The sequence below is a fragment of the Camelina sativa genome, chromosome 5 (assembly GCF_030686135.1).
Source record: "Camelina sativa cultivar CO46 ecotype springtype chromosome 5, ASM3068613v1".
Lineage (NCBI taxonomy): Eukaryota > Viridiplantae > Streptophyta > Magnoliopsida > Brassicales > Brassicaceae > Camelina > Camelina sativa.
The window spans coordinates 31,018,560-31,144,966 of record NC_141884.1 but is presented as its reverse complement, the minus strand read 5'-3'; the positions used below and the strand labels follow the sequence as shown (position 1 = coordinate 31,144,966).

The window sequence follows — 126,407 nt, the reverse complement described above, 5'->3', positions numbered from 1 at the left end:
ATAATTGAGGCTGATGTTTTTTTTTTTTGGTTAGTGATTTTGGTGAGAATTTGGTTAGTTGCAGGTAATCTTGATATTGTGGATGTGATTTTCGTTTGGTTTGGTCACTTGGGGACTATGTTATCATATGTTTTTTTCTGTTATTATTTTATTAATATTAAGAACGAATTGATACATATAAGTTTTTCAATTCTGTATGGTTATGACACTCTGTGCATACTTTGATTGATTCAAATAAAACTGTAGATCATAATTAATCTAATAGAAAATAGAATAATAATAATTTCCAACATTTGTTTGTTTAATTAAAATATATTAGGCACATTTAAACGTGCATGGATAATATAACGACGATACTAGCTAGCATAACAGTGGCACAATTTTAAATTCATGATGCACCACAGTCATAATATGATTTAGTTCAAAAGATTGTGATGTTGCACATATGAAAATTTTGTTGTGGAAGATACAAGTGATGTGACCGCCAGACGCGGTCGTCTACGTTCACGGTATGGACGCGCCTTGAGCTCTTGGCCAACTTTCAATCGGTGAAGTTGTTCACGGCCGAGGTTCCTGGCTTCGGATCTAGGGGAGAATCAAACGATGGAGACGGAGTTTGAAGGGATTCAAACGAGCCGTTCGAGAGATACTCCGGGATGCCACGAACGGTTCAATCGGACAGTACGGACGCGGGACGAGCGGGTGGACGTTTTCGAGGGAAACGGTAACGGGAACGACTTGAGATGATTCGAGGGGACTCGAGAAAGATGAAAGAGGATAGATGGAAACGAGATGAGGGGAAGTACGGATGGATCGATTGACGACACAAGAGGTTTGGCTCTCCTCTTGATACGCTCGCTAACAAGGGCGAACCCGGTTCGCGTCTTGTTAGGGTTTTCTCAAGGTTCAATCCCGGATTGAAGAAAGAGAAAAGTGAGACAAGTTTCAAGAATCTCTCTTGAGGGAAAGTTTTATTTTCATACAAGTCTAAGGAGGAACAAGGGCTTAAAGAGAGTTTAAATAGCTAGGTCTAGATAGGAGCTTAAGGACACGCGGATTCATCTTGATCCGCACATCGTCCTTTTGACGTGTCCCCTTTACAAAGAGAACACATCGCCACCTTTTGACTAACATGCTTAGCCACAAACACTCTCCAACAAACATAGGATCAAAAGAGAATATTCTCAAGTTCAAAATTAAACCAAAAATAAGAGGGAAAGAGAGATAACCGCCTTGGCCTTGCGCGTGAAGCAACTTAGCCTTTAGGCGTTTTGCGTTTAGCTCCATGCCTCGTTAAAACCTCCTCCGGTAAACCCATTGGGACAAACCCGAAGTGAGGAAAAAGAGTACACTTCCTCGCTTAACGACTTGACCGTCTTCACTCTTGGGTCAGAGTGAAGACTAAGCGGACTGAGCCTTCGGAGTCTTCGTTGGGTGGCTGGTGTTGGACGTAGGTTCGGACAAATAGGTTGAGCCGTTGTTTGGCCGCCTTTGCTGAGCTCTTGGAACGTGTGGTGGCTCCGGGAAGGATCGTTGGAGCCTTGGCCACGTTTGAAGAGGTTGCCCTGGTCGCGTCCGATGCGTCTTGGTCAGGCGTCTCGGTCGCGTCCGGCGTGTCTTGGTTTTCTTGGCTGAGGTCGCGTCCTGCGATCACATCATTCCCTCCCCCTTGGAAAGGTTTTGTCCCCAAAACATCTTCGTCTTCACCTACATCAAACGGAACGAGGTCAGTGACATTGAATGAGGTGGATGTACCAAACTCACCTGGAAGTTCAAGTCGGTAGGCGTTATCGTTGATCTTCACGATGACTCGGAATGGGCCATCTCCTCGCGGGCTGAGCTTGTCCTTGCGTTTCTGCTGGAACCTCTCCGGCCTGAAGTGTAACCAGACCCAATCACCAGGTTTGAACAGCATCGGTTTTCGTCCTCGGTTGAGGAAGCGTGCATACTGCTCGTTTCTTCGCTCTATGTTGGCTCGGACCTCCTCGTGCAAAGCCTTGACCATTACTGCTCGTGCGACTCCGTCTTGATTCTCGACTTCATTCGGTGTTATAGGGAGGAGATCCAGGGGCGTCAAAGGCTTGAATCCGTATACGACTTCGAATGGCGACCTTTTCGTAGCTGAATGCACCGCTTGGTTGTATGCAAACTCGATGATCGGAATGCACTCGAGCCAGGAGCCTTTGTTGCTGGCGATAGCTGTGCGGAGTAAGGCGCCTATTGATCTGTTGACGACCTCCGTTTGGCCGTCGGTCTGAGAGTGAGCCGCGGTGGAGTACAGTAACTTCGTCCCGAGCTTGCGCCAAATAGTTCGCCAGAAGTGACCAAGGAACTTGGGATCCCGATCGGATATGATGGTGCGCGGGACGCCATGAAGCCTTACGACCTGACCAAAGAACAAGTTCGCCAATTGCACAACATCATTGTTCTTATTGCATGGAATGAAGTGAGCCATCTTCGAGAACCTATCAACAACCACCATGATACTATCTTTATGCGCCAAGAGGGGTAGGCCGAGGATGAAATCCATGGAGAGATCGATCCATGGTGCGGTGGACACGGGCAAAGGCATGTAGAGGCCATGCGGATGAGTTGTCGACTTGGAGGTGCGACAAGCTATGCAACGGCCGACGTGCTTTTCTACCATACTTCGCATCTTTGGCCAATAAAAATGCTCCTTGAGCACGGCCAAGGTCTTGGTGATGCCAAAATGACCCGCTAAACCTCCACTATGGGCTTCACGAACTAGCAACTCCCGGATAGAACCATTTGGTATACACAGCCTTCGACCTCTGAACAGGAAACCCTCGTGAATGTAGAACTCGGTGTAGATTCCTTTCCCATGGTTCTGGAAACAATCTCCAAACTCAGCATCTCCAGCATAAGCATCTTTGATGCTTTCAAAACCCAATACGCGCGTGTCCATTGTGGTGATTAGTGCATGCCGTCTTGACAAGGCGTCGGCGACTACGTTCTCCTTGCCCTTCTTGTACTTAATGATGTATGGAAACGACTCAATGAACTCCAACCATTTCGCATGACGTCTCTTGAGGTTGGTCTGGCCGCGGAGATGTTTGAGAGTTTCGTGATCAGTGTGAATCACAAACTCTCTCGCCAATAGATAATGTTGCCAAACCTCCATGGCACGAACGAGGGCGTATAACTCCTTGTCATACGTAGGGTAATTAAGTGTAGCTCCACTAAGCTTCTCACTAAAGTACGCCACCGGTTTGCCTCCTTGAGTCAGGACAGCTCCGACTCCAACTCCCGACGCATCGCACTCAACCTCAAAAGTCTTGTTGAAGTCGGGCAATGTGAGCAAGGGTGCTTGCGTGAGGCGTTTCTTGAGCTCGGTGAACGCCTTGTTTTGTGCCTCTCCCCATTGAAACTCGCTGTTCTTCTTGATCACGGAGGTGAGAGGCGCGGCGATCGTACTGAAATCTCGCACGAACCTCCGGTAAAAACTGGCTAGGCCGTGGAACGACCGGACTTGAGTGATGCTCGTGGGCGTGGGCCACTCCTCTATTGCGCGTATCTTCTCTCCATCGACCTTGAGGCCCTGCGAACTCACAACAAAGCCTAAAAAGACCAATTCATCAGCAGCAAACACGCACTTTTTCAATTTTGCGTAGAGTTGCTCTTCGCGGAGGGTAAACAAGACAACCTCTAAGTGTTTTACATGATCAGTCAAACTAGAGCTATATACCAATATATCATCAAAATAAACCACTACGAATTTATTGATAAACGACCTCAAAACATGGTTCATAAGACGCATAAAGGTAGAAGGGGCGTTAGAAAGACCGAATGGCATTACCAGCCATTCGTACAAACCCTGTTTTGTCTTGAAGGCCGTTTTCCACTCGTCACCCTCCTTCATTCGGACTTGATGGTAGCCGCTCTTCAGATCGATCTTCGAGAAGACACTGGCGCCGCTAAGCTCGTCTAGCATGTCATCGAGGCGTGGAATGGGGTGGCGGTATTTGATGGTGATGTTATTGACGGCTCGACAGTCAACGCACATCCTCCATGATCCGTCTTTCTTCGGGACTAGTAGCACTGGTACGGCACACGGACTCAAGCTCTCTCGGACGTAACCTTGCGCCATGAGCTCTTTGACTTGTCGCTCAAGCTCCTTCGCCTCTTCGGGGTTGACACGGTAGGCCGGCCGGTTGGGAAGCTGCGCTCCTGGAACTAGATCGATCTGATGTTCGATGCCTCTGATCGGTGGTAGACCTTCGGGGAGTTCTTCGGGGAACACATCGGCGAATCGCTTGAGGACGCCGCGTATGACCTCCGGTAAGGCTTCTAGTGAACCATCAAGACCTGAAAGCAATGCATCTCGAAACAACATCAAAATCACTTGGGCTGAGTCCCTAAGGGACTTTCTAACATCACCATATTGAATCAAGAAATTCTTTTTATCGTTCGAGTCTTTAGACAACTTGTCTTGCATTTCATGTACTTGCGTGGGGCTCAAGGGTCTCAAGCAAATACGTTTGTTGTCATGAACGAAAAAGTATTGGTTAGTATGGCCGCAGTGTGTGGTACGCTTATCAAACTGCCATGGGCGCCCCAATAAGAGGTGGCTAGCCTGCATAGGCACCACATCACAAAGAACTTGATCCTTATACGGACCGATACTGAATGGGACCGTGACTTGTTCCTTTACTTGGATCACGGTCTTATCATTTAACCATCTCAAGCGATAAGGGCGAGGGTGGTTTGTGGTTTCAAGAGAAAGTTTCTTGACAAGACTGGAACTTGCCACATTAGTGCAAGATCCTCCGTCTATGATCAAGCCACAAACGCGACCACTTACAGTGCATCTCGTGTGGAAGATGTTGTCACGTTGGTTGGCGTCATCCGTGGCTACACCGGCGTTCAGGATGCGGCGTATCATGAGCAGCTCTCCGACCTCGGGTTCCGCAACAGCTTCTTCCAGCTTGGTTTCTCCTTGCACCATTTCTTCCGCGGCTTCATCGTCGGACTCGATCTCGCCAGCCTCGGTCAGTATCATCGTCCGTGCGTTCGGACAATCACGAGCGTAATGGCCTCTCCCTTGACACTTGAAACATACAATGTCGCGGCTCCGGACGTCGGTGGTGTTGCGTCGCGGATCTTGGCGCTCATTGGTGGCCGGCTCCCTAGGTTTGAACCTTGAGTCCGCGCTGGTCGCCTTTGGTTTTTCCGGCAGTCGGTTTGATGGCGACGCGCTAGGAGTCCAATTGGTAGCTCCTTGAGTTCGGCCACGAGGCGCAGAGGCGCTCTTCTTCTTGATTTGAGTCTCAATTTGCACCGAGAGATGCAACAAATCTTCAAAGGTTTGATAGGGTTGGCGCTCGACCTTGCGCGCAATGCGCTCTTGCAATCCATCCAAGAACTGAGCCATGAGTGACTCTTCGGAGTCATCGACTTGCAACCGGTTGCGCAAGTGCTCAAATTCTTCGTAATACTCCTCCACGTTCCGTGCGCCTTGCGTTAGTCGCCGAAACTTCTTCTGGAGCTCGCGGTGGTAGTAGGGAGGCACGTAGCGCCTTCGCATCTCCGCTTTTAAGACCTCCCAAACAGTGATAGGTCGGTCGTGGTTGCGTCGTTGTTCAGCTTCCAGTTGATCCCACCAGGTAAGGGCGTGATCGGTGAATTGCGCCACCGCATATTGGACCTTTCGTAGCTCCGGATAGGCGTGGCATGAGTATAAGTGGTCCATACGACTCTCCCATTCAAGATAGGCCTCGGGGTCTGACTTGCCTGCGAACGTTGGTGGGACCATCTTGTGGTGCGGCTCATAACGTCTCGGACCTTCGTCGTCTTGATCGTCATAGCGGTGTCGTCGTCTAGGCCTCGGTTCAAAGTCCTCATCGGACTGATCACTCGCCGGCTCGCGTCGTGGTCGCCTCGCGGGTAACGGATCTTCACGAGGAGGGTTCATAAGTTCAATCCTTGTGAGGCGATCAGCTAGTTGCTCTAGGCCGGTTCGTAATGCGGCAAGGGTGACACCAATCTCTGGTGGCGCTGGTGGAGTTTCTTCGGCCATCGTACGGACTGGTTGTTGGTGACGTGGCGTGGCTACGCGGTATAGGTTTGAAATTAAACCTCGCAAAAAGAAAACCACACGTGAGTCTCACACGCTCAAGAGGACCACACAAAGATTCGTTCCTCTAACAATGATTGAGGACAGCTATGACACATGCAATCCTATGACTAAAACAAATAAAGTAAAAGCAAAAGTAAAAGTGCTACACGACAAGAATTGCTTTATGCCTAAGACCGGAAACACAAAAACTAATCGCGAAACTAGCTTTATGGATCTAAAAGTGAACTCACAAGAACACAAAGGAACAGAGATATGAACACGAAGAACAAATGCGAATTCTAACAACCTAAGCGGACGAAAAACAATCTTAAGCATGCACCAAATTAAACCAAAGGAACAAGCGAGTCTTATGGAGCTAAAAGATGCAAGCTTTAAACTTAAAGATTGAAACTTTAAAAGGAACAGAGAGTTCTGGAAAGAAACAACCTCGTAGGAGCTTTGAAGCTCTGATACCAAGCTGATGTGACCGCCGGACGCGGTCGTCTACGTTCGCGGTACGGACGCGTCTTGAGCTCTTGGCCAACTTTCAATCGGTGAAGTTGTTCAAGGCCGAGGTTCCTGGCTTCGGATCTAGGGGAGAATCAAACGATGGAGACGGAGTTTGAAGGGATTCAAACGAGCCGTTCGAGAGATACTCTGGGATGCCACGAACGGTTCAATCGGACAGTACGGACGCGGGACGAGCGGGTGGACGTTTTCGAGGGAAACGGTAACGGGAACGACTTGAGATGATTCGAGGGGACTCGAGAAAGATGAAAGAGGATAGATGGAAACGAGATGAGGGGAAGTACGGATGGATCGATTGACGACACAAGAGGTTTGGCTCTCCTCTTGATACGCTCGCTAACAAGGGCGAACCCGGTTCGCGTCTTGTTAGGGTTTTCTCAAGGTTCAATCCCGGATTGAAGAAAGAGAAGAGTGAGACAAGTTTCAAGAATCTCTCTTGAGGGAAAGTTTTATTTTCATACAAGTCTAAGGAGGAACAAGGGCTTAAAGAGAGTTTAAATAGCTAGGTCTAGATAGGAGCTTAAGGACACGTTGATTCATCTTGATCCGCACATCGTCCTTTTGACGTGTCCCCTTTACAAAGAGAACACATCGCCACCTTTTGACTAACACGCTTAGCCACAAACACTCTCCAACAAACATAGGATCAAAAGAGAATATTCTCAAGTTCAAAATTAAACCAAAAATAAGAGGGAAAGAGAGATAACCGCCTTGGCCTTGCGCGTGAAGCAACTTAGCCTTTAGGCGTTTTGCGTTTAGCTCCATGCCTCGTTAAAACCTCCTCTGGTAAACCCATTGGGACAAACCCGAAGTGAGGAAAAAGAGTACACTTCCTCGCTTAACGACTTGACCGTCTTCACTCTTGGGTCAGAGTGAAGACTAAGCGGACTGAGCCTTCGGAGTCTTCGTTGGGTGGCTGGTGTTGGACGTAGGTTCGGACAAATAGGTTGAGCCGTTGTTTGGCCGCCTTTGCTGAGCTCTTGGAACGTGTGGTGGCTCCGGGAAGGATCGTTGGAGCCTTGGCCACGTTTGAAGAGGTTGTCCTGGTCGCGTCCGATGCGTCTTGGTCAGGCGTCTCGGTCGCGTCCGGCGTGTCTTGGTTTTCTTGGCTGAGGTCGCGTCCTGCGATCACATCACCAAGATTCAAGGTTGAATTGCTGAATTGGAAAAGTTATAGTCATAGAACCTTAAACATCATAGTTCGCTAAAATCAATTGTTCTATCTCTCGAGGCTCGAGCTTTCTTCACCAATATAGAGATATCATAATCTTTTTAAAAAAAAAGACAAGAGCGTTCTTGATTTTCAATATTTGCAAGAATTCATGAAAAGTTTTCTTTCATATGAGTAGGGATTCCGAGTCATTTGTTTCATATAAAGAATGTTCGAGAACATCCAAACTTGATTCACCAAAGGGCAAGTAAAAATCATGGAATATAGTTTCATCTTTCAAACCACAAAAACAGTTATCACTAAGTATACATCATATATGTAGGCATTATGAAATTGTTACAAACACATCTTGATACTGTTTTGACTTTCTACAGCGTGTAGAACATAACTTATTTCTAAAGAGAAGCATTATATGCAAAGATATCTTAATCTTCTGGTAAGAAGTCATCTAGCTAATATCTACATTGAGTATTATAAGTACCATTTTGGATAAAACCCTCAATCGAATAAAAGATTAGTTAAAAGTTTCAATCTTTATAATATTTTAAAGTTTATAAAATTTTAAAATTATAATATTGTAAAACTTTTAAAAGTTTTAGTATTTATAATACTTAAATTTTTTTAAAAGTTTATATATTATAACATTTTGACATTTTTTACAAATTTTAATTTTGCTCAAGTAGAGAACTGGATTAATTGAATAAAATTTTGAATTTGGATGCGTGATAAATCAAGCTTCTGACTTATTCATAGTTGGAAGCATATTATTCTATGTATAATAGCTTTGAACTATTGTCTAAAATTTTTTAGCCGATGTGGGAAGTTATACATACACTTCTTTTCATTAAAATCGAATTTTACTTTTTAAAATTAAAAAATTACTCAAACAAAATATTCACATTAATTTTTAAGTACTTTTTTAGAAATTTAATTATTTTGTTTATAAGTTTTTTTTAAGTATTTTTGTTTATAAATATCCTTACAGTCATAAATTTAAAAATTAATCAGACAGGAAAGTTGTCCTTTTATGAGAATATGCTCTTTATCAAGAGTTCATGGAGGCGATTTCTAGGGTTCCGTCTGTACAGTGACTGCGTAAAAGAAGATTCTTAGATCTATAAGTCGTAACCCAGATTTCTTCTGGCGAACTCAAGATCGATTTGTTGGTTCTTAAAGAGTACTGGGCAACTTCGGGTAGGCAGATTAGAATTGAGAACCCAGATTAGTGAGGAGCTATTTGGGTGTTGAGATTCGAACTCATCGCCCAAGAAAAAAGGAGTCATCCCTTATGGAACAACTAAGGGAAAGGAACCGACTTGGTGAAGGAGATCCGGTGGAAATCCCTGAGCTGGAGAACGAAGACCTGATAGAAGAGAACTCTAAAAGCGTGATTGTTAGATGTCTCAACCCAGCGGCTCACAAGGTCGGAGGACTGGTAAAAGCCCTTCCATCTATATGGGGAATGGAAGACAGAGTCCATGGGCGAGGGGTAGGAGAAGACCGAGTCCAATTTATCTTCGAAAGTGAGTGAGATCTGTCTCATGTCTTATACAGAGGACCATGGTTCGTCAATGGATGGATTGTCACGGTTGACCAATGGAAGCCTAACCCAGGTCCAGAGTTTCTAAATAGAATCCTATTTTGGATACGTATTAGAAACATCCTGATCCATCTACTGAAGAAGCAAACCGTGGAAAGCATTATCGAACCCTTTGCAAAAGTAGAAGCGATAGAACTGCACGCAAGAAATTCTACGTCCCTAGAGTATGTTCGAGCAAGAGCTTGGATAAAAGCAGATGAGCCTCTTTAGTTCATAAAGTCTGCTACTTTTAAGTCGGGGGAAACGGATTGGTTATAGCTCAAGTACGAAAAGCTTCTGAATGTTTGCTTTGAGTGTTGGAGGATGACCCATGATCAAGCACACTGCCCTTTTCAATTGAAAGAACCGGAACCGATGAAGGGGGGCAGAAAAGGGAGCAAAAAAGATAGTCGAATAATCAAGGGGAAAGGAATAAAAGGGGAAAAGGAGCTAACACAGAAGGAGGGACCAGCCAGATAAGCGGTCTCCATGCCTATTCAGGGTGAGCAACCAAGGAGGAGAAGTAATATTAAAGACATGCTTCAATGGGAGAAGCATGGTGATAGAAGAGTTGGCTCTCAAGCGCATTTGTAATGGAGGATTAAAGAGAGGCCCGAAGAGAAACATTCTATAGAAGGAGAATCAAAGAGCTCAGGAGACTCCATTTTTACACCGAGTAAAAGAAGGAGAGTGAGTGACAGTGGAGGAGCTCGACAATCTAAGAAGATGAAAATAGCTTCTACTGAGAAGTCAAGTCATTCACATCTGTGTTTGAAAGATTGGGCAATAGCAGGGAAAAGTTACAAGGGCAGGAGCATGTTTCATCAACTGAGAAGAAGAAGCAATCCCCATCAGTGTTCGAGAGATTGGTAACTCAATCTTCAAATTCTGACCTGAACTACCAAGGGAAGCAATCTCAATCTGATCATTCTGCTTCAGGAGCAGCTCAGTTATCGAGTCATTCTGCGAGTTGCGTAGCAACAGGTCCGACTCTCTCACTTCAGATTCTTGATCGAGAGATAGGAACAAAATTGAAAGAAGGGTTGATGGATATTCCAACCCTTCGAAGTCAATATGAGAGTATTGAGCTGGAACTGTCAGGGGTGGGGAATACCCCGACAGTTTGACACCTAAGGGAAATATGTGGTTAGTATTTCCCAGAGGCATTATTCCTTTGCGAGACCAAAAACAAAAGAAGCTATTTAGAGAATGTGGTGGGTCACTTGGGTTACTATGATTTACATACAGTGGAACCTGTAGGCAAGAGTGGAGGACTGGTAGTAATGTGGAAAGAAGAAGTTTATGTGAAGATCATCCAGTCCAACAAAAGGATTATTGATTTACAGATCAGATGGCAATAGGGATGTTAAAATGGGTGAAAAAACCCGGCCCGGCCAAAACCCGGAAAAAACCCGCCCAAATAAAACCCAGATTCAAAAAACCCGAACGAGTTTTAGGTCTAGTGGATAAACCCGAACGGGTATTAACTCTTGTGGGTAAACCCGTGGGTACCCGAATTGTTTTGTCTCATGTGGTGTATTTTGCATTTTACATTGTGTATTTATATTATGTATTATGTATACAAATATGATTTTTATTATGTATTTTGTGTATTTTATTATATCTGTGACAATTTTCAAAATAATATCTAATTAGATTAAGCAAAAACCAAAAACAAAGATTAAATACATAAAAGGTTCAGCAACGTTAAATACATAAAATGTTTAACTCACAAGGCAACAACAATCAAACATAAACACATAAAAGGTTCATACTCCTGAGCTACTTGCCACCGATGTAGTACACTCAGCTCCATCATCAAAGTTTTCTTCAATGTCACCTGTAATTTGAAAATATAAATCAACAAAACAATAGAAAATAATTTTAAAAAAATATGGATTATGTTTTAACCTTCTAACTCAGCAAAACCACGTAACCAGTTTCGAGTACATAGCAAAGCTTGTACATTTTTTGGAAGGAGGCGGTTTCTGTAAGGACACATGAAACAAGCTTTTTTTTATGTGGGTGATGAATGAATGATATGAATGTATGCAATGGTGAGATATGAATGGATAGATGGATGAGTGTTTGTGAACAATTAAGATATGTATATGAATCTAAGTTAAGCCAAATGCAAAGATTGTTTGTCACTACAATCCTAAGATGAAAATGTAAAGATGCAGAAAGTAAAACTACAAGAACTAAGAACTAGATGTGAATGGAACAGAATGATTATGACTATATGAAGCTAGAACAGAAATAGAAACTACTATGATGATCTAATACAAGACAATAATGAACAGGACAATGAGTAGATGAAACAGAAATGCAAATAGGAATGAAACAGAACAATCACAAATCATAAACAAGAGTTCTGGGGATGAACTCGAGCAAGCACTCGACCGAGTGTAGGTCGAGTACAGGGTCGAGCTGGATAAATCCGGGAAACAGAGCAACACAATAAAAACAGAGCAATGCAAATACGAATCAAACAACAAGCAAGCAACAGGATTAAGACTTAAAAATCAATAAACAAAGAAGGCCTTGAGGAGGGATTCATGGGCTGAACTAATCATTGTGGTTATCTAACTTGGTCAACAAATCTCAAGCAAACTTTGAGCTAATCTCTAGACATATAAATCTAAGACAAGTTTCTTCCACTCTCAAGGCAAGAAACAATCAAACCTATGCAATTCTAGACTTGTTCTCACACAGTAAAGAATCTACACAAGCAGGCATTAAGCAATACATCTCAAACCAAACAAGACCTCTAATCTCTTAGCAAGCCTAATGGTAAGCTCTAGATCTAGCCTTATCTATGCTTCTTAAACATTGATGTGATGCTAAGATGCTTGAAATCAAACCCTAACCTCTCAGTTCAGGATCAGCATTAAGATCATCTAGCCTAGAAGAGATCTACAACAATCAAGCTTGACCAAATCACACAAACCACAAGATCAATCCAGCCTAACCCATCCTCAAGATCCTAAAGAACTACTCACAAGAACACATGATGAACACAAAAATCATAAACCCAGAAAATATTGAAACTTGCATCAAACGAAAGATAACACAGAGATCTACAATATTGATGAAGAAATAAAACTCGAAATCTTTATATCTTGAAAGTTATGAAACCAACAAAATACAAGAATCTAGTCTTTTCTCTCTAAAACAAGTACAAAATCTAAGGAGAATAAAAAGTGCAAAAAGAATAATTCCTAAAAGGGTAAAAACTAGGTTTAGAGAATATCTAAAAGCTGGACTCTTTTGGTGGCTACAGGTACAAGGCTTTATATAGGAGAGGGGGTGGAAGCCCTAAAAATACTAAAAGACAAAATAGTCAACGGCTCGGTCAACTCGACATGTGCTCGGTCGAGTGGCAGGTCGAGGTGGCTTCTCTCGTGCATTCTCCACTCGGTCGAGTCCTCCTCAGCACACGGTCGAGTGTCTGGTCGAGTGTGCGGTCGAGTTGGACTCTGGACCTTGTTGTTTCAGCCTTAACTCTCTTTCCCTTCATGGTTGCTTCACTTCTCCTCAGTATTGCTTCCAAGCTCCTTAAGCTCCAAAATCACCTGAATATGCATGAAAAGATGCAAATGCAATGCATCTAAACTATAATGCATGATTAGTGCTAAAGCTACACAATAATGGACTAAATGGATAGGAAAAGATGCAAAAGATGTGAATAAACTAAGGGAAAACAAGGTGAAATATATAAACATCAACACAATACATGACCTCCAATGCTAAATGGCGACTCTGCTGCCATTGTGGTAATTGGAATACTAAGAACATCACAAGCTAGAGAAGCCAAATCACCATAGTGTTGCCCGTTGCCTTTCCAATAGCTCAAAACCTCCATATCTGTAAAAGACCTCAAATCTAGCCTTGGATCTTCCAAATAATTTTGCAAATTCGACTTTGTGTTGTCAGAACCAGCTTGTATGCTCCTCTCAAGCTCAAACACATCCTGCATTAAAGAGACACTAATTAGATATTAAGAAGATCAAGTGGTGATTCATTAAGAAGACGCTAAATAAATGGAGAAAAATACTTACATAATTTGGATCATCCTCTAGTGGTGATTCATTAAGAAGATCAACCGGAGTTTGTGTTGTTGAGAAAGTTGAAGAAGTCCAAACCTTTTCTCTGTGTTCTTTGTAAAGATTCTCTAAATTCTTCACAACAACCTTAACCTTTTCTTCAGAAGTACTCGGATCCACTTTATCAAAAGCTGATTGAAGAATTTGCACCTTAACCGTGGATCTAAGATAGCTCCCATAGCTAGAATGATACTGTACTGATCCCAATATTTATCAAACTTCAACTGCATCTTCCTAGCCATCTCTTCTACTCTAAAATCACCACAAACTGCATAGGTCTTCAAAAGACGCTCAATTTTCCAAACTTGCAGAAAATACACATTCGATGTAGGATATTTGACATCTGAGAAATAAGTAGTGATGGTACTAAATGGCTTCAAGAAGTCACAAATTTTCTCTCCACGGTCCCACTCATCCTTGGAAGGCGATGACTTGTAGTTTCTGTCACATTCTTTTAGACTAACAATTGCCTTGCGGAACTTTAAAGCTCTGGCAAGCATATCATATGTTGAGTTCCAGCGTGTAAGGACATCTAGAGATAATCCAGCACCACTTCTAATCCCTACACTCTCAATACATGCTGCAAATGCTTCTCTCCTAGAAGTAAAGAATTTGACAAACCTAACACTCTCTCTAATATATTTCAAAAGATCAGTAGCTACTGATAAACCTTCTTGCACAATAAGATTCAACACATGAGCACAACATCTCACATGGAAATAACTTCCCATCACACAACAATCCAATACCACTCATCATCTGAAGACAATGCTTAAGGATGTTTTGCATAATGTCATTATTCTTAGCATTATCCAAAGTTAAAGAGATATCTTCTCTAAACCCCACTCCTTCAAGCAACTAAGAATTTTATTAGCTAATTCTTCACCTGTATGTGGAGGTTTCATTTCACAGAATGCTAGAATCTTGCTGTTCAACCTCCACTCATCATCAACATAATGGGCGGTCAAGCAAATATAGCCAGTGAGAGTGCCACGAGCTGTCCACAAATCTGCTGTACAACATACTCTTCTTTTGAATCCTGCAAAAATCTTTTTCACCTTTTCTTTTTCCAATTCATACCTCCTAAACACATCATTCCCAGCAGTTTGTCTACATATAGGCTGACAGTTTGGATTCAGATACTTATCTCTAGCTCTCACTTTCTCATATTCAACATAACGGAAAGGCATATCATGGTATACAATAATTTCAGTAACCATTTCACGATCTACTTTCTGATCATACTCACTTGCTTCACTCACCCCTGGAGGTCTCTTTGGACAAATAGCTAAATGACGCTTAACAGATGATGTTCCTTGACTAGTTTCTACAATCATCTTCTTATTACAGTGAATGCAATGACCTCTATGTTTACCATCTGTTTCTAGTCCTGCTACTGGTATAAACTCTTTCCAACAATCAGACTTTAAGCGTTTATTAGAGTTAAATACCGTTTGGTCAGTATTAGTCTCTTGAGTAGGCTGCGTTTCACTATGTGCTCCTCCTTGAGTTTCAGCCTCTTGACCATCTTCATTCATTGCATGATATTCATGCTCAGCATTTAAAGCTGCCATTGTCTCTAATGATTGTGAACAAACAAATTGATTACACCCTAAATCAAAGGCTGTAATTTAAAACCAATCCAGAAAATGAAAAATCAAAGAGTCGTACCTGCTTCCTTAACGCCGGAAAGGGACCTGATGCGGAGATGATGAGAACTAAGAACTAAGAACCCAAGTTGAAACAGAGCTTAACGCCGGAAAGGGACCTGATGCGGAGGTGATGAGAGGGTCACGAGAGAGGGTTATTGTGAATCTCTGACTCTGATCATAGACAGAGAGGACCTGAAGCTCTGATCATAACTTCGCCTCTTTGTTGGACCGCCGACGAGAACACAATGGTCTCTATCTCTCTGATCGAGTAGAAGCAGTTAGAGTAGGGTTATGTGAAACGGTGTCGTTTTGAGAAAAAAATTTAAGAAAAAAAACCCGATGGGTACCCATAATCTTATAGGGTAAACCCATGTAAGACCATTATATTTCGGGTACCCGCCCGTTTTTTACCCATTTTTTTCTGACTAAAAAACAGGTCCGAAAACTCTACATTTTATACAGGTTTCGGGTACCCACTCGGTTTTTACCCACTTTTAACATCCCTAGATGGCAGGATAAATAGTTCTATTTGACGTGTGTATATCCAGTTAGAAGTGAAAGAGGAAAGGTGTGGGAAAGATTATCAAGAATTGGAGTAAGTAGAAGAGGACCTTGGATGATGACTGGTGATTTCAGTGAACTGGTGGATCCCTCAGAGAAGACCGGAGGACCAAAACGACAAGATGCTGAGTGCAGAGACTTTAGACAAATGTTGAATGCTTGTGGATTATGGGAAGTGAGACATGCTGGATACCAGTTCTCCTTGTATGGGAATAGAAATGATGAGTTAGTTTAGTGTAGGTTGGACAGAACTGTTGCAAATCAAGAATGGTCAGAGCTTTTCCCTCAGGATAAAGCTATGTATTTACAGAAAGTGAGTTATGATCACAGTCCACTCATCACCAATTTGATTGGAATACATTGGAAGCCACGTGCAAATTTCAAGTATGACCAAAGATGGGTTGTAAGGGAGGGTTTCAAGGAGATGGTTGCAGGCTTCTGGATGCAGGGATCATCAAATGGTTATAAACCAATTGCAGAAAGGTTAGCTGAATGCAGAAAGGTTAGCTGAATGCAGAAAGTAAATCTCTAGATGGAAGCGAGCAACAAAACCAAATTCCAGAAGACGGATCCAAGAGCTGCATCATCAAATTGATTTGGCAACCCAGTCCACCCCTTTCAGACCAGAGGAGATAAAACTATTAAAACAAACTCTTAATGAAGAGTATAGAAATGAAGAATTATTATGGAAACAAACGAGTAGAGCATATTGGATCCAAGGAGGAGACAAAAACACCAAATATTTCCATGCCAAAACTAAATCTAGAAGAGCACAAAACAAGATCAGATGCCTCCTAGATGATACAGAAAAGGAGTGGTCTGCAGAAAAAGACCTAGGGATGGTAGCAGAAGCGTATTTTAAGAGACTGTTCACCTCAGAAGATGTTGGGTACCAGGTTGAGATCTCGACACAAGGGAGGAAGAGAGTTAGTCTGGAGATGAATCAGATGTTGCTAGGCCCATTTTCGAAAGAGGAAGTAAAAAGAGCAACATTTGATATAAATCCTAGGAAGAGTCCAGTTCTAGATGGATTAACAGGGCATTTCTACCAACAGTTTTGGGATTGCCTTGGGGACAGCATTGCTGAAATGGTTCAGAAGTTCTTTGAAACAAGAATTATAGAGAAAGAGTTAAACAGAACTAACATATGTATGACCCCGAAAAAGCTGAAATCAGTGAGATTATCAGAGTATTGACCTATCAGTCTATGCAATGTTGTGTATAAGATAATTGCTAAGATGCTTGCAAAGAGGCTGAAGAAGGTTCTCCATGTAATATCAAAAAATCATGCTGCATTTGTAGAGGGAAGGCTGATTACGGATAATATCTTGGTGGCTCACGAGCTCCTACACGCCTTGAACTCGTCTAACTCAAGCGTAGAGGAGTTTATTGCAGTCAAAACTGATATCTCCAAGGCCTATGATCGTGTGGAGTGGTCATTCCTTAAGGAAGGATTAAAGACTTTGGGTTTCGCAGAAGAATGGATAAACCTGCTAATGCAGTGTGTTAAGTCAGTAAGATATCAAGTACTGATAAACGGCACCCCTCATGGGGAGATCACCCCATCAAGAGGAATACGTCAGGGACACCCCCTATCACCCTACCTTTTTGTGATTTGCACGGAGATCTTGGTAAGAATGCTACAGGAAGCAGAAGATAAGAAGCAAATCACAGGGTTAAAGGTTGTCAGGTCAGCTTCTCCAGTCTCTCACCTCCTATTCGCTGATGACAGTATGTTCAACTGCAAACATGATGAGGAAGAGCTGAATCACATTGTTAGAATAATAGAGGAGTATAGCCTGGCATCATGTCAAAGGGTGAACTATCGAAAATCAAGTGTTTACTTTGGTAAGTTAATCCCAATGGAGAACCGAGAGATGATAAAGAAGAAGTTGGGGATTAGCCAAGAAGGGGGAGAAGGGTTTCACCTCGGACTACCTGAATCTTTCGATGGGTCTAAGGTTTTAACACTTAGATTTCTAAAAGAGAGGTTGAATCAGAAAGTTAATGGTTGGCAGAACAACCTGCTATCCCAAGGAGGTAAAGAAGTATTGTTAAAAGCAGTGGTGATGGCTTTCCCAACGGTCACAATGAACTGTTTCCTCCTCCCTAAAGCGGTTTGTAAGCAGATTGTGTCTGTATTAGCTGGCTTTAGGTGGAGAAACAAACAAGACACGAGAGGGATGCACTAGAAAAACTGGGAGCAATTATGCCGACCCAAGAATGAAGGAGGAATAGGATTTAAAGATCTAGAGGCGTTTAACTTAGCTCTGCTGGGGAAACAATTATGGAGAATGCTCACGAGACCGGATTCTCTGATGGCAAAAGTGTTTAAGGCCAGATATTTCTGCAAATCAGACCCTCTGAACGCTCCATTAGGCTCAAGACCTTCATTTTCATGGAGAAGTATTCACGCGTCACAAGAGCTCTTGAAACAAGGTGCAAGAGCTGTAATTGAAAATGGAGAAAGTATAGATATCTGGAAACATAGGTGGACCAGATCAAAGCCAACAAGTGGAATTCTAAAAGGAAAAATCATCTCTCTGCAGCATCAAAGCACCATCGCCTCTGTTAGCGACCTAATAGATGGGAGTGGTAGAGAATGGAGAAGAGACATCATTAAAATGGCATTCCTAGAGGAACTCCGTCTAGGGGGAAGAGAGATGAAGGATAACTTCACCTGGGACTACACAAAGAATGGAAGATATACTGTTAAATCTGGGTATTGGGTTCTCACTCAGATAATTCACAAGAGGAATAGCCCCCAAGAGGTTCTACAACCAAGCCTAAACCCCATCTATGAAATTTTTTGGCAAAGTCAAGCTAGCCCGAAGGTACAACACTTTCTCTGGAGATGTTTAAGCAATTGTCTATCAGTTGCAGGAAATATAGCCTATATGCATCTGTCAAGAGAAGCTGCATGCCCAAGATGCCCAGAGTGTAAGGAGAGAGTGAATCATTTGTTGTTCAAATGTACTTATGCAAGATTGGTGTGGGCTATCTCCCCGATACCGGGACCATGGGGTGGTGAATGGACAAAATCCCTATATACTAATCTTTTCTGGGTAATAAAACTAGCAGAGGAGAAAATGCAGTAAAAAAAGCGGGCTCAACTAGTGCCCCGGTTACTTTGGAGAATATGGAAAAACAGAAATGAGTTAGTATATAAAGGAAGAGAATATAATACTCTAGATGTCCTGAGAAGAGCAGTTGAGGATTGTGAGGAATGAGAAATTCGACAAGGAACTGAAGCTCGTGTAGCAGCCCTGAGAGTGGATAGAAGCATTAATTGACACTGGAGACCACCACCAAACCAATGGGTAAAACCAAACCAGTGGGGGCCAGAGCATTACCGAAGATAAAGACTATGAGATGGGTGATTCTTACTCTAAGCCGGTTTAGTTATAACAAGGTCGTATTTGAATCGGATGCTCAAGCACTTATCAATCTCTTGAGTAGCCACAAACATTGGCTAAGTATCAACCCTTCCAAGATATTCAAGGATTGCTCCACCGTTTTGAAGAGGTTAAATTCAAGTACATTCCAAAAGAAGGAAATGCAATGGTGGATAGGGTAGCAAGAGAAGCTATTACCTTTTTGGATTATGCTTCTAAGCTTTACTTGACAAAGCCTAGTTGGATGTATTGAAGTAAACATGAATTGTCTGTATTTTGGATAATGAATAGTTGAAGTTGAAAGAAAAAAAAAAAAAAAAAAAAACAGACAGGAAAGTTTTTACAGTTGTACTGTACTATTGGCATAAAATTTGTCATAAAGAGTAAATAAAATATTGAACGTCTAGAAAAAAAGAAAAAGAAAAAAAAAGAAAACCAGAGGTCTGAAACAGCACGTTTCAAGCATTTCTTCGATTTAACCTCAGAAATAAAATATCTTCAGAGGCTTAATACCGAAAAACTCGTCGTCTCTCTGCTCCAAGTAAAAACTTCAAGTCAATCATACTCATGGAAGATCGTCAAACCAACCAAGACGATGATGTTTTCTCCTTCTTCGCACCTCCTTACGAATCTACCTTCTCCGCCGCGACTCCGTCCACGCTTTTCAACCGTTCAGCTTACTCCTCTTCTTCCTCCGGCGACGATGAGGACTCCTCTCAGCCTTCCGTTGACGACAGCAACAAACGAATCGATTACATGATCCAATTTCTAGACCGGAGACTCAGCGAAGACGGTAATTCCGACGGGATCGGTGATAGGAATGGTACGGATAGGTCTGATTCTTTACCGGAGTTTGTTGGTAATTGTGGTGAATCCGGGATCTTTAAGGTTCCGATTAGGTCGGCTGTTCATCCGAGTCGGCCGCCGAGTCTTGATGTGAGACCTCATCCACTTAGGGAAACTCAAATTGGGAGGTTTTTGAGGACGATGACAAGTACACAGAGACAATTATGGACTGGAGGTGAGGACGGTGCGTTGAGAGTTTGGGAGTTTAGGGAATTGTATGGAAGTGGGAGAGGATTAGAGGTAGAGGATACGGCGCCGTATAAGGAGAGTTTGGGGAATGAGATTGGGTCTGCGGTTGTTTGTATGATTGGTGATGAAGGTAGTAGAGTTGTTTGGAGTGGGCATAGAGATGGGAGGATTAAATGTTGGAGATTAAGAGGTGATCATGGTATTGAAGAAGCTTTGTCGTGGCAAGCTCATCGTGGTCCTGTTCTCTCCATTGCCATCTCGGCTTATGGTGAGTGTGTTTTTATTGTAAGTTTTTTTAAATTTTACTTGTTTACTCAGTTTAGCTATTAGAATCTTTGTTATTACGAGTAGCTTTTTAAAGGTGAAAGGAGAAAGATCTCTGATGTTGACATCAGAGTATCTTATTGTGGAAGTCTTGGGTTGAGGACCAAAGTAGTCTTGGTTGCCAATTTCTGATTGTTATACTGACTAACACATATATAGGCTTTTCTAAATCAACCAGACAAGATGGCTGGAGTGATCATGTAATAGTAGTAGTTGTAAATTAGAAATAGCTTGTAGAGCCACAAAACAATCCTTCTTGTAATTACTTTCTTTGCCGCTGGACATTATTTCTTTTTCTTCATTCCAGCGTCCAGTAGCTACTTTCCTGTTCAGGAAAAAAAATGTTTTTCTTTAGCGTTTAACTGCCTATTGCTATTGACATCTCTATTTCATTCTCTTTGGTCAAAGTTTGAGATATCTTAACACAGCTTATGTTATCAATTATCTAGGAGATATATGGTCTGGGTCGGAGGGAGGTGCTCTTAAAGTTTGGCCCTGGGACGATGCTCTTGGGAAGTCTCTTTCTTTGAAGATGGAAGTGAGGCACATGGCTGCGTTAGCAGTAGAAAGATCATATATTGACCCTAGGAACCAGGTTTCGGCCAATGGATTTGCTAATACATTAACGGCAGATGTTACAGTCCTCGTATCTGATCATAAAAGGGCAAGAATATGGAGTGCTAGTCCCCTGACATTTGCTTTGTGGTAAAGTGGATACTTATTTTTGTCTGATTTTCTTATATATCACCCTTTCTGAGTCGGATTGACCATCAAGAATATACCAGGACTATCCGAAAAAGTCTTAATGGGAATTATTCAATTTTGTCTACAATATTGCTTGCCAATTACCGTCTTAGTTTTTCAATTTCTGGCACACCGTTTAAGTTTATGTGTATAGCTTAGTGCTTCTTTTTTTTTGGTTCCATGGCAGGGATGCTCGCACAAGGGATTTAATCAAAGTATTCAGTATTGACGGTCAGCTCGAGCGAACTGACAATTCTATATATCCTGATTTTGGGACTGAAGAAGAGGGGAAGATGAAGATAACTGCTTCAAAGAAAGAGAAAGCTCAATCTTCTCTTGGTTTCTTTCAAAGGTCTCGCAATGCCCTTATGGGAGCAGCTGATGCTGTTCGTCGTGCTGCAACAAAAGGGGGGTTTTGTGATGATAGTAGGAAAACTGAGGCTGTTGTCATATCAGTTGATGGACTGATTTGGACAGGAAGTTCAAATGGTGTACTTATGCGATGGGATGGAAATGGTAATTGTTTGCAAGAGTACTCATACCAGTCCTCTGGTATTCTCTGCATGTTCACTTTTTGTTCTCGAATATGGGTTGGTTATTCCAACGGCACTGTTCAGGTATTGGACCTCGAGGGAAAGCTCCTTGGAGGATGGGTAGCTCATAGTGGTCCTGTGATAAAAATGGCTATCGGGGGTGGTTATCTATTTACCCTTGCAAATCATGGAGGCATTCGTGGATGGAATGTTACTTCTCCAGGGCCCCTTGACAATGTATTGCGAGCTGAGTTGGCTGGGAAAGAATTTTTGTATTCAAGGATAGAGAATCTGAAAATATTAGCTGGCACATGGAATGTTGGAGAGGGGAGAGCATCGACTGACTCACTTGTATCTTGGCTAGGCTGTGCTGCTACTGGAGTTGAGGTTGTTGTTGTTGGACTGCAAGAAGTTGAAATGGGAGCAGGAGTTCTTGCAATGTCTGCAGCAAAAGAAACAGTAAGCTTTCTTTTACCTACTATTAAGCAGGGAAAGTGTATTTCTTAAGGCATATGCCACTATCAATGCCATTGAAGTTCTACAATGACTTTCTTTTAGAAAAGAATGCACAGCATGAAAATATTTGGATTAACTCCCCTAATTGATTGGTCTCTGTTGTGCGTAATACTCGAGGCCTTCCCCGAGTAAAACATGCAGGTGCACATGCACACACACACACACACCCATCCTTTTTTTCATTCTCTTTCTGGTCACAAATTTTTAGGGGGCTAATTCTTATAATTGAAAAGCTATGAGCCTATCTGGAATTTGCGCCTCAGGTTTACTCCATTTCCCCGAATGCAGGTGGGACTTGAGGGTAGTCCACTTGGTCAGTGGTGGCTGGATATGATCGGGAAAACTTTGGATGAAGGATCATCTTTTGTTCGTGTTGGCTCTAGGCAGCTGGCAGGGTTACTCATTTGTGTATGGTTAGTATTTTGTTTTTAGTGAAGCTCTTCTTCTGTTCAATTATTGCGAGCATCAGTTGTCATATTGTGAGTTTGTGACAAATTATATTTATTGTTGTCTTGTTGAAGCATACTCCATGTTATATTGCTCTTGGTTCTCAGATTTCTTTGATTGTTATTTAATCTATGGAAAGAGTAATGATTTTGGTGTTACTTATCCTGCATGCTTACCCTCTGGGGAATATGTCTTACCAATTTCCTTTTTGTGAGTACTGGATGAATATGATAAATTCTTACAGAGTAAATAATTTTCTCAGGGTTAGACATGACCTTAAACCTCATGTGGGAGATGTTGATGCTGCTGCGGTTCCTTGTGGTTTTGGACGAGCGATTGGCAATAAGGTATGACGCCATATTTGTAAAAGTTGATCACAAATATTATCGACAATAAGAAAGATGTCAAAAAAGTGAAACAATGGATTATCTTAAACATTATCTGATGTTTACTTAAATGGTTCTTGCCCCTTTTCCATTTTTGTCATTTTATCTCTATTATGATCGCACAATTATTTTTCTTCAAATTAGGGTGCTGTAGGTGTGCGACTCAGAATGTATGATCGAGTACTGTGCTTTGTAAATTGTCATTTTGCTGCACATCTAGAAGCGGTTAGCCGGCGAAATGCTGACTTCGACCATGTTTATCGAACAATGACCTTCTCACGGCAGTCTACTTCGCTCAATACGGGAGTTGGTATGGTGCGAAATTTATTTCTATCATGCTGTGTTGCCTGCTCAGCTTATTACTTTTTGCCTATTCATTGGTCACTCTTGTTATTGGTCTCCTCCATTGCAGCTACTGCTTCATTTGGTGTTTCAGTGCCTCGCGGTGGCAATGTATGTATTTCCTTTGATTAGTATAGTTACTCTTATTCTTTTTCAGAAACTAATGTGCAATTCATTTAAAAAGTCTAAGAGCTGTATTTTCACAGGGTGTGGGTGTCAACACAGTTGAAGCAAGGCCTGAATTATCCGAGGCAGACATGGTCATATTTCTTGGAGATTTTAATTACCGTTTGGATGATATAACTTATGATGAAACAAGGGATTTCATTTCGCAAAGGTGCTTTGATTGGCTAAGAGAAAAAGATCAGCTCCATGCTGAAATGGAAGCTGGGAATGTTTTTCAAGGGATGCGTGAAGCAATTATTAAATTCCCTCCAACATACAAGTTTGAAAGGCACCAAGCTGGTCTAGCAGGTCAGTGACTTGCTTACACTTTGTTGCATCTGGTAGTGTTCAAATTGATACCAATTCCCTGTTATAAATCTCCAAAAAATAGAGAGTAAAATTGAAAGCATTATGAATTGTGAACGTCCAAGTATTCTCTGCTAGCTAGGTAGCCCAAAACCCAAAGGTCATAATATGAAAAGTTGTGTGGATTTCTGTAAGTACTTCTGAGAAATACTACAAATAAGATGAAGTTACTCTTGCATCTACCTAAGAGCATTCAAAAATATATTCACACTTTTTCTTTCATCTGATGGGAGCCAAGTTCTGCTGGGTTCTGTGATATGGTCGTGGGGTTCTTGTCAATTGTACTGGGAAGATGCTAGATCTCTGATTACTATACTCAGGGTTTTTGGGATTTTAAGGGCATTTAGTTGCTGAAACCATATTTGACGATTGAAGCTATGTTTCTGCAGGATATGATTCAGGGGAAAAGAAGCGGATTCCTGCCTGGTGTGACAGGATTCTATATCGCGATAACAAGAAACATTTGGGAGCTGAGTGCAGTTTGGATTGTCCAGTGGTGTCTTCTGTATCACAGTAAGCCTCCTGTCTTTTTCCTTGGAAATGCTCAGTAAGTTTCCTGTTAGTTACATATAGGCAGGTTCACATTACGAATACATCGGTTTTATTTGGTCAGTAGATTTTGAAGAGTGTGTCATTCCTCAACTGATTCACGGGTTGTAGCTTCTTAAACTAAATGGCTATATCAAATTATCAGCTTCCTGTTTTTTTTTCCCTATTCCTTCAGTTCTGCTACTCCGATTGCAATATTCACCAACCATTCATATGTTCTCTGAAGCTTAATCTGCCTATGATAACTCCTAATCGGAACATTTTGTGAATTGCATTTTTCTTTGTAAAACTAACTTGTTTTAGAGAAAAGGAATAGGTGTCGACAGAATGTATATGACTTCTATCTTACATGAGTCACTAAGGCGAAGAAACATGGCATTTATTAGATGTTCTTTCTTATCAGTTTAAATGCTTCTTTGCTCGGACATTAATGTTACTTTATAATCTCAGAGACTGAGGTGTAGAGTCCGTGAGACACAGAGTTGAGTAAATGATGATTTTATGTGATACTTTATAACTTTTATAGTATAGTCATAACCCTTTTATTGATAAAGGATTAAGACTTACGATTCTTTTTTTTTTGTAAGGTATGATGCCTGCATGGATGTGACAGACAGTGACCACAAGCCTGTTCGTTGTGTATTTAGTGTCAAGATTGCGAGGGTCGATGAATCAGTTAGGAGACAAGAATTTGGAAACATCATAAACTCGAATAAGAAAATCAAGGTCATGCTTGGAGAGTTAAGCAAGGTTCCAGAGACAATTGTCAGCACTAATAATATAATTCTCCAAAATCAGGATTCAACTATTCTGCGTATTACAAATAAGAGTGAGAAGAACATCGCTTTCTTTCAAATAATTTGTGAAGGCCAAGCCAAGATTGAGGAGGACGGTCAGGCACACGATCACCGAGCAAGAGGCTCTTTCGGGTTTCCCCAGTGGCTGGAGGTTAGTTGTTCTTTTACGCTTGCAGCCTAGATTCTCACTGTCCTGTCTTACTGTTCGTTTTTATAAGAAGCAACACTTAACTGGCATGTCCGAGAGAAGTAACTAAGCAGAAACGTGAGCTTGTTCTTTTGATTTCTAAAAACTCAAAAAAGTTAAACTCGTAAGTAGTTACCGTAATGATAGACATCATAGCTGCAGATATGGTACAATCTGGCCTTAATCAGATCGGGCAGAGAGGATGTGTGTTGTTGTTTAAATGCCTCGGGGGTGTTGAATATGGGTTTCGGTTCGGTTTTGTTGGGTTTTTGGTTTTAGAAAATAGTTGCCAAAGTAAAACATAATCTTGTATGTGTAAATTTGGTATGGTCTGTGGTTTTAGATTCAGCTGTATAATAAAGTTCTAACCCAATTAAGGCTCTTTGGTTTTGGAGTCAGGTTTTTTGTTCGGATTGGTTTTGTTTTTCAGGAATGAAAACCCCTTAGTAATGCCATACAAGTTTCAGTTCGTAAACATTAAGCCTCATATGTCTGCCTTTGCATATATCATGTCGTGGTTCTTGAGTTGAGAATATCCTTTGGAATCGATTTCACTAAATATTTATGTTTTCTTAAACAGGTATCCCCAGGAACTGGAACAATCAAGCCAAACCAAATAGCCGAGGTTTCAGTCCATCTCGAAGACTTCCCAACGGTAGAAGAATTCGTGGATGGTGTTGCTCAGAATTCATGGTGTGAAGACACAAGAGACGAGGAAGTAATATTGGTCCTAGTAGTACATGGAAGGTTCTCGACTGTGACAAGAAACCATAAAATCCGTGTGCGTCACTGCCCTCGTGGAAAGAAAAAATATGATGACGATAGACCCAAATCCTCGGGACAAATAAACGCTCTCCATCGCTCCGATTATCAACAACTAAGCAACACTCTAGATGTGGTTGAGCAGCTAAGGAACTTGCACAGTCCATAGATCCAATTCAAAGTGTACAGTGAGATCAAGAGAAGGAGAATCGAAACCTCCAAAGTAATTCGTAACTCGTTTTCGTGTGTTTTAATTGAAAAATTTGTGTGAAAAGAGGAAAAAATGAGATTAGCTTCTTACGTTTTTTTTTGTTTTAAGAGGCTAATTATGTTATGCAGGGGATATGGTCTACCAAGTGTTATATTATTTCTCTGTATAAGTAATGTATTTGTATAATGTAACCTTATTGCTTCGGTAATTCTCTCTCAATAAGCATTCTGATACTTCTACTATGTACGTGTAAACGAAACTCTTTTGATGAAATTTAATTTTAGTGCCTTCGTTTTCTTACTTTATATAGCTGTGTAAGTTTAAACAATTGTGCTTAATGTGAACAACCTTTAAATGAAGTACTAAGTAAGCAAGTAGTCTCTCTCAATAAGCAATTATGCTTAATGTGAACACATAATATGATATTTAAATTTGTAATTAAGTCATACAGATTACAGAGCGAGAGTTGAAATAGAAGCCAAATCGAGGGATTTTTGGGTCGATGATTTTATAAGTTTTGTTCTTTGTTTTAATAAGCAATGCGATGCTTAATATTCCACTAAGCATGTATGATATATAGGTCTACTGAAAAGAACAAAAACCGAATAAGGAGTTTCCAATAGTATACAATAAGCTTAAACAATGATCGTTGAATTTTTGCAAGCCATATGAAATTTATTAAAGTTTTATTCCATGAATCACCACCATATACATATATGGTTATTCGACATATATTTTTGTTTTCTTCGTGACCGATGAGTTATCTAATAACCTACTACTAAAGCAAAATGAGTTCTCCTTTATTTTTGTCTTGATTTTCTATTTTTCTTAAAAGTACCCTTAGTATTTATATAGATACATTTTGTGAATCATGACAGCATTTGGTCACAAGATGTAGGATGAAATATATGTCTTTTTTTATTTTATCATCTCCGACCAATATCTTTTTTTTTGAATGAATGTAAAATTTTATTCATCAAAAAGCCGTTTTCTCTTTACATCAAATGTAAGCTGGGTTTAAGCTTTGTTGAAAAGCATACATTAGTTAGATTCTAGTGGTGGACCATAGGGTGAGAGCCTCCCTAGATGAACGGTTTCCCGAATCTTGAAGGAGCAGAAGCTTGTTTCTGATGGTTCGATCAATCCGTTGAAGCAGGGTAGTGGCAGGTACAGGGGATTCACCATGGCGACGATTATTGCGTTCAAGCCAAATGGAGTGGAGGGCAACCTGAAGAGAACATCGTAGTAACAGCCGGAGATTGTTGTCAAGGGTTGAGTTCGAGGAGAGGGTCTTAATGGATTCCCAATCAGATGTTGAGTGAACCCCAAGGAACCCCGAGGTGAGCGCATGCCAAATCTGATGCGAGTAAGAGCATTGGAAAAAGATGTGAGATCGAGTTTCCAAAGGTGCCGAGCAGAACGAGCAAGAGGAGTCAACAGACTGGTTCCACTTCAACATTCTGTCTCCAGTGGAGAGTCTATTAAGCATGCCGAGCCAAGTCAAAAAAGCATATTTTGGGGTTGCTTGAGGAAACCAAACACCCTCTGCCCAGTGTTGCACATGCATGGTTATGCGCAACTGGAGCCAGGTGTCTCCGACCAATATCATCTTGTAGTTACATATGAATATGATTTAAATCATCCATATGCTTCGTGAATGTGTGATAAGAACTTATCTAGACTTTTCGATCCCCATTGATTAGTAGGATATGAAGTGGTGTCTAACCATTCAGATCGTTAGTATGCATCATTTTCCGATTATCTTTCAAAACCGGTGGATCGGTTTTGTTGTAATGTCTTAAAATTCATAATTGAAAGAGTGGTTTTTTTTTTCAGCGATTCTTTACAATTAGTACAAAAATATGTCTTTTAAAACACAATTGAAATATACGCTTTTCTAGTCGTCGTATTCATTTTTAAAGTATACATTAAAACAAGATGTTCATTACCAGAAATGTGTATGTACACAAGAAAAATGATATCATGTATCTTATGTCTTCAATGTCATATAGATATCAAGGATGGTAGTGGCACTGTGTTTATGTTCAAGACATCAAGAGTTTGACTTATACGAGAAAGATTCTATCTCTAATTTATGAATGTTATTTCACAAGATAATGCATCTAAATTCTTTAAAATTTATCCATATGAAGCTTACAGAATTGATATCATCTAAAACAATACCATTACATGATTAGTGAAAATGATGGTCAATCTTTTTACCATAACCAACTTTTAAAATTTTGTATATTTGATGAATTCATATCGTTATAATTAATAAATTATTAAAATCTCGCATTATTTATTTATTTATTAAAAAAAATAATGTATTTTTCTGTTATATGTCAAGTAACTATCAAATGATCCTTCAACATTAATCGATTTTTCTGTTATATCATTTGTTTATAATGTCATTTAAATAAAAATAGCTTTGAGTCTGAATTACACTTTGGTAATTTTTTTCATTTGCCAACCTAAACAATCTCTAGTTTCAAACCAAAATCTGATCTATAGGACATAATTATTGATCAAAATTTGGTTTGGGGCTGGAAATAGCTTAGGTTGAAGGTTTTATGAATTATAAATCGGAATGCGGACTCAAGGCTATTTTCATTGATTTTAAATGACATGATAACTAAATTAACTAACGATCATGATTGTAAATTTATTAATGTAATTACCATTATAAAAAGCGACTAAAGCTCAAGATCACTTGATAATTACTCGACTTACAATAATAGATAGAATGATTATTCAACGTTACGTACGGAGGCTCCAAAAACTACTTGGAAATCAAGCAACTCGTTTTCAAATACCTTGAGAGATATAATATGGTGACGCCCGCCGTTTGCTTCATACTTTGATTCTTAAACCACAAAGAATCCTTCTTCTCTTTATCCAAGACCCTAGCAAACTTATATAAATACACACGTGGCACACTTCTACTTTTTCATCAGAAAATACAATAATCTTAAACTTTATAAAATCCTTCCATTAAAAAAAAAGAAACACAAAATATGACATTCTCTCTAAGCCTTGTTCAGGTCTTTAGCATCGTTACAACAATCATTATGTCCCACTTTGGTCAGTCTGACGCAAGAACAAGTCTTAACGTTCTGAGCTTTGGCGCAAAACCAAACGGAGTGGTAGACTCGGTAAAAGCTTTTTCGGATGCATGGGATGCCGCGTGTGAAGTGGCAGACTCGGTCGTGATTTACGTACCTAAAGGAAGGTATTTGGTTAGCGGAGAGGTTCGGTTTGAAGGAGAAAGTTGTAAAAGCCGCGACATAACATTAAGGATTGACGGAACTTTAATTGGTCCTCAAGACTACAGATTGCTTGGGAAAAGAGAAAACTGGTTTAGTTTTATTGGTGTTCACAATGTTACGGTTCTTGGTGGTTCTTTTGATGCTAAGGGATCAACCTTGTGGAGCTGCAAAGCCAATGGTTACAACTGCCCTGAAGGTGCAACGGTATGTGTTACAAGTCTTCAATTTATCCATTTGCGTGTTTTTTTTTCAATAACATGCATTATGCGGAATTGAATTTTACCGATGACAAATAGACAACACTATTACAACTACGAGGCTACATGTCCCAATAATTTATGCATTTGCTTGAAATTGTATGAAAACAAAAAATTTGTGTACGAAAATATATATATATATATATATATTAATTTTTTATTAATCACAAAAGAACACAAACGCAAATAAGCAATCAAGATTTAATAAAGGCTATTTAATGTAGACATTGAGATTCATGGACTCGTTCAACGTGAGGATCAAAGGAGTATTGTCATTGAATAGCCAATTGTTCCACATAGCAATAAACCGTTGCAGAAACATAAAGATTGAAGATGTCCGGATCATAGCACCAGATGATAGCCCCAACACTGATGGCATTCACATCCAGCTATCAACCGACATCGAGGTCCGAAATGCTTCCATCAAAACCGGAGACGATTGTATCTCGATCGGACCGGGTACAAAGAACCTTATGGTAGATGGAATCACTTGTGGTCCTGGACACGGAATCAGCATTGGGAGCTTAGCGAAGTCCACAGAGGAGCAAGGCGTGGAAAACGTGACTGTGAAGAAGGCTGTGTTTGTACAAACGGACAATGGACTAAGGATAAAGTCGTGGCCACGATATAGTAACGGGTTCGTGGAAAGGGTTCGGTTCTTAGGGGCTCTTATGGTCAACGTTTCTTATCCTATCGTCATCGACCAGAACTATTGCCCAGGCGATTCTTCTTGCCCTTCTCAGGTCCGTTTCATATTTATAACTCAAAATAATTATGTCTGATTTTAAGAAATAATGAGTTTGATTGGTAACTTTTTATATGATTGTTACCAAATCACAAAAGCGAGAAAATCAGCAAAAAAAAAGTGGTAGTGAAACTTTAATTAAAATATGAAAACAAAACTTTTTACAGGAGTCGGGAATCAAAATAAACGATGTAATATATAGCGGAATCATGGGAACATCAGCCACAAAGATTGCTATAAAGATGGATTGCAGTGAGCGAGTACCATGCACTGGGATTCGAATGCAAGCGATTAATCTAACTTACTATGGTGAAGCAGCAAAGACTTCTTGCATAAATGTTTCTGGTAAGCAACTTGGTTTGGTTACACCTAGTGGATGTCTCTGAAACTCTATACGTTTGCTCAGACCAAGATTTGTAGAATAAAACATATGACATTGGTAAGTTGTACATAATATATTTGTATGTGCATCAAAAATTCATTATTTTTATATACTTTGTTACCCTTGTAAATGATTCTGTGTACAGAACATGTGGTTGTAGTACCTACTGATTTGTAATTAAATAAAAAAAATAAAGGAGCTCAATCTTTTTACGCAAACGAATCATTGCTGCAGTGCTCATATTATAAAGTTAAGACATTCAAAAGTATATACTTGATATCTTCTGTGTTGACTTGTACAAAGGTTCAAGCAAGGCCTAATAGACGATGTGGTCTTTACCTTATCAAATATTCATTATAAATAAGATGAGTTTTGTATATATATTATGGTGTGGACTTGTTTCCTCTGTGAATGACTAGTTTATTTGACAACACAACACATAGGGTTATAGAATTATAGCTTGTGAAGGATAACAGGAGCACCAAACTGTGGGTTAATGGTCATGGCTTCGTAAGGTGCGTGAACATAGGAAGGAGAAAGCTCGAATGAGAATCTCTGTAGAATCAAAGCCATTGCCATCTTTGCCTCCAATAGAGCAAAGTTCTGGCCGATGCATATCCTTGGTCCCCAGCCAAAGGCAAAGAAGGAAACTTGGTTCTTTGTTGCCTTTGAAAGACCGTCTTTGAACCTCTCGGGCTTGAACTCTGCTGCATCGTTGCCCCACAGTTCGGTGTCCCGTTGGACTAGCATAATAGGTAGACTAATCTGAGCCCCAGCTGGTAGTGTCAAGTCTCCTAGCTTCATCTCTTTGTCAGTAGCTCGCATCAGCTGAACTACTGGAGGATATAGCCTTAGGACTTCATATAATATCATTTTCATCTGCAAGGGATCAAATAATTCAGCAAAAGTTAACAACACACAACAAAAGTATTGATACGTTTTAAATTTGATTTTACATACAACTTTGAGCTGGTTAAGGCCTTCTGTATCTGGTTCTTTATCGCCGAAAAATTGCTTCACTTCTTCTCTTGCACGATCCTGCCAGTCTTGGTGTTGGCTTAACATAACCATTGTCCAAACCAGAAGTACTGAGGTTGTCACCTGCCCGGCGATATAAAACAACTTGCACTCTTCTATTACTTCCTCAATGCTCAATCCATTTCCTTTCGCTTGACCCATATTTGATTCAAGAAGCATACACAACAAATCGTCGTTTGGTGCTTCCCCAGCTTCTCTCCCCCTTACCCTTTTGTTAATGATCCCTCTCAGTATAACTTCGATTTCTCTATATGATGCTTTCATCCTTCTATTAAGCTTCGTTGGGAGATAACTATGCAAACAACAAAACAGAACAGAGAATATGGTTCATAACACCTAATAGCTTGTAGGAACAGAACACCAAAATAGTTCTATCTTTCTTTACCTATATCCAGGGACAGAACCTTTCCGAATAGCTTGTAGAACGAGCTCAGCTAGTTCTGTCTAGAGCTCAAATATCCTCTGTCCTTCTTTGTAGCTGCTACCAAAAGCAGTACGAGAGATCACATCTGCAGTCATATTCACAAGCCAAGGCCAAACATCCACCTCACATGGAAACCCTTTATTGGAAACTAACTTATCCCACTCGTCAACAACCTCATTGCAGCTCTGGTGAAACGCTGGTACCATATTCTATACATAGAAGCAAAAGGCACATGATATATCATGGTTTTTGTGGTTTTTAACCATGATATAAGGAGTCTTTTAGTGTCTTTTCATTTGTTTCTAGATTGTTTTTGAGTCTTTACAGGTTTTAGCATGGATGGAGCAAAGTGGAGCGATTTGGATCAGTTTGGTGCAATAATTCGGAGGAAAAGAACTTGGAGTCAGAACAGAGAGGGAGTGTCGATCGACACTGCCTTAGCATCGATCGACACCCTCTTTAGGCGATGAAGAATCACAAATTTGGAAGTTTTACAAATCTGCCTCAAAGTTTTTCATATTTGCAACATAAGTCCCTAACGTGTTTTAGGACATATATATATATATATAGTTTTTAGGTTTCCCAAATCCTTAAGTTATTTTCTATAGAGTTTTATTTTTCCTGCAACCCTGAGAGATTTTTGAGAGCTTTGGAGAGAGAGATCAGATCTGCTTTGTAGAGAAGAATTCTTGAACTCCTTCTTACTCTTTTTAATCTCTATTGCTTATTATTCAGAATTGTTTATCATTAAATATGTCTGAGTAGTTTGCTTGTTAGGTTTAGGGTTTTTCACAGGGATTTTATGAATTATTAGATCTGTTTATTTAGGATTCATTATCTGGCTAGATCTTCATCTTAGGTTGTTCTTCATATTAATTCTTGATTGATCACCTAGAATTAATACTTTAGGAAAATAAATTGATATGAGAATATAATTGATTTTCCTGATAAAACCTTTTGATGAGCAAAATTATTTCTTGCAAAGAGATTTGATTTAATAATTTTGTGAACAATCTAAACCTGATTTTATTGCTGATTTTAAACCTAGAATTTTACAAAGAGATTTGGATTTTCTGGTTTTAAATTTAGATAATATTTGCAGTGAGAACTGATTTATTTTACAAAAGTGTTTAGAGTTCTAGAGCTGTTCTTAATTGCTTGAATCCTAATTTATTGATTGATTTAATATTTCATAATTTCCTGAGAAATTCCCTAGACCTAGCTTTTTGATCTTCTGAATTTACAACAACTTTATTTAATATTTTGCATTGCTTTTCTTTATTTAAATCAATTTGTTTAGCATAATTATAAAACTCTATAATTTATTGTGTAGACTTGAGTCCTTGTGGAATTCGACCCCTAAGTATTACAGTGATCTCTTAATTTGAGAGAGAAGCTCAGGGTAAATTTGAGCATATCAAATTTTGGCGCCGTTGCCGGGGACTCTCTGATCTACCATTAGATTTGAGTTTTAGATTTTGTCTAAACTTTTCTTTTTTTTATTTTCTACTTACACGTTTTTGTTTTTCTTCTCTTTGGTGTTTCAGGTGCATGCCTCCTAGACCTCACACAAGGAGCAATAAGTCTGGTCCTACTGTGAATTTGTCAAACCAAGAGTTGGGAAAACTTGAGCGTGAGAACAGAAAAGCAGCTAAATCTCTGAAGATGGTTAATACGATCATTCTGATGCGTGATGAGGCTGGTGTTCTGAGGGATCAAGAGGGCCACTTGCGCAATGAGCAGGGCCAAAAGCTTGATGCAGAAGGAAACGTGATTCCTGAACCTGTTGTCAACAAGCAGGCTGTTGTGAACCAGCAAGCTGGTGTCGTTGATGATCCGGATCTTGGTGTCGATCGACACCAACCAGGTGGCATCGATCGACACCCAGCTGCAGACATGCGTGGAGCTGCCAACCACGTACAGAACCCCGTTCGACGACAGGAGAACAACCGGGATCTGATCAGGACCATTGCTGACTACAATCGGGCTGATCTGGTGTATGAGAACCGGTCTGCTATTGTTCCTCCCCCTTTTCAGAGGAATGATTTTGAGTTGAAACCTGTGTACTTTCAACTAGTTGGGCAAAGACCTTTTCTGCTTTGCCCAATGAGAAGCCCTTGGATCACATTGAGCATTTTGAGGATCTGGTGACTAGCATCAAGGCTAATGGGGTGACTGAGGACTACATCTTCTGCAAACTCTTCCCTTACTCACTTGCGGGAGAGGCATCTCAGTGGTTGAAACAGCTGCCTGCTGGATCATTGACAAGCTGGCGTGATGTCAAAGTGGCTTTCCTCAACCATTTCTATGATGATGCAATGTCAGATGAGTTGAGAATCAAGCTGTCTTCTTTCAAGCAAAGACCAGATGAAGCCTTCAAAGCAGCTTGGGTGAGATTCAAGGCTTACCAAAGGGACTGTCCACACCATGGTTTCTCAAGGGTTCAATTGCTAAGTATCTTCTTCAGAGGGTGTGACTGGGAGTATCAGTTGGCTTTAGATGCTGCAAGTCATGGGAATTTCAAGACAAGAATGCCAGAAGATGCTGAATTGTTGATTGAGAACTTAGCTGCTAGCAATAGTACTAAGAGAGCAGATGCTGAAAGGAAGAGATTACATGGAGGATATGATTCAAATCAGCTAGCTTCTGTTAATGCTAAGCTTGATTCAGTGCACAATCTTCTTGTGGGAAAGAAGTCAGTCCAATTTGCTGCTGAAGTTGAGACATTTGAGCCAGAGCCAGAGAATACAGAGGAGAATGTCAACTATGTGTATGGAGCTGGGTATCAGGGAAAAAGATTCGGTAATCAGCAAGGTAACAGACCTTACAATGGTGACCAGAAGCAGCAACAGAACAATGGCTATACAAGGACCTATGGGAACTCATCCTATCAGTCTCCACCTCCTAAGAATTCTTCAGAGAGTAGAATGGAGGCCATGCTTGAGCAGCTTCTACAAGGTCAAGAGAAGTTGACAGTGACATTCAATGGGAAGATTGACAATGTCTACACTGAGCTGAATGGGAAGATAGAAGCATTGAACATTCATGTCAAAAAGTTAGAGAATCAAGTTATTCAGACTGCTGGGTCTGTCAAACAACAAGAAGGTTTTCTTCCTGGAAGAACTGAGTCAAACCCCAAGCATGCTTGTAATGCCATATCTGTGAGGGATGAAGATGATGTTGAAATTGCTTCTGCAGAAAACGAAGAGAAATTGACCAATCTCTCGGTTTCAGATGATGGTGTCGATCGACACCACCTGGGTGTCGGTCGACACTCCTCTCAGACGAACCCAGAAACTGCAAAATCTCAGGTTTCAGCTGCTGAAAGGGTCTACAAGCCTAAGATTCCTTTTCCCAAGCCAAGAAAGTCTAAGCAAGAGATGGAGGAAGCTAGATGCAAAGCAATGATGGACAAGGTGATGATTGAGATGCCATTGATTGATGCAGTAAAGCTTTCACCACCACTTAAGCGCTATGTCAAGAGAATGGTATCGAATGGTTTGAGCCCTGAAGAAGGAGCCTTGCTAACTAAGGATGTTAGTGCAATTCTGTTAAACCAGCCTCCACAAAGGTAGAAAGAGAAGAAACAGGAGGTGGTTTCTCTAAGGAAGTGAGTGCAATCATTCAATGTAGGACTGCTAAGAAGTTATCAGATCCTGGAAGCTTTGTACTTGATTGCTTAATCTCAGCAGGAAGGTTTTCTCACTCACTTTGTGACCTTGGCTCTAGCATCAACTTGATGCCACATTCTGTTGCTGTGAGACTTGGGATGACAGAATTCAAGCCAACTCAAATTTCTCTAATCCTAGCTGATCGATCCAGAAGAACTCCTGAAGGTGTTTTAGAGGATATTCCAGTTAAGGTTGGCAACTTCATGATTCCCACTGACTTTGTGGTGTTGAAGTATGATACAAAGCCTAAAGATCCTCTCATCTTAGGAAGATCTTTCTTGGCTACAACTGGTGCCATCATTGATGTGAAGAAGGGACATATAGCATTGAATGTGGATGGTTTGAGTTTGAATTTTGAGATGGATAAGCTGAGAAAGGCTCCTACTATTGATGGACAGACTTTTTCTGTTGAAAAAGTTTCTGCAACACGAGCATCAGACTCAGTGTCGATCGATCCCACCAAGAGGGTATCGATCGACACCCCTCCACGACCGCGACAAAACTTGTCCAAAACTGATGCTCCAAGTCAGAAACCTGCTCCCAAACAGAAGAGTCATCAATCCACACTCCAGAGCCCTCAGGTAAGGCAAAGGTACACCTCTTCTGCACCTAATCCTCCTCCTATCATCAACAAGAATTTCAAAGAGAGAAAAACTATTTTGCAGTTAACCAAGCCACGAGATTATCGTAGAGTGCTTGTTTCTTCTGTTGATGATTTTGCAGAACATAAGAGAAGCACACCCATCCCTAAATCCCACACTGGTCATGTTCCTAACATCCTTGGCAAGCCTCATGCACCTAAAGCTTATACACCACCTTGGATGAAGAGGACCTCAATGCCATGTTCTGATCCTCCGGATGCCTGAGCTCCAATACAGTCAAGCTAATGACTGAAAACAAGCGCTTAGTGGGAGGCAACCCACTGGTAGGTTTTTCTTTTTCTTTTGATTTTGATTTTTGTTTATTTTATTTCTATTGTTGCTTTCCTCTTACTTGATAACACTGGGGACAGTGTTGTTTAAGTCTGGGGGAGGTTAGTTACTAACTATGTTTTCTGTTTTTGAGTTTCAGTTGTGTCAGTCAAAACCATAAAGTTTGAGTCAAATTTTTCAAATTTTTCTTTTTATCTTTGGGAATTATGATCTTGACTAATGATTTCTCTTATTTGGTTAACACTCTAATGATTATTTGTTTATGCTTGATCTCAGAACTGAAGCTTAGAAAGACTATGAGCCTTATCAACAATCCTGAAAACCCTTATTCAATGGATATCTGATTGATCTAACGTTGTCTCAACCTTTTATCAGGATTTTAACCGGACTTAATCTCTTACTTTGGGGTTGGAAATCAGTGGACTAGACTTCTTCTTCAGGCCATACAAGACAGTGCAATTTTTCAAAGTATGTCTCCCCTCTCTCTTCCCTTCAGTGCTTTAAGAAAAAAAAAAGAGAATAAAAGATGAGATGATTTTGATCAGTTTAGAGAGGTAGGTAAATTACCTGTGACCTCATTATTCTACTCTTGAGTCAAATGATCACACAAAGCTTGGAAGCGAGGGATAGGTAAATTACCGATGACCCCGGTATTCGCTTACACCTTTGAAAAAAAAAGAAAAAAAAAAGAATGGAAGTGAGAAAAGGGAGAGGAAAGGAGATGTAAGAAGAATGTATTGGCCTGAAGAGAGTCCACATGCCACTGATCAATACACCCAAGGTAAGAATTCACTTTATTTATGCTTTAATATTGACTAATGAGATGACAATGGAGATTTCAGAGATTCCAGAGGATTGTGGGATTTGAGTAAGGAATGTTGATGCTGATCATGGTTGAAGTATAAGAAGTAAGTTCTTGAGTCAGGTAAATGAAGAGTGTGAATAAAGAATCATCATGCAGTTGAGTGAGTTCCCTGTTTTCAAACCTCTTTCACAGGTCTAAGTTTCTGTTTTGCTTGAGGGCAAGCAAAGGCTAAGTCTGGGGGAGTTGATATATCATGATTTTTGTGGTTTTTAACCATGATATAAGGAGTCTTTTAGTGTCTTTTCATTTGTTTCTAGATTGTTTTTGAGTCTTTACAGGTTTTTAGCATGGATGGAGCAAAGTGGAGCGATTTGGATCATTTTGGAGCAATAATTCGGAGGAAAAGAACTTGGAGTCAGAACAGAGAGGGAGTGTCGATCGACACTGCCTTAGCATCGATCGACACCCTCTTTAGGCGATGAAGAATCACAAATTTGGAAGTTTTACAAATCTGCCCCAAAGTTTTCCATATTTGCAACATAAGTCTCTAACGTGTTTTAGGACATATATATATAGTTTTTAGGTTTTCCAAACCCTTAAGTTATTTTCTATCAAGTTTTATTTTTCCTGCAACCCTGAGAGATTTTTGAGAGCTTTGGAGAGAGAGATCAGATCTGCTTTGTAGAGAAGAATTCTTGAACTCCTTCTTACTCTTTTTAATCTCTATTGCTTATTATTCAGAATTATGTTTTGTTCATCATTAAATATGTCTGAGTAGTTTGCTTGTTAGGTTTAGGGTTTTTAATAGGGATTTTATGAATTATTAGATCTGTTTATTTAGGATTTATTATCTTGCTAGATCTTCATCTTAGGTTGTTCTTCATATTAATTCTTGATTGATCACCTAGAATTAATACTTTAGGAAAATAAATTGATATGAGAATATAATTGATTTTCCTGATAAAACCTTTTGATGAGCAAAATTATTTCTTGCAAAGAGATTTGATTTAATAATTTTGTGAACAATCTAAACATGATTTTATTGCTGATTTTAAACCTAGAATTTTACAAAGAGATTTGGATTTTCTGGTTTTAAATTTAGATAATATTTGCAGTGAGAACTGATTTATTTTACAAAAGTGTTTAGAGTTCTAGATCTGTTTTTAATTGCTTGAATCCTAATTTATTGATTGATTTAATATTTCATAATTTCCTGAGAAATTCCCTAGACCTAGCTTTTTGATCTTCTGAATTTACAACAGCTTTATTTAATATTTTGCATTGCTTTTCTTTATTTAAATCAATTTGTTTAGCATAATTATAAAACTCTATAATTTATTGTGTAGACTTGAGTTCTTGTGGAATTTGACCCCTAAGTATTACAGTGATCTCTTAATTTGAGAGAGTAGCTCAGGGTAAATTTGAGCATATCAGCACAAATCAGAGCCAAATAAACACATACATAAAGAAAAGCTAATCTGATTCTAAAGCCTAAACCTTGATTCTCTCAAGATTGAAAGCCGGATTGATGACTCTTCGGGGTTTCGCCCATTTGTCACCATCATAGTCAGCAAGTCCAGTTGCTATCAGTCTGACCAAAGGTAACGTATGCGGCTTGGGGAAATCGTAAACTTTGTTGAACGCTTCCTTGATTAGCTCAGGATCCATTATAGTGATGACTGGTATAGTTCCAAGCCATGTAAAGAAAGTCTTTCCTGTTCCAACCACATAGAATTCAAAAATTAAGACCTTTTCTAGATCACATACTCTTGAATAGTTTTGTCCTAAACAGAGAGAAAAAAAACCCTACCGTGAGTCTTAAGCATTTGCAAAGGATAAGACACAACACGTGGCGTGATATCATCCGTTAGTTTGACGGGTTTGGATTTAGCCGCCATCATCATGCTATAACTCTTCTTCATGTCACCAAAAAGAAGCGTGTAAGAAGTTCCGACAAGCCCCTGTCCTCTCAGGTAACTCTCAAGCATCTTAGGTTTAAACCAAACCCAGTTCAAAGTTCTCCATACCCACCACGACAAAACAGCTATGGCTATTGAAACTGTTATCGACGCTACTGATATCTCCATTTTCCTTTCCCAGAGAGAGGGGATTTGAGAACATTCGGACTTAATTATTTTGTTGTGACTTGTGAACGTTGGTCTTTTGCTTTATACTGTCACAGTCCTATACCACTTATAGAGTAGCTTATTTAGATTAGTTTGAAAATTAACTGTAGGCGATAGAATGTGGAGATATATTGGCCATAAGTTGTGTTGATGTTTCTTTGTCACTCACCAGTCACCACTCACCACCTTTCATGTGTTTTTGGTTTTTTTCTACCAAAGAGTTGAAATGTTGTGCTCCTTTTTTGGCCTTTTTCGTCTAAGAAAATGATTAGAATGACAAAAACAATTAGGTCTGGGATTTTGAACCGAACCGATTTGTCCGAACTGAACCGAACCGAAATTTGGATAAATCGGTTCGGGTTATTTTAATTGATTAAAACGATCGGAATGAGTTTAATTTAGAATCGGTTAACCGAGATTTTCGGTTCGGTTTTCTCAAACCGAACGGTTAACCGAAGAACAAAAACCCTAACCTCCTAAGAACAACTAGTCCTAGCCGCCGCCGAGCATTCATCTCCTTCTCCCTCATCTTTCTTCGATTACTTCATCATCATTTTCTTCTTATTCGTTATCATCTTCTTCATCTTCTTCTTCTTCTACTTCTATTCATAACAATCATCTTCTTCTTCTATTACTTATATTCATAACAATCATCTTCTTCTTCTTCTTATTTTTAAATCGAATCTTTTTCATCTAATATACCGCGAGCTCTCCCTTTCAGATCTCGCCACCAATGTTTCTCAGATCTCATCTCACTGCTGATGTTTTTCCACATCTCGTTGTCGACACATATTTGAGAGAATAGACAGGTCTATTGGGTCAATATCATGCAATCATGTGGCAAGTTATGGGTTCAAGCCTTCAACTCTGCTGGTACGTTTACAATATTGTTTTTTTTTCTTTTGCTTTTTATTTACAGGTTTTGGTTTTTTCTTTTTTGGAATAGTCGAACATTTTTAAAAATTTATTTATTACTTTTTGGTTTAATTTCCGTTTTTAACATTAAAATCTACAAAAAATTGAATTAACTTGACTACAAGATATTATAATATTCAAACAAAACTAAAATTTTATACAAGAACATCAAAATTACTTCTTCTCCTTAATCTTTATTTTATAATAATAATGCATTATTACCAACTACTCTTGATTAGCAATGATGTTCACCGAGTATTTGCTATAATAAAAGTTAGAAAAATTTAATTTTAGATTGTTATTACATTTTTTCCATGTTTTTAATTATATTTTAGCATTGTAGTGAAAAAAATATTAATCTATATAATAACAACAATCTAAAAAATGCGACCAACAGTTGTGTTTTTTTAATCGTACTTTTTGGATATTTTCTGAAAAGTCATGATGGATCATTAAACGGTTATTTATGAAAAGGTACAACTGTTCACGGTAAAGTTGTGTTGATTGGAATATTTGTATCTTTTGAAATCTATATATATATTTGTCTATTTGAACTGTTTCATTTTTTTGGCCATGAAACAAAATAAACTAAAATTTCAATCTCAACGGTTTTTACATTCTAAATTATTTTATAACATTCATTCTTTTAAAAGTCAAGAAATTCCTCTATATATAATAGCAATCCGAATAAATGCCATTAAAAGTTGTGTTTTTTCAATCTTACCTTTTGGATAATTTTCTAAAAAAATCTGTAAAAAATTTAAATTGTATGTTTTACAAAAAGTTGCAATTGTTCATTGTAACAGTTTATTTTGTAAAGTTGCAACTGTTCATTGTAGAGTTGTGTCTATTCGAATAGTCGTATCTTTTGAAATCTATACATATTTGTCTGTTGAATTGTTTTCATTTTTTTGCCATGACACAAAATAATATAAAATTTCAATCTCAACGGTTTTTACAGCTCTCTAAATTATTCTCTAGCATTCATTCTTTTAAAAGTAAAGAAATTCCTCCAATTCTTGAATTAACAAAAGATTTTTGGAATGATGAATCTAATTTACAACTTTTAGTTAATTTTATACATAAAAATTTAATGAAAATACCTAGAGTTTTTTTCGAAGAGTTAGATGGAATATATAGTGAGCTTTTGGATTTGACTTTTGAATATGGTAATAAAGATGTTTTCTATTTAAAAGCAGTTTATATGAGTTTGTAGGTATAATCAAGTGCAAATACAACAGTTGCAACTTTTTGTAAAAAAATTGTTTTTATTTGTTTTTTTTTTAATTCAAACGGTTGTATCTGTTCATTGTAGAGTTGTGTCTTTTCACTATATTTTATTTACATTTTTCTTCACAACTTTTCGTTCTAATAGGTGTGTCTATTTAAATAGTCATGCGTTTTGAACTTTCTTTATATTTGTCTCTTCATCATTAACTAACAAGTTCGTTGAAACAAATTTTCCATTTTATGTTAAATCTAAATAATTAAATACTAATATCTAATATTCAACGTTATTCTATAATCTAACTAAAATTTTAGAAATGATTATATCAATAGAGAAATTTAATACAACTTAATATAGAATTTACAGTTGCGTCTATTTATCGTAACTTTTCGATAAAAAAATATTTAATATTTAAAAATAATAGTAACAAACTGAATAAATGCGAACAATAGTTGCGACTTTTCGTAGTACTTTTTGTAAAAAATGGTTTTATTAGTAGTTTTTTAAACTCAAACAGTTGTATTTGTTCATTGTAGAGTTATGTCTTTCACTATATTTTATTCATATTTTTTCATCACAATTTATCGTTCTAATAGGTGTGTCTATTTAAATAGTCATATCTTTTGAACTTTCTATATATTTGTCTCTTCATTAATAACTAACAAATCATCGTTCGTTGAAACAATTTTTTTTGTTTTTTGTTCAATCTTGAATATTAATATATAATATACAATGTTATTCTATAATCTAACTAAAATTTTATAAATGATTATAGTAATATAGAAATTTAATAAAACTTAATATAGAATTTACATTTGCATCTATTTATCGTAATTTTTTGTTAAAAACTATTTTAATATTTAAAATTTATTTTATTTTGTGTTAAGAGTTGTGTATTTTAATTTTAATTTTTCGTTGATACAGTCTCACTCATTATTAAATATATTTTTAATTGTGAAGTGACCTTAGTGCAGTGGCCAAAGGTAAGTCCTTAATGCACAAGGCACCATCACACCAGGGATTGAGTCCCGCTCCCTACAAATGTAGGGATTAGGCTAATGGGCCGGCCTGTTGTGGCCCAATGGTTGACAAAAAAATATATATATATATATTTTTAATTATAATTATTTAATAGATAAATACATTTACTCATTACAACCATTATTTCAATATTCTCAATTAGGATCACTTTGTCATAATAATTTTTTTAATTTTACTCTTTACCATATTTCTTCATAGAAATATCTTATATTTATAATACTTTAAACAATATGTTTTGCAAAGTTGTCTCTATTCTATATAATATTTTAAGTTTTTATTTTAATGGTTGTGTTTTTAGTAACAATTTATGTTTAATTTTTATGTATTCAAACTATTCTATTATATTCAAATAATTTCATAATATATAATTTTAAATTTTAATTTTTTTTTTTTCTAAAGTATTTCCCCTGTGACATCGCGTCTGAATCATAGTTTTATATAATAAACAAAATTAAATTTCTATACTTTAGGTCACCAAAATTCAAGGACCGGCCGTGAAAGGAAGTAAGCACAAAAACTATGCCTACAACATGCTTTATATAAATTGTTTCACTCATAACTTTGTCATGTGTAACTGTGTCCGTTTTTAGGAATTCAGATCATGTCACAATACAAAAAAAATAATCATAAAATCAAATTAATCAATTTATGTGAAAATATAGAAGCAAAATATGAAGTAATGGGGTGAAAAATTATATATCTTTACATTAGAAATTCAAACCATGTAACAGTACAAAAAAAGAAATCTATTTCTTTTTCAGTAGAATCATAAAATTAAATTAATTTATGTGAAAATATAGAAGCAAAATATGAAATAGGGTGAAAAATGTCTTTGACATTAGAAATTCAAACATGTCACAATACAGAAAAGAAAAAGAAAAAAAACTATATATATATATATATATTTCAGTAGAATCATAAAATTAAATTAACTTTAATGGAAAATTGAAGCAAAATACGATGAACTGGGATGAAAAAAATATAATATTTTTACACAGATGAAAGGAACATATATCCTAGAAATAAAACATTCGAAAGACTAAAATGTACATTGAATGACTTATTGTTAGTAAAAGGAATGTACATTGAATGACTTCAACTATACGAAGCGCGCGGCCACAACGAGAAACACTCGTTTTACCAAACTCTTGCCCCTAAAAATATCAAAGCAGATCATCATCTCTTGCAACAAAACTTGCTATTCATCTTCTTTGTCACAGATTCAAAAACAAAAATGGAACAAGTTGAAATGGTGGAGAACAAGAAAGTGATCTTGAAGAAGTATGTAGATGGTATTCCTACAGAAGAAGACATGGAAGTGAAGCTTGGGGAGACGATAGAGCTTAAAGCACCAAAAGGGTCTTCTTGTTTCCTCGTTAAAAATCTCTACTTGTCTTGTGATCCTTACATGAGAGGTCGAATGCGTGATTTTCACGGTTCCTACCTCCCGCCTTTTGTTCCTGGTCAAGTACTGTATATAACATTATCATACTTTACATTTGTGTCAATTGCTTCTGTGATTGGTATTTTTGGGTATTGTTTTGTTCTTTGGAAAATCAAATTTTGAAGATGGGTGTGTACTGGTGCTATAGAGAGTTTTTTTTGCACACCAAGTGTTCGACGGTTTGACGGAACTTGAAATGCTGCCAAGTCTTGATATTTTATCTTGTTTTATTGGTGAATTTGTTCATAATTAAAGAGGGATGTGTAATTATTGTATTCGTGCGGTAGAGAAATTATGCACACCAGTTGTTTGATGTTTTGATGAATGTATACAGATATGCTGAGAGCATCTCGAGATTTGTTTTGTTATTCATATTCATATTCTTTGATGACTCTTTTACATGATTCTTGGCTTGAAATTTTCCTTCGTTATATATACTCTGTAGTAAGCGATTGATGGTTTTGTGATTTTGATGCAGCGTATTGAAGGGTTTGGTTTAGCAAGAGTGATAGATTCTGATGATGTCAACTATAAGCCGGGCGACATAATCTCTGGGATTATAGGTTGGGAAGAGTACAGTTTGCTTCGTAGTTCAGATAGCCTGCAGTTGAGAAAGATTCAGTTGGATGAAGATATTCCACTTTCTTATCATCTTGGACTTCTCGGTATGTATGACCCCATCCTCTGTTTGATCTAAACAGTTTGAGCTCACCATTACCATACCCTATAGTTAGTTCTCTGATTCTTCTGACTTTTGACAGGGATGGCTGGATTTACAGCATATGCAGGGTTTTACGAGATTTGCTGTCCTAAGAAAGGGGATAGTGTTTTTGTCTCTGCAGCATCAGGAGCAGTAGGACAACTTGTAGGTCAGCTTGCTAAGTTACACGGCTGCTATGTTGTTGGGAGTGCCGGTAGTAAACAAAAGGTTATTATTACTTTGTCTCTATACTAATAATGTTTAGGAACTCTTGTTACTCACTTGTCTTTGTGAAGTAACTTTTTGTGGACATTATTTCAGGTTGATCTTCTTAAACACAAGCTTGGGTTTGATGAAGCTTTTAACTACAAGGAAGAGGCTGACCTTGATGCTGCTTTAAAGAGGTAAATATACTGCAATATTCAACCTAACAAATCAATTACCTTAAATAGTCTCACTCGCTCGTTCTCCTGCATATCGTCATTGTCATTGTTTGGGAAATGCAAAACCTGTTTCGTTCATTGGAAGGTCACTTGTGGAGTAATGCTTGTCTTGAGGTCATTATGGCTTGTATCTCTAGGCTTTTAAATGTGCCATAAGGAACTTATTTTCACCATCATTGCAACTCTATTTACACATCTTATCAACACTTGTGTCACTCTAGTTAGACAAAGAAAAAACAGAAACAATCACTAGACCAAATTTCCATAAAGGTAATAGTAAGGTACTCTGGTTATGCCACTTAAAGTGAATTCTTGTCGCTTGCTCTAGGGTAGGGTATCGCGCGTAACGTGAATTTGTCCATAACTGTTAAGCTGAAAATGTTTCATTATCTTACTAATAGGTACTTCCCGGAGGGGATCAATATCTACTTCGACAACGTGGGTGGATCCATGCTTGATGTAGCTCTCCTAAACATGAAGGTCCGTGGAAGAATCGCGCTTTGTGGAATGGTATCTTTGCAAAGCCTCTCAAGCTCATCACAAGGAATCAACAACTTATACAACGCGATCCCTAAACGCATAAGATTAGAAGGGTTCTTGCAGAGCGATTACCTCCACATTTTCCCACAGTTTCTTGAACACGTCAAGGGATATTACAAGGAAGGGAAGATTGTTTACATCGAAGATATGTCCGAAGGAATCGAGCTCGCTCCTGCTGCACTTGTTGGGCTATTTTCTGGGAAAAACATTGGTAAACAAGTTGTTCGTGTTGCCAAGGAGTGATTTGTTTCTGAATGTATATTGCATTATGTGTAGTATCTTCTTGCCAACTAAAACAAAAAGGTCTTGTGATCCATTAGTTTGAGGAAGTGAGTTTCACGAACGCAAGATCAAGATGAGCATTTTGTTGTGTTTGATTTCTTTTGGTACTTGTTGAATATTGTGAAAAATTCTTAGTCCCTACAAATGATTTTACCTATTAGTAAAGCCTATAGGTGGAAGAGGAGGAGGGAACTCCGGCTCCAACGACAGTTGGGCCTCGGTTACTGAGGGGCGGCTTTTCTCTCTCTGCTGCTTTTACCGGATTCCAGTGCTTTGTGGATGGTTCTTGGAAGAATACCGACAAGCTCGCTGGCGCCGGCTGGGTGTGTATGTCATCCCAAGAATCCTCTCCGCTTATGGGCGCCTCGAATTTTTGGCGTAGTGTCACACCACTTCACGCTGAGGTAGAAGCCTTTGTGTGGGCTTTGCGGTGCATGATAGGCCATGATTTTCGGGAGGTAGCCTTTCTCACAAACTGCTCAGATTTGGTGAAGATGGTGTCTTCACCATCCGAATGGCCGGCTTTCTCTGCATATCTCGATGACATCAAAGTGGATTTAGAGGAATTCTCCAGTTTCTCTTTGACTTTGATACCACGAACGGCGAATGTACTTACGGATCGATTAGCACGAAAAGTTCATACTCAACCGCATATGGTTACTTATGTTCACAGTTCCCCTCCAAATTGGCTTGATTGAGTCAATTTTGTTTAGTATTTGTTGTCAAAAAAAAAAAAGTAAAGCCTATATTAAAAATATTTGATAAATTAATATATATTTTTTATAAATTAATAAATTTATCTAGTCTCAAGTTTGGCCAATGTAATTTTAGACATAATTCAATAATATAATATTTTTTAAAACACATTTGTGTATATATATATATTCACATCAATATTATAAATTAATAATTATATAAAATTATCTATATATATACATGTAAAAGAACTTAGTGAAATATGACTCTTATATTATTTTTACCGTTACAATCTTTTTTGGTGTTTTGTTCAAAACGGGCAATTGACAAAAATAGCACAATTTTAAGTTTTTGTTCCAAACTTAGCACATAATTTCTATTTTCCAAATTTAGCACTTATTCTAATTAAATAGTTAAACCACTAAAATTAAAATTACTATAGTTGTGTGTTCCCCGGCCAATTCTCATCGCCGACAAGAGGAGATTGACGAAGAGACATGAGTGAAGACGACGCCAATTCATCATCCTCATCTCCATTATCGTCTCCTTCCTCTCGTCTTACCACTCCAGATTGATCATTCGCCGGATCTGAAACTCGCTTGAATCCGGTGACATTGAGACCGCCATCGACATCCATGACACTGAGCGAGTTTGAGTCAAAGCTTTCTCCTTTTTACCTGATTTTTAATAGTTTTCAAGCTTCTATTTTTGTGACTTTGTATTCATATCTCATTTTCCAGATTATGAGGCATAACGAATACAAGAAGAAAGTCTTGTCTCTTACCATGTAATTTTCTTTTACCGAGTTGGGTTGAAAAGTCTTAATCTTGAATTGGTTATTTCAATCATTTTTGCTTTGTGTTAATCTGGTTTTTTCAGCGTCTACACGGAGAGAATTATTCTCTTCACCCTACAAGTTTCTTTGTGCCTTCGTTTCACAAAGCTTTTAGTCAGAAGTCGGAGCAAAGTTTCATAAACATGATGGTTGAGTCCTCTCCTGGGATTTTCACTTTTGAAATGTTCAAGTCACAGTTATGTGAAATGTTACTAGCAGAGGTATAAAATGACTTAAAAGAATATTTTTTATGTTTGGGCATAGCTAAATGTCGAGGATTGATTTTAAACCATGTAACTCTTGTTCAAATTTGTTTTTTGCTGTGAATAAATTTATTTAGCTGCTGAGATAAGGAACACATGAGGCTACAATTGCTTGCTTCAGGACTTATGTTGTTCCATGTGCTCTTGATACTGGAAAATTTCATTCTTTCTTAATATATTGTCTCTAAGCTCTATAGTTATTACTTCCATCTAAATTTTTCTATCGAATTCTTGTGAATTGGCTTCTGAACATTTTGGTCTTTAAAACCTATTTTGCTGGATTAAAAGTTAAACAACTTGACTGCTACTATTCAAATTTAAGTTCTTTCAAAGCCATTAAGATGGTTTTAGTGTATTTGAGGATTGACGAATAACTCTATTTTCTGGTTGCAGGTAGAGTGTCTGATCTGTTACGTTGTGATTATGTCTTGTAAACAAGTTGTGACCATTGATTAATCATAGGTGGATGCAGCAAACTTTGATAAGGTCAGGAACCAGGTTCCAAGAACAAAAAACCGTATGGCTCAAAGATCTGAGGAAAGAAAAAAGATGCTTGTATTAAACAAGCCTGCTCGTTTTTACAAACAAAATTATTCAGGAAGGATTGAATAATATTTAGGAAATATTTTTTAAAATTCAGGATGGTTTTCATGAAAAAAAAGAAGTTAAGTATTTTGTCATATGTTCGGATCTGAACCTGAAGCCTTTACGAAAGGTCTAAGAGAGTGTAATCAATAAGTCAAAACAATAAACCAATTTGTTCCTTCGTAGAAAGTACACAATAAACATTAATACAGGTAAAACACCAGGCTGGATACAAACAAAATTATTGAACCATGTTTAGAAATGATTGAACGATGTTTAGAAAGGATATTTTAAAATTCATGAAGACTTTCCTGAACATAATTACTGATACAGATTCTCTTTAATTTCAAGAACGAAATTCCGAAAAGTTTTTTTGAATTTCAGGATGATGTTCATAAAAAGTTTGGAACTCATGATAGCCTTCATGAAATGAAATCTGTATCATTCATTGATGGAGGAATCTTTGATATTTTGAGGCAAAGCATTAAAAAGATATATAGAAACATAATTAGTTAAATTTAGGAAGGATTCAATAATATTTAGGAATGACATCTTAAATTTCATGATAACCTTCATAAATATTTAGGAAGACACAAAATCAAATCATTACACCTATCGTATGTGTAGATAAAATATCAGGATGTGCACAAAATAAAATCATTATCTCTCACTAAATGAGTAATTTGTGATACATTAAGACAAAACATAAATAAAGGATTCAAAAACTCAAATTTAAAAACATTAGGAAGGATTTCATAATGTTTAGGAAGATATCCTGAATATTTAGGAAGGTCTTCCAAAATATATAAAAATCCCAAAAAATTGTTCTTTCCTCCACTTTTGTCAAACTTGGAAACAAGCAGATCCAAAATCATAGGAGAAACCAAAAACCAAGGCTCAAAAGTGCATCTCTCAGCTCCTTTACATCTATTTTCGGCTCATGTCCTTGTGCGACTTCTCAAAAATGGACTGAACCATTCCCAATACAAACCACATGAGGGAACTTCCAAACAATGTTGCTATGCTATATCACTAGCAGAAACCCAATTAGATTCATGAAAACATTTATAAAACTTACCTTTCAGTTCTGAACTAGTAGAAAAGTGCAGTAAACTCTTTAGGTCCTACAAAATGTGGAGGCTTCTCAAGTTAGTACAAGACACCAATTTAAAACTATGCTAGCAAGAGAAATGAATGTAACTAGAATGATTATTTATAAATTCAACTAGAAATAAAATAATGAAACAAAGAGATTCAAAAAGATGATAGTGAAATTGTGCAATAGTACGTTATTCATTGAGAAGTCTACAAAATATTGTTAAAATTGCCAGCATGCTAATAGAAAAAACATTGACGATATGCCCCAAAGTATGAATTTTGCATCTTAGACAAATAATGAAATGAAGAGATGGACATAATAACGTTATCGAACAACAATCCTTGTTCAATCAATCAAAAGCATATAGAAGAAAGCTAACCAATTTTCAGGGCATTGCTATTGGTGAAAAGAAATACATAAGAAGATGAACAATTCTCATACTGAATTTATGTTGATAGGAAGAGAGAGCTCCTTGAAAATAAGCCGGAGAAACTTCCGACGTAGAGATCTCCGTTGAGAAGCGGCTTCTCAACGTCACCTAAAGGCGTTGGAGTCACTCGCCTAGTGGTTCCTTGAGATCTCGATCTCACCATTGGAGTAGAAGACTAAGCTAACAACACTAAACTGTCTCGTCTCTCTACTTCGTAGCTGCTTAAAATCACCAACACCAAACAGAGCAACGAATCCGAATTCGATTGGTAATGAAATCGATGAAACTCTGATTAAATCATTTGATTGAAGCTTATGACGATCAATTTAGCATTTAATTGAAAGATCTGAGATCGGAAATGAAGATCTCAACTTGGAAGATTCAAGCTTCCCTGGAAAAAAATCGTGTGTTTGATTTTTTTTGCTATTAAATAAACAATTGTGTTATTTCGTTTAAATACTTAATATATTCACTCATGCTAGATTTGGAATATATAAGCATCTGTGCTAGTTTTGGAACACAAAACTAAAGTAGTGCTATTATAGGATATTTCTTTTTAATTTATTATTAGTAATACAATATTGGAATTATAATTGAATGAGTATTTTCGGATCCGTATGGACCCGACCCGAAACAAAACGGTCAAAATCAGCAGAAGAAACACGTTGAAGAATCCTCCTCCTTCTTCTTCTCCGACTCAGTGACGACAATTCGTTTGACGCTCGTTTCCTCTTAACTAATTTTAGATCATCTTCCACGTTTGATCGATCCCTTTCTTCTCCACTCCTGCTTCTTTGTAGATGTAAGTCGTCTCCGTTATCATCATCCGATTAAAGTTTCTGATTTTTTTGGTTACCATCTTAATTTCGTCGCGATCAGTTTTATTAATAATACCCAAGGATCGTGTTTCAGATTGCTGCTAGTATTCATAATATGTTTTCAAACCAGTGTATCGAGTGCGAATTTCACAGTATCTTTAGGTGTTCTAGGACTTTGCCGAGAAAATGGATTTAGGACTTTTTTTCTGGTTTGAGCTTTGTGATGATGTACGAATCAATCCATTTGAAAAATCTGAATTATTCATTGTTTTTTTTGGCTGTTTTTGAATGATCTATATATCTGGGTTAAGCATCAATGTAGTGATATATCTTTATACTCATTGTGCAGATTGGTATAGAATTTGGCTTGTTGCTGGTATGTAGCTGGTTCATACTGTATATATCTACACGTTTTACTGCAAATATGGCTTCAAGAGCGTTGCTTCGAAGGAGGAGTTACGTAGTTAAATCTCTGAGTGAACGTTTACCTGCGATTCATTGTCTTTCAAGCATTGAGCGGCTAGGACAACAAGGATATGAGAACGTTAGAGGGATTACTTCTGATTTCAAACATGTCAAGAATAAAGAGTCGACTGTGTCGTTGGAGGGTTTTTATAGAAGTAGATTGCTTCAGTCTCCAAGTTTTAGTAATGGAGTTGGAAAATTACAAGTCCCTTACCCTTTGGGATATAGATTGGTTCGACAATCTATGTACTCCTCTCTAGCAACGGCCAATAAGCCTGACCATGATAAAAAGGAAGAAAAGGTTACCTCACAAACCAAAGAAGCTTCCCCCGAGGAGTGTGATGAAGCTGTTGAGGGGTTAAGTTTGGCCAAAGCCAAAGCTAAAGCCATGAAACTCGAAGAATCCCAAAAATCTGATATATCCATTATGCAGCGTGTGAGGTCGTTTCTTCTGGGAATAGGTCCTGCTTTGAGAGCTATTGCATCAATGAGCAGGTATGGCTGCGTTTTCTATGTTGTATAGCTTTTGAGCGATTTAATGCTATCTATTGTTATTTATTAACGTATGAACTATTCCGCAGGGAAGATTGGGCCAAGAAGCTTCGCCATTGGAAAGATGAATTTAAATCTACCCTGCAACACTACTGGCTGGGAACAAAGTTGCTCTGGGCTGACGTCAGGATTAGTGTAAGGCTGCTTGTTAAACTTGCTAATGGAAAAGGTCTCTCTAGGAGGGAACGACAGCAACTCACTCGAACAACTGCCGACATTTTTAGATTAGTCCCGGTTGCAGTTTTCATCATTGTTCCATTCATGGAGTTCTTGCTGCCGGTATTTCTAAAGTTGTTCCCAAATATGCTGCCGTCAACTTTCCAGGATAAGATGAAAGAAGAGGTACTGTTAAACCCTATTTTATTGCTTCTCTGTTCTTTATAAGTGTTTTATCCATTTTATTTACTGGTATTGCAAATTCAGTTGTCTGAAAAAGTAATCGTGAGATGTTTCTGGTTATTCTATATATACCGACTAGAGTACTGGAACTTTTGCATGACTATTGGACAGACTTGAGGAGCTATATTTCCACATTTTCATCTATATTTTGCTCTTCCATCCCCAAGATAATGTAGTACACTTTAGGTTCAGAAGGAACATTTGCATAGACCAAATACTACAGCACTTTAGTGTTGCCAGTTACTTCTTTGGTAACTGGCCTAAGACTGTCAGGAGTCGTTTCTACCTAAGTGGTGGCTTTCTATATTCATCATGGGACAGCAAAATTTACCTTTGTTTTCAGCTTATGGCAAATTAGTGCTGGAAATATTCTATTGGTTTGTTTTATTTTGCCCTTTGATGTAGTATAAGTTCTTTTATAAATTTTAATCTCGGGTTAACATCTGTGTTCCCTGTAAAAGTTAAACATGTTTAAACTAAGGCGTATATCGGGATACTGAAATTAGTTTTGTTTGAAACTGGTTTACACAGTGATCATTATTGAGGCTACCTCTAAGTGATACTCTTTTGTTTTGTAATCCAAGTGATACTTATTAATGCTAAAGAAATACAGATCATACTAATTTTATACTCACTTTACATTGATCTGGAAAGTATGAATTCGTTTGATATTTCATGCTAATTAAAACTTCACGTTTCTTTTTCAGGAGGCACTGAAAAGAAGGCTGAATGCAAGAATGGAGTATGCTAAGTTTCTCCAAGATACTGTTAAGGAAATGGCAAAGGAAGTCCAAACCTCGCGTAGTGGAGAGATTAAAAAGACTGCGGAAGATCTTGATGGATTTATGAACAAGGTTCATCTTCCTTGCTATTCTACACAACTGAATTTCTTCGGTAATCTTCTAGATGAACTGATAGCTGTGTTATTAATTGCACAGGTTAGAAGAGGAGTCGGTGTTTCAAATGATGAAATTTTAGGCTTTGCGAAGCTCTTCAATGATGAGCTTACATTAGATAACATTAACAGGTTACGCATTAGTCTAAACTGTATATCTTGGTAAATATACTGCTTCTGGCTTGGTTTGTTTTGTTTATATTATCTTCCTTATTGCAGGTCTCGATTGGTAAATATGTGCAAATACATGGGTATTAGCCCATTCGGAACTGATGCATATTTACGGTATATGCTTCGGAAAAGATTACAGGAGTAAGTTCAACATTTCTCATATTTCTCAAATGTCTGACAATGAGTCCTACTGTCCTACAATAATTATCTCTGTTTCTGGTGGCATCGTAAGAGTTTTGTGAGCATCAATTTACTCCACAAGGAACTCATTGCAAAGTATACGTTCATCTAAATTTATGTTCTTCTTTCTCATATAATCATTGGGAAATGCCATTCTTTGGACTTTGTAGGATTAAAAAAGATGATAAGTTGATCAAGGCTGAAGGTTTGGAGTCTCTCACAGAAGCTGAACTTCGCCAAGCTTGCAGATACAGAGGAATGCTTCAATTAGGTTCAGTTGAAAAAATGAGAGAGCAGGTTATCGTTTATAAATCTTTGTGGAGTTGTTAATAAGTTTTACTCTTTGTGAACAAGACGAAAGATCTTGTATGGTTTTTGTTCTAAAAGTTAAATCAAAGATAGAGGTGATTGCTGATCTGTAAATCTTTCATTGCAGCTAAATGACTGGCTGGATTTGTCCCTCAACCATTCAGTACCATCATCCCTCTTAATTCTCTCTAGGTAATCTTCTATTGCACTACGGTAGATATAAATACTATATACGACAAGATTAGAAAATGATATTGCTGTGTGTATTAACAGATCATTCTCAATGGCTGGGAAACTCAAGCCTGAAGAGGCTGTTCAAGCTACTCTCTCCTCTCTGCCAGATGAGGTTGTGGACACAGTTGGGGTTACAGCTCTGTCATCGGAAGATTCTGTATCAGAAAGGAAGAGGAAGTTGGAGTACCTAGAAATGCAAGAAGAGTTAATCAAGGTTTTTTTTATCTTTGATGCCCTACCAAGCAAAGCTTGACAACTATGTTTTCTTTCCCATTTATCAAGTCTGGAAATTCCCTTTCATGCATAAAATATTCTCTTACTTCTTATTCGGTTGAATGTAGGAGGAGGAGGAAGAAGAAGAGGAGGAAATGGCAAAGATGAAAGAGTCTGCTTCAAGCCAGAAAGATGTAGCTTTGGATGAGATGATGGCTTCTACAGCTAAAGATGCTAATGAACAGGCAAAAGCGAAAACTCTGGAGAAGCATGAGCAGCTCTGTGAGCTTAGCCGTGCATTGGCAGTTTTAGCTTCCGCATCTGTATGGACACTTTACCACACTCCCATTTGCTTACTATCAGAGTTTTCATAAGTTATCAAACGGGTTAATGGTTGTTGTTTCTTTTAACTTGGATTCCAGTCTGTTAGCATGGAGCGTGAGGAGTTCTTAAAATTAGTTAAAAAAGAGGTAAATCGGCTTCAAATATTTGTAGTTTCTCTTCATTTTCTTCCAGGCTCTATCTTGCTTTCTTAGATTGATGTGAGTAAATATATTTTCCATATATACAGGTTGATCTATACAACAGCATGGTAGAGAAAGGTGGTACAGATGATGAGGAAGAGGCTAGGAAAGCTTATTTAGCTGCTCGAGAAGATAGTGACCGAAGTGCTCAGAAAGCTATCGCCGATAAAACTTCCTCTCGGTTGTTAGATAGGGTAACAACAGTTCTCTCATTTTTTTTAATCACAAACTCTGTAGTGTTTTCTTTAATATATCTCTTCATATATCTTCTATCTTTAGGTGGAGACAATGCTCCAGAAACTCGAAAAGGAAATTGATGATGTGGATAACAAGATTGGCAACCGCTGGCGACTCCTGGACAGGTCTGTGTAACCATCCTTTATATTACCTCTTGCCTTAGACTGATTTGGCAATCAATCACCTCAATTTTGTTTGTACAGAGATTATGATGGAAAGGTAAGTCCAGATGAGGTTGCATCGGCTGCGATGTACTTGAAGGACACATTGGGCAAAGAGGGAATCCAAGAGCTTATCCAGAATCTTTCTAAAGATAAAGGTCACACTCTATATTCTATTTCTTCCATTGCGTTAACTTCTAAACTTCCTTTTTTTTTTCCGGATTATTCGCGTTGGATTGTATGATGGAAGTTTTCTTGGGGTTTTTGCAATAGATGGCAAAATACTGGTGGAAGATTTAGTGAAGTTAGCGAGCGAGATCGAAGATGATGAAGCTGACGAGACAGACGAGCCTACTACCAAGTCTTGAGATTGTTTGTTTTCAAGATGCTGAAGCTGACGAGATTTCATGATTAATATTTCTGATTTCTAGAAACTAAAAGAGAAAAAAATTCATATTCAGAGGGAGGAGGTTCTTTGTTTTCAACATTACTGGTTTCTTCAAGAAGTTTTATATTTACCACGACGAAACAATGTGAAATGTATATCACCCAGTCGAAGAATGACGATACGATTACTACTGTTTTTGCGGTTGAAATAAAATCGAGAATAGATGTGCTTGATTTCATTGAATTGTTGTATTTTGGTGTCAAAACCGCCAGGTGACGTGAAAAACGCAATTCGAGTTCCCAAATTTGTGAAAAGTGAAAACCTATTTCGAAGCAAATATGTGAAAAAAAAAAAAAAGTGAAATTCATTTGAGACGTGCAATCCGATATCACAACCACATGTATTTGTATGTCATTTTTAAATGTAAAAAATAATAATGAGATTTTGTACTCTTTTTACTTTTGGCCAGCTATTTACGGTTCTATAAATATTAATTATATTCTTTTTTAAAATAATCATAATCTATTTTATTTTGCAAGATTTCCTCGGATACAAATATTTTATTGATGGATTTTGAAAAGAGCAATCTTTTTGCAGGTATAGGATGGTATTGTTCCTGTAGTGACGACTCCTCGCTGACCATGGGTGCTGCAAATCTCTGTCGAAGTTTATTGTCTTTGCACGCAGAAATGGAAATACCGGTATGAAATGTATGATGGAAGCAAATAAGAGAGATGTGGTGTTTGTTAACGACTGCTCAAATTTAGTGAAGATGGTGTTTTTTCTAGCCAGGTGGCCAGGTTTCTCCACCTACTTAGAAAAATTCAAACGATAAAATTAGTTTTCTGGTTTTTTCTTTAATTCTGGTATCTCATCAAGCTAATGTTAAAATGTATAATTTGGCATGTAAAGTACTTACCCAACCACTTTTGGGTTTGTATGTAAACAATATCTAATATCTACGATAATCAAATAAAATTGTAGAAAAAAAAATAGGCATATAGATTATATAGTCAGGCATTTAGAGGATTTGCACTTGAATTCAGAGGACATATGTATTGATATTTATACTTATATGTAATTTTAAATATTTTTGTGTGACTGTATTTAATTTCTCTAAAAATTATATCTTAAATCTCAAATAATCACACCAAATAAATAAATAAAAATTCTACACCCTTCTTGAAAATATTACTTCACAATATTAATTTGATCACAATTTGTTTCTTAACAAGTCACACCCTTGAATTCTTTTTTAGTGTCTATGTATCATTCAAATTTCTAAACAAGCCAAATTAATATCTATATTAACATTTTTGAAGTACATTTTGTGTTATGCCTTTTAAGTTTTGCTTATTAAATTTTTTTCTATAAGATTAATCCCTAAACAGTTTCCAAAAATAAAATTGAACAGAAACTCATTTCCTAAAACATCTTAAATCAAACCAATTTTGTTACGTTTATTCGCATAAAATCTAGACAATATCTATACATTTTGATTTTTCCCAAAACTACTCTACCCATTAAAATTTTATTCCCATAAAATATTCGAAACTATCTTTAGAGATGATATAATCTCTCAAATTTAGAGGATATAATCAATTTTCTATAACAAAAAATTTACAATCCCCATAATTATTTTGACATTAATAAAGTTCCTAAAAATGACAACCCAAATTTTGAATTATTAGAAAACCAATATTACCAAATATTTAACTTTAACAAGAATAAATACATTATATATATTTTTGAAGTACATTTTGGGTTCTACCCTTCAGTTTTGCTTATTTAAAATTTATCTACAAAATTTCTCTACATATTTGCAAAAAAAACTATAATCAGGGGCTGTTATTGGAGAGGTGATTTCTAAATCCATATGTAATTGTAAATTTTAGAAATCAAAATAGATGGATTTTGAAATAACATGTTTTATCCTTGGATTTCAATCATTCTATTTTACACTATCAAATCCATTCAAATCCATATAAAACATAATGTAGAATTTGAAATCCAAAAACAAATCATTAAATGAATAACAAGGGATTTTAAAAAGTATTTGTAAATGACAGAACCAATAACACATGATTTTGATAAGTATTTTAAAATCAATGATTGAATAACACATGATTTTTGTTTGGATTTCCAAATCCATCAAAATCATACATCCAATAACCCCCCCTCAATTTATGTGAAATCGACAAAATGAGTTAGTTTCCTAAAATATATCTCACAAAATCGACAAAATAAATAACCAAATACCATAAATTCAGAACTTTAGGAATATATTAAACACAACATGACATAAAAATCACATAATCAATGATCCGTATTTCTAATTGCCTTTTATTTTTGGAAACATATTAATTAACATTACAGAGTAATTAATTATTTCTATATTATATGATTTCAACTTTGAATTGCAATTAATAATCTATAGATAATATATTCTCACGTTCATAAACATAATAGCATATTATCAGCATATTCCATAGTTAATTTCTAATTTCTACTCAACTATTTTCAAAAGTGTAGGTCTGAAGATATTTCAGAAGATTTCATATACTTTCTCACCAAAGTTTTCTCTACTCACTATAAATATGGTCATCGGTGAATTGGTAATCTATATCATTATTCTCAATGCTTTAGTTTTTTTTGGACTTTTTTTTTCAAAACGGATAGATATATGCAAAACGAAGGTTTATGTGAATTTCTTTTCTTTTTCGTGTATTTTTTGTTTGTCGTTTGTTGTTAATCGTCTTTTTTTTTCCTTCTTTGGCCTGGTTTTCTTTAGTACCCAAGAGAGATCACAAGACAAAATATCAAATTAATGATATTTTGTCATGTTCTCTTTTGGGGATATTGTGCGTCTGAGTTTAGACCAAAGCTGGTGTAAGATCAAGTTACAAACGACTTATACAAAAATCATTAGTCTTTGTGATTGAGACTGGAGAAAAAATAATCTTTTTTACCCACGGTTTAAAATAAATCATAAGTCTTTGTAACTGAGATCGAGAGAAAACGCAATACTTTTACCCAAAGCTTATAAAAATTTATCTTTCTAACTGAGATTGGAAAAATCTTATAAACTCGGCCAAATCGGAGCTTAATCCCCGATTAAGTGCTGAGATGTTGATGACCAATGGGATTAAGGGACCGATGGAATTAAGAACAAAAATAATAATAAAAAAACTGCAGAAAATTAGAAGAGGAGGTCGGGAAGAAGTAAAGGAAGGAGAAAATCTTTAATTATAAGAATGAAAGCTTTTAAAAATCACAAGTGATGATGGTGTTTCTAACGTGGGTCTGGTGATAATTCATATATGGAACGTTAGTTTTGTTTTATTAAAGCAGACTATTTTACATTTTCAATTAGAACTGAAACAATATACAGCTTCAGAATATATTTTTTTTTCAAAAGGGTAATTTTCATCATTTTAAATATATTTCACTAATCTAATTGTGATTGTTTAAAATAAACATATTTTAAGAACTTATTTTAAATATCTATTATTTCTAACCAAATTATTTTATTTCGAGCCAAATCATCTATTTTATTTTATTGATTAGTGAAAAATCTATAAAACGTGATTCAATAGTACAGACTAGGGTTAAAATTATTGTCATATGAGTTCTAAAGTATATTCTACTCACGTTATATATGTATTTACATAAAAAGAAATTACTTATGACATATCTCTATATTGTTCTACATAAAAAAACACAATTATACGTTGTACCATGGGTTAAAACCTAAATAATATTTTAATATATATATTAAAAATCAATAAAACTTAATCATTTTATTTAAAAACATAAAGTTATATATAAAAAATTAAATTCATCTCAGTAAATCAAATGAATATTGATAACTAGAAAAATCTAAAAATTAATTAAACAATAACAAAAAAATAACAAACAAATACAACATAAATTTTAAATTTTATAAATTATATTTCTGCGGTATACCGCAAGTCAAATACTAGTTCAAATTCATTTTCTTCATTTTTAGACTTTTTCTTAAATGCAGTATTAAAATTAAAAAAAACCGGTAAACCTAAATTTTTTCTTTCCCGTGTCTAAAAACAAACGTGACAAATTAAATAGTACATGTTTATGTTGTAAATTAGGGAGTTTAGGGAGTAAATCTCTTAGGTTATTATTGATAGGAATTGAGGTTACAACAAGTATATATAGTGTTACAAGTCCTAAGGTAAAACCGACATACTAATGCTATCGCCGATGGGCTTCGACTAACGGGCCGAAGGCTCTCGACCAAGTGTGGTCAAGAGGCTGCGCACGGACGGACTGATAATGGGCCGGTTGGATAGAGTCCACCAAGTGTTTTACAACACTCCCCCTTGGACGATACAACCGTGCCTATGCGAGGAAGGGATCGATGCAATGTGCTTAGGGGATGCTGCCTCATTAAAACCTTACCAGGAAAACCCATTGGGACAAAACCTTAGTGAAGGAAAAAGAGTACAGCACACATTGCTCCCCCTGTTCCAAGCATCACTCCAAGTCCTTAAGCCTCCGCATTCCAATCTGGTGCGTGAGCTTCCTGAATGTTGTTGTCGGTAATGCCTTGGTGAAGAGATCGGCTGAGTTGTCACATGACTGAACTTGCACCACTTGAACTTCTCCGGCCTTTTGTAGTTCATGTGTGTAGAAGAACTTTGGCAGGATGTGCTTTGTCCGATCTCCCTTGATGTAACCTTCTTTAAGTTGTGCGATACAGGCTGTATTGTCTTCATAGATAACCGTTGCTGATTTGTCTATGTCCATGCCACTGTCTGTCCGAATGTGTTGAGTCATTGACCGCAACCAAACACACTCACGGCTGGCTTCATGCATGGCTAGGATCTCCGCGTGATTTGAGGATGTGGCTACTAGAGTCTGCTTCATAGAACGCCAAGAGATCGCTATACCACAGTGTGTAAACACATAACCTGTTTGTGATTTACCATTGTGTGGGTCGGACAGATAACCTGCATCAGCAAAACCAACTAAACCTTCTTTGTTATGGTTAGTGTAAAATAAACCAAAGTCTGTCGTTCCTTGTAGGTAACGCATAACATGTTTTATACCATTCCAGTGCCTTATGGTCGGACAAGAACTGTATCTTGCCAGAAGGTTTACTGCGAAGCATATGTCAGGTCTAGTGTGGCTAGCCAAGAACATTAATGCTCCTATAGCACTGAGGTAAGGCACTTCAGGACCAAGAATTTCTTCATTGTCCTTCTTAGGAGCAAATGGATCTTTATCCACTTCTACACTTCTCACAACCATTGGGCTAGTCAATGAGTGAGCTTGCTCCATGTTAAATCTCTTGAGTACCTTTTCTGTGTATGCCTTTTGATGCACAAGGATCCCATTGTTTATGTACTCAAGCTGTAACCCCAAACAGAATTTTGTTTTGCCTAGGTCTTTCATCTCAAATTCTCTTTTGAGATATCCTACTGTTTGGGCGATTTCCCCAGAGGTTCCAAGGATGTTTAAATCATCCACATATACTGCTATTATCACAAATCCCTTATTCGCGAATTTCTTTATGAATATACAAGGACTGATCGGGTCATTCCTATAACCTTCTTTGGCTAAATATTCACTTAGCCGGTTATACCACATTCGACCACTCTGTCTCAGTCCATAAAGCGATTTGTCTAGCCTTATGCAGTATTGGTCTCTAGAACCATTCTTATCTTTGAGTTCTATACCCTCTGGTAATCTCATATAAATTTTATTATCCAGTGGACCGTATAGATATGCAGTTACAACATCTATTAACCGCAAATCTAAACTTTCTCTTATGGCCAGACTTATTAGATATCTAAAAGTCGTTGCATCCATCACAGGGGAGTATGTCTCCTCATAATCTATGCCAGGTCTTTGAGAGAATCCTTGTGCTACGAGCCTTGCCTTGTATCTGACAATCTCGTTTCTCTCATTTCTCTTTCTTACAAAGACCCATTTGTGTCCAACTGGTTTAATTTCTAGTGTTATCCTTAAGGTCGGACCAAACACACTTCTCTTCTTTAAAGAGTTTAGCTCCACATCTATGGCTTCTTTCCATTTAAGCCAATCTTTGCTTTGTGTACACTCTAGTATAGATGTGGGCTCATGATCCTCATTTATTTCAAGTGCTACCTTGTATGCAAATATATCATCAATGTCGACATCTTTTCGGTTCCATTGTATTCCAGACATTATATAGTTTATCGAGATCTCATTGTTGTCAACTCCTTCAGGCTCTTGAGGTTCATCGTCCTGAGCCTCATTTGGTGCCGTAGGAGTTTCCGTGACAACGTCTGGCTTTTCTAGAATTCCCTTAGCCTCGGTCTGTTTTGCACTCTTTGTTTTCCGAGGATTCTTATCTTTGGAACCTAATGGTCTACCCCGTTTCAAACGTGGCATAGACTCTGTAGCAACTTGATTATTGTGTTCCTTGTGAACATCAATACGTACTGGTGCATTGCAAGCTGGTATGTACGATTTTGTTACTCTTTTCGGGTCAGCAAAGGAATCTGGCAATTGATTAGCTAGCTGTTGAAGATGTATAATCTTCTGAACTTCTGCATCACATGCTATAGTTCGAGGATCTTGCCATTCTAAGGATGTTTGATTCCATGTCAATTCTTTGCTCAGCTTGCTGGTCTCCCCACCTAGCATAGGGAATTCGGACTCAATAAATTGACAGTCCGCGTATCTGGCCTTGAACAGGTCTCCTGTCAGTGGCTCGAGATACCTTATTATGGTGGGAGACTCATACCCCACATATATTCCCATTCTCCTCTGTGGCCCCATCTTTGTTCTCTGTGGTGGAGCAATTGGTATATAAACGGCACAACCAAATGTCTTAAGTTGGGATAAGTCTGGCTCTTGATCCGATAGGAGTTGGGATGGGGAATATTTGTGTTCACTAGATGGCCTGATGCGTATAAGTTCTGCTGCGTGTAAGACCGCGTGTCCCCAAGCCGACACAGGAAGCTTCGATTGCATTAACAATGGTCAAGCTATCAATTGTATTCGTTTAATGAAGGATTCAGCTAATCCGTTTTGTGTATGTACATGTGCCACAGGATGTTCCACACTCACCCCCATGGACATACAGTAATCATTAAACGCTTGGGATGTAAATTCACCAGCATTATCTAGACGTATAGTCTTAAGTGGAAAGTCTGGAAAATATGCTCTTAATCGAATGATTTGAGCTAAGAGCTTAGCAAATGCTAAGTTTCTCGTGGATAACAAGCATACGTGGGACCATCTGGTTGATGCATCTATCATCACCATGAAATATCGAAATGTCCCACTAGGTGGGTGTATCGGCCCACATATGTCACCTTGTATCCTTTCCAGAAAATGTAAAGTCTCTCTTGTGACTTTTACTGGTGAAGGTCTTACAATAAGTTTCCCTTGTGCACATGCCACACATGTGAGATTCTTAGGGAGAACTTTTCTTTCTTTAAGGTTGTGCCCTTTTGAACTCTTTATCAATTTACGCATCATGTTAGTTCCCGGATGGCCAAGCCGGTCATGCCATAAAGTGAAACTTTCTTTGTATATTTTGTGCTTAGCCAAGTTGGCTTCTATCATGTTAATCTTAGCATGGTATAGACCAGAGGCTAAGGCAGGTATAGTCTCTAGGATCTTCTTTTGTCCTTTCACATTTTCTGTAATGTAGAGGAACTCTTTAGATCCTTCACCCTTGGTTTCAATATGATAACCATTTGACCTTATGTCTTTAAAGCTCAATAAGCTTCTCTTAGAGCTGGGTGAGTATAAAGCATCACATAACTCAATATGAGTTCCGTTAGGCAACAATATGTATGCTTGGCCGTAGCCTTCTATAAGATTTGCTATACCCGCAATTGTATTAACATTTGCACTTTTCATTATAAGATTTATGAAATATCTCTTATCTTTTAGTATGGTGTGGCTGGAGCCACTATCCACTACTAATTCACTCATGTCCTCGGCCACGTCTATAAATAGGACAAGAATTTTGGATTTTAATAGTTTATAAAATAAAATCCATTGAATTTAATTCAAAGCAATTATCCATTACATTAAAAAGGAAATTAAATCATAAAACATAGAAAATAAACCAAAATAAATTCGAAATTCATTCAACATCTTTGAGGCAGTCGGAGGTCTCATGCTTGGCCTTTGATTCTACCTTGTAGCTCCTTGATATCTATCAAGGAGATGAGTAGGTGTTCGGCAATACTTAGCCCAATGATTAAACATACCACATCTCTCGCAAGCCGGTCTTGCTAAGTACCGTGGCTTAAAGGGCCTATGGGCCTTACCACCACGGCCATGGCCTCTTGTGCCATAAGCATTGAAACGGCTGCTATGGTAGTGTCCGCGACCAACATATCTTCTGCCACCACGACCATATTGGCCATAGTGTCTTTTTCTGTAGATATGGTTGGTCTCATCGGGTTCTTTGGGTAAATCAGCCTTGGGTGCTTCTGGTAATGAGGCTGTTTTCATTTTCAGCCTGTTACCCTGCTCAGCCAGCAGTAGACATGGGATGAGAGCTCCATAGGTCCGAAAACCTCTTTCACGGTACAAACGTTGAAGTATCATATTGTCGGCGTGAAAGGTAGAGATGGTCTTCTCTAGGAGTTCATCCTCAGTTACCTCAGTACCACACAACCTTAGGATAGAGACAATCCTAAAAAGCTCTGAGTTATACTCACCCACGGTTTTGAAGTCGTGGATCCTAAGGTTTTCCCATTCCAATCGAATCTTTGGGAGGAGTACCATTTTCTGGTATCCAAATCTGCTTTTCAGCGCTGTCCAAAGTTCGAGTGGTTCTTCTACCATGAGGTACTGGTTTTTAAGGCTTTCCTCAAGGTGATGTCGTATATGGCGAGTGGCCTTATACCTTGCCATATCGGAACACTCGTTATCCGGCTGGATACACCTATGTAAGTCCTTGGACTTCAAAAGGATCTCGGTTTCCAGCTTCCATTGTAGGTAGTTCTCACCCGAAGCTCTTAAAGCAGGATGGACCAATTCTTTAACTTGTGCCATCTGCATAAATATAGACAACCGACAGTTAGCATGCGGTATTTGAGACCGAACCATGCAACAAATAATTTTCAGGTCATGCGGTATTTGAGACCGAACCATGCCTTAGGTCATGCGGTATTTGAGACCAAACCATGCCTTGCCTCTTATAGTTTTTCGGTTTAAATTCATGCATGCAAGACAACAAGACTAAATAGCTATATGCATGCAACAATTTCCTTATTCCTAGATAGGATTTCCTTATCTTATAATTTCCTATTTGATTTAGGATTAAATATTTTCGATTTTAAGGAATTTGGATAATTACTATTTTAATTAGGAACTTATCCTAACTAATATTTTAATTTCCGATTTAAAGTTTTAATTTATAGAAACTTAGAAAAAGTTTTATTTAATCGGATTAATTTAGGATAATTACTATAATTTTAATTTGGAAATTATCCTAGAACAACTCTAAAATTTTCGAGTTTATGAATTTAGGATCTAGGGAATTTTCTTCTTGAATTTCTCAAGAACAGTTTAAACAATCCTAAAATATAATTCATGCAATCGATTTTATAATAACCTAAACATGGTCCAATTTTATGCATGAATGATCCAAGTTTTAATTTCCTAGAACAATCTGTAATAATCTGATCCTTATGAATCTAAATCAGTTCTAGGTTCTTATGCAACAATCAAGCAGTCAATCAACAATTTTAAAGCTTGATATAATTTGGTGCAATTTAACAAACAACCTAACAATCCTATGTGAATAGATTTTAAAGTTTATAGGATTATAGATCTTAAATTTGTTTGTTAGTTTACTTGGATATTTTAAGGTTCAATAGTTTTTATAGTTCCAGATTCAATTATGTGGTTTTAAGAAGTTTGAATTTTGTTTACCTTAACACCACAAGGATTCTGACTGGAATTGATCTGGGAGCTAAAGACCTCAGATATCTCTTGACCACGAACCACGAACAGCTTCCCCACGAACAGCTCCTTGCTTCCCGCGAACAGCTTCTCGCACTCACCCCCGATCGACGAACCGCGAACAGCAAACCTCGACCAAGCTGTCGAGAGAACTTTGATCACAAGCTAAGGGTTGCTTGTGAACAAGAGGATCTTCGAATAGGAAGGATTTGATCTCGGATGGAAGTAAGAACAGGAAGTCGGTTTAGGGTTTTAGGGTAAGGGAGAATAGGCGGCTGCTTTAGGGTTTTGGGAGAGAGGCTATCGTGCTGATAACGTGTTGTAAATTAGGGAGTTTAGGGAGTAAATCTCTTAGGTTATTATTGATAGGAATTGAGGTTACAACAAGTATATATAGTGTTACAAATCCTAAGGTAAAACCGACATACTAATGCTATCGCCAATAGGCTTCGACTAACGGGCCGAAGGCTCTCGACCAAGTGTGGTCGAGAGGCTGCGCACGGACGGACTGATAATGGGCCGGTTGGATAGAGTCCACCAAGTGTTTTACAACAGTTTATTAATACTAATACACATAATCACTAATTTGTAATCAGTCACAAAGAGAGAGACATCATGTGTTCATTAGAGAAACGTGGTCGGCTTTTCATACTAAAACTCACCGGCGACGGCGAACACCGTCTCAACCCAACATTACTCGACTCCATCCGCTCCACCATCAACAAGATCCGTTCAGATCAATCATCTTCACAATCAGTACTCATCACAACGTCAGATGGTAAGTTCTTCTCCAACGGCTACGATCTCGCTTTAGCCGAAACAAACCCATCTCTCTCTGTTCTGATGGACGTAAAACTCAGATCCTTAGTCGCCGATCTCATATCTCTCCCTATGCCAACCATCGCCGCCGTCACAGGTCACGCCTCCGCTGCGGGATGTATATTAGCGATGAGTCATGACTATGTGTTGATGCGTAGTGACAGAGGTTTTTTGTATATGAGTGAGTTGAATATTGAGTTGAAAGTTCCGGCGTGGTTTATGGCTGTGATTAGGGCTAAGATTGGCTCTCCGGCGGCGAGGAGGGATGTTATGTTGACGGCGGCGAAAGTGACGGCGGAGAAGGGTGTAGAGATGGGGATTGTTGATTCGGCGTATGGTAGTGCGGCGGAGACGGTTGAAGCCGCCGTTAGGTTAGGTGAGGAGATTGTTATGAGAGGTGGTGATGGACACGTGTATGGTAAGATGAGAGAGACTCTTTTAAGAGAGGTTCTTGTCCATACGATTGGTTTTGATGAGACCGGTTCGAGTGGGGTGCGAAACACTGGATCTAAACTCTAAAATACGAAAGTCTACGGGTGTGTTGTACTTTGGTTTGGTACGAGAATGACTTTTTCAACTTGTTGAAGTAATGTGAACTTAAAAAACAGCTTGACAAAAAAAAAAGAAAAAAAACACATAGTAACATGAAATTTGCTACTACTGATTAATACAAAAATCAGAAATAGTTATATATTTTATCATTTTACCTTACATTGTACACTAATTTCGTACATTATTCAGACAAGAAAACAAATCAGACAATTCACATTATTTTTTTTACATGAACCTCGAATTTCGAAAACTTCACTACACTCCAATATTACACAAAAACGAGAAGGGATTTATGGAGACGACTGAGTAGAAACTGGAACATATCTTGGAGGACGTTTGCATGGTCGTCGAGGTTTTTTAGACCATGATGCATAAGAAGCTCCGCATGACTTTGATGGTCGAGTCCACACGATGGGCGCTCCCCTTGCTGCAACATCAATTTCAAAATCTCTGTTAGCCTATGCTATGTTTAAGTTACATAATCATGATGAGCGCCTATTTGGCTTAGATGCACAAATCGAATGAGTGAGAAAAGGTTTTACTAGTATATATAATTTTAAAGATACTTACTAATTAGTTTGCGACTTGTAGCCTCCACGACTCCACTTTGAGAGGAAAAAACAAGAATAACAATGAGAATAGATAACATAAAAGAAACTATATGTGATGTTTTCGAACTCATTTTTGTTTTCGTCGCGGTATGTTGTGATCATCTAACGTGTTTCATGGCCGATATTTATAGAGCAAAAGGCTAATTTAATTATGTTATCTTCCTATTATCATCTTTCATGGTCCTAGTTTCTTATGTACACACGTTATTGACAATATTCATTTTTTAATTATTTAGCTGATTACAAGTTTGAATTGCTTGGTTAATTTACAGATACGTACGACCTATGAACTAAAATCTAGCCAACATACGAGTATACGACCTCTTTGCCATTACATATTACTCGAAAATAACAATCATGACTAATTTATTGACTGCTAATTAATTTAATGAACACATTTTTGAATGCTTGACTTGTCTCTTTTACCTAGATTTGTTACTTTCGTCCTTTCACTTTGACTATTTCATTTCTTTATTCTATTTAAATGTATTCAAGAATAATCTTTCGTTTCTTTTTTCTTAAGCTTACATCATCTTTATCTGCTATTTTTCTGTTGCGCAGAAATAATCTTTCATACAAAAGTTATTTAACTACAACCGACTTCCAACACAAATAATTACTATACGCAGTTCCATGTATCGTGTATGATCATACAACACAGGATACACGTAACACATTGCAACACATCAATTACGACCAGTGGTTTTATCAACCACAATGGACAGTACTACTTACCATAATACACAAAATCACGACATGTATAGTTTTTGTTTAACATGCATAGGCCTGGACAAAAAACCAGACCAGAAATACCCGTATTGGATTCGAACCGAAAAACCTCGGTTCGGATCGGATATGGATCTTGCAGAATATACTAGATGGGTTTTGATTGTACATACTTCTGGGTATCGCTTTGGGTCGGGTATTACCCGATACCCGATTTGTACCCATTTATATCCAATCCTTTGTATACACATCAATAATAATATTTGTATGTTTATCAGTTGAGTCGTTGAGGTTGCGAACAAGATGAAGTATCCTGTGTTTATCAATTCCTCTTTCCACTCTCCACTAACTATATTTGCGGAAGATTTTCTTTTCTTCTTTATAAATCCTGTAACACTAATCTACAAAGCTAATCTGGATTCTCTAAACCTCTTTGCATCGTCTCTTGACTCTCCAATCTCAGAGACGGCTACGACTCATTGAAAGGTAAACTCCATCGATAAGTGACTTTAATTCATCAATTGATTCTTAGATTGTATATAGAGTCCCATCGATTAGTGAATTTTGTTCATTGATTTGATTCTTAGACTGTATATAGGTTTTGTTTGGCTTGAAGTCGGGTCTAATGTTAAAGTTGTTGCATAGCATATAAGATAACTATGATTATTGGTTTTGTGTGCAATTTGCCATTGATTATGTCATTTTTATTAAAGAATGCTCAGTTTCAGGATGATTAGCTAAGTCTATCATTTTAATTGTTTTTCGTGTGAACACACAGCTCATGCTTGTTGATACTCTCTCGTAGTGTTAAGACTTGATATTCATTGGGTTTATTCAAGAAGATAACAACGGTAGTGATTCACTAAGAATTTTGGGAGATCAAAGATGTCGGTTCTGTTCAGCTAGGGAGATTTGAGATGCTGGTTCTAGATGCAGTTCTGTTCAACTTTTATCTTGATGTTTGGTTTAAAATTTGGAGTTTAATACTTTAGTTCATCGATTGATTGTCCATTGTTAGAACTTACAAGAATTTGCATATGTTGATTTTGTACATTGATTGATTGAGTGATAAGAATCTCGATGTGTTAGTTTATTCTTAGAGTTAGAGGATTAGATGCTTTGGGTCTCTTTTTCGAGAGTTTGATGCATTTAACCATGAGTGTTTGGTACTTTAGTTCATCATTGATTCTTTAGATTGTATATAGAATTGGTTTAGTTCATGATTCTTCGATTGATTCTTAGAGTTAGAGTTTTATCATTAGAGTTTTGTAAAACATATACTTCCTCTCTGTCGTCTGTTCAACATATGAATTGTTTTCTTTGTAGTCGGGTCTTATGTTAAAGATGTTGCATACCAATTTGGTTTTGTGTGGAATCTATCATTGATTATGTAAAGTAGTCTTTGTTTATTCTTTGTTTAGTCTCTGTTTGGACAACCATCGATGAATTGATTAGCTAAGTTGCCATTTTTATTAAACAATGCTAAGTTTCAGGTTGATTAGCTAAGTTAACTGCGATTTGGAAATTGGCTGATAATTTAAAGTAGTCTTTGTTTAGTTCATCGATTGATTCTTTAGACTGTATATAGAATTGTATTATTCATGAGTCATTGATTGGTTATTAGAGTTAGAGCTTCATCATTAGAGTTTTGTAAAACATATACTTCTTCTCTGTCGTCTGTTCAAAATATGTTTTGTTGTCTTTGTAGTCGAGTCTTGTTTTTTTTTTTTTTTGCTTACTATCATTAGTTATCTTCTAACTCTTATGCATAATCATATTGTTAAGACATGGTAACACCGGTCTCATATCTTTGTCTGATATATGTGTAAAACCAAATCTCATAGTTCATCGATTGACTCTTATATTGTATATTATGTTAGCTACAAGAGTTTGATGGATTTAAGCTCATTCTTATTTCTATTTTGTAGATGGATTCTTCACCATTGCCAAACCAAGAAAATGAAGAAGCCGAAGAAGAGTTGATATCACCTGCTACTAATCGAGGAAAAAGAAAAGCTGTTCCAGGAGAGAGTGGAGCAACTTCTAAACCACCTAAGCAGCCTAAGGAACCGGTTACAAGGTCCCCTGTCTGGAAACACTTCACGAGAGTGAAGGAATTGAAGGACAAATGCAAGTGTAATCATTGTCAACGAATATTGGGATGTGCATCAACATCTGGGACCTCTAACTTGAAGAAGCATCTGGATTTGACTTGCAAGCAGTATAAGGCATGGGAGCAGAGGCAATCTCAACATATCATCAAGGAAGATGGAAATCATGAGAACTGGAAAGTTTCTGAGGAAGTGTTCAGAGAGGCTTCTAATGAGATGCTTGTGTTGGCAGAATTACCACTAGCATTCATCGAAGGATTAGCTTGGAGACTCTTTTGCAGTAAGATGCATCTCTTTAAGCCTCATTCAAGAAGAACCGCTACTAGAGACATTGTAGAAATGTTTGTGAGAAGGAAAGCAGCTCTCAAGAAGTGGATTTCAGGTAATAAAAAACGAGTGTCTCTTACAACTGATATTTGGCTAGCAAACGTTACTCGTGCGAGCTATATGGTGATCACCCTTTATTTTGTTGATGCGAACTGGGAGCTAAAGAAGTTGATTATCAGTTTTAAATATGTCACGGATCACACAGGGAAGACAATATCATCTGTTCTGTTGGAGTGTTTAGCTGAATGGGGGATAGAGAAGATCTTCACAATCACAGTGGATAATGCAACTGCAAACACAAGTGCACTCCTAAAGTTTCAGAAGCAATTCAAGTCAGTGAATAATGATGCATTCGTGATGGATGGAGAGTTTATGCACATGAGGTGTTGCGCCCACATCATGAATCTGATTGTCAAAGATGGTTTGCATGAAATGAAGGGAAAAGTTACAGCCATTCGTAATGCAATTCAGTATGTAAGGTCGAATACTAAAAGGTGTGAGTCATTTGAGCAGAAGGTTGTCAGAGGTAAGATGACTAGAGGGAGTTTGCCTTTGGACGTGTAACATCCGCGAACCAATTTTTGTAATTTTGGTGTGGGTGTCGATCGACACCCTTGGGGGCATCGATCGACACCATGTGTTCCGGTTTGGTCGGGTTCGTTTTAATTGCCGATTGGTTCGGTTTGGTTCAATTAAAATCCCTAAATCGTGTGTAAAAGGGGAAAACGACCCTAGGTCGTGTTATTTTGTCGGTAGTCACCGCCTTTGAGAGAAAGAGAAAGAGAGAAAAGAGAGAAAACGTTTCTGTGACTTTCTGGGTTTGTTCTTGGAGTTTTTGGAGAGATCTGAGGCTGTAGGAGGGTTAGCTGTTGCTGGAAACAAAGGGGGAGCTTCTGGAGGTGTTGTTTTCCACGTTTCTCAATCCAATCTTCCTGTTCTTGAGGTGAGTGCTTGACCATGGTTGATCTAAGCATGAGATCTCCTTTGTTTTTGTGTGATTCCTTGTTATTTGTGTTGTTTGCTTGCTTGGGTACATTGTATTTGTGATTTCTAGTGAATTCCGAGATGGTTAGACGTGTTTGGAGTCGATTCTGTGTTGATTGGAATCGGAGTTCGTCGCTGAGTTTTCGCGCAGATCGTGTCTGCAGAAGAGGCATCGATCGATACCACTTTTGTGGAGCATCGATCGGCACCGTCTCGGGCATCGATCGGCACCATTCCAGCATCGGTCGGCACCAGTTTCTGTAGCATCGGTCGACACCGATTGAGCATCGGTCGACACTAGTACCTGCCGAGTCTTATTTTCCTGGTTTGATGTATTGATTGTGTTATTGTTGCTTGTTGACTTGGGAGTCTCATATGCTTGTGTGTATAACCCAGTAGATGGGAGGACGGCCTCACTAAGTATTTATGATAATACTTACGCATCTCAATTGTTGCTTGTTATGTGTAGGTAAAGGCAAAGTGTGATCATGGAATCAAGGCGATGATGAAGGGATGTTTTAGAGGCTTGATTGAATGTGGTCTAGCTGTTGTTAGGTTGCTAGATTAAGTCATTGGAACATTGTAGGATGTTAGCTTTTGGTTATTTCCTTGTTTGGATTATGGTGTTATTGGTTACTGGATTATTTATGTTGGAATTTTATTGGATTAATGGAATTGTTTTATTTGGTTATCCGCGGTTATTGATTGTTGTTAGAATGTTAGTGGGTATGGGACCACTAGTAATTTAAGGTATAAAAAAAAAACGGGAAGGGTTGTTTCATTTTGGTATCAGAGCCCTTACGGTTCTAGGACTAGGGTTCATTGTGCTTTTGCTGTTGATGTTTAGGATTCCATGCTATGATTGATTGTGTGGTTGGTCAATTGTGTGTGGCATGAAGTCCTAGAACATCCTCTTCGAGCCTGTGTTGTGATTCCACGGTAAGTTGTGTTTTTGTGTATTAGAATTATTGTTTGCTTAGCCTTCTGTTCTTGGATGATACAGATGGTTAGGGGTGAGGATGCTGTTGGTCGCAGTCGTGGTCGTGGGCGTGGTCGTGGTCAGGGTCGGGGACGAGGTCAGGTTCCTGAGGCCAGTGTGAGTGTGACCCAGAGCATGGCCAGTGAGGAGGTGGCGGAGTCACAGGTTCATCCTAGTGTGTCTGGAGACCAGGCTGGTTTGGGTGACGGCAGGGCGGATGGGCCCGGTGTCGGTCACGGTGTTGCCCCGGGTGTGGGGGTTGCAGCAGGAGGTGCTCCAGGCAGGGAGGATGTCTTGATGGACTTGCTAGCTCAGGTTTTGCAGCGACTTCCAGCAGTTGTGCCGCCAGTGGTTGGTGGGCAGGATCCAGTAGTGCCGCCAGTGGTTGGTGGACAGGATCCGGTAGTGCCGCCCGTGGATGGTGGGCAGGGTCCAGCGGTGCAGCCTGTGGCGGGTATGCAGGCAGGTGTGCAGCCGGGGGCCGAGGTTGTGGATGCTCAGTATGTGCGGATGATGGAGCAGCTGCGGCATGTGGGAGCAGGGTATTTCTCAGGAGGTACCGATCCGAGTGTAGCGGATGAGTGGAGAGAGCGGATGGAGGATATTTTCCTTTCGCTTAGGTGTCCCGACCGGTACAGGGTGGATCTGGCAGTGTTTTACTTGTCAGGAGATGCTCGTGTGTGGTGGAGGTCGGTGACAGCACGGAGGGTGCAGAGGGGTATGTCTTGGGGAGATTTTGTGGGGGAGTTTAACTCCAAGTATTTTCCTCAAGAGGCTCTTGATCGTATGGAGGCACGGTTCTTGGGTTTGACTCAGGGGGACCGTACAGTGCGGGAGCTGGATGCAGAGTTCAGTCGGCTTGTGGGGTATGCAGGCAGGGCATGGGAGCCAGAGGCGGCTCAGGTGCGGAGGTTTTTGTTGGCTCTGCGGGATGATTTGAGGACTCGGTGCAGAGTGAGGAGCTATGCTACGAGAGCAGAGTTGGTTGAGGTTTCAGCTGGGATAGAGGATGACTTGAGGTCACAGGTGGTTGTGGTCTGTTCTTTGGTGCAGCCACAGCAGTTTCAGCCGCTTTCTGTTCCTAGCAAGGGCGGCAAGCCTGCGCAGGGGCAGAAGAGGAAGTTTGATGTTATGCAGAGATCGAGGCACGGGAGTGCGAAATGCTTTGGGTGTGGTAGCAGGGACCACAAGGTGACTAGCTGTCCACAGAGGGGTGAGCAGCGGGCAGTGACAGAGCAGCGGGCGGTGACGGAGCCGCAGATAGATACTCGAGTGTGTTACTACTGCAGAGAGACGGGGTACATCAAGGCTCGTTGTCCCAAGTTGCAGCAGAGGGCAGTAGCAGTGTTGCAGGCTGGAGCTCAGCCAGGGGTGCAGCAGGGTGTGCAGCACGGGGTGCAGCCGGTGGGTTGGATTGAGCCGACGTCACAGGTGTAGTCGACTCAGGAGCCCGGTGGCACTAGTGCAGGAGCGATCACAGGTATAACTTCTGAGATTCGAACTTAGTCAATCCAATAGTTCATATTATATTTGTTTTGTTTGTGGTCAAGCGTTAGGTTCTCAACACATGAGGTTTGTGTAGGGACCTTGTTGGTGGGCGGGTTTAAGTCCCATGTTATGTTTGATTCTGGAGCTTCTCATAGCTTCATTACTCCAGAGTGTGCCGTGAGTGCGGGGATCAGAGGGGATTCTGGAGAGCGTTCAGGAGTTGTCAGAGTTGCTGGAGGCAAGTTCCTGAGGGTTATTGGACGAGCTGGAGGAGTTGATATTCAGATCGCAGGAGAGTCGTGGCCAGCGGATTTGCTTATCAGTCCAGTGGAGTTGTATGACGTTATTCTTGGTATGGATTGGTTGCATCGGTATAAGGTGCATTTGGATTGCTATCGGGGTAGAGTGGAGTTTGAGCGTCCAGGAGGGAAGTTGGTTTTTCAGGGTATTAGACCGACTTCGGGGAGTCTCGTGATCTCAACCGTTCAGGCAGGGAAGATGATCGAGAAGGGCTGTGAGGCCTATCTGGTTACTATATCTATGCCAGAGTCAGTGGGGAAGTCTACGGTTAGCGGTATTCCGGTTGTGGAGGACTTTGAGGATGTGTTGAGGGGTGCTACTTGGTTCTCCAAGATCGACTTGGCATCAGGATATCATCAGATTCCTATTCATGAGGCAGATGTGAGGAAGACAGCCTTCAGGACGAGATATGGGCACTACGAGTTTGTGGTGATGCCGTTTGGGTTGACAAACGCGCCAGTTGCGTTTATGAGATTGATGAACAGCGTGTTCCAGGAGTTTCTGGACGTGTCAGTCATCATTTTCATCGACGACATCATGGTATATTCTAAGAGTCCTGAGGAGCATGCAGTACATTTGAGAGCAGTGTTGGAGAAGCTGCGGGAGCAGAAGTTGTTTGCTAAGCTGAGTAAGTGCAGTTTCTGGCAGCGTGAGATGGGGTTCTTGGGTCATATTGTTTCAGCTGAGGGAGTTTCAGTGGATCCAGAGAAGATTCAGTCCATCAGGGAGTGGCCGAGGCCGCAGAGTGCCACTGAGATTCGGAGTTTCCTGGGGTTAGCAGGTTACTACAGGAGGTTTGTTCGGGGTTCTGCGAGTATGGCTCAGCCGATGACTAAGCTTACAGGGAAGGATGTCCCGTTTGTGTGGTCACAAGAGTGTGAGGCAAGTTTTGCAAGTCTCAAGCAGATGTTGATTTCCACGCCGGTGTTAGCACTGCCTGAGCAGGACGAGCCTTATGTTGTGTATACAGATGCTTCTAGAGTGGGGTTGGGTTGTGTACTTATGCAGCAGGGGAAGGTTATAGCCTATGCTTCGCGCCAGTTGCGGAAGCATGAAGCTAATTATCCTACCCATGATTTGGAGATGGCAGAAGTGATCTTTGCTCTTAAGATTTGGAGATCCTATCTGTATGGTGGGAAGGTACAAGTATTTACAGATCACAAGAGTCTGAAGTACATTTTACTCAGCCTGAGCTGAATTTGAGGCAGAGGCGTTGGATGGAGTTAGTAGCAGATTATGATTTGGACATAGCTTACCATCCTGGTAAAGCTAATCTGGTTACAGATGCCTTGAGTCGGAAGCGGGTGGCTTCGGCTCAGGAGCAGGATATGGAGGCATTGGTAGGTGAGATTAGTGCATTGAGTTTGTGTGCTATCTCACAGGAACCTCTGGGTTTGGAGGCAGCTGATAGAGCGGATTTGTTGAGTAGAGTGAGGTTAGCTCAGGAGAGCGATGAGGGGCTGGTGAATGCCTCTAAGGCTGCGGGTGCAGAGTATCAGGTTTCTGCTAATGGTACTATCCTTGTGCATGGTCGGATCTGTGTGCCCAAGGGTGAGGATTTGAGGCAGGAGATACTGAGAGAGGCTCATTCGAGCAAGTTCTCTATTCATCCAGGAGCGACCAAGATGTACCGTGACCTCAAGCGGTATTATCACTGGGTCGGGATGAAGAAGGACGTAGCTGACTGGGTGGCGAAGTGTGATACTTGCCAGCTGGTGAAGGCGGAGCATCAGGCTCCTGGTGGTTTATTACAGAGTTTACCCATTCCGGAGTGGAAGTGGGATTTGATCACGATGGACTTCGTGGTAGGTTTGCCTGTGTCGAGGACGTTTGATGCTATTTGGGTCATTGTGGACCGTTTGACTAAGTCTGCGCATTTTCTGGAATCAAGAAAACTGATGGAGCAGCGGTTTTGGCCAAGAAGTACGTGAGGGAGATAGTGAGATTGCACGGTGTGCCTGCTAGTATTGTGTCTGATAGAGATTCCAAGTTCACCTGGGTGTTCTGGAAGGCATTTCAGGCGGAGATGGGCATGAAGGTGCATATGAGTACAGCCTATCATCCTCAGACTGACGGTCAGTCAGAGAGGACGATCTAGATTTTGGAGGATTTATTGAGGATGTGTGTGCTGGATTGGGGTGGTCATTGGGCAGATCACTTGAGCTTGGTGGAGTTTGCTTATAACAACAGCTACCAGGCTAGTATTGGGATGGCTCCTTATGAGGCTCTGTATGGGAGGCCGTGTCGTACACCATTATGTTGGACTCAGGTGGGGGAGAAGAGCATATTTGGTGCAGATTTTGTTCAGGAGACCTCGGAGAAGATTCGGGTTTTGAGGCTGAACATGAAGGAGGCTCAGGATCGGCAGAAGAGCTATGCTGATAAGAGGAGAAAGGATCTAGAGTTTCAGGTTGGTGATAGAGTGTACCTCAAGATGGCCATGTTGCGGGGTCCGAACAGGTCATTGACAGAGACTAAGTTGAGTCCGAGGTACATGGGTCCGTTCAGAGTGGTTGAGCGGGTGGGACCAGTGGCATACCGGTTGGAGTTGCCTGAGGTTATGCGTGCGTTCCACAAGGTATTTCATGTGTCGATGCTAAGGAAGTGTCTCCACGAGGGTGATCAGTTGTTGGCTAAGATTCCTGAGGATCTTCAGCCTAACATGACTTTAGAGGGGAGACCAGTGAGGGTGCTCGAGAGGAGAGTCAAGGAACTTCGGAAGAAGAAGATTCCTTTGATGAGAGTCCTGTGGGACTGTGACGGAGTAGAGGAGCAGACTTGGGAGCCCGAGGCGAGGATGAAGGCAAGGTTTAAGAAGTGGTTTGAGAAGCAGACCGCGACTTGAGCTTGTCTAGCCGGGTCCGAGTTGTAGTCCGTGGCTGGAGCGGGTACAGAGTATTCCAGCCCATCTCTCTTGATATTTGGTCGCTTAGGGGTGGTTGGTTGTGCGACTAGGTATCAAGATGAGGTGGTGCTCGGGATGCGGGTTGATGGCTCTGGTTGTTGTATTTTTGCTTTTTCTGATGTAATTTCGTTGAGATTGTAACGATTATGACATTTTTGAGATTAATAAGATGAGTATTTTTCTTTATGTTTGACTGTTGTTGTCATGGGAAAAGAGAAATAGCTCGGGTTTCTATTTTTGGAAAGTTTCCATAAATAGAAAGTTTCCACAAAAGGAAGGTTTCCATAAATAGAAAGTTTCCACAAAAGGAAGGTTTCCATAAATAGAAAGTTTCTAAAAAGGGAAAGTTTTATGAAAATGTTGAGGTAGATCTAGCCGGGAGATACTCGTTGGCATCAGTGTTTGTTTTTGCTCAAGGCCGTGCGGGCCCAACTCACGTGATACCGATAGCTCGATGGACTTTGTGGCCAGAGAGTGGGAGTGGTATGTTGCTTCGGATGACGATCCGAGAGCGCGCTTGAGGGTGACGACCCAAGAGCAGGATATGTGAGGCTCCCTGGATACCGTAGTTGTGAGCCGCGGCTCGGCAGTGAGCCGGTATGTCTCGAGGGTTGCGACCCGAGAGCGGGGGGAGTGGGTGTGTGAGACTCCCTGGATACTATAGCTGTAGGCTGTGACCTGGCAGTGAGCCGGTATGACTCGAAGGTTGCGACCTGAGAGCGGGGGGAGTGTGTGTGTGAGTGACTTCCTGGATGCCGTAGCTTAAGGCGGTTGGCCTGATAGCGAGCCGGCATGATTTGTTGGTTGCGACCACGGACAGGGGAAGCACTGAGTTGTGAGCAAATAGTGTTTATGATGCGAGTATATTGGCTAGAGGGAGACCTCGAGGGTCAGTCGGAGGTGTGCGGGCTGTTGCGACAGTGGCACGGGAAACCTTGGCTGACGGTGTTTAGTCCGGTCTGGGGACGTGCGGGCCGTGCTGACGGTGGCACGGAGGTCCTTGGCAGATGGACGTTATTGCGGGATTCTGGGACGAATCCATATTGGTGGGGGAGAATTGTAACATCCGCGAACCAATTTTTGTAATTTTGGTGTGGGTGTCGATCGACACCCTTGGGGGCATCGATCGACACCATGTGTTCCAGTTTGGTCGGGTTCGTTTTAATTGCCGACTGGTTCGGTTTGGTTCAATTAAAATCCCTAAATCGTGTGTAAAAGGGGAAAACGACCCTAGGTCGTGTTATTTTGTCGGTAGTCGCCGCTTTTGAGAGAAAGAGAAAGAGAGAAAAGAGAGAAAACGTTTCTATGACTTTCTGGGTTTGTTCTTGGAGTTTTTGGAGAGATCTGAGGCTGTAGGAGGGTTAGCTGTTGCTGGAAACGAAGGGGGAGCTTCTGGAGGTGTTGTTTTCCACGTTTCTCAATCCAATCTTCCTGTTCTTGAGGTGAGTGCTTGACCATGGTTGATCTAAGCATGAGATCTCCTTTGTTTTTGTGTGATTCCTTGTTATATGTGGTGTTTGCTTGCTTGGGTACATTGTATTTGTGATTTCTAGTGAATTCCGAGATGGTTAGACGTGTTTGGAGTCGATTCTGTGTTGATTGGAATCGGAGTTCGTCGCTGAGTTTCGCGCAGATCGTGTCTGCAGAAGAGGCATCGATCGATACCACTTTTGTGGAGAATCGATCGGCACCGTCTCGAGTGGCATCGATCGGCACCATTCCAGCATCGGTCGGCACCAGTTTCTGTAGCATCGGTCGACACCGATTGAGCATCGGTCGACACTAGTACCTGCCGAGTCTTATTTTCCTGGTTTGATGTATTGATTGTGTTATTGTTGCTTGTTGACTTGGGAGTCTCATATGCTTGTGTGTATAACCCAGTAGATGGGAGGACGGCCTCACTAAGTATTTATGATAATACTTACGCATCTCAATTGTTGTTTGTGATGTGCAGGTAAAGGCAAAGTGTGATCGTGGAATCAAGGCGATGATGAAGGGATGTTCTAGAGGCTTGATTGAATGTGGTCTAGCTGTTGTTAGGTTGCTAGATTAAGTCATTGGAACATTGTAGGATGTTAGCTTTTGGTTATTTCCTTGTTTGGATTATGGTGTTATTGGTTACTGGATTATTTATGTTGGAATTTTATTGGATTAATGGAATTGTTTTATTTGGTTATCCGCGGTTATTGATTGTTGTTAGGATGTTAGTGGGTATGGGACCACTAGTAATTTAAGGTATAAAAAAAAAACGGGAAGGGTTGTTTCAGGACGTCAAAACAAGGTGGAACTCAACTTACTTGATGTTGTCAAGAGCCCTGAAGTTTAGAGCAGCATTTGATAAGATGGAAATGGAGGACAAATTATACAATGACTTCTTTCTAGAAGTAGTCGATGGAGAGAAAAGGATTGGGCCGCCTCAATTTACTGATTGGAATGCAGTGGAGAGGTTAGTATAGTTTCTAGCAATCTTTTACAAATCCACTTTGGTTCTCTCTGCATCTACTAGTGTTGCCTCTTACAAATGCTATGGTGAGATAGTAACTATAGAGAAGAGTCTGATGGTCTTGAGTACTAGTTTAGACAAGGATTTGAGAACAAAAGCTGATGAAATGATTGCTAAATTTGAAAAGTACTGGGATGGAATGAAGAATATAAACAAGATGTTGATTGTTGCTAGTGTCTTTGATCCAAGGAAAAAAATGCAGTTTGTTAAGATGTGTTTTGAAAAGTTTTATGGTAAAGAGAGTCCAGAAGTAGAAGAGATGAATGATTCAGTCACTGATGTTTTGAGAGCTCTGTTTAAAGAGTATAGTGGAGTTCATAGTAACTTAACAAACAGCCAATCATCACAGTCAAATCCGACATCAACAGTTGGTGGCCGAGAGTACAATGATGCAACTTACACGACTGACGTAATGGATGATGATGTTGGGTATGAAGTGCCAGAGTCAATGGATTGTGCTTATCAAGAGATGGTTGATGAAATTGGAGTCACAGATCCGAGAGATGAGTTAGAAATTTACTTGAAAGAGAAAGTGGAGAATCCTAAAACGATTATGGGAACAGAATGGTCTGTGTTGTCTTGGTGGAAGGTGAACCATAGCAAGTATCCAGTTTTAGCAGAAATAGCTAAGGATGTGTTGGCAATGCAAGTTTCTTCTGTTGCATCAGAAAATGCATTTAGCATTAGTGGTCGAATCATAGAGCCAAAGAGGAGCTTTTTAAGTCATTATATGGTTGAAGTCTTGATGTGCACAGAGCAGTGACTAAAGTGTGAGCTGAAATTCAAGTGACAAAACTGTTACAAATGCACAACTTCTTGCTGATGTTGAATTGTTTGATAATCTTCAGAGAGGTAATTGCTTTTGTTACATACGATTTTGTCAATCTTTAGTATTAACATTCATATCTTGAATATATTCTTTTTTTTGTCAATCTTGAGTATTAATGTTCATGTTTTTGTTTTTAACTATCAGAGTTTGATGGTGAAGTTAACTGAATGGTGAAGTTAACTGAACATAGAATCACATTTGGATATGTTTCATGGTAATTTCATGGTCTTTTGTTGCTTGTTAATAGTTAGTAGTACTACTACACTTAGTAACAATCTGATTCTTTTCTCAAACAGAGAAACGGTGAAGACGTATACAGAAACAGTGAAGACGTCTCCGATGTGGTGATCACCTTTCCTTTGATTTTTGATGGTTTTTTCAATTTTCTCAATACCTTTTTCTAGTTCTAGCTTTTATAAGACTTTTGAATTTGATTTTGGATGTTATTACTCTCCTACTTATTTATGTTTTGGAATTTGGATTATCATTATGGATTATGTTTTCTCTTATTTGTTTTGCTTCTCTTTTGTTTTTAACTTTGGTTTAGTTATTTTGGTATGATTTTTAAGTTATAATTTCATGAAATTTGATCTAATTTTTCAATAAATATGGGTATTTCGGTTCTAAACTGGTTAAAAATACTTATACCGAACCGAACCCATAAATTTTTGGGTATATATCGGTATTCCAGATTATTACCCGAACCCGAAAAAACCCGAACCGAATCCGAACCAAGATTTATATAATACCTATATGATTCCATAAATTACAAATCCGAATTACCGGAACCGAACCCGAACCGATATCCAATTGCCCACCCCTAAACATGCATAGTATGGTACGTCTACAAAAGAAACATGCAAATTTCTTACCGTTTCCGACAAAATGGTGGTCGATAAAATACCAACTAATTTCCGACAAAAAAACTGTTGCAGTTAGGCGAAAATAATCGAAAAACTCCATGTACAACGGAAATTCATTAAAAATTAATTTTTCTATTTTTGGATTTTTATTATTATTAGAAAATATGGTCAGACTCTGACAAATTTCTGATGAGTATATTTAACTATATGTTTTTATTTCAAAAAAAAATTCTTCGGAAAGTGATGGTCAGAAATCTGTGAAAAATTTGCATTCATAGATTGCAAAAGATTACATTATATTCTCTAAAGTCAAATCCTAGATATTATGTTAAAACCACAACCAAAACACTGTATCTAAATGGTTCCTAGACGTTATGTTAAATCCTCAACCAAACCACTATATCTAATGGGTTCCACGCCACGACTATTTTAATTAGGATCCAAAACATTTAGTTTTGTTTTCTTTCATACATAATATTTTTAATTACTGTTACTTGAAAGAGCAAGTGCTTTTGGATATGACTGCAGGTGACATGGCCACATGGGCGACAAATCTATAAAGGAGAATAAGGGTGTGGTTACACGTTTAGACGTAAATGGTCATGGTACTGAGATGAGGCTTAATTAATCCTAGGACATGAAGCTTTTAAATACGTGCTCAGCCGTTGCATATACCAAATTTTGAAGCCCCTCACTAGTATAATATTATGCTGCCTAAAGCTCTTATATGTTAGGCTTTCCCTAAGAAGTGGAAACGTCCGAGCCAAAAATTTCGACGTGTGGTTTATCGCTATGATTCAGATGAAAATTGGTTCTCAGGCGGCGAGAAGGCATGCATGTGATGTTGACAACAGCGAAACTGACAGAAACATAATCGTTAGGATAAGAATTTGCGAGGAGATGGTTTTTTAGAGGAGCTGACAGAAACATAAACTGATAAACATTAGGATGGGACAGAATTTAAAAGAAATTCTTATCCTTATGATTGATTCAGATGCGAGCCCTTCAAATAAGGAGGTAAACGATAGATCTAAACTTGTTAGGATACAAATCAACGTCTTATATCGGAAGATTAGAAATTAGTTTATAATATATCTATATATACATTTTTCAAGTACAATTATGAAATAAATCCTGAACTTGCCTATTTACAAAACTGCCATTGAGTTAATTTTAAAAAATAAAAATCAGATTGGGTTTGAAAATTATATATTATTAACAGATCAGGGTCCAAGCCCTTTTCATTTATACATCTTGCAATTAAAACATCAGACCAATATTTTTGGGCCCGAACGAACCCAATTTTTTTTTTTTTTTTCCATTGAATTGTTTTTAGAAGTTAATATATTACTAATATTAAAATTTTCAAACAATACTAATAAGAATCAATTGATGTGTTACATAATAAGAATCAATTAATCGACTTGCACAACTCTAAATACAAAAATCTTACATAATATAGGAATAAAACAACAAATAATACAAATTCAAATTATATTATAGTCATATATTTTAAATTTATAATATATTATGTAATACTATTATCTTTACACTGTAAATGAAATAGAAAAATTTAAAAATAGTTTATTTGTTGACTAAATAAAATTTAATGAACATTAAGGATATATATAATAAACCACACCATATAGTAAATGGAAATTATACACTACATAATTATAGTTAATTCAACAAATACAAAAAATATTATTTACATATATATATATATATATGTAATATAATCAATAAAGACTTTTTTTAGTTTTTAAACACTTATTTACAAAACTGCCATTGAGTTAATTTTAAAAAATAAAAATCAGATTGGGTTTGAAAATTATATATTATTAACAGATCAGGGTCCAAGCCCTTTTCATTTATACATCTTGCAATTAAAACATCAGACCAATATTTTTGGGCCCGAACGAACCCAATTTTTTTTTTTTTCCATTGAATTGTTTTTAGAAGTTAATATATTACTAATATTAAAATTTTCAAACAATACTAATAAGAATCAATTGATGTGTTACATAATAAGAATCAATTAATCGACTTGCACAACTCTAAATACAAAAATCTTACATAATATAGGAATAAAACAACAAATAATACAAATTCAAATTATATTATAGTCATATATTTTAAATTTATAATATATTATGTAATACTATTATCTTTACACTGTAAATGAAATAGAAAAATTTAAAAATAGTTTATTTGTTGACTAAATAAAATTTAATGAACATTAAGGATATATATAATAAACCACACCATATAGTAAATGGAAATTATACACTACATAATTATAGTTAATTCAACAAATACAAAAAATATTATTTACATATATATATATATATGTAATATAATCAATAAAGACTTTTTTTTAGTTTTTAAACGACAATATATCCCCGCGGTGTACCGCGGGTGAATATCTAGTAAGTTAAGTCTAATTAGTACATATGAGATCTTTTGGGAGTAGAAAATAAGTTTATAAACTCCAATTATTACATATGAGATTTTTTGAGAAAGAGCTCAAAAATAAATATGTGTGAGTTTGATCACTTGGTCCCAAAACCAGTGCCGGCTTAAACATATTACATGCTCCTGGGCAAATTAAAAAAAAAATACCCCTTAATCTATAGAAAAACTTACTAATTATTATTTTGGTTCATATAGCTTTTTTTTTGTGCCCCTTTCTAGCTTATAAATTTTTTTTTTGTGCCCCTTTAACTTACAAAGTTTTTTTTTTGTGCCTCTTTAACTTACGAAATTTTTTTTTGTGCCCCTTTTCTTATACGTATATGCCCTTTTAATTTATGTACCCGGAGCGATCGCACTGCCCGCCCACTTAGTTAAGCCGGCACTGCCCAAAACAGACAATATCATACTAACAGAAGAGTTGACTTGGACATGGTAAATCCAATAGTTGATATTAGAGGCTAGGTCGAAAAAGTGTAGGAGAAACCCTTAATCTGAGACGCTTAGAAAAGTGCCTCAAGAATATTTCACAAATAAGGGGTGTTGGTGCCTAGGTGTCAAGGTTTCGCTGGAAGAGAGACCAAAGGTTTGTGGTCTTATGTTTGAGAGAAGGATTGTTGGTATACAAGCCAACGTCCCATATAGAAATATTAGAAAATATGTTTCTAATATAAGTCATCCAACTTTAATTATTGTGGAACCTTTTGGAAAAGAACCTAAAATTAAATTTGTGCGATTTGATCACTTAAACTAATTAAACGATAATATCGTACTAATGGGAAGTTGCTTGGACTTAAGAGTTCAATAAAACTTTTAAATTTTAGAGTGGTGATAGATTTGTTTGTATTAATAATTTATTATACAAAATTAATGTTCTATGTTAAATCACTACAAGAAAACATAGTTTTTGCAACGAATTTTAGTGAGGGAAGTAAAACGTCGCAATGTAGTGACACTTTTGCAATGATTTAGTGACTTTATAACAAATCATCGTAAATACGTCGCCATATTGTGATGACTTTAATCGTCACTAAGTTGTGGTGAGTTCGGGTCGGCTTAGCAACACTTTTAAGATGTTTATTGAAGGCGTCACTATATTGTTGTTAGATCATGGCTATTGTTTTAAAAATAACCCATCGTGGCAACAATGTCACAAAATTTCAATTAATTTGGCACAAAGTTCTCGCAGCATAATATTAATTCTATAAGTTTTAAAATTGTTCTAACGTTTGTGACGTTTTAGTGACGACTCGACCCAAAATCGATCCTAGCTAAGGTGTTGCTGTTGAGAAGTTTATTACTCTAACTTATCACATTTAAATTTAAGGATTAGAGAATGATTAAATAGCTTTGGTATTGACTTATTTTATGTAGGATATATGATGATATTTATGAATTTGTCTAAGATATTTTGTTTGGTTCACATATATATAACATGTAGATAAATTAATACTAATACTAATATTTTTTTTTGGTAATCACATGTACACTTAAGGATATATATTTCTAATCATGTTTTTACCAAAAAAAAAGGAACTATTTCATTTCATCAAACTATTACATAAACAAGTACTTAGAAATACTAATACTAGTATTATTCTACATTTTCAGAACAATTACCAATATTAATATATTAAATTTTAAAAATGATGTATTTGGAATTGTAATTTACACATTGCAACGATTTTATAGCGATTCGTCACAAATTTGTTGCGAAAAGTAAAATACTTAGCAACGTTTTTGTGACAAATCGTCATAAAAAAGTCACAACAAGAAATCTTGGTTACAGAAACATCTATCACCGTCGAATCTATGAATCAACGATCCATATTAGTCGTGAAGCCTTTCACGCGGATCACAATCTTGGTCGAAACATGATACATATCGGACAGCCACCAATTATTATTTGAGACACTTTTGTGACGATTATACTGTGAGCATTTAGTGACAGTCTCGTGTCCGTCATTTACGTCGATATATTCGATACTAATTCATCGTAAACATAATGATGAATTAGCAACGTCTCTTTTGCATCTATTTAGTGACGATTCTGGGAAGTCACAAAACTGGTGACGATATTGTGACGAATCTTTATTTGTGTTGAGCTAGTAGCAACGATTTATTAGTCGTCACAAAAGCGTTGTTATAGTTTAGTTGCAACGATTTAGTGACAAATACTGGTGTCACTAAAACCATGCTTTCTTGTAGTGAATTTGCCTCTTATGATGCCACATCTTTGCCATATATCAGACTGTGTACCAGATTGACTTTTGCAATATTTTACGTTATTATTAGCTAGTAATAGAAGTTCATGTTCTTTTGAAAGAAAATATGTGAGATTAAGAAAGTTATATCCTTATATGGTTTAGACATTACACACTGATTTAGACATACAGATAAGAAACGAAATTTGAAAACCATACACTTTACTTTGTCTCGCATAACCCCGAAATTCCAAAACTAAACGTGAAAATGTCTTATGGTCTTATGGAGAGTTGTAGGAAGCATGAGCAGATCTTGGAGGACGTTTACAGGGTCGGCGATACTTCTTCCACGATGCATGAGAAGCTCCACATGACTTTGATGCTGGAGTCCACACGATGGTCCTTCCATTTGCTACAACATCAAAAGAAGTTTACATATTAATCCTCAGTTTACGGAATAAATTTTTTTTGTTTGAGGTATTGAACCATGATTTTAGAAGATTTTGGATTTTTTTTTAAAATCAGGTATTATTCAACTTGTGATTTTAAAATCTTTACACAAATACCATGTTATTCAATTTGGAATTTACATAAAATCATTTAAAATAATTCACAATCTCTTGTTATTCAATCAATGATTTATAAAAGTCATATCAAATCTACTGTTATTCAAATTTAACAAGTACTTTTAAAAATACTACTAAAAGCTGATTTTGAGAGATTTTGGATACATTTTTACTTGAAAATTAGGAATGAACAAATCTCACATCTGAAAGTGTTATTTTGAAGGATTTGACAAATACTCTCATCGTTCCTTTCGTCAAAAAAAAAAAACCCAATTTTTTTTGTCGTTCTTCACTTTACCAAAACAGAGCTTCAATGGAGGAGGGATTCTCTTTTCAGTTTCATATTGAACCCAGATTTTGATTCTTCAGTCAATTGTATATCTTTCACACTTCTTCTTCAAATATCATACTCTCGCTCTTAGTTGCATCTCCCTTAAGAACAATAAATCTCTTAACCTGGAGAATTTTTTTGAAACATTTTATATTATTTAAAACATGAGAAAGTCGAAATCGCTAATCGTTGTTCTGTGATTAGGAATTTAAAATGTGTTTAGAGTTTAGACTTTAGATCATTAGGTCTTATATAGAACAATGGCTATAGCCGAAATATGCTTGGTGACTAGGATTTACTTGGTGGATGTAATCATCATATCTCCTCCCACATACTCAATCTAAACATTTGTTATTATTTTTTTATTCCTCTTCTGTTCTCGATTATGCGGGTTAAAGAACAACTCATAAAAGAGAGCATAAAAAAAGTGAATAAAAAGTTGTTGTGGAGGTAAACGTGTCCAAAAATCTCTTTGACCCATACCAAATACTCCAAAATCTCCTAACAAATCTCATAAAATTATCACTAATATTTAATTATTAAAATTAAAAATCTTCTAAAACTCCATCAAATCGTTAGATATCTTTCAAAGTTTCACAAAAACTAAAATCCACCAAATCTCTCAAAATGCTAATCCAATACCCCCTCTTAGCTTATGCCACCCGATGATTGTGATTTTTTTCAAATCTCTAAAGATTAGTACTTACCAAGTATGCGGCTTGTAGCCTCGACGACTCTAACTTGAGAAGAAATAGTGAAAATCAAAATCTCCTATATAATAAAACAGAAGTACACAATTTTTTTGTGTAGACTTAATATGGGTTATAAGATTAATTATTTGATTATTTGATAGGTTATAGGTTATATGGGTTTTAACCATTATAGTTAAATTTTGATTTCAGATTCTCTTAAAAAGGATATTCCAAAAAAAAAAAAGAATCTCTACAGATTATTTAACTAACCATATATAGGCAACAAAAACTTAAAAATTAATCACTCTTCAACGGATTAAAAGTGATTTTCGATTATACTAACAACAAAATCTAAAAAAAAATTCAAGTTCTCATATTTAGCATATGATTTTATTGCATAATGTTTTATTCACAACAACTTTTAAAAACAATCACATAAATTATATTTTATATAAAAATTATAATATAAATAATAAAAATTTCAAACTGTGCTCTAGCACGGATCCTAATCTAGTTAGAAGAGATAAGAAAAGAACAAAAATAGTGATGGTTTTTTTGAACCCATTCTTTTGCCATACGCTTTGATTTTATCATACATCATGATCATCTCTATTGACCAATATATAGAGTAAGGCCAATTCAATAATTTTTATTGTTGTTTACATCATTTTTGAAACTAACATATTTTAATTTTGAATGACATGTAACGCGGTTTCAAGCGTTCTGTTTTGGACGACAAGTAACAACATACAATTTCTTGCTATTATTAAGACTAATATCAGGATACAATTTCAATGCTTGACTTGACTTTAGTATCCTGATATTAGTCTTATATCAATGATATATCATAGGATATGTCAGCATTACTAGTTTCTTTTTCTAAGTCTTACATCTCACCCTAACTCCTTTTGATTTTCTCCTATCGCAAATGATAAATCTTCATAAACGACTTATTTTTTTTTTGTTTTGTCGCATAAACGAACTATCTAACTACTAAGAATTACAAGAAAACCTCATAAACTCCTACGATATTTCCCATGAATTTTTGGTATACGCCCAACACACATTTACAAACGGTTTCCTTTATGATTCCACAACAAACTTCTTCCACATTAACACTTCAGTCACCGACTCACTGTAGATATTTTAGCTATTTTACACAAAGTGTTGCAAAAATGTCAACATATACTTAAAAGTTAAAACTAATAGATTCCCTCGAATATCAGATTCAAAAAACTGATGTAGAAACATTAAAGCCTTAATTAACCACAACATCAAAAAGATTCGAGAACCATTTCAGTAAGGTTCCAAAATATTTTTCTTGTTTTGGTTTTAGTCAAACACATGATACTTTGTTGTTTGCATCAATTTAAAGAAGCACATGTTTTTTTAGATGTGACAGCAACATACATGGGAGGGTGTATAAAAAGTAGTCAATGCACTGGTTAAGGACTGAAATGTCATATTAGATTAAACCAAACAAGAAATGTCATATTAGAAAAAATATAAGAAATATTGCAAATCTCAAAAAGGTTACTCTATAACTTTCAAATTCAAACAGTATTTTGGCTATTGAATCAAATAAATATTTTTTTTACTAGAGATGTTTTAGATGAAATTATTGTTTCATAAAAGATATATATTTGTATTTTTTGCACTTTTTGTAATATTTACCAATAACTCTCTATAATTAAGAATTAGAAGAAAAGAACAATTCATACTATTTTTTTTTTTTTTTTTTTTTTTTTTTTTTTTTTTTTTTTTTATAAAAACAATTCATACTTGATTATATAATAAAGGCGAAAACGTATATTAAGTTTCTTAACATGCATGCAAAACCTTAAACATATTGATATTACTGAGGAAGGCGTACGTAGTATGATGATACCGGATAATATTATAACATTAGTAATCCATCATCGACTCATCTTAACCATAAGTATTAGTTCGTTTATTGACTCATAATACGTGACAAAGTGTACTAAATTACTATACTTGAGACAAGAAACCAAATCTTAAAACCACAGACACTTTATTATTGCATAGAACTTGAAAACTCCGACACAGAGACACAAAAGCACGTAGTTAAGGAGATTTATCAGAAGCAGTAATAACACCTCCTGGAGGAAGCCTGCATGGTCGGGGTCTTCTCCATTTCGAAGTGTATACTGCTGGAGAAGTTCCACATGACCTTGAAGGTGGTGTGTACACAATGGGAGTTCCCGTAAACCACCACGCTGCCATATTAAAGTTCGAACTAAAAATAAGAAAGATTGTTTTTTACTTTGGTGGAGAAATTGATTTCAAGCTCTTCGTTTCACAAGTTTTATTTAAAAATTGTTTAATCTCAATAAATATCTTGCCATACACTCTTTCTGTTTTCATGTATATGTGTTTTCCAAAATCAAAGGTTAATTTAGCATATTTAAATTACATAATTAGGGCTAATGACTTGTATTTGTATACAAATATGTAACCTCTTGATATGTTTAATCAATAACATAAAAAACCATTATTAATCAAAGTCAAGAGGCTGCATGATATATGATTATAAAATTCATAAGATCTAATTATGTAATTGAAATATACGGTAATTTATCTATAATTAAGAAATAAAATTTGTATTTGTTGTAAAGAAACTTACAAAGTTTGCGGCCTGTAGATTCCACGACTTCAATTTGAGAGGAAAGAGTGAAAAGTATAAGAAGCAGTGGTAACACTAGTGCAGCAATTCTTGGAGACTTTGAACCCATTCTCTCCTTCTTTGTGGTTTTTGTCTATGTAAGTCTTGTGAAATTTATAGAAGACGCTAACCACATATATTACCACTAGTGAACGCGGTTTCTACATTGCTACAAGCCTAACAGTGTTCTGTCCCTTCTATTGGATAAAACCAAACATGACTTCTTTGTCATTTCAAATTAGTGGAGAAGAATATTAAAGTTGAGCTGACTAATAGTGTACGTTGACTTATGTAGAAGACAATAGCAACGACTCGTACACCTTATTTTCAGTGTCTCAATATGTATGAGATCTTGGGATTCTAGATGAACCGACTGATGACTTTGACTTATGTCGAAATGAAAATTGCAAAGTCTCTCGCACTAAGCCACTATCAATAATAGTTGAATTGGTCAAGATTTGTTTTTGTTTTTGGTTCTTCAAACTTTCCTTGCTTAATAATATGAATATATCATATTGCTTATTAGTTATGTAACGTACCCGGCTCCCGGTAGTAAAAATCGTAATAAACTTATATTTTTTCTTTTAGTTTTCATTATCATAATAATGAAGTCCTATATTCTTTTTTTTGTCAACCATTAAGCCACAACAGGCCGGTCCATTAGCCTAATCTCTACATTCGTAGGGAATAGGACTCGATCCTGGATGTGATGGTGTCTTGTGCATTAAGGACTTACCTTTAGCCACTGCACTAAAGTCATTTCACAACTCCTATATTCTTTATAACAAGTTGACTCGTCTTCTTAGTGTGTAACTAGAGTTTCTTTGTCTTGATCACACACGGATTCTAATTAATTGTCTTGAAGAAGATAAAGTAAAAATGAATAAGCGACGTAGTTCCCCTAAGCCATGCAAGCCGTGACTTCGTCTGGATTGCGCTTTCGCATCCGAGACAACTTTATTATTATCGAAATCAATTAACAATCGGAATTTAAAATTTACTATCTCGTTTTTTCTGTTGTCTTTTTACTTTTTTCCTTTTTTATGTTTTATTTATTTATTTATTTTTTTTTTGGGTAAAGGGTAAACAATAATGAATCAAATTACAAAATACATTGCTTTGACACAGTTAAGCCGGATATTCAAATAAGAGACATAAATGCAACACGAATGGCATCAATCTAGCAGGAGGTTTGGGGATTAATTCTTCATGAATTATACAAATCAGATTACATCGAGGGCTCACGCCAATCATTATTATAAATCAATAAACCTAAACATTAATGAAAAAAAAACTTAAGAACCCTAATTAAAAAAAAATTCGCATTTTTTGTGTGAGGATTGAACCCAGATGATTATACAACCAACATGTACCAGACAAAGACAATATATTCCATATGTATGAGACTTCTAATTGGTAATTACAACAAAAAAAAAAAAAAACAGAGATTCAACTTTATCTGACTTTAGTTCAATATTCTTTTGTTTTTTCTCCTTGTTAAATTATTGGCATGCCACAACAGCAGATCCAAGGTAAGTCTAATCTAAGAGCATTCCCATTGCACAACTTATGAGGATGTCTTTTAATTAAAAAACAAAAAAATTTAAAAATTGAGGAAAAAGAGAGATATAAGGTCTGGCAGAAGATTTACGCAGATACTCTTCTCATCTTCTTTGGCTTATGTGTCACAATTTTATTGGTTTAACTAGGTTCGGACAGATTTGAAATTTTTTTGACCCATTCAAAACCCGTTTCGTGAAACCCATATGAGTAATGTGGGACTCATGTGTGTTTGCGCAGTTTGATAATTTAGGTTATTCCATATATTTTTTCCTAATTTATATAAAATATTTAAAGGATTAGGTAAGAGATTCAGATGGAAAGTTCGTATTTCCATTTGGATATCATCATAAAGTAGATATTTACCCTTTTCCAAGTTGACATTTAATCAAATTAGTTAGGTTTTGAGAATTATATATAGTTAAAAAAAAAACACATTCCCAATATGGGAGATTCTTGATATAGGACATTTTCGATATAAGACAAACTTTTATTTCCAATTGAAAACATGATGGGACAGAAGGCAAAATTACCAAAGTTTCGCGTTTTGCAAAAACACGAAGATAAATTATAGTATATTTATATGTTATATGATATAATAAAAATATTATAAAATTAATTGAATTTTTTTATTCTTGTTATTTTATGTATGGTTCATCTATATTGGAACACACTTTAATTTTAATGCCTTTAATTGTTATTTTGAACATTGTTAGGCTAGATAATTTGAACAAAAAAAACATGTTACATATAAGATTGTAAGCATTAATTTATTTTAAGTCTATAATGTTAATTTATCAATTGATAAGCTGATCCATAAAAACAATTTATTGATTTTTTAAAAAGATTCATTTATATGGTTCAAAAATGTTGAATAAATTCATTTATATGACAATGTTGAGATTGTAAGCATTAATTTATTTTAAGTCTATAATGTTAATTTATCAATTTATAAGCTGATCCATAAAAAGAAATAAAAAGATTTTTTAAAAAGATTCATTTATATGGTTCAAAAAGATTCATAGATAAGTTTAAAAATAAAACATTGATCCTTTTCAGAATACTGTTTGGCAAATTACTCAATTATTATCACACAATTTATTATAAATTTCCAAATTATAAATTACGGGGTGGAGATTATTATGAAGAAATCCAATGAATAAAAAAAAAGGAAAAATGACAATGTTGAGTAGTAAAAGGGACAAAAATAAAACATAATAATGTTATTAAAAAAAACAAAAACTAAAACAGAGACATTGTTTTTTTGTTTAATTAAAAAAATCAGAGACATTTATCTCTTCCGTCGTCTCTTTTCTTCTTCCATCTTCTGAATCTCATCGATTTGATTCACGACATGCATGTCTCTTCCTGATTCTCTCCCTTCGTCTTCTTTTTATTCTCATGTGACCCGCGAAGAAACCGGGTTTCACGCTTACCATGGAATCTTTCCGAGTACGATTACCGCCATTGGAGCGTGTTTGCATATGAGAACGTGAGGGATAGTTCGACTTCCGGAGACACTTGGTCTTGCGTTGTCGTCGTCGCTACCTTCTATAACTTTGGTGAGATCGAATTTTTCAATCAATGCTTTGTCTCCGTTTTGATTAAGATATAAGAGATATATAGTTCTAATTTTATCACTTTGTATATTTTTTAGCCAGATCCGATTTGAAGAAGGTGCAACAAAGTTTAAATGATTTGATCGCTTTGGTTGATGAAGTTTGTCCTGCTGATTTCTTGAGGTGAGGTAATTTTGTTTTTCCAGCTGAATTTCCAAAAGTTTGTTTCAAACTTGCCTAGTATAGAGAGGAAATGAAACCGTTTTCACCGTTAAGTCTGTGTTCATCTAACCTGTGGTCTTTGTTAATTTCCAGATTCTCATAATCTCCGCATGCAAGAAATGGTAATCTCCGCTCGAAGGCACCTCTTTTTTTTGGGTCAAACAAAGGCATCTATTATAATCAATCCAATAGATTAACGTATTGTTCTTTTTGATAGTAAACTGAATGATGTTCTTGTTGCCAAACACCCAACACTAATTATTAAAATCTGATTTATTTTTCTTCACAACATTGTTTTTTTCTTTTTGGATTAGTAGATTTTAAAACAAATAAGTTAAGCAAGACTATGGCTGCAATCAAATATTTGGTGCTTTACATAGTCTAGAGAAAGAGTATGAATCTATTGGTACTGTGATAAAATTAGCCCTTATAGATATGGTTGTACAGTTAGTCGTTATAGTGCAAACAAATGAAAAAAAGGTCTCACCTTTAAAAACTCATTACTTGCAGGAGAAGAGATCAGAGTTATTGGATCAGTCTTATATGGTTCTCCGCATGATCCAAGTAAGCTTCTAATTTCTTGAGAAGAAATGTGAAAAACTGCACTATGTGGAATATAATGATTGATATTAGTAGAACTCCTTGTGAATTTCGGATTGTGAGATGGTGTAGGCCTCCTTGTATTAGATGATTGAGGAGCACTTTTTAATAGTTGGACCAGTTAAATCTTTTTCTTCTTCACCCTGTTCATATATTGACAATAGTGACATAATTAGTTTAATATATTATATATTGATAAACAATGCTTGAGAATAAAGAGAAATAAACTTACTTTGGAATCGAGTTTTTTTGTCTTTGTTTGGAAGTGTTGTTCTTGAGTAGAGATCTGTATTTATAGAACTAATGGAGGTAGTTTGGTGAAATGGTATGATTCTAGAATATGCTTATTCAATAATGAAGATGAGATATGGTAGTATATTTCTTTTATATAAATTCTAACTCTTAAATCCGTGTTAGTTGCTAAAATTTAGAGGATAAGAATATTTGAGTTGATACAATTTTAAAAGGTAGGAATCGTAAAATATATTTTCACTTATTGTTTTCCTTTGATAGTAAGATTGTGTTTGATATAAAATGATTATGAGAAGATTTATTGCTATCTTTGAATCAGAGATCATCGTTATGATAAAGTCAGATTTGGATAGTTTTTACAATGATTAAGTCATAGGTTTTAAAATAATATAGATTTATATAGATTTTCAGTTATTGTTTTACTTGCATAGTAAGATCGGGTTTGCTGTAAAATGAATCTGAGAAGATTGTGGGAATTTTCTTTGCCATATTTTTTGTAAGTATTTAATGGTGAATTGGAGATTATGTAAATGATACAGTCCGATTTGGATGCTCTAAAATGATTTTGAGAAGTTTGTGGAAATTTTCATTGCCATCTTTGTTATAAGTATTTAATGGTGAATTGGAGATTATGGAAATGATACAATCCGATTTGGATAGTTTTTGAGATGAATAAGTTTCGGGTATTTAAATTAATTATGAGTTAGTTTTGTTATTCAGATAATTTCGGGATTGCTTAACTATTTATGGGTTTTGTTATACTTATTTCCTAATTATTTTATGATTTGTTTTATAGGTATCTATGACGTAATCTGTTTGGAAACATCTAAAGCTTAATCAAGATCCGAATAGTGTTATACATAGTTAATAAAATCCGTATAAGGTCCGCGTCTTTTGATTAATATATTTACCAATTTGTCCCTCTGTTTTTTTTTCCTTTTTCTTCGTTTTTGTAAATCGTAAAGGCATGTAATGGAATACTTGTTTTGTTTATTTATTTTTATACTTAAGTGTACTCTCCAATTAATAGTATAGATTGTTTTTTAAAAATAAATAATAAAATTAGATAATATTGTTATGTTAAAATATTAATAAAGTAAATTTGAGATCCTAATTTTAAGGGATGACCGATGGTTATGCCTTAATAAGGTCCATTGAAGTTGACACTCAACTCATAGCATAGAACTAAGCCCAAAATTCCACACAAATCAGAAAATTATTCCAACGCCGGTTTCAGAGTTTGAAGAATTACCGACTTTTTTTTGTTTTCTTCAAATGCATGCTCAAAAGAAAAAGCGACGATATCAAAAAAAAAAAAAGTTAGTAATAATAACTAGTAAGCTGGACTTATATTATGATTATGATAATGACAATTAGTAATTGACCATGGACCCAAAATAAAGTAATAAGTATTAGTTCCTTCATTGATTCGTAGTAGGTGATAACGTTCATCTACGGCTGACACAATAAACCAGAAAACTAAAGACAATTAATATAACATGTAACATGTAGCTTCAAAATAGACAATTAATATAACATGTAGCTTCAAAATAGAGACTCAAACTCGAAGTATTAGGGTGTGAGTATTAAGGAGATTGAGAAACGGGGACATTAGTTCCTGGAGGATGACTACGTCTGCATGGTCGGCCTGTTGTCCACTTGGAAGACTCTATTGCTGCTGCTGGAGAAGCTCCACATAACTTTATTATCAAATCATATCTTTGCTCTGTTTCGTAATTAGTGATATTTTAAAGACTATTTTTTTTGTTTTATTTTATTAATATGTCTATAATTTTCAATGTAAAATTTACCATCTATTTGTTTTTTTGAATTTTTGTTGTTTCATTGATTGAATCATTTTACAGAAAAAAGCAAATTAAGTGGTATATATATATATATATATATATATATATATATATATATATATATATATATATATCTTATTATATAAAGTTGGGTTTTGAAAGTTAGCCATTAACAAGATTTTGACATGTGTCAAATTATCAGTTTCAGATTTTGACAAGTGTAAAAGTTAATATTTAATAGGAAAAATTTGATTACAACAAAAATAAATATTTTGTTTAAAAAAATATTAATAATGTAAAAAGATAATTATCAAGAATTACATAATTTATAAAAAAAATACAAAGTTTTTTTTAACATAATTATAAGGAGATTATATATATATATATCATAAAATTCAAAATTATAATATTATTTAGTTATTTTTAATTTTAATTATTAATTCTACAAAAAATAGAAAAAGGGATAAAGGAAAATATACTTTTAATTTTTAATTATAAATTTTGTAAATACTCACTTCTATATAAATATAGATCGTCTCATATTTTTCATCTAACAAAATAATTTATTCAAAACACTGTTTTCAACTTTGTTTAATTGGGAATTTTCTTTAATGGGAAGGTAAATTTTTCTTATTTTTTTTATAAGGAGATGATTATATATATCATAAAACTCAAAATTATAATATTATTTAATTATATTTAATTTTAAGTTATTAATTCTACAAAAAAAATAGAAAATAGAAAATATACTCTTAATTATTAATTCTAAATTTTGTAAATATTTACTTCTATATAAATATAGATTGTCTCATATTTTTCATCTAACAAAATAATTTATTCAAAAACACTGCTTTTTTTAATGGAAAGGTAAATTTTTCTTATTTTTTAAAACTTAAATGTTCTCCTATTTTCTCATTTTTCAGTTGGAAATAGGTAAAATTAATATGTTGACCAAAAAAAAAGATTAATATATATATTTTCTTTTCCTAATACTGTATTTTAAAATTTATTTTAATATTTTTAGATTGTTTTATTTAATTTATATTTTCATCTTTGAATTATTTGGGATTCATATATTACCGTGCTTATAATTTTCTATTGTTTTTGTAATTATGTCAAATTAATTTTTTTCTAATTTCTCTTTCTAATTTCTCAATCTTGATTGGTCGGTCATAAACACTTTTTTTTTTTGCAAACATAATTGTTATCATTATTCATTCAATCCCAATAGGAGATAACAAGTAGAAGCTCATCAACCTAATGGATGGATAAAATATGTTAATCAAACACAAGCTTACAACAAATATAGATAGATAGATTGAAAAAACATAAATCGTTGTTGATAGATCCATAGGAGCTCAAAGACGGTGATACCTTGGATTGCAGAAATGTTTAAAAGAGTTGATTTTGCCATATATGTCACCAAAATGCACTTATTTTTTCCGTTAAGGATTCTGAGAGAACTTCATAATGGATAATCTTCCTGGAAGTGATTGTCGGAACTGTGCGAGTGAGCGTAAAACACAGGAAAATATCATTTGTTGATTTGTAGGATCGGTAAACAAGTTTTTTAAGCCTCCTAGACGTAACATACCGGCCATCGAGTATGAGTAGATCCACGGGCCAGTAATAGATGTAGGGCCCACATAGGAAGGTGGGCCTATGGGCTGAGAGTGGACATGGGCTCACTAACCAAGGTGGCGGTTGGGGCGTTAAAGAGACATAGGCTACATCATGGTGTGTCAAAGACACTTCCACAAATACATTGGGAAATTTAACATAGTTACTATCAAAAGATGTTGTAACGTTAGAAAAATGTTTTAACTTTCATTGGTTGTTGGAGCAAACCATTTTGAGATAGCAAAAAGACGTGAACAAGTTCTCTCCACACAAGAGGAGTGTAAAGCCGAGGTTCTCTCCATGGTGGAGAAGGTTGGACACAAGGTTATCTCCCTAAAGGAGGAAGGTGGAGGAGGTTGGACGCAAGGTTATCTCCCCAAGGGAAAAAGGTGGAGCCAAGGTTTTCTCCACGGTGGAAGAGGTTGGATGCAATATTCTCTCCATAAGAGATGAGGGTGGAGCCGAGATTTTCTCCATGGTGATCATACATTATTGTGATGATATATTATTATATAATATATTTTTTATTCGAAATATTTTTTGAGAGTAATAAAAAAATTATGCAGAAGTGAAAGTAAAATAGTTGGGTTAATGTGTTCATACAGACATTTTCTTGGTAGTGATAAAGAATATATTTGTAACATAGAGTATATTTAGGTGTTAAAAAATACACTTTTAATGCTAACATACATAAAAAATTTGTAAATGGATATAAATCATTGTATAATGATAAAAACAAAATTTATAAATAACATACAACAAATTTTAATATATTTTTATTAAATTTAATTTAATTTATAAAACTTTAAATCCGCACATCAGGCGGATCCTCATCTAGTATATATATATAGCTTGGGCTATAGCGATAAATAAAACAAGAGAATTTAAACTGATAGAAAGCACTAACCTACTCTCCGGTGAGTGCCGTCACTCCCTCCAATTTCAGAAAAGAGGCAAAGAAGTAAAAGAGACAAAGATAGAAGAATAGCATTACTTGACATTTTCAAACCCATTCTTCTTCTAAATTCTAGCATGTAGCTTTGCATGTATATATATATACTAGATTAGGACCCGCCCGATATGCGGGTTCATAATTTTTAAAATAAAATAAAATTTATCAATGAATATAAAGTAAATATTGTTAGTAAGTAAATAGATACACCGAGGTGTCCAATGTGATATTTGATGTAAAAGATGTGACTCTACGGTTGAAACTATTAATCACGTTTTTATTTTGAATGTCCTCGTTCGTGTGAAGTTTGGGATTTATCTCTGACTCTGGTCTTGTCAGAGGTTTACCATATGAGTCGGTGTATTTGAATTTGGATTTTGTTTTCTGGAGGGACGCCTCTCATTAGGGTGATCATGATCAACTTCTTCAATTACCATGGATTTTATGGGCAATCTGGAAGACCATCAAAAAAGAAAAATCAAGGTTAAGAGATAGAGGCGAATGATATAATTACTCAGACTTTGGGCGATAATTTAGCCTGGAATAGGCGCTCTCTTTTATGACAGTCATGTCAGCTCCATCTTCGTATTCAGATGTCCAGGTTTCTTCACCTCGTTGTCAGATTGATGGTTCTTGGAAAGCAACCAATGTGCATTCATGATTGGGCTGGTGGTTGAAACAACCCTTCCCGTTTTTTTTTTAATAAATAAATAATAAATAATAATATAATTAAATAACTACAACTAGTGGTCCCATATCCACTAGCCACCTAACCACATTCACAATCCAACAGCGGAACCACATACCAATAAATAACCAATAAAACAATATCCAATAACCAAATAAGTAATATCCAGCATTAATCCCAAACAACATGAATCAAACAACCAGCAATCCTAACAATGCTCTAAGACTCAATTCTAGCAACCTAACAATGCCAGATAACCATACAATCAAGTCCCTAGAACATCCTCCTCTTCATTGCCTTTGATTCCACGATCACACTTTGCCTTTACCTGCACCACAAACGCAAATTGAGATGCATGAGTATTTGATAAACACTCAGTGAGGCAATCCTCCCATCTACTGGGCTATACACACAAGCAATAAGATCTCTACATGCCACAAACAACAATCAATAAAACAAACCAGGCAATATACATAGCATGCAACGACTATCGTAACTGAACAAGGGGTGTCGACCGACACCAGATGGTGTCGATCGACACTGACTATCTGGTGTCGACCGACACCCTGCCCGACACTCCCGAAAACCCTAGTTTGCGTCGACCGACACCTCCACATGGCATCGTTCGACACTCGCTAAAGTCCCGAGCCGTCCTCGCGTTGGTGTCGACCGACACCCCAACTGGTGTCGACCGACACCGATGCCGAGCAGCGATTTCCCTCGATCAGAAACTCCGAATCTCGCCTCCAAGCTTCTCCAATCCGCTCCTTGCACTCCCAGAAGCCAAACCCAGCCCAGACAGCAACGAAATATCATAGAGAACTCAAAGAAACAACCACATAAGCACCAAATCACATAGAATCTAGAGATCTTAGCTTAGATAAGCCATGGTCATGCACTCACCTCAAGAACAAGAAGTTTGGATTGAGAAACGTGGAAAGCAACACCTCCAGAAGCTTCCCCTTCGATTCCAGCAACAGCTAACCCTCCTACAGCCTCAGATCTCTCCAAAATCACCAAGAACAAACCCAGAAAATCTCAGGAACGTTTTCTCTCTGACTCTCTCTTTTTTCTCTCTAAGCGGCGACCAACAAAAATGAGACTCTGAAACCCTTGATTCGTCCTTAGACCCTTAACACACGATTTAGGGATTTAATTGAACCAAACCGAACCAATCAGCAATTAAATCAAATCCGACCAAACCGGAAAAAACATGGTGTCGATCGATGCCACCAAGGGTGTCGATCGACACCCACACCAAAATTACAAAAATTGGTTTGCGGATGTTACAATTCTCCCCCACCAATATGGATTCGTCCTCGAATCCCGCAATACCGTCCATCTGCCAAGGACCTCCGTGCCACCGTCAGCACGGCCCGCACGTCCCCAGACCGGACTAAACACCGTCAGCCAAGGTTTCCCGTGCCACTGTCGCAACAGCCCGCACACCTCCGACTGACCCTCAAGGTCTCCCTCTAGCCAATATACTCGCATCATAAACACTATTTGCTCACAACTCAGTGCTTCCCCCGTCCGTGGTCGCAACCAACGAATCATGCCGGCTCGCTATCAGGCAAACCGCCTTAAGCTACGGCATCCAGGAAGTCACTCACACACACACTCCCCCCGCTCTCAGGTCGCAACCTTCGAGTCATACCGGCTCACTGCCAGGCCACAGCCTGCAGCTACGGTATCCAGGGAGTCTCACACACCCACTCCCCCCGCTCTCAGGTCGCAACCCTCGAGACATACCGGCTCACTGCCGAGCCGCGGCTCACAGCTACGGTATCCAGGGAGCCTCACATATCCCGCTCTTGGGTCGTCACCCTCAAGCGCGCTCTCGGATCGTCATCCGGAGCAACATACCACTCCCACTCTCTGGCCACAAAGTCCATCGAGCTATCGGTATCACGTGAGTTGGGCTCGCACGGCCTTGAGCAAAAACAAACACTGATGCCAACGAGTATCTCCCGGCTAGATCTACCTCAACATTTCCACAAAACTTTTCCCTTTTTAGAAACTTTCTATTTATGGAAACCTTCCTTTTGTGGAACTTTTCTATTTATGGAAACTTTCCAAAAATAGAAACCCGAGCTATTTCTCTTTTCTCATGACAACAACAGTCAAACATAAAGAAAAATACTCATCTTATTAATCTCAAAAATATCATAATCGTTACAATCTCAACGAAATTACATCAGAAAAACCAAAAATACAACAACCGGAGCCAACAACCCGCATCCCGAGCACCACCTCATCTTGATACTTAGTCGCACAACCAACCACCCCTAAGCGACCAAATATCAAGAGAGATGGGCTGGAATACTCCGTACCCGCTCCAGCCACGGACTACAACTCGGACCCGGCTAGACAAGCTCAAGTCGCGGTCTGCTTCTCAAACCACTTCTTAAACCTTGCCTTCATCCTCGCCTCGGGCTCCCAAGTCTGCTCCTCTACTCCGTCACAGTCCCACAGGACTCTCATCAAAGGAATCTTCTTCTTCCGAAGTTCCTTGACTCTCCTCTCGAGCACCCTCACTGGTCTCGCCTCTAAAGTCATGTTAGGCTGAAGATCCTCAGGAATCTTAGCCAACAACTGATCACCCTCGTGAAGACACTTCCTCAGCATCGACACATGAATACCTTGTGGAACGCACGCATAACCTCAGGCAACTCCAACCGGTATGCCACTGGTCCCACCCGCTCAACCACTCTGAACGGACCCATGTACCTCGGACTCAACTTAGTCTCTGTCAATGACCTGTTCGGACCCCGCAACATGGCCATCTTGAGGTACACTCTATCACCAACCTGAAACTCAAGATCCTTTCTCCTCTTATCAGCATAGCTCTTCTGCCGATCCTGAGCCTCCTTCATGTTCAGCCTCAAAACCCGAATCTTCTCCGAGGTCTCCTGAACAAAATCTGCACCAAATATGCTCCTCTCCCCCACCTAAGTCCAACATAAAGGTGTACGACACGGCCTCCCATACAGTGCCTCATAAGGAGCCATCCCAATACTAGCCTGGTAGCTGTTGTTATAAGCAAACTCCACCAAGTTCAAGTGATCTACCCAATGACCACCCCAATCCAGCACACACATCCTCAATAAATCCTCCAAAATCTGGATCGTCCTCTCTGACTGACCATCAGTCTGAGGATGATAGGCTGTACTCATATGCACCTTCGTGCCCATCTCCGCCTGAAATGCCTTCCAGAACACCGAGGTGAACTTGGAATCTCTATCAGACACAATACTAGCAGGCACACCGTGCAATCTGACTATCTCCCTCACGTACTTCTTGGCCAAAACCGCTGCTCCATCAGTTTTCTTGATGGCCAGAAAATGCGCAGACTTAGTCAAACGGTCCACAATGACCCAAATAGCATCAAACGTCCTCGACACAGGTAAACCTACCATGAAGTCCATCGTGATCAAATCCCACTTCCACTCTGGAATGGGTAAACTCTGTAATAAACCACAGGAACCTGATGTTCCGCCTTCACCAGCTGGCAAGTATCACACTTTGCCAACCAGTAAGCTACGTCCTTCTTCATCCCGACCCAGTGATAATACCGCTTGAGGTCACGGTACATCTTGGTCGCTCCTGGATGAATAGAGAACTTGCTCGAATGAGCCTCTCTCAGTATTTCCTGCCTCAAATCCTCACCCTTGGGCACACAGATCTGACCATGCACAAGGATAGTACCATTAGCAGAAACCTGATACTCTGCACCCGCAGCCTTAAAGGCATTCACCAGTCCCTCATCACTCTCCTGAGCTAACCTCACTCTGCTCAACAAATCTGCTCTATCAACTGCCTCCAAACCCAAAGGTTCTTGTGAGATAGCACACAAACTCAATGCACTAATCTCACCTACCAACACCTCCATATCCTGCTCCTGAGCCGAAGCCACCCGCTTCCGACTCAAGGCATCTGCAACCAGATTAGCTTTACCAGGATGGTAAGCTATGTCCAAATCATAATCCGCTACTAACTCCATCCAACGCCTCTGCCTCAAATTCAGCTCAGGCTGAGTAAAAATGTACCTCAGACTCTTGTGATCTGTAAATACCTGTACCTTCCCACCATACAGATAGGATCTCCAAATCTTAAGAGCAAAGATCACTGCTGCCATCTCCAAATCATGAGTAGGATAATTAGCTTCATGCTTCCGCAACTGCCGCGAAGCATAAGCTATAACCTTCTCCTGCTGCATAAGTACACAACCCAACCCCACTCTAGAAGCATCTGTATACACAACATAAGGCTCGTCCTGCTCAGGCAATGCTAACACCGGCGTGGTAGTCAACATCTGCTTGAGACTTGCAAAACTTGCCTCACACTCTGGTGACCACACAAACGGGACATCCTTCCCTGTAAGCTTAGTCATCGGCTGAGCCATACTCGCAAAACCCCGAACAAACCTCCTGTAGTAACCTGCTAACCCCAGGAAACTCCGAATCTCAGTGGCACTCTGCGGCCTCGGCCACTCCCTGATGGCCTGAATCTTCTCTGGATCCACTGAAACTCCCTCAGCTGAAACAATATGACCCAAGAACCCCATCTCACGCTGCCAGAAACTGCACTTACTCAGCTTAGCAAACAACTTCTGCTCCCGCAGCTTCTCCAACACTGCTCTCAGATGTACTGCATGCTCCTCAGGACTCTTAGAATATACCAGGATGTCATCGATGAAAATGATGACTGACACGTCCAGAAACTCCTGGAACACGCTGTTCATCAATCTCATAAACGCAGCTGGCGCGTTTGTCAACCCAAACGGCATCACCACAAACTCATAGTGCCCATATCTCGTCCTGAAGGCTGTCTTCCTCACATCTGCCTCATGAATAGGAATCTGATGATAACCTGAAGCCAAGTCGATCTTGGAGAACCAAGTAGCACCCCTCAACTGATCCAACAACTCATCAATCCTCGGGAGAGGGTACTTGTTCTTCACAGTAACTCGGTTCAAACCCCGGTAGTCAATACACAACCGAAAACTCCCATCCTTCTTCTTAACAAACAACACCGGAGCTCCCCACGGTGAACAACTAGGACGGATAAAACCCTTGCCCAACAAATCCTCCAGCTGCTTCTTCAGCTCTGCCATCTCTGCTGGAGCCATCCTGTAAGGAGCCTTGGATAACGGCATCGTCCCCGGTTCCAGCTCAATGGTAAAAGGATCCGACCGAGATGGTGGTAATCCCTGCAATGACTGGAACACATCCTCAAAGTCCTCCACAACCGGAATACCGCTAACCGTAGACTTCCCCACTGACTCTGGCATAGATATAGTAACCAGATAGGCCTCACGGCCCTTCTCGATCATCTTCCCTGCCTGAACGGCTGAGATCACGAGACTCCCCGAAGTCGGTCTAATACCCTGAAAAACCAACTTCCCTCCTGGACGCTCAAACTCCACTCTACCCCGATAGCAATCCAAATGCACCTTATACCGATGCAACCAATCCATACCAAGAATGACGTCATACAACTCCACTGGACTGATAAGCAAATCCGCTGGCCACGACTCTCCTGCGATCTGAATATCAACTCCTCCAGCTCGTCCAATAACCCTCAGGAACTTGCCTCCAGCAACTCTGACCACTCCTGATCGCTCTCCAGAATCCCCTCTGATCCCCGCACTCACGGCACACTCCGGAGTAATGAAGCTATGAGAAGCTCCAGAATCAAACATAACATGGGACTTAAACCCGCCCACCAACAAGGTCCCTACACAAACCTCATGTGTTGAGAACCTAACACTTGACCACAAACAAAAACAAATATAATCTGAACAATTGAATTGACTAAGTTCGAATCTCAGAGGTTATACCTGTGATCGCTCCTGCACTAGTGCCACCGGGCTCCTGAGTCGAGTACACCTGAGTCGTCGGCTCAATCCAACCCACCGGCTGCACACCGTGCTACACACCCTGCTGCACCCCTGGCTGAGCTCCAGCCTGCAACACTGCTACTGCCCTCTGCTGCAACTTGGGACAACGAGGCTTGATATGCCCCGTCTCTCTGCAGTAGTAACACACCCGAGTATCTGTCCGCGGCTCCGTCACCGCCCGCTGCTCTGTCACTGCCCGCTGCTCACCTCTCTGTGGACAGCTAGACACCTTGTGGTCCCTACTACCACACCCAAAGCATTTCGCACCCCCGTGCCTCGATCTCTGCATAACATCGAACTTCCTCTTCTGCCCCTGCGCAGGCTTGCCGCCCTTGCTAGGAACAGAAAGCGGCTGAGACTGCTGTGGCTGCACCGAAGAACTGACCACAACCACCTGTGACCTCAAGTCATCCTCTATCCCAGCTGCAACCTGAACCAGCTCTGCTCTCGTAGCATAGCTCCTCACTCTGCACCGAGTCCTCAAATCATCCCGCAGAGCCAACAAAAACCTCCGCACCTGAGCCGCCTCTGGCTCCCATGCCCTGCCTGCATACCCCACAAGCCGACTGAACTCTGCATCCAGCTCCCGCACTGTAAGGTCCCCCTGAGTCAAACCCAAGAACCGTGCCTCCATACGATCAAGAGCCTCCTGAGGAAAATACTTGGAGTTAAACTCCCCCACAAAATCTCCCCAAGACATACCCCTCTGCACCCTCCGTGCTATCACCGACCTCCACCACACACGAGCATCTCCTGACAAGTAAAACACTGCCAGATCCACCCTGTACCGGTCGGGACACCTAAGCGAAAGGAAAATATCCTCCATCCACTCTCTCCACTCATCCGCTACACTCGGATCGGTACCTCCTGAGAAATACCCTGCTCCCACATGCCGCAGCTGCTCCATCATCCGCACATACTTAGCATCCACAACCTCGGCCCCCGGCTGCACACCTGCCTGCAAACCCGCCACAGGCTGCACCGCTGGACCCTGCCCACCACCCACGGGCGGCACTACCGGATCCTGCCCACCAACCACTGGCGGCACTACTGGATCCTGCCCACCAACCACTGGCGGCACAACTGCTGGAAGTCGCTGCAGAACCTGAGCTAGCAAGTCCATCAAGACATCCTCCCTGCCTGGAGCACCTCCCGCTGCAACCCCCACACCCGGGCAACACCGTGACCGACACCGGGCCCATCCGCCCTGCCGTCACCCAAACCAGCCTGGTCTCCAGACACACTAGGATGAACCTGTGACTCCGCCACCTCCTCACTGGCCATGCTCTGGGTCACACTCACACTGGCCTCAGGAACCTGACCTCGTCCCCGACCCCGACCACGACCACGCCCACGACCACGACCGCGACCAACAGCATCCTCACCCCTAACCATCTGTATCATCCAAGAACAGAAGGCTAAGCAAACAATAATTCTATTACACAAGAAACAAAACTTACCATGGAATCACAACACAGGCTCGAAGAGGATGTTCTAGGACTTCATGCCACACTCAATTGACCAACCACACAATCAATCATAGCATGGAATCCTAAACATCAACAGCAAAAGCACAATGAACCCTAGTCCTAGAACCGTAAGGGCTCTGATACCAAAATGAAACAACCCTTCCCGTTTTTTTTTTTAATAAATAAATAATAAATAATAATATAATTAAATAACTACAACTAGTGGTCCCATATCCACTAGCCACCTAACCACATTCACAATCCAACAGCGGAACCACATACCAATAAATAACCAATAAAACAATATCCAATAACCAAATAAGTAATATCCAGCATTAATCCCAAACAACATGAATCAAACAACCAGCAATCCTAACAATGCTCTAAGACTCAATTCTAGCAACCTAACAATGCCAGATAACCATACAATCAAGTCCCTAGAACATCCTCCTCTTCATTGCCTTTGATTCCACGATCACACTTTGCCTTTACCTGCACCACAAACGCAAATTGAGATGCATGAGTATTTGATAAACACTCAGTGAGGCAATCCTCCCATCTACTGGGCTATACACACAAGCAATAAGATCTCTACATGCCACAAACAACAATCAATAAAACAAACCAGGCAATATACATAGCATGCAACGACTATCGTAATTGAACAAGGGGTGTCGACCGACACCAGATGGTGTCGATCGACACTGACTATCTGGTGTCGACCGACACCAAACTGGTGTCGACCGACACCCTGCCCGACACTCCCGAAAACCCTAGTTTGCGTCGACCGACACCTCCACATGGCATCGTTCGACACTCGCTAAAGTCCCGAGCCGTCCTCGCGTTGGTGTCGACCGACACCCCAACTGGTGTCGACCGACACCGATGCCGAGCAGCGATTTCCCTCGATCAGAAACTCCGAATCTCGCCTCCAAGCTTCTCCAATCCGCTCCTTGCACTCCCAGAAGCCAAACCCAGCCCAGACAGCAACGAAATATCATAGAGAACTCAAAGAAACAACCACATAAGCACCAAATCACATAGAATCTAGAGATCTTAGCTTAGATAAGCCATGGTCATGCACTCACCTCAAGAACAAGAAGTTTGGATTGAGAAACGTGGAAAGCAACACCTCCAGAAGCTTCCCCTTCGATTCCAGCAACAGCTAACCCTCCTACAGCCTCAGATCTCTCCAAAATCACCAAGAACAAACCCAGAAAATCTCAGGAATGTTTTCTCTCTGACTCTCTCTTTTTTCTCTCTAAGCGGCGACCAACAAAAATGAGACTCTGAAACCCTTGATTCGTCCTTAGACCCTTAACACACGATTTAGGGATTTAATTGAACCAAACCGAACCAATCAGCAATTAAATCAAACCCGACCAAACCGGAAAAAACATGGTGTCGATCGATGCCACCAAGGGTGTCGATCGACACCCACACCAAAATTACAAAAATTGGTTCGCGGATGTTACAGTGGTGTTGCGTTTGTGAGGAGTGAACCTTGTTGTTGGGGGCAAAGTGTCTAAAACAGAGCCCCTCCCCCTGCATTCGGAGTTAAAAACGTTGTTATGGGCCATTGAGCGGATACGTGTTGAAGGGATCGTTTGTAAATGTTTTGAGACTAATTGTGTTGAGTTACTCACTATGGTTCAGTCCTCTGAATATTGGTCGTCCTTCTCCAACTTGCTCGATGAGTTTAACTCGCTAGAGTCTTTCCCACTATTCTTCATCTTTTGGATCCCGCGTGTGTCAAATATGAAGGCGGATTGTCTTGTCCGTGCTTCGTGTTCTCTTATCTCTGAAGTTTCTTTTGTAAATCCTTTCCCGCCGTTTTGGGTAGCTAACCGAGAAATTTCCTTTTAATTGTTTGATTGAAAAAAAAAACAGTATATAGATACACTTTTAGTTAAAGAAAATAAATGTAGATGAGTTCAAAGTTATTAAAATAAAATAAAATCTAACAAAGAAAATATATTTAGTTCTTTTCGTAAGTAAAAACAATATATAAAAGTAAATAGATAAACTTTTAATTATAGAAAATAGTTGTTTTTTTTTTTTGCTATAATACACTAATGTATATCCATTTACAAATCTACTATCTACATCGCCACTTTTTTTTTTTTTTGGACAACCATATGTTTCATTCTATTAAAACAGAACAGAACATACAAAGGAAGGAACAAAGTTTAATACATAACAGAGAGAGGCAATCCCTAAAGCCAAGACAACACAGAGATATAGGTAGATAGAGATAATCGAGATTGAAATCTTGAGAGCTGTGAGCCAAATCCTAGTAATGGTTTTGAAACATGTGAGTTCAAGCAATATCGATGCAGCTTCCAAGAGCAAGTCGATGGAAGAAGAGGTGACCACTGTCTTATATCGAAGACCAAGTGGTGTTGAAATAATCAAAGCTGAGATGCTCACACTACAAGAAAACAGGCAAACGGCAACTGTGCAAATAGTCGCTAAATAGTCGTTAAATGATCATATACGACTATTTAGCAACTAATTACTGTTGTAGGTAAAATTTTGTCGCTAATTCGTATAGTCGTTAAATAGTCGTTTTTAGCGACTATTTAACGACTATATAGTGTTGTCGTTAATTTGTTGCTGCGTTGTCGTCACTTAGTAACCAAATACTGCGACAATTTGCCGACAATTTAACGATTATAATAGCATTAGTCGTGTATTAGTCGCTAAATTTAACGACTAATCTGCGTCAAAGTTACGACGTATATACATGAATAAAACTTGCAATACTTTAGTCTGAAATTAGTCGTTTTATTCTACGACTATTTACCCTCTATTTAACGACAATTTGCAGACTAAATGACGACTATATAGCGACTACTTTGTTTTATAAAATAATGAAATTTACTGGTTTTTATTGTTTTTGTAATCCTAATTTTAATCCTGCTTTAATACTGAATTAGTAAATGAAAAATCTAATGAAAACACCTTCCAAAAACATAATCATAATTGTATTAAAACCTTCACAAACAGAAGTTCAAAATAGAGATCAAACCAAAAGCATAGAAAGAACAAGTTTATAACACATACAAACTTAATACAAGAACTTAGTTCATGAGTTGAGAAACAAAATGCAAGGTTGTGGAGTTGATCATGGAGTTGATGATGGAAGATTGTCCTCCTCAGCTGATTGAGAGGCTATAAACTCCATGTAGGCTGGATTAATGTGGCGCATAAACTTTGCCATCATTGTCAACTCTTGCTTTTGCTCAGCCACAAGGAGAGCAGTTTTTTGTTATCGAGCAGCAGCTTCAGCGTTGAGAGTGGCCTGGATTTCAGCCTGAACTTCAATCTGGCGTTGGGCTGCCTTCAGTTGCTCTTGCAGTGTGAGAAAGGCTTCCGTTTGTGATGGTTGGTTGCCCTTGCCCTTGCCCTTGCCAAGAGTATCTTTGAGGCTTCCAACACCATAAGGAGTTCCACGTGAATCCCTCTCAGTGCACTGTTTTTAGAAAAAGAAAAACAGTAAGTAAAGAGCTAAAGAGCAAAACAAATGTATGATCGAGTGTTAGGCTACTTTACCTCAAGAAAGATGGCAGTACATTCATCGGTGGTGAGCTCCCGACGGTGTGAAGTACCATCTGAAAGAGTTGAATCTGCCTCGAGCTCAGCCATCTTTTCTTGCACCTTCTGCTGATAAGCTTGATGAATTTTCTCTGTCTTGTCATCAACATAAGAACCATCCGGCTTTGTATGTGTTTTGAAAAAAACTTCACCCATACTGACCTCTCTTCCCAACTCCTCTTCCTGCAATGTTAGAAATTAAACAATTGTTAGTACAAGATAATATAGAAATGTTGATAAATGAAACTAACAAAATAGAAATGATTTAGTACCAGATCATCTTGGATTTCCCTATACGACTTAGGCCCTGATAAGTGGATGTGAGGACCGAGACCATTACGGTCAGACATACGACACTTGGAATAGGTGGAACTCCTTTGCTGTTGTTCTTCAGTATCCCAATTAGCAACCATCACTTTCCAGAGGTCACCTTCAATCCATGTTGGTTTTATTCGAGCCGTCCTTGCATCGCTAACCATGCCCTTCATCCGGCGGTTATAGATGGTGTTGAAATGTTCTTGAACGGTCCCTGTTATCAATGGATCCCAGGTGTGAGTTTTCTACATAACAAAGAGAGAAGGAATTATGTTAGTGAAAACAAGCAATAAACATAAGTATAAAACAGGTTACAGTGTTCTATTCTTACCGCAAACTCCATGAAGTATCTCTCTTTTCTATCGGGAGGCACTCAAGACCAAGTATAATATGAACCATCGAATTTGTTTGTAAAAATCTTGGTAATCTTTTGAACAAGTTGGCCTTTTTTGTCCCGATCAAACCTCCACACACACATGTAAACAAATTGTAGTTAGTTTGATAGTTAGAAAGCTCAGTCAAAGTTCTTAACTAACTCAGATAATCGAATGCTAATTGTTTGTCATATTAGAAAGCAAAACATACTTAAGCTTTGTCTTAATTAAACGAGTCACATATTATGTTTGTGTATACTTAAACAATTATACACTATGAGAACAAATGAGTCACATACCAAGTCGTGTTCTCCAGTGGGGTAGGAGATAGAACTGTCGTAAACGTCTCACGGCCAGGCATCGTGAGGAGGGCGGTTAGAGATTGCATCGTTTCATCCTGGAGTTGAGGCTCATAGTTGTTGCCTTGCGAAGATGGTTGACTTCCATGGGAGTGATGCGTTGGAGACCACATATGATCCTCCGGTGCATTCGCATCATAGTTCTGAACCTCAGGCAACGGAACAGGTGGATCAGGAAGTCGATTGCCGGAGCTCTGGAAAAGGGTCTGTGGCGGTGGGAAGTTCCGGAAATGCGGTGGTCGTACTTGTTGGGGCATAAATCGTTCTTCCTCCGATGGTGTGAATGGCGGAGGAATTCGAGAAGTCGGGGTGAAATTGTACTGCGGTGGTAGCGGGTTGGTTCAATTCACGGCTGTGGATGGGTTAGACGGTCCGGCTCTCTGAGAGACGTTTACGACAGTGGATGGGTTGGTGAGATGAACGGCTGGGGATGGGTTGGTTCGATTCACGGCTGTGGATGGGTTGGTGAGATGAACGGCTGGGTTAGATGCGGAAACTCTCTGAGAAAGGTTGGGTGCAACCTTTCTCCTTTTTATTTTCTTAACCGCAGGATTCGACATGAGCTGAGGAAGAAGTGATTAGGGTTAGGGAAGATTGATGTGGAAGGAGAGGTCGAATTGATTAGGGTTAGGGGAAGATTGATGTGGAAGTGAGGAAGAAGGAGAGATCGAATCGATTAGGGTTAGGGGAAGATTGATGTGGACGTGAGGAAGAAAGAGAGATCGAATCGATTAGGGTTAGGGGAAACGAAGTGAGGAAGTGAGGAAGAAGGAGAGATCGAGTGTTAGGTTTAGGTTTTGTTTTTCTAATGGATCGAGTGTGAGGTTTAGGTTTTTAGTTAATGGATCGGATCGAAATATTTTGGCCCAAATGTGTTTTGCCCAAAATATAAGACAAGTGTTACACAATATAACCGATACGTTTTATCAATTTACACAAAAGAGAAATTGGTTCAGATGGTTAATGTACTCTGACTGTAATCATCAGACCTGGTTTTGAGTAACCCCAATGTCATATATTTTTTTTTGTTTTTTAAAACACATTAATGTTATACTGATTGTATAAAACAATAATCTTAAAAAAAATAACAAGGCCTTCCAAATGTTTATTAAAATAACCATTAAATTTTATTAAAATACATAATTTATTTTACATATCTTAAAGCACCAAAATGACTTCAGGGTTCTTCGTCGTCTTCTTCATCATCTTCCGAAGACGATAAATTACACATAAATTCATCTTCAGGTTCCGCGTCTGCAACATCGTAGTCAATGTTTATTGGTTCTCTCCTTTCCAAATTGTCTGCTATGACATCTTCAATTGTGGTCATCAATACAGCATCATCATTTTCTGTTTGCAAAAGACTCGGTTCTCCATCAATATTTCCCCTCGGATTCACCTTTAGAACATTGAGCCATAAATGCTTCGGTTTCTTAACGTATGGGTACGGAATATAACAAACCTGTGAGGCTTGGGATGCTGGTTTGCAATCAACATGTAAAAGTTACACATATTATATATAAATGTGATGATGACAATAAATAATTATTCGTTTAAATACATACCTAGAATAAACGGTTCGTTTTTATTGTACTTTATGGTTGAAAGAACGTCCACAACGCCACCATTACTTCTCCGAGTGCCTCTACCAATTACAGGGTCATACCACTTGCACTTAAATAGTGTGATCTTCAACCCAAGCATCCCCTCATACTCAAGTTCTATGATATCAGTTATTGTTCCATAGAAATCTGCAGCGTCAGATGCATCCGCATAATTTTCACCTTTAACAGAGATCCCATAATTACATGTCTTTCGTCCAGCACCGTGGTTCTCTGTATGAAACAAATAACCTCTTGTAAAATACATTGGCCATGTTTTAGCCTTGTTCAAAGGTCCATGCACAATTTCTTGAACCCAAGTAGGAAACGGATTTGAGGTGTTCCAATAACTAACCTGCATATATATATATATATAGTCTTGCTATGTTAAATAATAACAATAAGTACAATATGTATATCATGAAAAATGGTTTAACATACATATTATTTAACCCAAGAATGATATTCGTCAGCTCTTTTCGCGGAGAGTTCTTTCTCGGTCAGTCCTGGATATCTTGCCGAAATATAATCCTCGAACATACTATATAGAAAGATAAGATCACCAATGTATGTATATGAGAAAATATAGTGGAAATAGATATCTAAAAATGTAACTAATTTGTGATATGTAACTAATTATATACCTCTCAATTGGCTGAAAATAGTCACAATTCCGTAAAACATATGCGTGTGCGCAACGATAGTCATCACGTGAAAGCCATATTTCATTTATTTCTCCACTTGGACGGCCAACTTGAGTAAATATAGAAGGTACTCCAGGGACATGATATTCAAACGCTTCACCTTCATCAAATCTTGTTAATCTGACCAAATAATTAAAAAGTAATTAGTATGACTATTAAATTAAATATCACATAAAAAAATTCTCTTAATTGCTCACCTTGATTTTGTTCGTATATTCGCAGCAAAGTAGTGCTCAGAGAAATAAGCAATCTCGTCATTGATATATGATTCAACAATTGATCCAGCCGCATATCTTTTGTTCTTTGCTTTTCCTTTGAATTTTTTGAAAAACCTTTCAAAAGGATACATCCACCTATATTGGACAGGGCCTCCCAATTCAGCTTCGTAGGGAAGATGTATAGGCAGGTGCTCCATCACATCAAAAAAGGATGGTGGAAATATCTTTTCCAAATTGCAGAGGATTAAAACAATGTTCTATTTTAGAATTTGAAGTCGAAGTTTGCAAAGTTCTCGCGCATAAGTCCCGGAAAAATGCTCCAACCCCTACAATATTATATTTAGTCAAACTTCAACACAATTACTCACTTCATATATATATATATATAGAACTTTAAATAATTAATTAAAATACCTGATAACGCAAGGTGGACATTCCGGTCAAGGAGTTCTGCAAAGATAAATGGAAGTAACCGCTCCATGAAAACATGGCAGTCATGGCTCTTCATGCCTGAAAACTTTCCATTTTCCATATCAACACAACTAGCTAAGTCTGTTGAATAGCCATCTGGGAATTTCACCGAGTATTTCACACATTCCAATAAGCTTGTTCTGGCTTCGTCTGTCAATGTATAGGGCGGGAAAGGTGCTTTACCCCTACTATCAAGATGTAAGTGTGGCCGAGAACAGAACTTTGCTATATCCAACCTTGACATGACAGAATCTTTTGATTTACCTTTCACACGCATAAGAGTGTACATGATGTTGTCCAAAAAATTCTTCTCTGTATGCATCACATCAATATTATGTCGGAGATTAAGGTCTTTCCAGTACGGTAGCGACCATAAAATGCTTTCCTTGTGCCAGTTATGGTCCTTTCCATATCCATGCATCTTCCTTTCATGACCATTTCCACCGACGTCCTTGGTTCTTGGAGGATTTAGACAATTCAACCACTCAGAATAAACTTGCTCACCGGTCAAGGACTCTGGTGGATAATCTCTTGTAGCGTCTTTTCCCTTCAAGAAGTCTTTTTTATTCCTCCTCAGAGGATGATCAGGAGGAAGAAATCTCCGATGACAATCAAACCAACATGTCTTCCTTCCATTCGGTAGATAAAAAGACTTTATATCGTCCATGCAAACTGGACAAGACAATTTACCATGTGTTGTCCATCCCGATAACATGCCATATGCAGGAAAGTCGCTTATCGTCCATATCAGCACTGCTTTTAGGTTGAAATTTTGGCCCAAGGACACATCGTATGAATCGAGTCCGGTAGACCACAACTCTTTTAGCTCATCAAATAAGAGGTTGGAGAAAGACATCAAGACTAGCTCGCGGATGGTTTGGACCAGAATTCAGAATTGTAAGAAACAAGTACTCAGCATCCATGCACATACCAGGGGGTAGATTATATGGCGTCAATATCACTGGCCATAATGAATGGTGACGAGACATCCCAAATGGATTGAACCCATCAGTACAAAATCCCAAATACACGTTACGTGGTTCTTCAGCAAATTGAGGATTTTGTTCTTGAAAATACTTCCACTCCGCTGCATCAGACGGATGACTCATTTCTCCCACCTTTGCTTGGTGCTCGGCATGCCATCGCATTGCTGCTGCAGTCTTGTGACTCTGATACATTCTCTTCAGTCTATCACCAATAGGTAAGTACCACATACGACTATATGGTACTTTGGTTCTGCGTCCGTCATTCTTAGGCTTCCATCTTGGTGCATCACAAAACAAACATTTTTCTTCCTTTTTGGCATCTTTCCAGAATAACATACAATTGTTTATACAAACATCAATTGTATGATATGGGAGTCCTAAATTGCGCATTAATTTCTCTGTCTCGTAATGAGAACCCGTAGCCTGGTTTCCCTTTCGTAAATAATCAGTCAACATTTCACATACTGAATCCACTAACTTTTCACTCATATTATAATCTGCCTTATTTTGCATAACTCTAGCAGCTAAAGATAATTGTGACTGACCTTCACGACAACCATCATATATTGGATTTTTTGCACTTTCTAACAAGTCATAGAATTTTTTTGAATGGTTAAGTACTGGTTCTTCTACACTCTGATAACCCCCATCCCACTGATAATTATCATCATAACCCACATTAGAAGTAAATGCATCATTCACCATATCCACATATCTATCTTCTACTACATTACCCACTTCCTCACACCCACTAATAAATGTCGGATCAACAGTACTCGTTCCTATATCCATATTAATTTCTTCCCCATGCTTATACCAAACATAATAATCTGGCATAAACCCATAACTGAAAAGATGATTCCAAATTCTAGTCCCTAGAAAACGCTTCCTGTTTTTGCACCTACTACAAGGGCAAAAAAACTTACCCCTGTTTTCTTGTGCAAAAGGCTGGCTATTTGCAAATTGCATGAACTGCTCCATCCCGGCTCTGAACTCTTCTGTAAAATTTTCCGTCACCTCATCGATCCTCTTGTACATCCACTCTCGGAAATTACTATAATTGTAACTTCCTGACATTATTATAAATCTCTATGATCTCGTTTTTTTTTCTTGTGTTGCTTTGTGTTGCTGTGAGTGAGTAGAACGATTGGTGAGCACAGTCTATATAGGCATATTTAGCGACTAAAAAGTGACTATATTACGTAGTCACCAAATATAGGTACACCTACTCCGAATGTTAAAAACGTGTTTTTAAACCAACTTTTAGCGACTATTTTGCGACTAAATTTTGCGACCCGCCGAAAATGTCGCAAAATAGTCGCCAAATTTACGACTACACAAGCAACTACCTTTTAGTCGCTAATTAGCGACTATTTTGCGACTAAGCTTTGCGACTCGCCGTAACTGTCGCAAAATAGTCGTCATTTAGCGACTAAAATAGTGACAAACTCGTTTAGTCGCTAATTAGCGACGAAATAGTGACTATGTTTGATTAGTCATAAAACAGTCGCAAAGTAGTGGGTAAATGGTCGCTAAATTTAACGACTATGTGTATAGTCGCCGATCGTAGTCGCAAAACCCGTGTTTTCTTGTAGTGTCACCGGGGTGAGGATGTCTACCCGAAGGATAGCTTTGTCATGGGGTCGAGCAGGGTTGAGGATACTCTGGTTGAGGGTCCGTAGCGAGTTGAGGGAGATGAGTGAATTCGATGCAAGTCTCTGGAAGTTGTAGTGGTAACACCCACTCCATGGATATGGGGTCATAATGCCACAATACTTCAAGAGTTTAGGGGATAAGGAGTTCACAAATGAAGCTAATACCAGGATACACAAGCATAAAGTGTGGAACCGTGATATAAAAGGTGGATCCTCTCTGCATCACCACTAAAAGTGTATTTGTACACACAAATATATATACTAGATTAGGATCCGTCGATGTGCGGGTTTAGATCTTTTAAAATAAAATTAAATTTAAAGAATATAAAGTAAATATTTTAGTAATCTATCTATAAAAGTTAATAGATACACCGAGATATCCAATGTGACATTTGGTGTAAAAGGTGTAATATTATTTTATTATATTGTACTTACATATTGATTTAGTTTGTCTACCAATATTTGAAGTGTAGCTAAATCCAGCTTTATATGAGGTTCATCTGCAAGTATTTTTTCCATTATAGCAATCTGATCATCACTCATGATACCCCGTTTTCTTTTGCTAGTATGGTTTTCTCATATCTAATGGTTTGTAACTGTTTCTTTGGTGTTCATGATTTTCTACTGTACTCAAGGTTTTTATTTGATATGGAATACCACTTAGTAGACATCTTTATATAATAAGAGATATGATCAATTTCCTTATAGTAATAGGTAAATATTTTTTGAACTTTTTTTTGTTTCTAGAAATGTGGACAATAATTCACGTAGAATAGTAAAAGTCATATTAATTGACATATTTAAACAAAAAAACATGACCAATATCTAATTAAATAGGACTTACATATCTCCTACGGTTAGATATTGAAATTGTAAAATATCTCCTACGGTTAGTAAAAGATTTTGTTAGGTTTAGTAAAGATTTTGTTTCTAATTCACGTAGATATTGAAATACTAAAAATCAAATTTGTTTCTAATCCATGTAGATTAGTAAAATAGTAAAAATCAAATTTGTTTCTATATTTATTTTTGATACGTGTCAACATTTTATCAATATTTTTGACACGTGTTACGATCTCGTTAATAAAAAATTTTGTCATTAAACTTTATATAATAAGATATATATATATATATATATATATTTAATCAAAGCGATTTTGTTTTCTTAATTAGCAATAATACTGGACCAGTTTATATATACGATATTGACCAAAAGATAGACTTATTATAATAATCCAGTTATAACTTTCTTTGCATGCAATTTCTTGTCGTTACGTTGTATAAGTTATCCTATAGAGTATAGGGGAGAGGTAGACACACATCAATAATTTATAGATTACTGTTTACACCATCAACGTTATTATATGTTAATCAAAGGAAAGACTAATTCATTTAAGAGCCACACTATTTTGTTTAATACGACGCTAAGAACGAATGAACATTATTTATATGTGTAAACGTTGAAACAAAATTGTTGTTTTCGTAGGCTTGTAAGTTTCATAGTTCATCATCATCAATATGTTTTTTTTTCTTTCAAATATCATATATTGAATTTTTAAATTTAAACCTTATTTGCTATTTATTTGGGTCAATAGGTCGTTTGTTTCTAATCAATTGAAGTATATGTAATAGTTGAATTTTCAAGGGAGATGTGAAATAACATAGTAATTTCTTATACTTTGAAAAACAATTCATGTTTTCCAAAATTTCAAAACTGACCTTTAAGAAAACATTAATCAAGTAGACAATAACAGTAATATTATTTCATTTTCAAAGAGGAAAATCTCTTCACCTCTGATGATCCTCTTTTGCGACATCAGAAGAATATGAAATCAATACATTGGAGGTCAGTTAGATATGGATATTTGAACCCATTGTTTGAAAATCATCAAACATATACAAGGATATTATCAAAGTATAAGTATATATATTTATTAATAGGGGGATTTTCAAAAATACCCTTTTTTTTATGTCACTTTTCAAAAATATCCTTTTATTATTTATTTTTTTTCAACCAAACATTTAAATAAATTAAAAGGTGACTCCAAAGTTGGTTGCCCAACTTGGAGGAGAAGAGTTTACAAAAGAAATTTCAGAAACTAAAGATCTAGAAAAGCGGGCCAGGCAGTCTGTGCGCGCGTTTGACGTCCTCGGAATCTGGGTCAGGGTAAAGGATGAGAATGATGCTCTGAGAGAAATACCCTTTTTAATATATAAAATGATAAAATTATAAATCCTAAACCCCAAATACTAAACCTTATCTCTTAAAAAATATACCCTAAATGTAAATTGGGAACCCAAACCTAAAAAAACAAATTCTAAAAATTAATTTAACATAGTGTAAATGTGTAAAAAATGGCAAAAATGAAAATGTTTAAAAAAATGGCATTTTTGAAAAAAAGTATGCCAAAAATGGCATTTCTAACAAATTCTCTTTTTAATAACTAGAGAGTGGGATAATGTTTGTTAATAATTGATGTGATATTTGAATTTAAAACTTATAATTTTGATGTTAATGGTATACTTTCTTAAAATTTGTAATCTTGACTATGGATGTTCAATCTGGTTTTGCTTTGCATTACGTTGTTTCTTTTGAATTTATGGTTTATAAATGAAAATACCCAAACAAAACCTAGTCTATGATGTATGGTTGAATTATTTATATAATTACTTGTCATTGTTCTATAGATGAACATGATTAAAATTCATTTCATGTCGGGTTTTCTCTCCCGATCTGAGCTCGGATAGAACTTTTTATTGTATCACGTTTTCGTTCAAACAATTATTTCTTTCATGTAACTTAATTTAGTTGTACTCTGTAATGTATGTGTTGAAGTCTTTATATAATTATTTTTGATGATTCTATATATCACTTCAGGAAGGCTGTTGATGTGGTAGTTTATTTCACTCAAGATTGTATTCATCCTAAGTCAATCCATGAATTTCAATTTTCATGGTACGGTGGTTGCTTATTTTAGATGGGTGATCATATCTTCGGATTGTGTCCGTTAGCAGAGTTGTCTCTCTTGATGTTTAGGCCTAATATAGTTGCTTTCTTGATGAATTATCAGTTAGCTACAAGCAATTTTGAAAAGTGAATTTTCAAGTATTAGATACAGCTCTTCTAGGGGTGCTTTTGGACATCACACAAAGTAATTCTTCAGTAAGTTTTTGTATCTCCATCATATGTTCCAGAATAGGCACTTTATCTGTATATTTTTAATTTTTGATAATTCCGTTGATGTTAACTGTCATGGTACTGTGACGGTTAACATAAAGCGAATGTAGAACTCATGTAAGGGATTCCACCAACGAGAGTTTTATCCTAATCATTTCTTGTAAAATAGACAAGTTATTACCGAATCTTCAATCTTGGGCTTTGGTTTGATTAGGCTGACGATAATCAGACCGTAACATTTTAAATATGCAAAATGGATCTCCGGTAAGGTGATGCAATGTTGTTGATGAAATGGTATAATGATGTAAACGATATGGGTGGTAATGGGATGGGTGGCTATGATGTTCGACGCAATTTTGAGCTACACGAAGAGTGATAACCGTGCTTTGGAGGGAAGGCAACCATCGTAGCTCGTAGGGATGGGTTGTTGCCGCACCACCATTTTATATTTTTTGAGTTTTATTTATTTTCTGTATTAATCATTATTATTATTATTATTATTATTATTATTATTATTATTATTATTATTATTATTATTATTATTATTATTATTATTATTATTATTATTATTATTATTATTATTATTATTATTATTATTATTATTATTATTATTATTATTATTATTATTATTATTATTATTATTATTATTATTATTATTATTATTATTATTATTATTATTATTATTATTATTATTATTATTATTATTATTATTATTATATATCTAAGAAACTATAATTAAAAAGTGCAAGCACCAAAATAGAAATCCAGTATCTTAATTTGTTCCCTTTCTTCTTTACTAGCTTTCTTTTCAAGGGTCTAGCTAGCTAGTGTGCATGTGGAGGTGGACACGGAAGTGGACGTGGGCATGGACGTTGATAATGGTATGATCTTCGAGAACCACTTCCTTGGCTACCGCATGAACAACATGGAGTTGCAGCTAGCTCTTTAATAGGTTCTTCTACTGTGGATATATCAGTGAGGACTTTATGTTAGAAATTATGAAAATATCAATTTAAATTTTTTTTAATACAGAATGGTAGTAACAAAAATAACGATAGAAATTCTGCAGAAACCTAAATTACCTGTCAAAAATAGAAAAAAAAAAGACTAAACTAATCCTACAATTTTTGTGTGTAAATACTGCATGGTTCTTGCTAATTTTGTAATTGTAGTAATACATTAAAAGAAACAGTAATATATAATATACTAACTTTGAAATTAGTCTATATTGCTTTAATTTCATACATCAATGATTTATAATAATTGATCATTTGCTAGTGTTATTAAGGGATTACGTATACGACTTAAAAGAATCCTTTAAGACCGATCTTCTTCTTTACTGAAGAAAGCAAATTCAGTTGTATATAGAAGGCATGCACGAACCTATCCTCCGGTGAGTTGTCTCAATTCCTCCAAATTCAGAAAAGAGACAAAGAAGTAAAAGAAACAAAGATAGAAGAAGAGCATTGCTTGAAATTTTCAAACCCATTCTTAATCAGAATGTACTTAATTAACTATCCATGTACATATAATTTTTTTGTCTTAGCAATAATGCTGGACTGGTCTATATATAAGCTATTGAGATTAATTAACTCTTTTATATAACCCAAGTATGACTTTCTTTGCATGCAATTTCTCGGTACATACGTTGTATAAATTAAACTATCCTATAGAGTACAATAAGGGACAATTCGACATCGAGTATTTTCACCATCAACGTTATATGAATGAAAAGCAAAGACTAATTCAAATCAATTAAGAGCCACTAACTTGTTAAATATAACACTAAGAATGAACATTTATTTAAATTTAAAAGCATATAAACAAATGTTTTGCCTTCGTGGGCACTTCATCATCCATATTTTTCCAATATATATTGACTATAAAGTTTAAAATTGATTTGTTATTGATTTTAGTCAATATGCCATTATTATCTATAATCAGTTTAACTATATGTATTTACGAATTTTCAAGGGAGACTTTGTAAAATAACCTAGTAGTTTATTAATTTTGAAATTCATGTTGTCAAAAGTTTGAAAATTAACTTTTTTTTTTAATAATATTACTCCATACGTTTCAAATATAAGATAATTTAACTGAAACATTCATATTAAATGTTTACTTTTAAAAGGTTTTACCATTTCTAAAACAAACTGCATAATATATTGAATAGAAATTTTGAAATGATCCTATAATGAGAAACAAACAAAAAATCTTTAAAACGTGAGAAAATTAGAAATAAAACATCTTCTATGTAACAGAAGTAGGGGTGTCAAACGGGCATGCCCGCGCCCGAACGGGTCGACCGTAACGATTCCGTATTTTCAGTGATCCGCTGCGGGCATGTCCGCCACGGGCGGCGGGCGATGTATCAATGCTCATGCCCGCTCCGCATACCTTTGCGGTCTAACGGGCATGCCCGCGGGCATTATTAAGATATCTCTTATTCTCAAGAACATCACCGCTGATGTCAAAACAATACGGAGCAAAGAGGTTTTGGCTGGTGTGAGACTGAAGTACACTCACCATACAAAGTAAACCTTCATGCTTTCGTACGTCCTTGAAAAAAAATATGATTCATCGTCCTGTTTTTGGAATACACACCAACAGCCACAGAGGCAAACCTGTTTCGTCGTTTCACCACCCAAAAGAAAGAAACAACAAACCCATTAGTTTATTAAGATCCCCACATAATACAAATACGAAACTCTTATTTAAAAAGCAAAACATAGACACCACCTCTCTAATAATAACAGAATAAAAAAAAAATTCAAAATCGATTCAATAGGGTTTAAGATACATCTGAATTGTGTTGGCTCTCTCTCTCTCTCATCGTGGCCTTGTGATGGCTTTTGTAGTGTTTAAGGTTTGCTTCAACTCCTGTAAGCAATAAAAACAATGCTTAAATTCTCTTTTAACTTGTGATTGGAAAATAGAATAGAAAAACCACTTTCATGATATGGTTGTTACGGAGAAACCTCAGACTGACTGTACTTGTTCACTCCAAAGAAAATAACAGCAGAATCGACTTCACTTGCCCTCCCCATTTCATTGTGGATTGATAACCGCTGGTGGACTTCTTCCATAACTCTGTTCAACACAGAATCTACAACCTGAAAAGTAGGAAAAGAAATCAGATTTCTCAATCAGACTCTACGGCTCTGAATTTTTCCTCAGGAATGGGTTTCTTAATCCAAAGTTATTCTTCGATTTCCCCAATTATCAATGTCTAACGGGCAACACTGTAAAAACCAAAAACAGAAACAAAGAAAAAAGAGAACAACAAACCTGAATGAATCTGCAATCGGGTACCAGTCTTCACTCAGATTCATCAAAAACATCTCTGAATTCATGAAGAATTTAAGAAGAATTGAAACGGGATGAAAAACTCGAAGAAGAGGAGAAGAAGAGGAAATGATCTTCGGGCTGACCGCAAACCCGCGGTCTCAAGTGGGCAATACCCGATTAAACCGCAAACCAAACGGGCCATGCCCGCGAGACCCGCTATATATTGGGCATCATTTGTAAAGCCCATGCCCGACCCATTGCGGACTAAATGGACAATGCCCGCGGGCTTTAGGCCCGTTTGACACCCCTAAACAGAAGGAATATTAAAGAATATGGACAACAAATATGATCATTTATTGCATTCTCAAGAATATGGACAATAAATATTTGGTTAGATTGTCCATATTCTTGAGAATACAATAAATATGTGGTTAGAGTGAAGTGACTTTAGTGCAGTGGCAGAAGGTAACTCTATTTGTATAAAGCACCATCATACTAGGGATCGAGTTCTAGGAATTCGTAGGAATTTAGTTAATGGGCTGGCCAGTTGTGGTCCAATGGTTGACAAAAAAAAATGTGGTTAGCCTTTTTTGTATATTCCGAAGATGAGTACACCTTTTGTAGGTTTCTAACTATTGCGTCGTTTTGTGGAGTCGTTTTAACTACTGAACACGATGTAGTGTTTTAGTGATGGGGCGTACAAGATTCACGGTGAGAAGAGTTAGAAATGTAGGATTTGTGAAAACTTGCTTCTTATTAACTAGAATAAAAAAGGATTACAATATTCTTACACTTAAGTTCAAGAAGTTAAAAAAAATTAAAAATATGAATATAAAATTAAAAGTTAAGTTTAAGAAGTTAAAAAAAGGGATTATAAAATTTTGGCACAGATCATTCAATATATGGAGTCGATCCCTCATAAGTTTGAGACAGAAAAAAAATGTATATGAGACGAAGGCAGGCTCGAATATTTTGGACAATGTCGACTGGTATATGGTTTCCTGAAAAACATTTATGACAAATGTAGCATGCGTCCAGCGTTACATGATATGAAGAAGCATTGGAAGAGTCGAGTAACGAGGAAATCTTTATGGATTTGGAAGTATCAAGGCGACTCTTGTCAATGGAAAGCGCAAGCACCCAGGAGACTCTTCATTGTTTGTGGCATTGGAAGAGCAACTGAAGGAATATCAACGTAAAATCAAAGAGCATGTTGTTGATAATGAACGGCGTGATGTTGCGGTTGCGGCCCGTGAAGCAGAGCATGCCCAAGCTGTGGATGAGCTAAAAGACAAGTTCGAGTACTTGCCCTTGGTGAAAAAGTATATGCGACAAATTGATCCAGCCTTTCTGGACTTCATGGAAACTCATTTAGCTGCAGCAACCACAAAGCATCTCTCAACCGGCTCCATCTGTTTCTTAGGTTACTTGTTAATCATCTCACATCCCTTGAAATTGTCACTTATCTGTTTATATGAACTTGTCACTATGTCTTCCTTTCGCAGCTTTCTTTTCTTTCCTTTTCTTTGTGTTGTGGTACATTGCTTTTGAATTTCCTCACTTTGTAGAACTTGTCACTTTTGTGTTTTGAAAATATTGGCTTCATTAGCATTGCCACTTTTATATATGAATTTATGAATTTCTATTCTGTTTACCTATGAATTTTGTACCTTGTTGTCACAATCAGGGCCAATAATATATTGAGAAACAAAAACTGATTCATACCATACTTTTATTTTGCTAAATAGAGTAGTGGCCAAACAGTCGTTAACCTAGTTGCAAACTAGTCGTCATGTAGTCATTAATTTTCTACGACTACACTAAACTACTTATGTTCATTAGTTAATTTACGAATAAGAGACGACTAGCTTACGAATAACTAATAGTCGTAACGTACGTACTCGGTAAATAGCAACTAAAGATACGAGTATTCATTTTAGCGACTAAGAGCTTCTTTATCGGGAGATTTTAGAAGGAAATCTTAGCATTACTGTGATTAAAA

The 126,407-nt window shown here is 37.8% G+C and overlaps 11 protein-coding genes, 2 long non-coding RNA genes, 1 other non-coding gene and 2 pseudogenes across 20 annotated transcripts; 7 read left to right on the top strand and 9 right to left on the bottom strand.

The window, feature by feature from the left end:
- Window positions 1–19,350: 19,350 nt before the first annotated feature.
- Window positions 19,351–26,732, top strand: LOC104787548 (type II inositol polyphosphate 5-phosphatase 15). Of its 4 annotated transcripts, none has more exons than XM_010513151.3 (11): window positions 19,351–20,371; window positions 20,877–21,132; window positions 21,359–22,163; window positions 22,509–22,633; window positions 22,930–23,014; window positions 23,198–23,363; window positions 23,466–23,506; window positions 23,602–23,869; window positions 24,316–24,439; window positions 25,063–25,423; window positions 26,040–26,732. In XM_010513151.3, the coding sequence occupies exons 1-11, from the start codon at window positions 19,636–19,638 to the stop codon at window positions 26,388–26,390; spliced, it is 3,318 nt and encodes a 1,105-aa protein (XP_010511453.2). In that variant the 5' UTR covers window positions 19,351–19,635; the 3' UTR covers window positions 26,391–26,732. The 4 variants fall into 4 exon arrangements, 2 of the variants coding, with proteins under 2 accessions (XP_010511453.2, XP_010511452.2); XR_015557609.1 differs by having other exon boundaries at window positions 19,357–20,371; window positions 23,198–23,368; XR_015557610.1 differs by having other exon boundaries at window positions 19,357–20,371; window positions 22,484–22,633; window positions 23,198–23,368.
- Window positions 26,733–27,477: 745 nt separating this feature from the next.
- Window positions 27,478–27,999, bottom strand: LOC147944530 (uncharacterized). The gene has a single exon (XM_087512627.1). It carries the CDS (start codon window positions 27,997–27,999, stop codon window positions 27,478–27,480), a length of 522 nt encoding a protein of 173 aa, XP_087368753.1.
- A 1,385-nt stretch (window positions 28,000–29,384) lies between these two features.
- Window positions 29,385–31,303, top strand: LOC104787547 (polygalacturonase-like). The gene is made up of 3 exons (XM_010513149.2): window positions 29,385–29,905; window positions 30,183–30,701; window positions 30,871–31,303. The coding sequence occupies exons 1-3, from the start codon at window positions 29,450–29,452 to the stop codon at window positions 31,087–31,089; spliced, it is 1,194 nt and encodes a 397-aa protein (XP_010511451.2). The 5' UTR covers window positions 29,385–29,449; the 3' UTR covers window positions 31,090–31,303.
- A 235-nt stretch (window positions 31,304–31,538) lies between these two features.
- On the bottom strand, window positions 31,539–32,721 carry LOC104787545 (cytochrome P450 72A552-like). Of its 2 annotated transcripts, XM_087450946.1 has the most exons (3): window positions 32,509–32,721; window positions 32,046–32,415; window positions 31,539–31,964 (listed from the first exon to the last, which is right to left on the bottom strand). In XM_087450946.1, the coding sequence occupies exons 2-3, from the start codon at window positions 32,385–32,387 to the stop codon at window positions 31,539–31,541; spliced, it is 768 nt and encodes a 255-aa protein (XP_087307072.1). In that variant the 5' UTR covers window positions 32,388–32,415; window positions 32,509–32,721. The 2 variants fall into 2 exon arrangements, with proteins under 2 accessions (XP_087307072.1, XP_087307071.1); XM_087450945.1 differs by lacking the exon at window positions 32,509–32,721 and having other exon boundaries at window positions 32,046–32,438.
- A 2,159-nt stretch (window positions 32,722–34,880) lies between these two features.
- LOC147944529 (small nucleolar RNA R71) lies at window positions 34,881–34,981 on the bottom strand (annotated as a pseudogene).
- A 4,237-nt stretch (window positions 34,982–39,218) lies between these two features.
- On the bottom strand, window positions 39,219–40,176 carry LOC147944528 (cytochrome P450 72A11-like). The gene is made up of 2 exons (XM_087450947.1): window positions 39,766–40,176; window positions 39,219–39,670 (listed from the first exon to the last, which is right to left on the bottom strand). Exons 1-2 carry the CDS (start codon window positions 40,040–40,042, stop codon window positions 39,447–39,449), a joined length of 501 nt encoding a protein of 166 aa, XP_087307073.1. The 5' UTR covers window positions 40,043–40,176; the 3' UTR covers window positions 39,219–39,446.
- A 4,130-nt stretch (window positions 40,177–44,306) lies between these two features.
- On the top strand, window positions 44,307–46,802 carry LOC104787544 (2-alkenal reductase (NADP(+)-dependent)). Its single transcript, XM_010513148.3, has 5 exons — window positions 44,307–44,733; window positions 45,188–45,374; window positions 45,471–45,637; window positions 45,731–45,813; window positions 46,254–46,802. The coding sequence occupies exons 1-5, from the start codon at window positions 44,500–44,502 to the stop codon at window positions 46,633–46,635; spliced, it is 1,053 nt and encodes a 350-aa protein (XP_010511450.1). The 5' UTR covers window positions 44,307–44,499; the 3' UTR covers window positions 46,636–46,802.
- A 1,003-nt stretch (window positions 46,803–47,805) lies between these two features.
- Window positions 47,806–49,271, top strand: LOC147944527 (uncharacterized). Of its 2 annotated transcripts, none has more exons than XR_015598115.1 (4): window positions 47,806–48,019; window positions 48,111–48,157; window positions 48,250–48,426; window positions 48,862–49,271. It is a non-coding gene; the product is annotated as an uncharacterized LOC147944527 (long non-coding RNA). The 2 variants fall into 2 exon arrangements; XR_015598116.1 differs by having other exon boundaries at window positions 47,809–48,019; window positions 48,931–49,271.
- A 1,765-nt stretch (window positions 49,272–51,036) lies between these two features.
- Window positions 51,037–56,366, top strand: LOC104787542 (uncharacterized). Its single transcript, XM_010513147.3, has 15 exons — window positions 51,037–51,384; window positions 51,750–52,360; window positions 52,447–52,759; window positions 53,524–53,670; window positions 53,755–53,843; window positions 53,931–54,023; window positions 54,233–54,359; window positions 54,499–54,563; window positions 54,645–54,819; window positions 54,947–55,141; window positions 55,241–55,288; window positions 55,390–55,536; window positions 55,622–55,704; window positions 55,783–55,898; window positions 56,014–56,366. The coding sequence occupies exons 2-15, from the start codon at window positions 51,825–51,827 to the stop codon at window positions 56,106–56,108; spliced, it is 2,229 nt and encodes a 742-aa protein (XP_010511449.1). The 5' UTR covers window positions 51,037–51,384; window positions 51,750–51,824; the 3' UTR covers window positions 56,109–56,366.
- Window positions 56,367–64,303: 7,937 nt separating this feature from the next.
- Window positions 64,304–65,173, bottom strand: LOC147944526 (uncharacterized). Its single transcript, XM_087512626.1, has 2 exons — window positions 65,025–65,173; window positions 64,304–64,793 (listed from the first exon to the last, which is right to left on the bottom strand). The coding sequence occupies exons 1-2, from the start codon at window positions 65,171–65,173 to the stop codon at window positions 64,304–64,306; spliced, it is 639 nt and encodes a 212-aa protein (XP_087368752.1).
- Window positions 65,174–66,425: 1,252 nt separating this feature from the next.
- On the top strand, window positions 66,426–67,597 carry LOC104787541 (enoyl-CoA delta isomerase 1, peroxisomal). The gene has a single exon (XM_010513146.3). The coding sequence runs from the start codon at window positions 66,701–66,703 to the stop codon at window positions 67,421–67,423; it is 723 nt and encodes a 240-aa protein (XP_010511448.2). The 5' UTR covers window positions 66,426–66,700; the 3' UTR covers window positions 67,424–67,597.
- Window positions 67,598–87,007: 19,410 nt separating this feature from the next.
- On the bottom strand, window positions 87,008–89,386 carry LOC109132909 (precursor of secreted transmembrane peptide 7 pseudogene; annotated as a pseudogene).
- Window positions 89,387–90,276: 890 nt separating this feature from the next.
- LOC104787539 (secreted transmembrane peptide 6-like) lies at window positions 90,277–91,146 on the bottom strand. Its single transcript, XM_010513145.3, has 2 exons — window positions 90,992–91,146; window positions 90,277–90,584 (listed from the first exon to the last, which is right to left on the bottom strand). Exons 1-2 carry the CDS (start codon window positions 91,098–91,100, stop codon window positions 90,433–90,435), a joined length of 261 nt encoding a protein of 86 aa, XP_010511447.1. The 5' UTR covers window positions 91,101–91,146; the 3' UTR covers window positions 90,277–90,432.
- Window positions 91,147–92,135: 989 nt separating this feature from the next.
- Window positions 92,136–92,279, bottom strand: LOC147944525 (small nucleolar RNA snoR134). Its single transcript, XR_015558815.1, has one exon. It is a non-coding gene; the product is annotated as a small nucleolar RNA snoR134 (small nucleolar RNA).
- Window positions 92,280–93,845: 1,566 nt separating this feature from the next.
- On the top strand, window positions 93,846–96,286 carry LOC104787538 (uncharacterized). Of its 2 annotated transcripts, none has more exons than XR_767960.3 (5): window positions 93,846–94,152; window positions 94,248–94,332; window positions 94,465–94,493; window positions 94,882–94,935; window positions 96,020–96,286. It is a non-coding gene; the product is annotated as an uncharacterized LOC104787538 (long non-coding RNA). The 2 variants fall into 2 exon arrangements; XR_015558586.1 differs by having other exon boundaries at window positions 94,248–94,337.
- A 17,195-nt stretch (window positions 96,287–113,481) lies between these two features.
- Window positions 113,482–114,188, bottom strand: LOC147944524 (uncharacterized). Its single transcript, XM_087512624.1, has 2 exons — window positions 113,870–114,188; window positions 113,482–113,783 (listed from the first exon to the last, which is right to left on the bottom strand). The coding sequence occupies exons 1-2, from the start codon at window positions 114,171–114,173 to the stop codon at window positions 113,482–113,484; spliced, it is 606 nt and encodes a 201-aa protein (XP_087368750.1). The 5' UTR covers window positions 114,174–114,188.
- Between the last annotated feature and the right edge of the window lie 12,219 nt (window positions 114,189–126,407).

Coding starts and splice junctions, on each gene's coding strand:
- LOC104787548 (XM_010513150.2), top strand. CDS start 19,636: ATGGAAGATCGTCAAACCAACCAAGACGATGATGTTTTCTCCTTCTTC. Junction 22,164..22,508: donor TGTCTGCAGCAAAAGAAACA/GTAAGCTTTCTT, acceptor CCCCGAATGCAG/GTGGGACTTGAGGGTAGTCC. Junction 23,870..24,315: donor GCACCAAGCTGGTCTAGCAG/GTCAGTGACTTG, acceptor ATGTTTCTGCAG/GATATGATTCAGGGGAAAAG.
- LOC104787541 (XM_010513146.3), top strand. CDS start 66,701: ATGTGTTCATTAGAGAAACGTGGTCGGCTTTTCATACTAAAACTCACC.
- LOC147944530 (XM_087512627.1), bottom strand. CDS start 27,999: ATGCATGTGCAACACTGGGCAGAGGGTGTTTGGTTTCCTCAAGCAACC.
- LOC104787547 (XM_010513149.2), top strand. CDS start 29,450: ATGACATTCTCTCTAAGCCTTGTTCAGGTCTTTAGCATCGTTACAACA. Junction 29,906..30,182: donor ACTGCCCTGAAGGTGCAACG/GTATGTGTTACA, acceptor TATTTAATGTAG/ACATTGAGATTCATGGACTC. Junction 30,702..30,870: donor ATTCTTCTTGCCCTTCTCAG/GTCCGTTTCATA, acceptor AACTTTTTACAG/GAGTCGGGAATCAAAATAAA.
- LOC104787544 (XM_010513148.3), top strand. CDS start 44,500: ATGGAACAAGTTGAAATGGTGGAGAACAAGAAAGTGATCTTGAAGAAG. Junction 44,734..45,187: donor CGCCTTTTGTTCCTGGTCAA/GTACTGTATATA, acceptor ATTTTGATGCAG/CGTATTGAAGGGTTTGGTTT. Junction 45,638..45,730: donor GTGCCGGTAGTAAACAAAAG/GTTATTATTACT, acceptor ACATTATTTCAG/GTTGATCTTCTTAAACACAA.
- LOC104787545 (XM_087450946.1), bottom strand. CDS start 32,387: ATGAAAGCATCATATAGAGAAATCGAAGTTATACTGAGAGGGATCATT. Junction 31,965..32,045: donor GCCTTAACCAGCTCAAAGTT/GTATGTAAAATC, acceptor GATCCCTTGCAG/ATGAAAATGATATTATATGA.
- LOC104787542 (XM_010513147.3), top strand. CDS start 51,825: ATGGCTTCAAGAGCGTTGCTTCGAAGGAGGAGTTACGTAGTTAAATCT. Junction 54,360..54,498: donor TTGAAAAAATGAGAGAGCAG/GTTATCGTTTAT, acceptor CTTTCATTGCAG/CTAAATGACTGGCTGGATTT. Junction 54,564..54,644: donor TCCCTCTTAATTCTCTCTAG/GTAATCTTCTAT, acceptor GTGTATTAACAG/ATCATTCTCAATGGCTGGGA.
- LOC147944526 (XM_087512626.1), bottom strand. CDS start 65,173: ATGGCACAAGTTAAAGAATTGGTCCATCCTGCTTTAAGAGCTTCGGGT. Junction 64,794..65,024: donor GAGTGTTCCGATATGGCAAG/GTATAAGGCCAC, acceptor CTCTATCCTAAG/GTTGTGTGGTACTGAGGTAA.
- LOC104787539 (XM_010513145.3), bottom strand. CDS start 91,100: ATGGGTTCAAAGTCTCCAAGAATTGCTGCACTAGTGTTACCACTGCTT. Junction 90,585..90,991: donor ATCTACAGGCCGCAAACTTT/GTAAGTTTCTTT, acceptor TTAATATGGCAG/CGTGGTGGTTTACGGGAACT.
- LOC147944524 (XM_087512624.1), bottom strand. CDS start 114,173: ATGTATTTTACAAGAGGTTATTTGTTTCATACAGAGAACCACGGTGCT. Junction 113,784..113,869: donor AAACGAACCGTTTATTCTAG/GTATGTATTTAA, acceptor ATTGCAAACCAG/CATCCCAAGCCTCACAGGTT.
- LOC147944528 (XM_087450947.1), bottom strand. CDS start 40,042: ATGGAGATATCAGTAGCGTCGATAACAGTTTCAATAGCCATAGCTGTT. Junction 39,671..39,765: donor GCAAATGCTTAAGACTCACG/GTAGGGTTTTTT, acceptor TGGTTGGAACAG/GAAAGACTTTCTTTACATGG.